Below are 112,964 nucleotides of genomic sequence, written 5' to 3'. Positions count from 1 at the left end.
GGGGTTGTTTGTAGTTATGGGATTATGGTTAGAGTAGTACTCTAGGTAAGTCTATGGTTGCCTAGAGTGGTTCTCAATCAGAGGCAGGTGTTTATCGTTGTCTCTGATTGGGAACCATATTTAGGCAGCCATATTCTTTAGGTCTCTTGTGGGTGATTGTTCCTGTCTTTGTGTTTGTGGCACCAGATAGGACTGTTTTGGTTTTTTCACGGTTCTTGTTTTGTAGATTGTTGTATTTTCATCTTTATTACAGATGTACAAAACTAACCACGCTGCATTTTGGTCTGCCTCTCTTTCACCAGAAAACTGTTACAGTATTCAATGATTACATTTCTCTAAAACAGGTTAAAGGCTACATGTGCACCACCAAGTCAGAACAGTAGGTGAAATTAAGAGGGGTAAATAGACCAAATTATTAGGGTGAGGCACATGGGCTACCAACATCTTACTACACAACATACACTTATTATTACTCTCTTGACTACAGTGTACATATATCCCTGGCATATTGACAATATTTATACAGCAGCATACAATATATTTTTGGATTCACCTTGTGCTTCAACAGGAAGGTGGTGCTGCGGTCCTTCGTGGGCAAATTTTATCATCAAAGTCTGGCATTCTCTGGATTTATGGTACTTTCAAAACAACTGGGAACAAGGTTGAATCATGATGACGTCATTGATCTTCAGGTCGTAGCTCTTGAAAGAGGCCGGATTTACAATTTCGAGTTGGATGACCGTTCAAAATGTAGTTTCCCAGTCAGAGCTTGTTTATTCCCAACTTCCCAGTTGTCTTGAACTCACTGAAGTCAAGTTTTCTCAGTTCAGAGTTAACAGTTGTTTTGAGAGCGGCACAAATCATGCTTCCTTGACAGCATGGCCAATGTTGAATGTTTATAATTTTAAACACGGAAAATAGCCCCTTAATCCCAGATTTGGGACCAAAGAGCCACTGTCATTGATTCCTTCCAAACCACTCATTGTTGAATTTGCGATTTCCAACTTGTTGTGTAATGTTTATGTCCTATGGATGATGAGCACTGATACATTTTATTTATAATTTCTCTTCATATGACATGAATTTAAAAGGATTTGCCGACTTTATTCATGATGATGACTGCTAGCTAAGATTTTGAAAGTATGATGTTGACATGTATGATGTTGTCAGTCCAATCAAAGCTACTGTACATATAAAATGATTTGACGTCAATTTATCTGTGGCCAACGACCTTGAACCTTCTTAGATAGGCACTTCTAATGTAAGTCTATGGCAGCACCCATGGGGTGAGAATTTTCAAGGTCTCCACTTAGACTCGGCGGTGACGTAGTGTCCCCATGGGTGACAGAACACTGAGCCAATCACGGCGCAATGCTCCGTATTTTCTGCTGGCTTGCCCCACCACCACAGAAAGCACTGAGCTAGGCTGAAACACATGCATTTTGGAGCTGCCTTAAGAAAGAGACCAAGGTTTATTTATTTTTTATTTATTTTTATTTAAAAATGTTTGCAAAAAATGTGGGGTGGGTTGCTGCTGTATGTTGGTCATGTATCTGTACCCTTCGTTGTTTCAGTCAAATGTTTCCCAGTGGTCATATTGTTGTGCTTGGTCTATGTGTCGGTGAACTCTGAAAAGAGTGCAGTTGTGATGTTAGCAGATTGAGCAAATAACGGTCTTCGTGGACAGCCTTTTGAATTATGGCACTTTTTAAATACAACTAGTAGATGGCCCCGGCAGAGATGGTCGCCTCGCTTTGAGTCCGTAGGAAACTATGCAGTTGTCACGTTCTGACCTTAGTTCCTTTGTATTGTCTTTTATTTTAGTATGGTCAAGGCGTGAGTTGGGTGGGTTGTCTATGTTAGTTTGTCTATGATCTTCTATTTCTGTGTTTGGCCTGGTATGGTTCTCAATCAGAGGCAGCTGTCAATTGTTGTCCCTGATTGAGAACCATATTTAGGTAGCCTGTTTTCCATTGTGTTTTGTGGGTGGTTGTTTTCTGTCTTTGTGTGTCTCCACCAGACAGAACTGTTTCGGTTGTTTTCTTTGTTGTTTTGTTATTCAGTGTTCAGTTTTCATTAAAAAAGATGAACACGTACCACGCTGCGCATTAGTCCTCACCTTCTTCCCAAGACAGCCGTTACAGCAGTATTTTGTTTTTTATGTATTATTTCTTATATTGTCCTGAGAACATACAGCCGGGAAGAACTATTGGATATAAGAGCGATGTCAACTTACCAACATTACGACCAGGAATACAACTTCCCCAAAGCGGATCCTTTGTTCGGACCACCACACAGGACATTGGACCTAATCCCAGAGGCCGACCCAAAACAACATCGCCGCAGGAGAGGTAGACGGAGCGGCCACCTGGTCAGACTTCGAAGGCGTGAACTCCACCCACCACTTCCGAGTATGTTACTTGCCAATATCCAGTCTCTAGACAACAAGGTGGACGAAATTAGGGCAAGGGTTGCCTTCCAGAGAGACATCAAGGATTGTAACGTTCTCTGTTTCACGGAAACATGGCTCTCTCGGGATATGTTGTCAAAACCACAAAGTCTCTTTTAATGAACTTTCTGATACATTTTTGTCCAATCATTGGTGTCGTTTTTGGCATCAGAAGCATGTCAACACACTAGCGACAGAGAGGAACATAGAGAGTCAATTCAAGCTTCTCAGTAATAACACACTCTGACAATAGAAAGTTGTTGATTTAGGCACTGGATTTGAGAATAGTTATTTATCTACGCTCCCTAGAAAGAGGTTTACAAAAGGCGTGGGGTTGAGACCGGTTATGGGATAGAGGGGAGAGGACATGAGGAGAGTTCTGGGATTTCTCCAGAAGACATATTCTTCTAGTGTATGTTTCAAGTAGAATCCTTGGCATAAAGTTGGGTGACGTGCGTGTGTGTGTGTGTGTGTGTGTGTGTGTGGTTATTTAATTTATTCAGTGTTGGAAATGCTGCACTTTTATCTGAATACCAGCAGAGGTCAGGCTCCTCCTACATACTATTCTTCCTCCTCTTCCACTTAGATAATATAATTTAGCCACATCGCCTTCAAAGCTTCACTGCTTTAATCTTGCTACTTTAAAGGATATCTTTGCAGGCTCTTTTCAGTTAGCTGATCCTAGGAATGCAGGAGATTTTCAGTAATTACTCAATTTATCACAACTAATCTAGTTCTCCATCTTCAAATACATGTCATCACACATTCACCTCCTCCCTCCTTACCCGACTAGCACAGGAAAGCTGGAACACATAGAGTAGGGGGTTGTCATGGGAACAGGATTTTCCCAATGAGAAGGATTCAACCATTGCAGGGGATGATGTCACCACATGGAGACCCAGTTAGAACATTATAAGGGTTTGTTGGCACTTTGATGGGTTGAGACAAAGTAGACAAAAGGAATATAACATGTGTGTTAACATCTTGTGTTAATTTCGCTCACTAGATTTTACAGCTATGCAACACTTGGATCTAGGAGTTTAGTATTGTGTAGACAGACACCATAAAACTCTGTAATCTCAACTGGCAATCGCGGCTACCGTCATGGTTGCATGTGTATGACACATTACTGATACATTTGGCACTCAAATCCAATGTACGCTCATGGTCAATGTGTGTGAACGTTATTATTATTATTTCATTTATTCAGTTAAGAACATATTCTTATTTACAATGATGGCCTACCAGAACACAAAAGGCCTCCTGCAGGGGACGGGGGCTGGGATTAAAAAATAAAATAAAAATATAGGACAGAACACACATCACGACAAGAGAGACCTAAGACAACAACATAGAACTATCAAGCATATTGTCTGTGGCTAGATACTAGTATAATCATATCACCACATCACAGCAGTGTTGTGGGCATAGCTCTATCTATATATGTCTCCTCTCTCCATAAGTCAGAGGTGGAAGTGTGAGTGTGAAAGAATATTTCAGGATACACTCAGGTGCCTCAGCAGCCAAAGGGTGCAGAGAGAATAAAGAGAGGGGGAGGAGAAGAGTGGAGGGGAGACACACCAAGGCGGCAGCAAACGGGAATTCAGGCTTTCCCCCATTTCACACTCTCCTCTCTCTCTCTATCTCTGTCTTTCTCTCTCTCACTGTCTCGTTCTTTCTCCTCTCCAGTACGAGAGATGATAGGCAATGATTTGGCATGCTGCAAGAAATAGACCTGGCGTATCATCCCTCTTTAGTTTACTTTGTTCTCGCTGCCCCTCAGCTTCTTCCTGGACCAGTCGTCATATTTGGTTTGTTTCTCTCTCTCTCTCTCTCTCTCTCTCTCGCTCTCCCCTTATCCCCACATCTCTCTGACATGATGGTAAACCGATAACTGACCGGCCGTCTCGTCACCATGGGTGCCTGCCTATGCAAAGGTCACAAAGGTCAGTGCCTCTGTATGTTTGTCCCTCTGTGTGTCCGTCAGTCCCTCCTTCTGTCTATCCTCTCTGTCCAGTGATCTGTGTTGATTTATCTGTGCTGACTTGATATAAGAGAAAGGGGCATACCTCGTCAGCTGTACAACTGAATGTATTCAACTGAAATGTGTCTTCTGCATTTAAACCAACCCCTCTGATACCTAACCTTTGTTGGGAACGTCACAGTACAAATGTAACTTTTTAGGAGATCAACAGCACTTTGAAAAGGAAATACAGATGACTTTCTCCACATTTTGTTCCGTTACGTTTATTCTAAAATTTATTAAAAAAACAATATCCTCAGCAATTTATACACAATAACTCATAATGACAAAGCGAAAACACGTTTTTAGAAATGCTTGCAAATTTATTACAAATAAAAACAGAAAAACCTTATTTACGTAAGTACTCCATTGCTATGAGACTCAATGGATACAGGTGCATCCTGTATCCATTGATCATCCTTGAGATGTTTCTACAACTTGATTGGAGTCCACCTCTGGTAAATTAAAATGATTGGACATGATTTGGAAATACACACACCTGTCTATATAAGGTCCCACAGTTGACAGTGCATGTCAGAGCAAAAACCAAGCCATGGGGTCGAAGAAATTGTCCGTAGAGCTCAGAGACAGGACTCTGTGGAGGCACAGATCTGGGGAAGGGTACCAAAAAATGTCCGCAGCATTGAAGGTCCCCAAGAACACAGTGGCCTCCATCATTCTTAAATGGTAGAAAATGAGGAAAACCAACATTCTTCCTGGAGCTGGTTGTCCAGCCAAACTGAGCAATCGGGGGAGAAGGGCCTTGGTCAGGGAGGTGACCGAGAACCCAATGGTCACTCTGACAGAGCTCTAAAGTTCCTCTGTGGAGATAGGAAAACCTTCCAGAAGGACAACCTTCTCTACAGCACTCCACCAATCATGCCTTTATGGTAGAGTGTCCAGACGAAAATCACTCCTCAGTAAAAGGCACATGACAGCCCGCTGGGAGTTGCCAAAAGGTACCGAAAGCCTATCAGACCATGAGAAACAAGATTATCCGGTCTGATGACACCAAGATTGAACTCTTTGGCCTGAATGTCAAGTGTCACGTCTGTAGGAAACCTGGCACCATCGCTATGGTGAAGCTTGGTGGTGGCAGCATCATGCTGTGGCAATGTTTTTCAGCAGCAGGGACTGGGAGACTAGTCTGGATTGAGGCAAAGATGAACAGAGCAATGTACATAGAGATACTTGATGAAAACCTGCTCCAGAGCTCTCAGGACCTCAGACTGGGGTGAAGGTTCACCTTCCAACAAGACAATGACCCTAAGCACAGAGCTAAGACAATTCAGTAGTGGCTTCAGGACAGGTCTCTGAATGTCCTCGAGTGGCCCAGCCAGAGTCCGGACATGAACCCAATCAAACATTTCTGGAGAGACCTGAAAATAGCTGTGCAGCAACGCTCCCCATCCAACCTGACAGAGCTTGTAAGGATCTGCAGAGAAGAATGGGAGAAACCCAAATACAGGTGTGCCAAGCTTGTAGTGTCATACAAGGGCCTGAATACTTATTTAAATGTGATATTTCAGTTTTTCTTTAAATGTGTGAGCAAAAAAATCTATAAACCTGTTTTTGCTTTGTCGTTATGTGGTATTGTGTGTAGACGGATGAAGGGGAAATCTATGTAATCTAGTTTAGAATAAGGCTGTAACGTAACAAAATGTGTAAAAAGTCAAGGGGTCTGAATACTTTCCTTTACTGCTTGGGAAATTCCCCAAAATTATGTAATGGCTTTGGAAGCTTCTGATAGGCTAATTGACATCATTTGAGTCAATTGGAGGTGTACCTGTGGATGTATTTCAAGGCCTACCTTCAAACTCCGTTCCTCTTTGCTTGACATCATGGGAAAATCAAAAGAAATCAGCCAAGACAGAATAAAAATTGTAGTCCTCCACAAGTCTGGTTCATCCTTGGGAGCAATTTCCAAACGCCTCATGTTGTGGGGGAGCTTTGCTGCAGGAGGGACTGGTGCACTTCACAAAATAGATGGCATCATGAGGTAGGAAAATTATGTGGATATATTAAAGCAACATCTCCAGACAGTCAGGAAGTTAAAGCTTGATCGCAAATGGGTCTTCCAAATGGACAATGACCCCAACCATACTTCCAATGTTATGGCAAAATGGCTTAAGGACAACAAAGTCATGGTATTGGAATTGCCATCACAAAGCCCTGACCTCAATCCCATAGAAAATGTGTGGGCAGAACTGAAAAAGCGTGTGTGAGCAAGGAGGCCTACTTACCTGACTCAGTTACACCAACTCTGTCAGGAGGAATGGGCCAAAGTTCCCCCAACTTATTGTGGGAAGCTTGTGGAAGGCTACCAGAAACGTTTGACCAAGTTAAACAATTTAAAGGCAATACTACCAAATACTAATTGAGTGTATGTAAACTTCTGACCCACTGGGAATGTGATGAAATAAATAAATACAAGTTTAAATAAATCATTCTCTCTACTATTATTATGACATTTCACATTCTTAAAATAAAGTGGTGATCCTAACTGACCTAAAACAGGACATTTTACTAGGATTAAATGTCAGGAATGGTGAAAAACTGAATTTAAATGTATTTGGTTAAGGTGTATGTAAACTTCTGACTTCAACTGTATGTATACATATATATGTGTATATATACAGTGGGGAGAACAAGTATTTGATACACTGCCGATTTTGCAGGTTTTCCTACTTACAAAGCAGGTAGAGGTCTGTAATTTTTATCATAGGTACACTTCAACTGTGAGAGACGGAATCTAAAACAAAAATCGAGAAAATCACATTGTGTCCCCCTGATTCTTAAGTAATTAATTTGCATTTTATTGTATGACATAAGTATTTGATCACCTACCAACCAGTAAGAATTCCGGCTCTCACAGACCTGTTAGTTTTTCTTTAAGAAGCCCTCCTGTTCTCCACTCATTACCTGTATTAACTGCACCTGTTTGAATTCGTTACCTGTATAAAAGATACCTGCCCACACGCTCAATCAAACAGACTCCAACCTCTCCACAATGGCCAAGACCAGAGAGCTGTGTAAGGACAGGGATAAAATTGTAGACCTGCACACGGCTGGGATGGGCTACAGGACAATAGGCAAGCAGCTTGGTGAGAAGGCAACAACTGTTGGCGCAATTATTAGAAAATGGAAGAAGTTCAAGATGACGGTCAATCACCCTCGGTCTGGGGCTCCATGCAAGATCTCACCTCATGGGGCATCAATGATCATGAGGAAGGTGAGGGATGGGTCGTGGCTGGGTCTTCCAGCATGACAACGACCCGAAACACACAGCCATTGCAACTAAGGAGTGGCTCCGTAAGAAGCATCTCAAGGTCCTGGAGTGGCCTAGCCAGTCTCCAGACCTGAAGCCAATAGAAAATCTTTGGAGGGAGCTGAAAGTCCGTATTGCCCAGCGACAGCCCCGAAACCTGAAGGATCTGGAGAAGGTCTGTATGGAGGAGTGGGCCAAAATCCCTGCTGCAGTGTGTGCAAACCTGGTCAAGAATTACAGGAAAAGTATGATCTCTGTAATTGCAAACAAAGGTTTCTGTACCAAATATTAAGTTATGCTTTTCTGATGTATCAAATACTTATGTCATGCAATAAAATGCTAATTAATTACTTTAAAAATCATACAATGTGATTTTCTGGATTTTTGTTTTAGAGTCCGTCTCTCACAGTTGAAGTGTACCTATGATAAAACAATTACAGACCTCTCTGCTTTGTAAGTAGAAAAACCTGCAAAATCGGCAGTGTATCAAATACTTGTTCTCCCCGGTGTGTGTGTGTGTGTGTGTGTGTGTGTGTGTGTGTGTGTGTGTGTGTGTGTGTGTGTGTGTGTGTGTGTGTGTGTGTGTGTGTGTGTGTGTGTGTGTATGTATATATATACATACATACATACATACATACATACAGTGGGGCAAAAAAGTATTTAGTCAGCCACCAATTGTGCAAGTTCTCCCACTTAAAAAGATGAGAGGCCTGTAATTTTCATCATAGGTACACTGCAACTATGACAGACAAAATGAGAAAAAAAATCCAGAAAATCACACAGTAGGATTTTTTTATGAATTTATTTGCAAATTTGGTCACCTACAAACAAGCAAGATTTCTGGCTCTCACAGACCTGTAACTTCTTCTTTAAGAGGCTCCTCTGTCCTCCACTCGTTACCTGTATTAATCGCACCTGTTTGAACTTGTTATCCGTATAAAAGACATCTGTCCACAACCTCAAACAGTCACACTCCAAACTCCACTATGGCCAAGACCAAGAGCTGTCAAAGGACACCAGAAACAAAATTGTAGACCTGCACCAGGCTGGAAAGACTGAATCTGCAATAGGTAAGCAGCTTGGTTTGAAGAAATCAACTGTGGGAGCAATTATTAGGAAATGGAAGACAAGACCACTGATAATCTCCCTTGATCTGGGGCTCCACGCAAGATCTCACCCCTTGGGGTCAAAATGATCACAAGAACGGTGAGCAAAAATCCCAGAACCACATGGGGGGACCTAGTGAATGACCTGCAGAGAGCTGGGACCAAAGTAACAAAGCCTACCATCAGTAACACACTACGCCGCCAGGGACTCAAATCCTGCAGTGCCAGACGTGTCCCCCTGCTTAAGCCAGTACATGTCCAGGCCCGTCTGAAGTTTGCTAGAGAGCATTTGGATGATCCAAAAGAAGATTGGGAGAATGTCATATGGTCAGATGAAACCAAAATATAACTTTTTGGTAAAAACTCAACTCGTCGTGTTTGGAGGACAAAGAATGCTGAGTTGCATCCAAAGAACAGCATACCTACTGTGAAGCATGGGGGTGGAAACATCATGCTTTGGGGCTGTTTTTCTGCAAAGGGACCAGGACGACTGATTCGTGTAAAGGAAAGAATGAATGGGGCCATGTATCGTGAGATTTTGAGTGAAAACCTCCTTCCATCAGCAAGGGCATTGAAGATGAAACATGGCTGGGTCTTTCAGCATGACAATGATCCCAAACACACCGCCCGGGCAACGAAGGAGTGGCTTCGTAAGAAGCATTTCAAGGTCCTGGAGTGGCCTAGCCAGTCTCCAGATCTCAACCCCATAGAACATCTTTGGAGGGAGTTGAAAGTCTGTGTTGCCCAGCAACAGCCCCAAAACATCACTGCTCTAGAGGAGATGGTTGGGCCAAAATACCAAAATATGCATGAAGAAATGGGCCAAAATACCAGCAACAGTGTGTGAAAACTTGTGAAGACTTACAGAAAATGTTTGACCTCTGTCATTGCCAACAAAGGGTATATAACAAAGTATTGAGATAAACTTTTGTTATTGACCAAATACTTATTTTCCACCATAATTTGCAAATAAATTCATTAAAATCCTACAATGTGATTTCCTTGATTTTTTTCCCCCTCATTTTGTCTGTCATAGTTGAAGTGTACCTATGATGAAAATTACAGGCCTCTCTCATCTTTTTAAGTGGGAGAACTTGCACAATTGGTGGCTGACTAAATACTTTTTTGCCCCACTGTATATATAAACTCCAGTCATGCTTTTTGCTTTATCAAATGCCTTCTCAAAGTCAGGCCTGGTTTCCCAGATTTTTCATTGTGTTCTATTGTTTCAGGTACTTGTCTTATATTGCCTCCAATGTATCGTCCATGTAAAAAACCTGTCTGATTAGGATGATTAATATCCGACAATACCTTTTTAATTCTATGTGCTAAGCATTTTGCATCACGACACTGAAGTGTAAGAGGCTTCCAATTGTTTCGGTATGTTAAAGAGTCCCGCTTCGGTAATACAACATACAACTGCAAGCACAGATACAAGACCCTCACAGAAGACTGCAAAACAGAAATTCCATGTAATGTTCAAGAAAAATATATGGGAGACTGGGGTTGTCTAACGGGTTGATTGTCACAGTGCTAATTGCTGTGTAATATTTTCAAGGTTAAAATGTGTACATTCTTTAAAATAATTCATCCACCTAGTCAATTCTTGGAGGTAATTGGAATTTGTGTTTTTCATAGGTGAAAGTAAACTAAATTTTTGGTATTTTCTTTGTAAATGTTTGAATTATGGTAGTATCCATGAACATATGTAAAACCTAAATCTAGGTCAAGCCATGTAGTAACTAGCATCTTAATTAGGGATGGGTGATTGTCACATGGAATATGGGGGTTGGTTGTCGTTATCGACTGTGTGTCTTTTTTGCAGTATGTGTGTGTGTGTGTGTGTGTGTGTGTGTGTGTGTGTGTGTGTGTGTGTGTGTGTGTGTGTGTGTGTGTGTGTGTGTGTTTGCATCTGTATGTGTGCGTGTGCATGTTTGTGTACTCTAGGGGGAATCTTGAAAGGACATCTACAGCAGTGGAGGCTGCAGAGGGGAGGAAGGCTCATAATAATGCCTGGATTGGAACAAATGGAATGGCATCAAACACATGGAAACTATGTGTTATATGTATTTGATACCGTTCCACTGATACCACTCCAGCCATTACCACAAGCCCGTTCTCCCCAATTAAGGTGCCGCCAACCTCCTGTGATCTACTGTCCAAAATGTTTTATTGTCTCATACACCGGATAGGTGGAGTGGAACATGTTGTTATACAGGATGAGTCACAGTAGCACGTCACCCATGGAGTAAATTAGGGTTAAGTGCCTTGCTCAAGGGAACATCGAAAGATTTTTGACCTAGTCGGCTCGGGGATTCAAACCAGTGACCTGGCCCAATACTCTAACCGCTAGGCTACCGGCTGCCCTCCCCAATTGCCCACAGACACTTTTCACTTTCCATTACTAGTGGGGGATGCAATTTGACCCCACAAGGACAACAGACTTGTGAATTGGCTTCAAAGTGTAAACAGCTCCTTATAGAGCGTGATAGAGCCTAATCTGCCTTTTATGGATGGATGCGGGATAGATTTGTAAATCTTTGATCCAGCTGGGAGCGATTTGTTTATGCGTGTTTGTGTGTGTGTGTGTGTGTGTGTGTGTGTGTGTGTTCGTAACTGAAGTAAATTGATTGGGATCACTCTCCTTCTGCTGCTCCCATGTTCCATAGCAACAGCCAATTGTCTTGACAACAACTCCTGGGGGATCCCCAATGTGTGTGTGTGTGTGTGTGTGTGTGTGTGTGTGTGTGTGTGTGTGTGTGTGTGTGTGTGTGTGTGTGTGCGCGTACGTGTGTGTGTGTGTGTACCTCATCTGATTACACAGACCCCAGAGAAAAGACTTGGACCGTATTAATTCATGTCCCTTGTAGATCTCATCAACATCAATTAACCAACACAGAGGGACCATGTTAAAGATGAACATTGTGCCAAGTGGCTATAGCTAAATGACTGCATGTAGATTCAGCGTGGCTACCTCATCCTCTTCACAGGTACTCTACATGCACACACGTCACAGATAACTGCTGAGGGGAGGACGGCTCATAATAATGGCTGGAACCGAGCAAACGGAATGGCATCAAACACATGGAAACCGTGTTTAATGTATTGGATACCAATCCACTCATCCAGCCATTAACATAAGACCGTCCTCCCCAAGTAAGGTGCCACCAACCTCCTTTGACGCATGCACGCACGCACACAAACATATAACACCAGTGTGTTTGATTCCCTACAGAGCTCCAGAGTGCTCCCCAGCATCCCATGGAGGTGCTGAAATCCCAGCCTGTCAAGGTCTGTTCTCACAACACTGTTTAACGAAACAACATTGTTATTCCCAGACTATTTTCTGATTGCCATTATTTAACTACTGAAAGTTGAAAGATTGTTCAAGTCTAACATAGAATATCACCATAGAAAACGTCCCAATATTGCTTTTAAAAAAGCATTCAGAATTCACTCTAGTCAAAGCCCCAGTGTCTGTCCAATGTCTAGTCGTGTCTAGTCATTGAATATCCATGAGTATTGATGTGTCTATTCCTCATTTTATATTTTAGTTGAGTTTTTGTTGCAACAATTTAATTGGATCTCACTCACTTTTACGTGTTAGCGGGAGTGCAGGTTAAGATCTTTAACTGTCACTTGTTTTCCTCATTATCACCTCTTCCTCTGGGAACTGTGTAGCTTGGGTGTCTGTGTGCATGTGCGCGTGTGTTTGTGTGTGTACTTCAGTGGAGGCTGCTGAGGGGTGAACGGCTCACAATAAAGGCTGGAATGGGTCAAATGGAATGGCATCAAACCATATGGTTGACGTATTTGATACCATTCCACCTATACCGCTCCAGCCATTACCACGAGCCTATCCTCCCCAATTGAGGTGCCACCAACCTCCTGTGGTGTACTTGTATGTATGCCTGTGTGTGCGTGCATGCCTCTGGGTGTTTGTGTGTGTGCACGCATGTGTCTGTCCTTGTCGATGTCTGTGTCTATTTGAGTGCACAGATGTAGGATCTTAATTTGACCACCCTGTTGTTGCAGGAAATGTCCTGCATAGCAGAAAATGCAAACTTATAGTGTATTCAAGGATAAAAAAAGTTGTAATTTCCACTTTAAAATGTCAGACTTGATTTGCCCTAACAAAAAATGTATTCGCCCCTACAAAAATGTAAATGAATTCTAATCCACACTATAATTCACATTTCCTGTTGCTGCAGGATTATTTTCCTGCTGTGAGAAACTGGTCAAATTAAGATCCTACACCTGTAAGTATATTTGAGTGCATTTGTATATTTCTATATGTGTGTATGTTCTAGTATGAGTGTGTGTACCTTATGCATTTGTGTGAGTGCCTAAAGTTGCCCTGGTGTATTGTGTTGTGTGTGTGCAGGGCGGCCACGCTCCATCTAACGGCAATATGTCAGAGAAGAAGAGCAGCAGTAGTTATGACATTGGGGAGTTGGCCACTTCGTCCCTGATGGGTGAGACATGCTCAGATTGACTTCTGTTTATGCTGTTCTCAAGCTCTGTTTAGTTTTCATTATGAATTGTTCATTTGAGATGGAAAAGCCAGCCAGTCTCTCTGGGAGATTGCTAATGTAATTTCACTCGCCCCATGTGTCATATCTCTATCTCTATGCATGCACACACTCACATACACACTCAGACACACTCGCTCTCTGCTTCCCTAGTCTCTTCTCCCTTTGTTCTAAACTCCTTTACCCTACCATCTGTTTATATTTTCACTTCTTCACTTCTTCAGAATCTCCAGCTGGAAGGTAATCATTGTGACTAATGTGTTCTGGCTTTCTGAACTTTTTCTCCAGAGAGAGCCCCCTTTAATCTTTTATAATCATAATATATTAATATATTCAATAAATAGAGTGCTGAGGGGCTACTGTAACTGCTGAAAGGTTCATAGATTTTCCCTCTAATGAAGACTGCCTTCTTTGAGAAAAGGCAGAAAATTGCTTTGTCAAAAGGCTCTCTCAACTGATGAGAATTCAATCAATAGTTTTTGTACGATCACCAGGGTCAGGTAGAATTTGAAGACGTATTGTATCATATTTAGGTTACTGGTAACATTCCCTCCCTTTGTAACCTTAATGTAGTAGCTTCAGTCTTGTGCTGTGAAAAACATTTACAGTCTCCATGGCTTCTGTCTTCGTTTCACCTTCATCTATTACTCTTCTTGAAATGCTCTCCCATTCTCCCCTACATGCCCTTTGCATTTTTACATCTTTCCTCTCCCTCTTTTCCGTCCCATCAAGCCTTTCCACCTTTCCTACTTATGTCATTTCCACCATTCCCTTCCCTGTTTCTCTCCCTCCTTTTTTCCCAAATACCCTTTCACCTCTCTCCCTCTCTCTCTCTCTCGCTCAGGACTGGTGGCGATGATCAAGGAGCACATCACCAAGCCCACGGCCATGGCCCAGGGGCGTGTTGCACACCTCATAGAGTGGAATGGCTGGGGGGGCGGGTGTGAAAGAGGCGGCGACTTGCAGGAAGATGAGCAGCTCTATTCCCACCTGACCGACGAGATCAAGGAGGCCCGCTTCGCCGCAGGTTAGCAGAGAGGAAACAAAGCCTTGGGTATGTCCCAAATGGCACCATACTCTCTATATACTACCCTGGTCAAAATAAGTGCACTATATGGGAACACAACCCTTACATTTCAAGCTTCTGCCTCTAACCTTAGGGAACTCTTTTCCACCTTTTCCTCCCTCCTTAATCCTTCTCTTTCTACCCTCTCTCCAGAGCAGAGAAAATAATCCCTGCCCATCTTCCAAAAACATTTGAAACCCTAGCTCTTCAATGAGTATCTTAAATAATCCCAATTTACATTTTTTCCTAATAGCACTCACTTTGATGATAGCTACTATATTGAGGAAAAATGTACTTATTATCACTGAAATAAGTGGTTGTCCCACCTAGCTATCTTAACCTCTACAGGATCGGTGCCACCTCCCTGTTGGACGGTTGCGCTAACGTAGGCTAATGTGATTAGCATGAGGTTGTAAGTAACAAGAACATTTCCTAGGACATAGACATACCTGATATGGGCAGAAAGCCTAAATTCTGGTTAATCTAATTGCACTGTCCAATTTACAGTAGATATTACAGTGCAATAATACCATGCAATTGTTTGAGGAGACTGCACAGTTATGAACTTGAAAATGTAGTAATATACCAATTAGGCACATTTGGGCAGTCTTGATACATTATTTTGAACAGAAATGCAATGGTTCATTGAATCGGTCTAAAACTTTGCACATACACTGCTACCATCTAGTGGCCAGAATCTGAATTGCGCATAACTTGGAATATTACATTTTGGCCTTTCTCTTGCATTTCAAAGATGATGGAGCAAAGAAAAACAATAAAACACATATTTTTTCTTTGTATTATCTTTTACCAGATCTAATGTGTTATATTCTTCTACATTCATTTCACATTTTCACAAACTTCAAAGTGTTTCCTTTCAAATGGTATCAATAATATTCATATCGTTGTTTCAGGTCCTGAGCTACAGGCGGTTAGATTTGGGTATGTCATTTTAGGCGAAAATGTAAAAAAAGGGCCCGATCCTTTTAAGAGGAATACACTAACGGTATGTCGCTCTGGATAAGAGCGCCTGCTAAATGACTGAAATGTAAACGTCAAATTTAAAACCAGAGGTAGACCAGTGTCTCTTGTTCCTGGTTCACTTTGTCACTGATGCAGGGGCACAACTTTGGTTTTAGAAGTGGAGGGAGCATATATAGATTGTTTTATTTATCCTGTCGGATGAACACTCCAAACAGGCTATCCGACCACTCAGAGGCATCCGCATGGTCCTAAAGCACACCGTAGCTTTGTTTTCCTATCACATTCCAATGATAAAACTGGGGGGACAGTTTTACCCCCGTCCCCAGTGAATGTTGCGCCCCTGCACTGATGAGGGATGGAGCCGGTAAGCCAGCGGGCGGTCTTCTTACCCATATGTCCCTTGGTTTCTCAGGAGTAGCAGAGCAATTTGCCTTGGCTGAAACGGCCATGAATGTCTGGTCGATGTACGAAGGTCCAGAACAGCTATCCTCCAGCTTAGACCCTCTGCAAGGTACTGAACATTCACTGACCAGTTCCACATCAAAATAATCCTTGTCAAATGTGGAGGCTTCTTGTATTTAGTTAAATACCATTTCTAACCCATCTTTCCACTTCTTTGTTTCACTAACTGTTTTAGCCCATGTTGTCATGTTCTCTCATGTAATAACCCCTGAATGATAAATTCTGTATTGTCAACTTCCTGTCCCCCAGACAGCCACTTCGTGTCTAACTTTCTGTTAGACGATGGCAGCGTTGGGCTCCCACAGCAGCTGTACAGTATCCACACAAAGGACAACAACAGCTACGATGCTGGCTACCTGGGGCCTCCACACCCCATCTTTTCTGTTTCCCCCATATCTCCCCCCTCTCAGCCAGACAGTGAGCGGCGCCCACCAGAGGACGGGAGGACTGGAGCTTCAGACGCCACCACCGTTCAACATGTAGACAGCAGCTCCCTATATGAGGATGAGGTTTTTTACAACTAGCAGAACAGAAGACACTGTTTGGGGGACACTTCCATCCCCACCTTTAAAAATGGAGATGAAACAGAAGCACTAATTTTGGACCGACGATCAAAATTCATGTAATCTAAAACACAAAATGAGGAACAGTTCTCAGAAAGGAGAGGAATAATCACACCGCACGGAATTGGGATGTAGACATATCTGAGTGAGACTTTTTATTTTCAGTTGAAATGTACAGGTTTTAGACACAGATACGGTGTACGCAAAACCACCTGTAGCCTTTGAGAAACTTTTTTGAGTGTACAACATTGTAAATTGTCAAATCATGTGAACCATGGAATTGTACATAGGAAAATACATCAGTCAAGAATAACTATTCTTCTTTGTGTATATATTGTGTGCATTGTACCATAATACGTTCAATTATGTGACACATATGGTGGAGTTGCTCATTCACATTGCAGTTTTTGATTTAATCCAATTTCAATTAAATGGACTGAAAAGATAGATAATCAGAAAAAATTGCCACAATGAAATGTCAAGCTTGAATTAGCGTTACACTCCAGAATGTCTCCACTCAGGGTCTTCCTATAGCTCTCTGAGACTAGGAGAGAGGGAGAGAGGGTAGGGTGGCAGACATAATGTGTGTACCCAATTATCTGAGTCCCCATCTATGATTAGACATTATTCACACTTGTCTGCTAGGGAGAGAGGGAAGAGGGAGCAGAAGGAAGCATCCAAGGAAAAGAGAGAGTGAGAAAGAAAGAGAGAGAGACAGGGAGATAAAGGGAGACTAGAATATTACCGTTATCTCGCCCCTTGTTCTTTCAATAGACATTTACACAATGCTGTAGTACACATTGGGTCTGTGCTTTTGTTCCGCTGTTGCAGCCCTACAAAGTCCAATTGCGGAGATGGCGTAGGTGTAACTGTGTTAGAGCTGTCAAATCGCTGAGCAGCTGCTTGTGGGGTCATTGTCACTAAGCCAGACCCGTCCCACTCGCGTTAGAAGTTCAGAACGAGAAAGTGTAGGCTATATATCAAATTGAAAATCATTAAACAAAATAATGAGGATTCCTATCAGCCTAATTGAGGTGTAGATTACATCTCACATTCCAGTGTTCGAACTTGTAAACAAGGCTGCATGAGATTTCTCTTAATGCGACTCCATTTAGCCAATGGCAATGTCCGCTTTAAGTATAATGCCGAAAGCCGCTTGTGGATGTGATAGCTCTAACACAGTTTCACCTGCGACACCGCCAAAACAACCACTATGTGTGTGTCGGCTACCGTGGATCTCATAGAATCTAGCCCTAAATCAGACCTGTACAACAACAACGGGTCCTTCTGCTCAAAGTGAAAAAGGACTGAATTGAAGGGAGAAAATTGCTGGGAGCAACAGATAAGTAAATAATGGCCTGAAGCAGAAGAGAAGTTGTTTGCGGCATCACAGAATCCACTATTGGTTGAAGTTGCTCTAACTCACAATAAGGCATAAGAGCACATGCAATATCCTGATAAATAACACACTAAGGCTAAGGGATGTTCTTGAGCACAACGTGTAATTACTTTGAATATCACAGTGTCCTTAGAGATATCTCTGGGTCAGTAAACATGATAGTCCAAAACCGCAAGGGAGTTACATCTCCTCCAGCAGAACATAACATTGGTGATTAGCAAAAAGCTTATCATTACAAAATTAAGACAAAGTATCATTATTAGCATTATGAGAATCAATATTATTTGGCGTAGTTAGGGATAGGTCCTTGTTGGGAGTAAATAATAGCTTAGAGGTCATCAGCCAAATCTGCCATCATTCTCTTCATCTGTGAGAAAGATAGAACAAGAGATAGAGGGAGAGAAAACAATGAGCGCTGATGGAGATGTACTGTATATGTATTAGTATGGCTGTGTATGGAAAAAACCTACAGTACCAGTCAAATGTTTGGACACACCTACTCATTCAAGGGTTTTTGATATTTAAAAAAAACTATTTTCTACATTGTAGAATAATAGTGAAGACATCAAAACGATGAAATATATTTTACATTCTTCAATGTAGCCACACTTTGCCTTGATGACAGCTTTGCACACTTGGCATTCTCTCAATAAGCTAGTAGTCAGGTAGTCACCTGGAATTTCAATTAACAGGTGTGCCTTGTTAAAAGTTAATTTGTGGAATTTCTTTCCTTAATGCGTTTGAGACAATCAGTTGTGTTGTGTCAAGGTAGGGGTGGGTACACAGAAGATAGCCCTATTTGGTAAAATACCAAGTCCATATTATGGTAAGAACAGCTCAAATAAGCAAAGAGTAACGACAGTCCATCATTACTTTAAGACATGAAGGTCAGTCAGTTGCTTCGTGGTCTTATGGAAGGGTTCCAGACCTTGGCTGAACGCCATGACCAAGTGTTGAACACATTGCTGGAGCAATTCTGCGAGTTGTCTGTTAGGCAACGTACCATGACGGTAACCTCCCAGCCCCTCAGTAACCTGGCTGTTAGCAGCGCCGCCTACCTGGTCACCCCGGTTTCCCGGGAACCCCGCTTACCTCCCCCGGGACACTTTGATGGAGAGTTGGGCACCTGTCGGGCATTTCTCGCTCAGTGTTCCCTCATCATCAAGCTGCTGCCCTCCTCCTTCCCCTCGGACCGCTCTAAGATAGCATACCTCAACACGCTAATGTCCGGAAGGGCTCTTGCGTGGTCTACGGCAGGCAAGAGGAGTTCGATGATCCATTGTCCGGGACAGAGGCTGCCCGGAAGTTACTCCGGCAAGACTCCCGCAGTGTGACAGACTATGCAGTGAATTTCCGCACGTTGGCAGCTGAGAGTGCCTAGAACCCGGAAGCGCTGTTTCACATGTTCCTGCACGGAGTATTGGAGGAAGTAAAGGACGAGCATGCAGCCCGGGATCTACCGACGGATCTCGACTCGCTCATCGCCTTGACCATTCAGATCGATTGGCGATTACGGGAACGAAGGGAGGAGAGGAGATTTGATTTCACTCGCCCGTCCAAGGATTCCACCTTGCCCGAGTTCCCCCGAGGGTCTCCGAAGACTGCCAATTCACCTCTTCCCGAGCCTATGCAACTAGGCAGAGCTAGGCTATCTCCAGCTGAATGGCTATACAGGCTTCACACTAAGAGTTGCCTGTATTGCGGGACTACTGGTAATTTTGTCTCCACCTGTCCACTAAAAGACCAGACTCACCTGTAGGAGTGAGTACTCTGGCGGGCAATACGGAGAACTTTTCCTCTCCCCTTACTCGCACCCTTTTTCATGCCATTTTGCTGTGGGGGAACCAGTCGAAATCTCTGGGGCCGATGAGAGCTGGTCTGCTGGTGCCATCATGGGCTGGAGCCCGTTCTGCCATGCCCATTGCCTGAAGTCAGCGCAGCCTGCCCCGGAACGTCTTCCTGGTGGCTCGGAAGTTGCCCCGGACCTCTTTGCCATTACCGTGGAGTACCAGGACCTCCTGGAGGTGTTCAGTAAGGCCCGGGACACTTCGCTTCCGCCACACTGACTATATGACTGCGGGATTGACCTTCTCCCAGAAACCACTCCACCTCAGGGCCAACTGTACATTCTGTCGAGTCCAGAGACCCAGGCGACGGAGACCTACATTAAGGACTCCCTAGCTGCAGGGTCCATCCGTCCTTCTGCCTCCCTTGCCGGCGCAGGGTTCTTCTTGTGGACAAAACCCTGTGCCTGTGCATTGACTACCGAGGTCTCAACGACATCACAGTGATGAACCGCTACCCCTCATTCCTCGGCCTTTGAGCTGCTCCAGGGGGCCACCGTGTTCTCCAAGCTGGACCTACAGAATGCCTAACACCTGGTGCAGATACAGGACGGGGACAGGTGGAAGACTGCCTTCAACACGACAAGCAGTCACTACGAGTATTTGGTCATGCCATTTGGCCCCTGCTCTGTTCCAGGCTCTGGTTAATGATATTCTCTACGGCATGTTGAATCGGTTCATCTTTGTTTAACTCAATGACATCCTCGTCTTCTCCAGCTCCGCCCAAGAACACGTGCTCCACGTCCGACAGGTTCTCCAACGCCTCCTGGAGAACCAGCTTTTTGTAAAAGCAGAGAAATGTGAATTCCATCCCTCTCCCATCCCCTTTCTGGGTTACATCATAGCTGCAGGGAGTGTACAGATGGATCCTGGAAAAGTGAGAGCGGTGGTGGATAGGACCCAAGCTACATCCAGTGTGCAGCTGCAATGTTTCCTGGGATTTGTCAACTTTTATCATCGCTTTATGCAGGGTCACAGCACCCTGGCCTCCTCCCTGTCTGCCCTCACCTCTCCCAAGGTTCCGTTCACGTGGTCCCCAGCTGCTGACCGGGCGTTCAGCTTCACCACAGCTCCCATCTTGGTTTATCCTGACCCGTCCGGCCAATTCGGGGTGGAGGCCGATGCTTCGGAGTGGGGGCTGTCCTGTCCCAGCGTCCTGCCCTGGACCTTAAGTTTACATCCCTGCGCCTTCTTCGCCTTCTTGTGTTGGAGGAGTGGAGGCACTGGCTGGAGGGGGCGGAACATCCGTTCATTGTGTGGACCGACCACAAGAACCTGGAATATCTCTGCACCGCCAAGCGCCTCAATTACAGGCAAGCTCCCGGCTTCAACCCCAGAACCCGAGACCATCCTTCTCACCTCATGCCTGGCGACGGCACTCAGCTGGGGAATAGGGAAGCAGGTTGTGAGGTGCAGCATTCGCAACTGAACCTCAGTGGGGACCCAGATAACCGGATGTTTGTTCATGACGAGGTCCGCTCCTCGGTCCTGGAGTGGGCCCACTCCTCAAGTCTTGCCTGCCACCCAGGCTCCAGGTGGACACTCGCCTTTGTGTGACAGCGCTTTTGGTGGCCTACCATGATTCCTGATGTCTTCTCATTCGTCGCCGCATGCACGATCTGTGCACAGAACAAGACTCCTCGGCAAGCTCCGGCTGGTCTCCTTCAACCTCTGCCTGTCCCTCACGGTCCCTGGTCTCACATATCCCTGAACTTTGTCACAGGTCTCCCCCCGTCTGATGTCTACACCGCCATCCTGACTGTAGTGGATCGGTTTTCCTAAGCAGTCCACTTCATTCCTCTCCCCAAGCTACCCTTTGCCAAAGAGACGTCCCAGATCATGGTGCAGCACGTCTCTCGGATCCATGGACTGCCAGTGGACGTGGTCTCCGACTGGGGTCCTCAGTTCTCGTCCTGGTTCTGGAAGGTGTTCTGCACACTCATTGGGTCGTCAGCCAGCTTGTCCTCCGGGTTCCATCCCCAGTCCAACTGCCAGTCGGAGCGAGCCAACCAAGACCTGGAGATGACTCTGCGCTGCCTGGTCTCCGCCAACCTCACCACCTGGAGCCAGCAGCTAGTGTGTTTTGAATACACCCGCAACATCTTTCCTTGCTCTGCCACGGGTCTATCACCCTCTGAGTGTTCCCTGTGGTATCAGTCCCCGCTCTTTCCTGAGCAGGAGGAAGAGGTCGGGCATACCTTCGGCCCAGATGTTTGTCCACCACTGTCGTCGTACCTGGAAGAGATCCTGGTCGGCCCTTCTCAAGACTACCTCCAGGTATCGACGACAAGCGCATCGCCACTGTACCCGGCTCCCCGGTATAGTCTCGGGCAGAAGGTATGGCTGTCCACCCATGATCTTCCCCTCCGGGTGGAATCCTGCAAAGTCTCCCCCTGGTTTATATGCCCTTTCCCCATCTACAAGGTCATTAGTCCCTCTGCTGTTCATCTTCTGTTGCCCCATACCCTCCGTATACATCCCACTTTTCATGTTTCCAGAATTAAACTCATGTTTTACAGCCCTTTGTCTCCTGTTTCCATTCTGGACCTTTTGCAACCTATCTGGATCACTGACCTCTGCCTGCCCTTGACCTGTTGTTTTTCCTGCCCCTGCACTAGTCATAGACTTTTGTTACTTTGACATTGTCTGCATCTGGGTCTTACCTGAAATGTGATAGCCACAGGAAAGGAAGACCCAGAGTTACCTCATCTGCAGAGGATAAGTTCATTAGAGTTACCAGCCTCAGAAATTGCAGCCCAAATAAATGCTTCAAAGAGTTCAAGTAACAGACACATCCCAACATCAACTATTCAGAGGAGACTGCGTGAATCAGGCCTTCAAAAGGACAATGACCCAACACACCTCCAGGCTGTGTAGGTGCTATTTGACCAAGAAGGAGAGTGATGGAGTGCTGCATCAGATGACCTGGCCTCCACAATCCTCCGACCTCAAACAAATTAAGATGGTTTGGGATGAGTTGGACCGCAGAGTGAAGGAAAAGCAGTCAACAAATTCTCAGCATGTTGTGGGAACTCCTTCAAGACTGTTGGAAAAGCATTCCAGGTGAAGCTGTTTGAGAGAATGTGGAAAGTGTGGAAAGCTGTCAAGCTAGGCAAAGGGTGGCTACTTGAAGAATCTAAAATGTTAAATATATTTTGATTTGTTTAACACTTTTTTGGTTACTACAAGATTCCATGTGTTTTTTCATTGTTTTGATGTCTTCACTATTATTCTACAATGTAATCTACAATGTAGAAAATAGTAAAATAAATAAAAACCCTTGGATGGGTAGGTATGTCCAAACTTTGGTACTGTATGTCTCATATAATGTGTAGCTGTCTCCATTCCTCTAAGTAGGAGTGGTAATCTCTATGTGTGTGTGTGCATGCGTGGGTGCATGTCGGGAAGCACTCGTCACCTCTGGCCATGTGACAACACCAGATAGCCTCCCCCTTTCAGTCACAAACAAGCTCTCGCCACACAGCACACTGAGGACCCCATGAGCCTGACACAAGTGAGAGAGAAGAATTCACTGACAGATGAAACTGACACACGTCCAGCTGAGACGGAGGCTGGCCTTATGTTGACACCATACACCTACACAGATGTGTCCCTGACAAGTGAGTATCTCCTCAAACTCCTCACCTCCTGGACAGTGGTATCAGGAGAGAGCTGGACAGAAACAGGCCGAATAGAACACATATCCACCAACTGTTTCTTCAATACCTGATAAATAAAGTAATGGTATGTCATGTTTAAAAACAGAATGTGACATCTTGTCAATGTCAAAACACCTAATAAGAGTGATAGACTCACATAGTATTCCTTCGTTTCCTGGTTGAATCAATCCACTGACCTTATTGTGGTTGTGGCATAGAAATGTCTGCAGGTCCGATCTGTTAATTGATCCCAGCAGAATCCGTGAGTCTTCAAACCAAGAGCGAAGCATAGGATAGGGACGAACACAATCAGTTATACAATACTGCAGTGGTATTAACTGCAGTACTGTGTAGCTATGAGAAACACAATACTCTTTCAAATGAATAAATACAAATGCCTCCAACTTATTTAGTGCTGTCATACATCTCACCTGACCTGATGGACCTTTTCTCACTTATTTCTGAATTCCCCATCTCCTATCACAGCACTGTCATATCAAACTGAGACAGTAAAAGCTTTTACATAGTTCATAATTTCTATCTCATGCCCATAGCAACATGGCGACTGCCAGTTGACGTATAAGTGATAGTTGGGTTGCCATTAACTATTGTGGAATAATGTCACAGGGACCCCGGCCATATGTAGGACAAAAAACCTTCAAACTAGGTATAATTAAATGTTGTAAGTCTGTCCCAGTAAACAAGGCAAGAGAGGGCAGCTGTCGTTTTGCCATCAGAACCCCCCTTGCGGCAAACTGCTGTTCTATCACCATCAGGTGGACAGGGGCTTGCCGCTATGCTAATTATCTCTACTAGGTTTTGAAGTGGGTACACTCACCCAGTGTGTCAACCACAGGGATTTGTGTCTGGCTGCAGGTGTTGAGAACCTGCTGAACCTCCGTTGGCCCAGCTGTCCTCTCCAGCACTGGACCTCCAGGACCCAGGACCTTCCCTATTGGGACAGAGGAGAGCCTGGGGGAAACAGAAGATCTCTCATTTCAATAACTGGGGTATTTACTTTGATTCACTTATGAAATGCAGCTGTAGTCCAATCATTTAAGGAGGAGCCATTAATATGTGTGGGTGGCTGTAAAATGTTTGAGCGGTTTGATAAAATCTTTGGTTTTCGCATACACTTTCTTCAGTGCTTGCTGTTGCTACTGAGCTAAAACATTTTGTTGACAGAAAGTTGTGTTAAAAAAAGATGTCATCTTTGAATAACCAAAAGAAAATCTTTAGGGAATGTTATGATAATGTTCTGTGCTAGCTGGGTAATGTGTCCTGTGTGACTCACCTTGGGCAGACCTTGAGCAGGGAGGGTAAGTGCGGGAGCTTCTTGCTGATGGAGAGGGCATCGTAGAAGGATGGCCGCTGCCCAGAGCGTGCCAGGGCATTGGCCACCAGTGTGGCGAGGAGAATGGGTGCGGCGTGAGTGGACTGGCCGGTCAGCTCCAGAGCCAGGAGAGCAGGGGACAGCGTGTGTGTGACCGCTCCTGAGAATGCTGCTGCACCTTAGATGATACAGCATGGACAATACAGTATAGCTCATTGCCCATGCTTTAAAGGATGGAACCTTATGTCATCCATGTTCCTATCTCTATTTGATAGGTATGCTGAACACCCCAAATTCTTAATTTAGATCAAACAAATTAGAACTTAGCCCAGTCTGTTTGTCCTCTCTGGCCAAATCCTTATGGAATTGTCATGGCAAACATGTTTGGAGTTACAACAGATGCATGTAGGAGTTGGCAAAAGAGAACAAACAGAATTTCCCTTCTGAAATTATTAGTTCATCATTCTGTTTCCAGCTGCTAACCATGTAAATAAAGATACCATTGTTTATATTTATCAATTTCAAATGACATGTCTGTATACAATTAGTTTACCAGCCAGTGCATAGCCTCCAGGGTTGATTGGATTCCTGTCCTGGTCTAAATAGACACCATTTAGGGACACAAATGCCAATCCTTCCCCGAATAAACGTCCTATAGCAGCACCTGACCAACAGCAACAAATACAGGGACAATTGTTAACATCAAAAATGTTAATTAACACACATTACTTAGTATTGGGTGGCGATACTCATCAGCAGTTTGGTCACATGTTTGGCCACATGATTTGGTTATTCTCCCCTAGCCTAAGTGCCAGTCTGTTTGTGCTATCATAACATGGCTTTAACTATGGCTTGACAATGACATGGCTTGACAATGACAGCAATGGAGTTGTCATTAGCAAAAGAGCACAAACTTATCTGGGACCAGGCTGATTTAACCCCTCTCACTTACCATAGATAAAGACAGGCATAAAGTATCCGGCTGGCAGGGGTAAGGTGCAAGCCAACACCAACATCCACAGCTCCACAACAGAAACAGTGAAAGACAGTGGAAGTCAAACATTCTGCTCAAATATTCAAGAATTGCATTTAACTGTCAGAATGACTGTAATTATTGTGATATGAATAGGAATCTGTATGAATTGCCTTGAGAAATCAGCTGAAATGTAACTATTTAAATTAGCTTTCATCAATTTAACCATTTAAATTAGCTTTCCTCAATTTAACCATTTAAATTAGCTTTTCCACAATTTTTTCCCCCACATAAAATATTTTCACACAGATGTACTGATTCACAGTCCATGTACAAAGCCAGAGTAGTGCACAACGGTCAAATCAATGTATAGTGCCAACTCCAAGGTCCGCCAGAGGGCGCAATTATGTCTTGTGTCGTTTTCTCCTATGGCGTTCCAACTTGATCTGCCCAGACGTGATACACTCGCGACAAACAGCCACATAAAACATCCTCCATTCAGGCTGCAAAGGTGCCAGTTTCCTCCTAAACTATCTTTAATTCCGAACAGCCCTAAAAAACCTGTGAAAAATATGCAGACCCTTAAGATAATGTTTTATGTGGCTGCTTGTCGCGGGTTACACGAGTGTATAACCATCTGGGCAGATCAAGTTGGGACGCCAGAGGAGAAAATGACTAAAGGAATAATTGTGCCCCCTGGCGGAGCTTGGGGCTGATATATTTGCACTTCTGCTTTCGTTAACAGCATCTCTTGTGAATTCGAGATAAAGGTTTTACAAATGTTTTCACATTATTCATATATAGATTACTCTTTCAATTCTATCCATTATAATTTTCCTCCCATATACCTTCATGAATAGGAAGAATCCCAGAGTGAGGTATGGATTCCCTGAAGGAATCCACTCTGACCAGGGACACAAGTTTGGCTGCAAAACCACAGAGGCATTGTGGGATTGAGAGGTCCACTGCCTGCTGTCCAGGAGGGAAGAGAGGAGCTGCTTAATGGTGAGCTGTGGTAGAAAAACAAAGCACCTTCCTTCAGCAGGGTTCACCGAAGAAGAAGAAGAAGAAGAAGAAGAAGAAGAAGAAGCTGGAGCCTTCCAACTTATCCATTCAAAATAACAATCTTGCGACAATACTTTCAATGTCATGTCTTGTCAATGTTGTCTCATAAAAATCCTTCTCACCTTGGAAGCCATATATTGACCAGCAGAAAGAGGGAAAGTCACAGATGCCAGAAGGAACACCACCATAGCGGAGTATAGGGCCTTCCTAGAGAGAGAGAGACATCCAAACAGCATCTTATTATTTCATGGAATGGATCAACAGTTGGATCAACATCCAACTTATCATCATGCGGTTATATGTTTTTGTGTAATATAAAATGGCTGATTCACAGAAAAATATACAATGGAGTGTTTCTAAACACAGGTTGCTCACTCAGTCGACAAGACTTTGATTAGGATTTTGTTTGTCTTTATGAACAGCAGTATCCAACGGTGACAGAATAGGTAAACACAGCTACCTGCTCCGCACAAAAGCCTGATTGGGGAGATAAAGAAATACACAGTTAGAGCTGCAGGAGCATACAGTACCAGTCAAAGGTTTGGACACACCTACTCATTCAAGGGTTTGTCTTTATTTTTTACTATTTTCTACATTGTAGAATAATAGTGAAGACATCAAAACTATGAAATAACACATATGGAATTATGTAGTAACCAAAATAGTGTTTATATTTTAGATTCTTCAAAATAGCCACGCTTTGCCTTGATGACAGCTTTGCACAGTGTTGGCATTCTCTCAACCAACTGAGTTACACTAACAACAAATGAATATATATATAATATATAATATATCTCAATCAGGTAAATATAAATCATAAAGGTACGCACCTAATATTTCATCATATACATTAATATTTAATATATTTACACAAATGTACATGGAGCTCGGTATGTTCAGTCTTTTATACAAATATGTCCAAATCGGCTCTAACAGCACACTTAACCAGCATGGCTACCACAGCATTCTGCAGCAACACGCCATCCCATCTGGTTTGCACTTAGTGGGACTATCATTTGTTTTTCAACAGGACAATGACCCAACACACCTCCAGGCTGTGTAAGGGCTATTTGACCAAGAAGGAGAGTGATGGAGTGCCAGATGACCTGGCCTCCACAATCACCCGGGCCTCAACCAAATTGAGATGGTTTGGGATGAGTTGGACCGCAGAGTGAAGGAAAAGCAGCCAACAACAGCTCGTTACTGTACATCCCAAGTGTCATGTTTTGTAATTATGCAACTGTACCATTTCTGTTAATTTATTAATTTATTTATCAAGAACTGTTGGAAAAGCATTCCAGATTAAGCTGGTTGAGCGAATGCTAAGATTGGGCAAACCTGTCAGCAAGGCAAAGGGTGGCTACTTTGAAGAATCTAAAATCTAAAATATATTTGTTTAACACTTCTTTGTTTACTACATGATTCCATATGTGTTATTTCATAGTTTTGATATCTTCACTATTATTACACAATGTAGAAAATAGTAAAAAATAAAGAAAAACACCTGAATGAGTAGGTGTGTCCTTTGACTGGTACTGTATGCATTTATATAGCCATAGCACAGGCAGCAATGGGCAGTTGGAAGTCATTGAGAGAGGGGAAAGAGTGAAATGTAGGAGTCTACCCAGAGAAAAGGTATGGTGGAGAAAAGCTCATAGGTATGATGGTAACATATGGAAGCAAGACAAAGTTTAACATTTGCAATCTAATGAAAGCTGAACAACATCACTTACTCTGATGCAACGATTACATGAATAACAATTTTAACCATTTTGAACACTGTAGATGAACTATAAATATAGAACATGTAGGGCGGCACAGCCCCAAAGTGACTCATTAACTGTATGCGAGGCTTACTTTGTGTTGTCTTAGGAATGCTGCATTATCTCTCCAACCCCCATTTCCCCCCATTTCTGTGATGCAGAGGTTTTGTTGTCTTTCAATCATGTAGGACTGATGGAAGTTGACTCACTTAACAAGTCAGATGCTTATAAAACGTTCTAAGCTTTCATTGTCTCCCTCTCTTTCTTTGTTCTTGACCTGTGCTGGTGAGATACACTCTCTCTCTTTCTCTCTCCACCCCATGGACTCTGGTGGCATGGCCTTTCAGACTATGACTTCTCTCTCTCACTCTCTGGTCATGCCTAGTATAATGCTTTGTAATGCTTGTTAATGCTTTGTAACTTGAGCTTTATGGCTTGTATGTGATTTCATTAATTTTACAATGATATTTAACATCTGCCTTTGATATAGACAATTCATATTCCCTTCTTGATAGTCTATTCCTGTAGCTCTTTAAGAGTATTGGTTGCATATCGCTAAATCATTTTATGGAGTCAGATCATTTATTTAATATACTTTGTCATATTAACTTTATAGTCGTATTATGGGTCTCGTGTGAGGTATACAGGATATATACGCATATCAAATATTACCCCACTATAAAAGATTCACCAACATAGTGACAAAACAGACTTACCCCAATATTGCAAAGACCAGAATTTCCAGTGGGTAGAACGGCAGGTCTTCTGAGAAGCTGGTTTGAAACAAGGCCTGAAGAGTCTCTGGAGGAGGCATAGAACACAGTCTTCTACCCTATCACTCTATACTACTGCACACAACTCTCTCTTGGCCTTTCGTAATCAAATCACTATATAATGCATCTCGATTCAGTACTAAAACAATTACATTAGGCTTTGACCCTCATAGACGGGTTAGCTGAGAACGCCACGAAAATGATGAGCAAGCTTCAGTGGAGCAGAAGGCCGTGTGTTGTTGTGATTCTGGATGCCAGATATTGATGACAAGAAACTGCCATGTGGGGAATCGTAAGTAACTCGCTTCAGTTAGTTTTATCTTGGTCTTGATACCATGTCTTGGTTTGAGGTGTTTTGACTGATGTCACGTCTATGCTAATATGGAGAAAAAAATCTTTAGCTAGCTAACCAAAACCGTAACGATGTATTTGAGAAACAAAAAGTGCTCATTGTGCAATTTTATTTATGTTTTCAATAAATATTGGAGATGAATAAGCAACCAATCTGCCTAAAGCTCTAAGGTGTGGTGATAACGGAAGCCATCTTGGTCAGGGATACATACCAAACATGTATTATATTTAATTCTATTGGTCACCTCACCTTGCTCGCCGCTCCACATGGAGAGCAGATGGAAGGTGAGCGCTCCGCAGGCTGCCGCAAAGAAGCATGGGCAGTAATCTTTTAGGGCGAAGTGAGAGCTCATCACCTCCACACTAAACAACACACCTAGGAGAGAGGAGGGAGAGAGATACAGGGGAGAGGGTGTGGGGGAGGCGGGAAAGAAAAAGAAGGAGGACGAGAGAGAGGGGAAAGCGCGATGGGAAAGGATCGAGAGGAGAGATGTACATGTCAATTTCACACCTCAGAGAGAGACAGATGAAGTGAGGAGATACATTTAAATAAAATATACTGGAATTCTAATACTCTATTCTAGATACTGTATGGTGATGTGGCTTCTATACACACCACTGATAGGGGCCCCGAAGCAGCTGGCTACTCCAACAGCAGCAGCCACGACCAGCATCGCTCCTTCAGTTCTCTCCTATAGAAAAAACATGGAGAAGAGGACATGAGTACACAACATATTGCCCCTTTGTGGATTTTTTTCCCTTCTGTAACACAGTATTACCTCCTTCTCACCACGGAGAACAGTGCAGAGTTGGTTCAGATAGGCTCCCACCATGGTGGAGAGATGCACAAATGGACCCTTTAAGTTGGAAACGGGAAAAAAACATAGAAAACCCCAGGAAATTAATAGATCGGGAAAAAAACATAATTTGTGTCTGTGTGCATGAGAGGAGAGCGAGAGAGCGAGAGAGAGGGAGAGAGAGAGAGAAAGAGAAAGTAAAAAATAAGAGAAAAGAGGAGTATCATACCACTTTTCCCAGGAAGACAGTGCTGCCGGCTGCCAGTGTGCAGATGAGACCCACGTATTTGGCAAATAGGTTGGTGAGGGACAGGTAATGTGGCATGTCCACACCAGACAGTATGGTCCTCACCTCTGGAACCCCAGAACCTGAAGGTAGAAAGCCAAAGACAGGAGCCAACCAGGGGCTTAGACCTTTAACCTCAGTGGACCTGTGTGGTATCATTTTTTCCAACCAACTATTTTTTACTCTGCACATTACTGGGATTTTATACAAAAATGCAATATCATTATTCTTTTAAAGCCTGTTGCACAATGATATTTCAGTTTTCTACATGTGTTAGGACATGGTAGCAAAAAGTTATACCAAACAAATGATAACAGTCAAATTCTCAAGTGTTAGTTTGAATCTAAGCAGTCCTCATATAGCCTATAGGAGATGACCAATAGCTTGTCAATCCCTTGCACTGAATGTAGAAACAGAGAAATACTGACTAGGACAATGCCACTAATTATTTCAGGCCTGCCTGCCAGACGTATTGTTTCATAGGTTCACTAATTATTTCATAGTAGGTTAATTGATAAGATCATGTTAGACTTTTTCTGTTGGCTACATAGCTCTAAATGCCATTCTGTGGATTTGGAAAATACCCTAATTATTTTATTTCCTGTCAGTTAACGTTTATGTAACTTGGATAAAAACACCATGTTTGGACTTTGTTACATTGCCATTAACAGGGCAGGACAAATTACTAAACTCCTACCTGCTGAGAATGGACAGATGCTTTGAGAGAAAGATGTGGATAGAGCAGAGAGTGAGACTGGGTACAGGGTCCAGCACAGGAACTGCAGGAGACAGTGGCCCTCCAACTGACTATACAACCACTGGTGAGCTACAATATGAGAGAGAGAGAGAGAGAGAGAGAGAGAGAGAGAGAGAGAGAGAGAGAGAGAGAGAGAGAGAAAAGAGAGAGAGAGAGAGAGAGAGAGAGAGAGAGAGAGAGAGAGAGAGAGAGAGAGAGAAAAGAGAGAGAGAAAAGAGAGAGAGAAAAGAGAGAGAGAGAAGAGAGAGAAAAGAGAGAGAGAAAAGAGAGAGAGAGAGAGAGAAGAGAGAGAGAGAAGAGAGAGAAGAGAGAGAGAAAAGAGAGAGAAAAGAGAGAGAGAAAAGAGAGAGAGAAGAGAGAGAGAGAAGAGAGAGAGAGAAGAGAGAGAGAGATGTGGAGAGAGAGCGAGTGAGAGAGAGAGAGAGAGAGACATCACTCACCCAGCTACATACTCTATACTGAATGTTTGTGCATATGTGTGTGTGTGTTTCTAACCTCGAAGCAGCTTTGCCACACTCAGGTCCATGAGAAAACTAAGGAAGGCGGTCAGAATCCCGAGAGCAGCGAAACAGTACCACTCCATACCCATCAGGGAACCCATGACACATCTGACCCTCACAAGAAAGTCTAGACAAAGAGCAACATGTGTTAACTTAGCAGACTTACCACAGACTAAATGGTAATAGAACACACTAACAATACATGAAATAAGAGCAGATTACCCTTGAAGTAGGCACTTACAATATTTCTTAATCCCGTACAAGCATTTTTTGGAACAATATCGATTTTCAAAACTGAGCCCACAAAACATAGAACTCTTTTGCAAAACAGTAAATGTGTTTCAAAATATACTTGCCTCAACACATAAATACATAATAAATAATCAAAACTGTATTATACTGTCAAAACTGCAAATACATTCAACAAAAGAACACAATTGTCTGCAAAAAGATTAATGGAACCATACTTACAGCATCTCCAGAGTCCAAGCAGACAAACCAGAAAGTTAGTTTGTTTAAAAAAATCCCAGTAGATCAATAAAAACAGTTTGCAGTCAGTAAATCAACATGATCAAAATTGGAAGTACAACTATCCAAAGTTGCAGAATTATGGACAATTACTCTAATTTTATGTGTATTTCACCAAACAATTTCATTTACATCAAATCAAATATTATTACGTATAAAAAACATAGAAACAGAAGCACATTGTGTGCAGGATTTATTCATCGCTATCATAACATTACAATTTCATGTATTCAATACAAAGGCTGGTTTGCTAATAGTTTTGTAGACTTTCCATTGGCGCACAGAAACACAATCCACAAAAGAAATAAGGACAGGTGAATACAATGGAGGAACGCAACCGATATGAATTTATAGGCCTCAGCAAAGCAAATCTCTTTAATGGAAGGTGACAATGTTTGGAGATGATGACTTAGGAGTAGGTCAAGTTACTTAGGAGTAACCAACTTTCTCTGCATCTCTGCATGTCCACAATATTGTGAAGAATCATAAAAATAAGACAGTCCCTATTGCCTAGATCTTTCCCTATATTGTACATTGTATGACACTACTCAAATGGGGTGATTTAGAATTTAAAGTAGTATTTACTGATTGTCGGAAACAGTGAACACATTTACACACATTTCTCTTCTGATGAAAACAATGTGTTAATATTCTGTGAACTAAACACTTAACAGTGAATTTTGTATTCACTGATGACATTTGTATATTGCAAAAGGTGAGCTTTTGGGGCGGCAGGTAGCCCAGTGGTTAGAGCATTGGGCCAGTAACCAAAAGGTTGCTGGATCAAATCCCCTGGCTGTCCAGGTAAAAATCTGTCGTTCTGCCCCTGCCTAGTTAAATAAAGGTAAAACAAACGTGAGATATGCAAAGCAGATACAAAGACAAGAAAATGATTTGATCTTTGCTGTTCTGTTATAGATACGTTTCAATAGAGATCCAAAAATTGCTTGTACGCAATTGAGAAAAACTGTAACATTATATAGATGGGCTTAGCACTAGGCGGATCGGTGGTAAAAAAAAACATGTAATCCCTTTTGCCTTACCTTTTACCCAGGAGCGGGACCGTTTCCATGGTTTCCACGGCTGCTCATTGGTGAGGATTAGGAGTCTTTGTCCCTCTATGAATTTGTCCCTTTGATTTTGTAGCTCTACGTCCTTTTTGTCTCCTTCATTGACTTTTGCTGAGTCAATATGTTGGACGCAGTCCATTTGCTTGAAGCTGTTTGTGGAGTTGTTCCACAAAGGTGTTCTGAATTTTCTGTTTTATATAGTTGCTTGGGTATTTCAATGGTTAAACTGTGTAACTATCATTTTATCATGTCATTTAATTTTAAACACCTGAACATTTCTGTACTAATATATATTTGAAAGAAAATGCATTTACCTAATTCACAAGTGTTCTGTGAACTAAAAGAATAACCAAAATCAAGTATGTCACATCAATTGAATAAAAATACAGAGGACTTGCCTTCAAGATGCCTGTGTGGTATTGGTGTGTTCTATTCACAAATTAGACCACTTCTAATGAATTACCATACTGGTCATGGGTGGAAGGCCCCATTTGGAATATATTAACAATTTGAAAGAACTCAATGTTCTTGTCCCAAATGGCACCCTATTCCCTTTATAGTGCACTACTTTGAGCAGGGCCCATAGTGCTCTGATCAAAAGTCCTGCACTATATAGGGAATAGGGTGCCATTAGGTATGCCGCCAATGTGAGGAATGCCCTTCACCTGCCATTGCTGCAGGGTGTGTATTCCTGAGTTTTTATTTGCAACTTTTGTACTTGATTAACTTCAGTTTCATATGCTTTTATTATTTTAAAAGATTGTTGAAAACAGAACTAGCCTCACAGCGCTAACTAAATGTAAAAAATTGTTTATATGTTCTATCTCAATGTGTCTCAGTGTGTGAAAAAGACCAATATGGCCAATGGATATTATGTATTTGGAAAAAGTCTTATTTGCAACATCTAATATGGGTAACATTTCTTATGAAATATAATGCATTCTGTCATCTCACAGTATGACTTGCTATAAGCATTTGTAACAGCCCACAGTCCTTATCAAATCAAACTTTATTTGTCACATGCGCCGAACACAACAAGTGTAGACCTTACCGTGAAATGCTTACTTACAAGCCCTTAACCAGCAGTGCAGTTCAAGAAGAGTTAAGAAAATATTTACCAAATAAACTAAAGTTTAAAAAAAGTCGAGGTCGAGGTCATTTGTACATGTAGGTAGGGGTGAAGTGACTATGCATAGATAATAGACAGTGAGTAGCAGCAGTATGCAAATATAAATGGGGAGAGGGGGGGGGGGGGCAGATGTCTCATAGCATAGAAAGTGTTACATCCAATATGACTGGTGAGAATGTGAGTAGTAGAGCAAGGAAGTTATATGGGAGAAAGTTGGAGTCTGGAGAGAGGTGATAGAAACAGAACACCTTAGTTGACCTTCTGTATGTGTCTTGTTTGTGCATATAAAAGACTGCTGCTTTAAAGCTCCTCAGATGTCACAAGTCACCTTCAACATGAAAGAATGTGCATGGGAAATATAGGAGCCTTCGTGTAAAGGTTTGGTTTCTGGTCACCTGCTTTGAAATTGTTACTGGAATTTATTCAAGCAACCTGCCAATGTCTCTTTCTCTTTTCTCTCTCTCACCTCTGCTCAAGGTGACCCCCCCCCCCCCCCCCCCCCAAGGTGACACACACAATGTTTTCCTTCCTATTTCCCATAAGCCCCCTTTAGTCACCCCTTCCCCCTTCATTCAGTGTTTTCAATGAACACTCAGCAGTCAGTGTTATTTTACAGCTACCGGTACATATGTGAATGACACCCCATTCTGATTTCTCAACAACTCTATACTGGTCTCCATGGAAACACCACAATGAAGTGAACATGAAAAATGATATTACAAGTTAGTAATTTTCCTAAATTTTTGTTTTTAAATAATTAATGACGGTTTTTAAGGCTGATTCCCTAACCTGTCAATGTTTTTAATTAGCTGTTTTATGATTTTCTTATACTCTTGTGAATTCTATGTTTTTTTACTAGATTACCTGTAGTTTTTCATGTTGTCTGTCTGTAATTGTGTAATGACTTGTGTTAAATCCACTTCAATCAGTGTAGATGAAGGGGAGGAGACAGGTTAAAGAAGGATTTTTAAGCCTTGACACAATTGAGACATGGATGTGTATGTGTACCATTCAGAGGGTGAATGGGCAAGACAAAATATTTAAGTGCCTTTGAACGGGGTATGGTGGTAGGTGCCAGGCGCATCGGGTTGAGTGTGTCAAAAACTGCAATGCTGCTGGGTTTTTCACCCTCAACAGTTTCCTGTGTGTATCAAGAATGGTCCACCACCGAAAGGACGTCCAGCCAACTTGACACAACTGTGGGAAGCAGTGGAATCAACATGGGCCAGCATCCCTGTGGTGACTTGTGAGCCCCTCAGACCTCACAAGTCACTTTCAATATGAAATAATGTGCATGAGAAATAGGGGAGCCTTTGTGTAAAGGTTTGGTTTTTGGTAGTCCGCTTTGAAATTGTGACTGGGATTAATTCAGGCTCCCAGACAATTTTTTTCCCTAACCCACCTCCACTCAAGGTGAAGGTAATTATTGGTCTGATGCATATGCAACCACACACGAGTTAATTTGTATCTTCCTATTTCCCTTAAAGAGCAACTGCCCCTAAAAAACACCTTCTCATTCAGAAAACAGCCTACAACGTGTAAATAAGAAAAGTCAGTCTCATCCAAAACAGAGTTTTGAAGGTTTGTTTAAATGAAGGTTGGGTTTGTTTCAATCCTGCCCACAGCTGGCAGAACACAAGTAATCATCCATTTAAAGTGCAGCTGCATGTGATCCAATCGTAATGCCATGGTACATTTCTTAATTAACCAAATCTAAAATGAGGCCAAATCGGGAAGTGCAGTTGCACTTTAAGCCACCTTCAGTATTATTTTACAGCTACGTATGTGAATGACACCCTATTCTGATTTCTCAACTCCGTACTGGTTTCCATGGAAACAACACAATGAAGTGAAAGTGAAAATTGATATTAGAAGTTAGTAACTTCCATACAAAATCATCTTGGTTGGAACTCTAGTGCTCTAATCTGTTTCCGGGACCAGTGGCAGTCAGTCAGTCAGACACACAGTGGGAGAGTGAGAATGGGAGTGTTATGTAATACATGGCAGCTGAGACAAACACAACCACATGCCCAAAAATAGGAATGATATTAGTGTGTGTGTGTATATGTGTGTGTTAGAATGTCTATGGGACTATCTGCTGTGCACATTTCCCACTATCCAAAACACATGCCTTGTGCTGGTCATAGCTAATGGCGTCAGTGACCTCTCCAGAAGTGACTCAATGTCACTGATGAGACACATGAGTTACTGGGCTGTGTGTATAAGGTTCACTTTTAATGTGCGTTCCCTCTCTTAATGCCTCAGAACAGCACATGCTGAGAATGATAACACTCCCTCCCTCCCTTTCGCTCTCTCCCTCCCTGTCTCTCTCTCTCTCTCCCTGTCTCTCTCTCTCTCCCTTTCGCTCTCTCCCTCCCTGTCTCTCTCTCTCTCCCTGTCTCTCTCTCTCCCTGTCTCTCTCTCTCCCTGTCTCTCTCTCTCCCTGTCTCTCTCTCTCCCGGTCTCTCTCTCTCCCGGTCTCTCTCTCTCCCTGTCTCTCTCTCTCCCTGTCTATCTTCCTCCCTGTCTCTCTCTCTCCCTGTCTATCTTCCTCCCTGTCTCTCTCTCTCCCTGTCTATCTTCCTCCCTGTCTCTCTCTCTCCCTGTCTATCTTCCTCCCTGTCTCTCTCTCTCCCTGTCTATCTTCCTCCCTGTCTCTCTTTCTCCCTGTCTATCTTCCTCCCTGTCTCTCTCTCTCTCTCTCTTTTTCTTTCAATCACTCACTTCTCTGGCAAACTGCTCTTTCTGTCTCTCTTGTTAGTTTATCTTCCCAAATATCTCCCTCTCCAGCACCTTTCATCTTTTTCCCTGTTTCCCCCCACTCCCCTCTCCCTTTCTTATCTCTCTGTCTCTCCAAATCACTAATCTGTCTAGAATAGAAGCCCACTCAGACAGGTCTCTTGACTGGAGACATGGTCAGTCTCTGTGGGGAGGTGGTGAGTTACTGAGCCGGATTTAGACGATTAGTAGTGGACTTAGCATTTACACTGATAGGATGGAATATGATGTGTCACAGTGCAGTAAATTGTATAATTGGAATCACTTCTACGTGACCTTAAAGGACAGAGCAAGAGACCATACAGAGCTGAACTTTTATTGCCCTTGATTCATCCATTATTTTGGGCTTCCCCTCGTGGATTAAGGAGCAGTGAAGCTGAGAAAAGTAAGTCAATTAGTTAATTAATTGCAGACTGTTATTTACAACCATTTCAGTGGACAATGTTGATTTTTTCGGGCAAAGTATCATCAACATTGACGAGTGGCTCAAAGAGACTCAAAATGTTCCATTGATGTCCTGAATTCCCTACAGATATTAATAGCTACTGTGCCCTCCCAAACAATGTCACCTAATCCCTGGTGCAATCATCAGTCCTCCACCAAAGGCTTTGTTTTCAGGCGCATTCTTTCCACCTTGCCTCTTCTCTGAAGTAAAAAACAAACAAAAAAACAACCCATTGAAATGGGTAGATGAACAGTGTAGCCTACATACTAAGAACAAAGGACAGGAATACAAAGGTTAGCTGCACTTTATTAATTAATTAGAAACAGCATATTTAGAAACAGATACACAGTAGTTACTTCATTTATATATGAACCCCAAGGTCTAATTGGTTCTAGTTTTGTAATTGTAATTACTTGAAATAAGTATAATAACACCAATTGTAACCAATATGTGGGTGAATAGCAGGCAGCAGAAGTTTTATGGCCAAGAGTACATGTTATGTAACCACTGATCCACAATATGATCAAATGTCATGACAAGAAAGGGAAACTGATGCATACAGAGAAAAAAAACAGATAGAGAGTAGAGGAAAGAAGTAGATAACTATTTGGGGTATTGAGTGTCTGGAATGCCAACTGTTGACTCATCCCCTTCTCTTGCCTTCCTCTCACCGTCTCTCTCTCTCTCTCTTAACCTCAAGCCCTCATCGCCCATAACTTTTCCGACCCCAGACCCGCTCTCTCTCTCCCTCACATGATAAATATAGCTCACTGTTATCCTTCAGAAACGCACACGTGACCCCCACCACACACACACAAAAAAAAACATTGCTTGGATCCAAATATATAAGAGCCTGTATGTGTGACTGACTGGCTATGCTCGTGCACACACTTAACCGACACACTTATCCAAAAGATAGACACAGACACACATTTTTAAACGTTGGGAAAGTAAAGATAGCATTTTACAAACTACCCGAAGATCTGCCCACTTTCCCTCTGATGTAAACTGAGTGGACTGGGCCAAGACTGAACAACAAGGATATCTTCCCTTTCTCTCTTTAAAAAGCGGATCCTTTTCCCACCTCTCAGGCAGATAGCCATCAATGAGTGTGACAAACTCCTCTGCCTACAGATCGGAACGCAGCTTCCAGCAGACCTCTTCCTCCTCTTCATCCTCCAACAACCCATACATGGAGAAGAGCAGGGGGCTCTTTGCAGAGGACTTTGGCTCTTTCATGCATCCTGGAACGGATGCCTTGGGATTTGCCAGTGAGTTGATTTGACATGAATTCCCAATTTTGGACCAGCATAACATATATATATAGCTATACATGATATATTAGGTTGTAATATTCTACTTATTCCATACATATAGTATCAAATGCCATTGCTGAAAGAATTTGTCCGTGGTTAATTCATGATGTATTAGATGTGTCTCTGTGCTACACACATGTGTATTCATGTGTGTAGATTGCCTGCTGAACTCTCTTTAAGGCTCTGCGCACATGTGCTTCCATGTGTTTGACCCAACAGCTTCTCAACAGGACATCACAGGGCAAATGGGAGGGTTGTTTGGTGGGTATTAGCAGTAGGGCAAAGCAGGGTATTTTGGTGCTGTGACTGGTATGCCCGTGCCTCCGGAAAAAGGAGGAGGTGGCTGCCGATGGAGGGAAGACAGGGCTGGATGGGAGGGGGGATGTTGGACACACTGCCAGCGCCGTGACCTCACACACAGAGAATGACTGGGATGAGGCGTAGGAGAGGACGGGCCAGACTGTTGCATATCAACCAGCATACACACACACTGTCAAACTGGCCATCATGTAGCCAAAGCAGACAAGTAAGAGGCACCCAGGCAGCTCACACAGGGGAATGCTCATTTCCAATTTGGGGACACACGTTAACTAATTTACATTCTAACACAACACTTTTTTTAAATAATTCATGCATAGACAGTAAACAGGCCAAACCTTTGGACTGTGTGTGGATTTATTTTACATATGAATGTTTTTAAGGTGCATCTAAGGTTGATTAAGTAAGAATGATCATCTTAGTTATTATATAAGGATAAGAGTGATTGGGCTGCACTCAACCAGTCAAGAATGGATAGCTCTCAGTAAGCACATTACCATATGTCTTGGTTGTGTTTCCAGGTCGGACAGGGACAGCAGGGAAGATCAAGACAATGGGAGACAGCTACCAGTTCACAGTGGATGTCCAAGACTTCTCTCCAGAGGACGTCATTGTCACCACCTCCAACAACCAGATCGAAGTACATGCAGAAAAGGTGGGCATATCTCTTTTTAGTGACAATTAAATTCTCTGTGATTTTGAGAATTTTGTTTCTAAAATATTTGAGATATTAAAAATATCTTGGTCATTTTCTCATGTCTATCTTCACTTCAACAGTTGGCAGCGGATGGCACAGTGATGAACACTTTCACCCACAAGTGCCAGCTACCTGAGGATGTGGACCCCACCTCTGTGACATCATCATTGGGCACCGAGGGAACGCTAACAGTCAAGGCCCGTAGAAACCCATCCAAGCATGAGCTCACACAGACCTTCCGCACTGAGATCAAGATCTAAGAAGACAGACAGGACTCTCCCATGAGCCATGACCCCTGTTCCCTCACTGCCTGTATTTTGTAATGCTATATTCCCGTTTTTCTCATTTAATGTCTTTATCATTATATGTTCATTCTGCCCTTTAAGCTGGAACGTGTTTTTCTTCTTCCATACCACCTCCTCAAACTACCACATCCTCCAATAGCTGCCTTGGATTGACAACAGTTAGCCTAATTTGTTATTGTGTTTTCCCAGTTATCACACATACACACATCGCCTCCACACATACACACATCACCTCCACACACACACACACACACATCACCTTCACACATACACACATCACCTTCACACATACACACATCACCTCCACACACACACACATCACCTCCACACACACACACATCACCTCCAAACACACACACACACACATCACCTCTACACACACACATCACCTCCACACACACACATCCCCTCCACACACACACATCCCCTCCACACACACACACATCCCCTCCACACACACACACATCCCCTCCACACACGTCACCTCCACACATCACCTCCACACACACACACACAAAATTGAGAATGCTGGGGGGAGGATGGCTCATAATAATGGCTGGAGCTGCGTGAATGGAATGGCATCAAACCATGTGTTCTGCTATTCTGCTCCAGCCCTTTCCACGAGCCTGTGCACACACATCCATCCATCAACTAAGTATTGCTTCTTCTACTGAACTCTACAGATACTGCTACCATTGTGCATTGTAATAGTTGTGTGAATAAAGTAGTTGATTGATTTTTCATTTAGAGAATATAAACGTTTGTGTGCATCAATGTATGATGTTTCATGTTTGTCTATTCATGCATGGCTCAGAAGACCTAGGCCAGTGTCAGAAAAAAGAAAAAGTGCACACCACTAAATTTCTATTTTCTTACCCCTTTCAAACATTTACACCATTGTTTTTAGTATGTCATTATGAGGATTAAAATAACATATACAAGTTTAGGCACAACGTAGTAGTGAAAGAAATTCTTACTGTGAGAACCATCTTGAATACGACCAGGTTTAGTGCGCCATCACATGGCCATTTTTTAACACCATTCCACGCTCAGAAATAAAACTGCGCGTGCGCATTATGTAAACTATCCACCCGGCCACTATCAATCGATCAGAGAGTGGAAGATGGCGGTGAATCGAGTCTTTGGGGCTAGATCGATCACCGAAAAACTCGATTGAACGAATTCAACGGATTGTGAGAAAATATTACCAAACAACAACATAACAAGCGTTTGGAGTGGAGAAACCTGCGATTATTGTGAGGTAATTTTAATGCACTCCTTTTGAAAGATGGCGTATGCTTAAAGTACAGAACGAGGCTCTAAGGACTAGCAGAAAGAAAGGCCTCTCTATAGCCAAACGCCATCTTGTTTATCCAAAACATGCATGTCTAGACACGCTAAATTAATCCCGGATAGCGAGGGTAGAAGGATATAGGATTCGTAATCAATCTTCTGCATCGTCAAAAAATAAATTCATGAAATTCCTTAAATTACAAATTATTTGCGAACCATTGGTATACAGTCTGTCGCATCGATGGTTAATCTAGGACTTTTAAACAGTCAATTGTCGATATACGCCAACCCTGGCTTCTTTTGATAAGTTTAATATTGCATTGCTATATTTTTTTAAATTATAAAACAACACCATAGAGTACCACAGAATGAGTCATATTACCCATAAAACCTAGCAGTCAAACAGGGAAATGGTTCCAATCGTTTTCCCCATAATGGATTTTAGAAACATTTCAAATAAGAGCTGTGATTTGTGTAGGCTTACCCAAGCGTGACGTTTTGATCTCTCTAAGGTGCCTTTTATAAATATTGTAACGACCCTGGGTTTATAAGCGCGGAAATCGACTCTGCCGCACGAGCATGCTTTTGCGGCACAGTCGATAGCGCACCGGACCTCTGGCTAGAAGGTCGAGGGTTCGAGACCTGCTCCCTGCTGTTTCATTACAATATATTCACCACCCAAAAAATAAATGCTTATTATCTGCTAATAGGGCTATCATAAAAAAACTACAAATGCCATGATGATCTGGACGAGACTACCAAATCAAAGCAATGGTAAGAATCTCTGGATTAACTATCTGTTAGCAAAATTTAGTAATCAATAAATTGGCACCAAAAAAATATATTGACAATTCTGTGAATGGTCATGTGCAAGTTTTAAATTGACACAATACCTGTTAGAAAAGGCGTCAGCTAGAGATGTCTACTTTAATACTAATTAGCATTTTTGAATCTGAGAGTAAATAGAGACGAATATATTGATAAGAGTCACCTTGTCCGAGAGAGTTATCAAAACATCATGCCAGGGTAAGCCTACGCCCCTATTTTAAGTGTTTCTGAAGTCCCTTATGGGAAAAATTAATGGTGGAAATACAATTGGAACTGTTTCCCTGTTTGACCGCTGGGTATTATGAAACCTCCACTGTGGGGCTCTATATCTTGTGAGCCCCGATTATTTAGTTGTCAGGAAATGTCAAATTATTAAATTACATACGATAAATGCACTGAGGAATAAACCAACCGTGAGGGATTATATCATAATTATTAGTCACATTTTAAGTGAGAATCAAATTGTATTTGTCACATGCGCCGAATACAACAAGTGTAGACTTTACCGTGAAATACTAACTTACAAACCCTTTCCCAACTATACAGTTAAAGAGTAAGAAAATTAACAAATAGAAAAACAAAATAGTAACACACAATAAAATAGCAATGATGAATCCCCTCTCCAGACATGTTTTTGTTTAAAGTTCCAAACATGTAGGTTAGTTTGACAGTGGTAATGTGTTGCCTCACCTGCTTGACTAAGTCCAATACAACTGTAACCCTATCCACTCTCAATAGCTTCCCAAGGTGCCCACTCTCCAGGATGGACTTTCCCTGGCACAGTGGCAAGGTTTTGGAACAGCTCAATCACCAGCGTCAGCTGGGCCTGCTTTGTGACTGTACCTTTGTGGTGGATGGGGAGGACTTTAAGGCCCACAAGGCTGTGTTGGCTGCCTGCAGCGCCTACTTCCGCACCCTCTTCCTGGACCAGAAGGATGTGGTGCACCTGGATATTAGCAACGCAGCAGGTACATAAGCCTTTCCCTGGTTGATGAGTTAGGATTTCTGCAATAAGTGGATGTCTGCTGTTGCCCCTAAAAGCCTTGTTGGAAAATGATAACACTATTATGAATTATGGTATTCCCCACCTAAGACAAAAATATATGGAGGGAAAACACTGAATTATTTTCTTTACCTTAATATCCAAGACCATGTTCAACATCATGCTTAGGTTGCCTGCCTCAGTCACAGCAGGGCTCATGGATCCATCCCTGTGTATTCTGCAGGTCTGGGCCAAGTCCTTGAGTTCATGTACACGGCCAAGCTGAGTCTGAGTCCTCAGAATGTGGAGGATGTGGTGGCGGTAGCCACGTTCCTGCAGATGCAGGAGATAGTCAATGCCTGTTCTGCCTACCAGTCTCTGGCAGTCTCCACATCCCAGACAACACAATACTTAATTGACCGTGAGTACAGTACAGATCAGTTCACAAACAGCGGTTATTAGTACACAGTCATTAGCATGCTCACTTTAACAAGGCCACTAATGTTATCAGTACATTTTTTGGGACAGCTGAAGCAAGCACACTGATTTTCTTCAGGAAATTGACCATTTCTGGTTAATATTGTTCTCACCCATTATTTCTTCCAAACCATAAAGACAAGATTGAGGAAGGAGAGCAAAACACGGAGAAGGAGCCGTCAGAGACACGGTCACATGATGAGGAAATCCCAAACCCCTCAGCAGAGGATGAAGGGCCAAAGGGCTTTCAGGAGGACCCGAAGGAGACCACCCTGGACGATGGCCAGATTTCCAGAAAAGCCCCAGACAAACAGACCCCGGGGAGAGGAAGACCCCCCAAAACCTCCACCTACGCCACACAGAGAAAAGCTGCAGCTGAAAGTGAGGAGGTGGAGAGCACCGCCAAAGATGTGCCTGAGTTTCAGGATGACCCCTCGGATGCGGACTACACGCCCAGTATGTGAATAATTTGTCTTCATACTTTTCATTGATGATCTGTATGTTTGATATTGCTGTGCTGATGAAGATTTATTTTGTACTTAGAGTTGCCATTCAAGTCTGCAGCCTGTAGGTCTTACATGAGCACCAGGAGAAGAAGGACACGGAGAGCTCCTCGACGCAACCTCTCACAGGGTAAACAAACAGATTGACTGACCTTCCTAGGAGTAATTACAGATCTGCCATGACTGGATAGGTTAAAGCTACCTTGCTTTCTCCTATCCAATCATATCGGATCAGTGACTACTTCAAGGAAGGGAAGATGGAAGGCTATATTTTCTAAATATTTGACTGCAGTGGGCCACAGTGTCTGATGGTTATGCAATTCCTATTCATAGATAATGACTCCAATGAGGGGAGTAGCGCACCAAAGACAGTAAATGAAGAGAAAAAAGAGGTGGAGGAGGGCGAGCTGGAGGAGGACGAAGAGGAGGGAGGTGGTGAAGAAGAAGAAGAAGTAGAAGAGCAGGAGGATGAAGGAGATGAAGGAGATGACGGCCAGGGGACAGAGAGCGGAGAGGAGAGGAAGCAGCTACGGTTGGGTGCTGTCACCGACCGCACCGAGTCACGGTCCTACGGCTCTGTGACTCACAAGTGTGAGGTGAGAACCGCGTGCTTGTTTATGTGTGTGGTTACTTTGCACACTGTGATTAAACATGGAAATTATTGGCTTGAATGTTTTTTCATGATCCATTCCCTATTAGAGGACTTATTGTTTTAAACTGTTTGTATATTGTCCTATAAAATGGAGGATATTTATACTCATGTAATTGTGGGTTGCGCATTTCTAACTTACGTGCCATGTATTTTCTAGGACTGTGGAAAGAAGTTCACCCACACGGGGAACTTCAAGAGACACATTCGCATTCACACAGGAGAGAAACCTTTCAGCTGCCGTGACTGCCACAAGGCCTTCTCAGACCCGGCTGCCTGCAAGGCTCACGAGAAAACACACAGGTTCGTATCAAGCTCATCACCTGTCTTTCTCATGGGCATAATGACAAACCAATCCCTTTGTCCTATTTCTGGGGCCTTGTTGATGTTCTCTTTGCAGATCTGATTGGTTTACTTTCTCATTTTCGATTTGCTTGAAGAGATCTACCTTCTCTTAATGTTCAAAAACAAGACTTTGTATGAACGAGGCGATTTGTGCAACACATCCCCTTGTAACTTGTTGATAATAACGATGATCAAATTGATAGTGAATTAAAATCAAGACAGTCATAAAAATCTGAGTTTCATTACATCAACATCCTCTCGAACCTCTCAACACCTGAGTAAATATAAGTAGCTATATCTTACTTAAATATATCTAATGTCTGTCTCTCCGTAGCCCCCTGAAACCTTACTGCTGCTCCTCATGTGGGAAGAGCTACCGGCAGATCAGCCTGCTCAACTTGCACCGGAAGCGTCACACGGGCGAGGCCCGATACAGTTGCAGAGACTGTGGCAAGCTCTTCACCACGTCTGGCAACCTGAAGCGCCACATGCTGGTGCACAGCGGCGAGAAGCCGTACCACTGCGACTACTGCGACCGGGCCTTCTCCGACCCCACTGCCAAGATGCGCCACCTGGAGACCCATGATGCCGACAAGGGCCACAGGTGTCCGCACTGCGACAAGCGGTTTAACCAGGTTAGGACCACTACTAAAACACAACTACACTGATAATGTTGTAGTGTTTTTGTACAACCCTGTATATAGTTTCTCTCTATCCTTGCATTGAAATGTTTAACTGTACTCTAACCTGGCTATTCCTCTGTTTGGACAGACTGGGAATCTAAAGGCTCACCTGAAGATCCACATCACAGACGGCCCTCTGAAGTGTAAAGAGTGTGGCAAACAGTTCACCACCTCGGGTAACACCAGACTAGATGAGAGGTGGACTTCTGGGCTTGTAGTCATTAAGCGTCTCAGAGAGTAGGAGTTCTGATCTAGGATCAGGACCTCACTGTTCATGTAATCTTATTAATTATGATCTAAAAGGCAACACTGATTCTAATTAATAAGATTGCATGGGAGGACCTGATCCTAGATCAGCACTCTTACTTTTACACACTTTATGAACACAGGCCCTGGTCGCTCTCTGTGTTGAGATATATATATATATATATAACTAGTCTCTGGTCTTCGTATTGGTATATAACTGTAGTTTTGTTTCCCAGGGAATTTGAAGAGACACCTGCGTGTTCACAGTGGGGAGAAGCCCTATATCTGTATGCACTGCCAGAGAGCTTTCTCTGACCCCGGGGCGCTACAGAGACACGAGCGCATACACACAGGTAACAGTCCTAGAAATGGATTTATATGACGGTTCACATTTACCTCATGCTTTGTACTGTGTAGCCTTAACATGTGTGTAACATAAACATGTGCAAAAATAACAGGAAATGCCTGTGCAGTGCATCATTGGTTAGAGACTGTATTGTAACTGTAGTGTGTGTGTGTGTCTCCTGTAGGGGAGAAGCCGTGTCTGTGTCTGATCTGTGGGAAGGGGTTCACCCAGGCCAGTTCACTCATTGCTCATGTCCGCCAGCACACCGGAGAAAAGCCCTATGTCTGCGACCGCTGTGGCAAAAGGTAAACACACACACACACAGTATGATCCTATTGATATAACATAGAGCCGTTTATGTCCTCTCTCCGACTTCAGGTTTGTCCAGTCCAGTCAGCTGGCCAATCACATCCGTCACCATGATAACATCCGGCCACACAAGTGTCACATCTGCAACAAGGCGTTTGTCAACGTTGGGGATCTCTCCAAGCATATCATCATTCACACAGGTAGGAAGTACCATTGTGAGTGAGCAGAATGTGAGGTTCCCTGGAAGTAGTGGATATTAATGTATTCCACACCCTTGGCGACATTGACAGAAAGCAGATTTTTTTCTGGTTTTCAGGGAAACAGTATTTTCAACCTAACTTCTGTTTTCTCTGAAAAACGGAAGTTGGGGCTCTGCTCAGGCATCTTTCTATGTCTGCTACTGTACATTAGGTTAATGGATAGTCAAAAAATAGTACATAATATGTAAAAAAAATAATGGAATATAGGTATATTTCCAGTGAAGAAAACAAAGCATTTTCATCCCACCATCCCCTAGGAGAGAAGCCCTTCCTATGTGACAAGTGCGGCCGCGGGTTCAACCGCGTTGACAACCTGCGCTCCCACGTCAAGACCGTCCACCAGGGTAAGGCCGGGATGAAGCGCCTGGTGGTTGCCGGGGGCGACAGCGACGACGGGGGTGACGGGTTTCACGGTGGGTCGGCCTCAGAGATGGACGACAACGAGATCAACATCGTCACCGTCACCACTGAGGACATCGTCACCCTGGCGACAGGGGCCCTGGCTGGCAGCTCTGTGGCCCAGCTGACAGGTCAGACCGATAGCATGCTGGGTAATGAAGTTCAGATAGGGGGAGGAGAATGGTGGTATGCAGTGGATGTGACTGTAATAGGAATGAGTTGAAAGGAATGTGGCTGTGTGAGAGTAAGAAAGAAATGGACTCGGAATAATGAAGAAAATTCTCCTGTTGTGCGTTTCTATGGATTCTGTCTGTTTCCAGTGGTGCCTGTGGCTTCATCGGTCTCAGCAGACGAGACGGAGGCTCTAAAAGCAGAGATCACCAAGGCTGTGGAGAAGGTGCAGGAAGCAGGTGAGACTGGCCAACACAGCTTTGATCAGCTATTACTATTCATCACTTGGATAACACGGAATGTAATATCAGTATTTTTTTGTTTATTAATTAGACCATTTTTAAAAAACAGGCACACATAAAACTTAAAAAGCCATTCATGCACATGAATAAAGTCATTGAGGATAACACACAATAAAGTCTGGGGCTATAGATGATACTTCCTTATACACATACTGTACATCCTCACCATCAGTCTTCTCTGTTCTTCCCAGACCCCAACACTCAGATCCTGTATGCGTGCGACTCGTGCGGTGACAAGTTCCTGGATGCCAGTTCGCTGGCCCAACACGTGCGAATCCACACGGCCCAGGCCCTGGTCATGTTCCAGGCTGACTCGGACTTCTACCAGCAGTACGCCGCTGCTGCAGGAGCCACCGCCGTGGGGGAAGTTGTTACCACAACCTGGCAACCCACCTCCGAGCAGGTCATCCAGGGAGGGGAGCTCGTCTTCCACACCCGTGAGGCCGAGGAGGAGGAGGGGGGAGAGGTGGTGGCCCAAGCTGACTCCCAGCCGGAGGGGAAAGATGAGGCTGGAACAGAGGGAGAAGAGATGGAGTGTGAGGCTTAGGGAAGAAAAGTACATAGAAGAACTGATTATATCTGGTGTGCAATGACACCCCAAGTTACAGTGCGTTGAGTGAGTATTTAGTCATAATTTTTGACAATTTCCTGCCCTGTGTGGGAAAAGGAAAGTAAGATTTCTAATCACGAGTTTACATAATCGTCGCAATTGTAAATGAGAACTTGTTCTCAACTTGCCTACCTGGTTAAATAAAGGTAAAATAAATAAATAAAATAATCATTAATAGAGATTTATAGAGATTTAGCAAAGCATTGTCAGCCTCTTCTGACATAAGTTCCCCTAATTCTAGAATCTCTTTAGACGATAGCAGTAGTATGTAACATGCTATAGTCAATTTTGCACTGTATGTTTAAAATGTATATTATAAAATATAGAAATGGGCTATTCATTTAGAAAATCGTCATGCGGTATATCACAGGGCAGGAAGGTCAGTTGATACATCACACCACTTTTGTTTTTCTTCTCCCTGACAGTAAAAAACAGATAGGTAGTAAAATATTGCCTACAGATTCCTGCCTTGTTTTACTGAGATAGTGTAAATGTTCCTCTCTTAGTTTAGGTATTTTAGTATACTTCATTGAAGTATTTTCATTAAAAGCACAAGTGTACATAAACGATTGATAGACTACTTTGTGTAGTGCTACTAGCATTTTGAGTGAGAAGGACTTGCTAGAAATGTTGTTTCTCTTTCACATTGCACGTCCATGGTCAACAGGCAAACAATGTAAATGCTGTGCACGTTGACGTTTGTTCTATTTCCTACTAACCTATTATAATTACTCTTTATGGAGATAACTGAAATCACTTCCTATTGGTGGGATCCATATGAGAAATGACAAGTTGTGGATTAATTCCACAAGTTGACAAGATTATTTTCCAATTGATCCCTGTGTAAATCATGAAACAGCCCTTGACTGTCATTCCTCAATGATTTGTAGCACTGACTTGGCAGGTATTAAGAAGTCATTAACTGTATGTATGCTAGCCTATATTAGCATAAAAATATGTTTCCTTGAAAAAGCTTAGTTTAATGGCAGCAGGAACACCTAACATTGCATACCAATGTGTGTAGATTATGATTATATTCAGTCCTGGTTGATACTAGGTCGTGCAAATCTTTTTTTAGTTGAACAATACAGATTATGACATACACCTTCTGTTTTAAATTAAATCAATGGCTGATTAAATATGGGGGGAGGGGGAGAATGTATAAAAACTGATCAATAAAGACGGCTACATCAAAACAGAACTGAGCTGCTCGTTTTTCCCCCCTTCACTGTTAAATGTATGTGGTTGAACCTAACACCGCACGTGTTCCTTGGGTGAATAAAAAAAGTTCAGTAACACTTAAAACTGACCGGCATAATGCATTATATGTTGCATATTGGGACAAGAATGTATGACCCACTTGTGTCTTTAAATTATGATTATGCACAGTATTGTAGATCATTTATTGACAAAAAAATACAAACAATTAAGGATTCGCACAGATATTATAGAAAATCACACTCCTTCATAATAAAATAAAAGTGCCCTGATCGTGTTCATTGTCAAACTTGAATGCACGGTGGACGCGTTCTTGTGTGCGATTGGCTGAATTCTGAGGCTAAAGGTAGGTTTACTGCTAAAGCTGACGTCGGCTTATTTCCCAAAATGGCGCCGCGGACATCAGACATACAAACGAGCCGGGGTAGTACTACGTTATTATCCAATAAACGGACCGTAAGCATGGCTCAAACAAAATCCAGACTGTTGGGAAACAATTGTATTTTCTTCTTAACAATATCGTCTATGATGCACATGGCATTGGCTGATGGAAAGACACTCGTTTTGTTGGACAACCTCAACATAAGAGACACCCATTCAATCTTCTTCCGCAGTCTGGCAGGTGAGAAGGAATACTCATGCTTTTCTCAATCATTGATACTTAGGTAGCTAGTGGTTTCGCAATATTACATTAAATAACAACAACGTGTTTTCATTCATTGTTTTCGTTCAGATATTAATCTAAGTTAGCGCTCGTATCTGTCCACTACTAGCTAGCTAATCTTAACAAAACTAGCTAACGTTGCGTAGGAAAAGGTGTCACTGCTGGGGCGTGTGGCATTGATTTTGGTCAAATAGTACCTAGCTAGCTCCCATTGTCGATGTTGAAGACGAAGATGGCTCGTATCTGTCCACCTGACGATGTTAGCTTTTTGCACTAATTGTGATTGTATTGTACTGCTGAGCTACATCCTGCACATTTTACAGACCTCACTGCGCATGTGCGGTTACATGACGTTTCCAAAATGTATATCCAAGGCAATACACACTTTTAATGCAAGCATCCCTCAAAGTAGTGCATTCTTTATATGCACTAGAAATGACTGGTTAACAGCATATCCTAGGGGATCAAATGTGTAACGCAAATACATTTGCAGCGGGCTCATGTAGCTGTTTCTTTTTGCAGATCGTGGTTTTGACCTTACATTCAAGACTGCAGATGATCCTTCACTTTCCCTGATCAAATATGGCCAATTTCTCTATGACCACCTCATCATCTTCTCCCCATCTGTGGAAGGTTAGTTAATATTGCAGTTGAACATTTTTGTGGCATTTCATAACTTTACTCAGTGACTATTGTTACAAAGTTTAAACTATTCAATGCATATTTTTTTTCCTTTAAGACTTTGGTGGCAACATCAATGTTGAGACCATCACATCATTCATTGATGGTGGAGGCAATGTCCTGGTGGCTGCTGGCTCTGATATTGGTAAGTGCAAAGATGGATTATTCTTCCATGATGCATGTAAAAACCACACTTGGCTTCTTCTTTATTTACACTGGAACAAGTGCCATTGTCTTGTCATCTCTTTTGCCCTAGGTGACCCACTTAGAGAGCTGGGCAGTGAATGTGGGATTGAGTTTGATGAGGAGAAGACTGCTGTAATTGACCACCACCATTACGATGTGTCAGACCCTGGTGAGGTAAGTGGAAGACATGTAGATAACATTCTAATGTGAACCTTTAAGCTGTACTTTTTGCAATTGCTTATAGAGGCACTGTTTGCACATCTGTCTGGTAATGTAAACTTCTCAAGAAAATGTGGCTTGAGTGTCCATTTGAATTGCAGAGCACTTGAGGTGGGTTATGATCATAAGATGTAACTGTTTTTCTTTCCCCTAGCATACCCTGATTGTTGCTGATCCAGAGAATCTGCTGAAGGCTCCCACTATTGTTGGGAATCCCAGTGACAAACCCATCCTCTTCAAGGGTGTTGGGTGAGTCTATCATTACAGTGGAGAACAATTATTTGCTCTTAACAAGGGTTATTACTACACTGTTATTGGGTTGTTTCCCATGGTGAAGGATTGTCATCTTCTCCCCATCTCCCAGCATGGTGGCAGACCCAGATAACCCCCTGGTCCTGGACATCCTGACTGGCTCCTCCACATCCTACTCCTACTTCCCTGACCGGCCCATCTCTCAGGTAATACCAGCACTGTTTCCTTCCTTATCAAACATTCTCCTTTGAAAATGTAATAACTTATGTGCATGTATAAGGTGTTTATCCCTGGAATGTTATATTTTGGTCGACACTATGTTCTCCTTTCTGGACAGTACCCCCATGCTGTTGGAAAGAACACTCTTTTGATTGCTGGACTCCAGGCCAGGAACAACGCCCGTGTGGTATTCAGCGGCTCACTGTACTTTTTCAGCGACGCCTTCTTCAATTCAGCTGTGCAGAAGGCCACACCTGGCTCCCAGAGGTAACTCTCTCTCCTAGTGCTTTTCATCATCTGCTCTGCAATTGCCTGCCCTACTTTTTCACTTTAATTGTCCAATAATCACCCTTGTATTTCTAGAAATGGAACTGTTTTAATTCCTGTCTTTCACCTCCTTGAAGGTACGCTCAGACTGGGAACATGGAGTTGGCTGAGGCTCTGTCCCAATGGGTGTTCAAGGAGGCCGGCGTACTCCGGGTGGGAGCTGTTACCCATCATCCTGTGGGCGAGAGCACCCCTCCTGCAGCCTACACAATCACAGACCTTGTGGTGAGGCACTCAAAGCCATGATTTAATCTATGATGACAGTATTTAGCTATTTTTATGTTTATTTAACGGACATTCAAAGTTGAAAATATGCCCGTTGAGCTCATGAGTGAGCATGAAGATATTTGTTTTCATCAAGTGGCATGGCATTGTTTCTGTCCCTTACTTCCGACACAGGAGTACAGCGTTGTTATTGAGAAGCTGTCCAAGGGCAGTTGGGTTCCCTTTGACGGAAAAGACATCCAGCTGGAGTTTGTGAGAATTGACCCCTTCGTCAGGACCTACCTGAAGAAAAATGGTATGAATATTTCAGACATGACCAATGTTCACTTTAAGCAGTCTGTGAAAAAATACCTGCCCCTGCAGAGATGCACAAAATTCAACTTCTCTGAACTTGACTTGATTTTCACACTGTTAGTTTACAATATTTTTTTGCTCACCGTTTCCCTCTACTGTGGTAATTGTGTTCGACTCAATATCAGCCCCTTTCAATGCAACATACCGAAATAAAGCAAACTATGAAATATTGTTTTTGTTGTAGGCAGAGTGCATCGAAATGGGGATTCTACAGGCACGAGCGACTGCAACTTACGAGTAGCCTAGATGCGCTTGTTTTCAGATCAAGGTGCAGAGCCCGTGTGCATGTATGTTGATATTCTTTGCTAGTTAGTGAGTTATTATCCCAGTTATAGCTCGTTTTTGGTCCGCAATGGAGTGATTTCTGCCTACAAAATGTGTACATTTCCAGCCATCTTTGAAAAGTAAGTCAGGGGCAGTATTGTATTTTGAGATGGGCTTGAAGAATCTAATGGGCAGAGGGTAGCATACATTTTTTTCTGATTCTCTAATATAATGTTATGGGAATAATGAATATAGGTGGTTTCTTGCATCATACAATACATTTTCAGTCACATACTTGTCTGAAGGGCAAGTGGCTAAAAAGGTTCATGTCAAGCTCTGCATAAAGTTTTTAAAGTCTCATGGAATGTAGGCCTATATTGAACGCCACACATTGGCGGCTACTGTAGGCTGTGTCATAGAATAGCTGTTTTTCATGTGAAAATGTTATGGGATGCCTTTTCTCAACAAAAAAAATATTTTTATGGTAGGCCATTCTGATAGACTTACATTATGATCAAATAGCCACTGTAGCTTAATTTGCCACTGTTAAAATGGTAACTTAGTGGGTACAGGCTCAGTGTAAACGCATGTCGGACGTTGCACAAAATGTTCACAACATTCAAGTTTCTGCTCAGCAGACCTGAAATATGCTCATTGCTGGCAAAATAAATAGAGGGAACGTTGGACATTAAACTTTTTCCATTATTATTTTCTGTTGTAATTCTCACGAGGCAGAATAGTTTTCCAATAACCCAAATCAAAGAATTGTATTCAAAAGTGTGCATCTTTAAACTTTCAAAGTTCTACAGCTGCACCATTAAGAGCATCTTGACTGGCTGCATCATTGCTTGATATGGCAATTGCTTGGCATCCGACTGCAAGGCACTACAGAGGTTAGTGCGGCTCAGTACATCACTGAGGCCAAGCTCCCTGCCTTCCAGGACCTCTTAAGGCCTTCCTCTGATGGTGTTAGAGGAAAGCCCTAAAAATTCAGACTCCAGCCACCCTAGTCAGACTGTTCTCTCTGCTACCGATACATCAAGTCTGGAACCAACAGGACCCTGAACAGCTTCTACCCCCAAGTCATAAGACTGCTAAATAGTTAACCAATATCTGCATTGACACTTTTTGCGCTAACTCTTTTGACTCCTCACATATGCTGCTGTTACTGTTTTATCCATCCTGTTGCCTAGTAACTTTATCCCTAACTATGTGTACATAGCTACCTCATACCCCTGCACATTGACTCGGTACTGGTGCCAAGTTATCGTTACTCATTGTGTATTTATTAGTGTTATTTCTGCATTGATGGGAAGGGCACGTAAGTAAGCATTTCAACTGTTAGTCTGCCCCTGTTTACGAATCATGTAACTAATACAAATTAATTTGAAATGTTTTTTTTCCTTAACAGGAGATAAGTACAGCGTCCAGTTTAAGTTGCCTGACGTGTATGGAGTGTTCCAGTTCAAGGTGGACTATAACAGGCTAGGCTACACACACCTGTACTCCTCAACTCAGGTGAGGGAACTGTTACATTTAAACATGTTTTGTAATGGAAGGTACCTATCACACTATAAGATATAACATAATATAGTCCTGAACTGTAAGAGGCTCATTTGCTAATGTATACATCCTCTCCATAGGTGTCGGTGCGACCCCTGCAGCACACCCAGTATGACCGCTTCATCCCCTCTGCGTTTCCCTACTACGCCAGTGTCTTCTCTATGATGGGAGGACTCTTTGTCTTCAGCATAGTCTTCCTTCACATGAAAGAAAAGGAGAAGTCAGACTAGGGTGATAAATGTGTATTAGGGGAGGGCTGGTAGATGATGGGGGTGAAGGTTCTTGGTTGCTTAAATTGTCTGTCAGAGCCTGCAAAAAGAGTTGACAATTGTAATTGTTGCTTCTCTATTGGTTGTGGGGGCATTTAATTAGGGCTTTGCAGGCCAACTTACTCAGCTTTTGTACAAAAAAAATAAAACGTTCATGTATAAAATAATCACTTAAATTATCTGTGAGCATTCTAAAATTAAATTGGGAATTGGATGTTGTTGCGTCCAGATCTCAATATCAGGTGAAGCACTTGTTTGGAAATATTCCATGAATTAGTTTTTTCCCCCACCCACTTGTACGAGGATTAAAAACACATTGATATGGAAATGCACTGAATATTTTAGTTGTCTTATAAAATCTGTTTCTGTGGTAAGTCTAACATATTTTCAACTACTAGGAAGTTAAACAAGTCCTTGAAAGTTACATTAAAATGTTGACATGACATTATTAGTCAATAACATATCCTTTTTATTTTTTTATTTTACCTTTATTTAACTAGGCAAGTCAGTTAAGAACAAATTCTTATTTTCATTGACGGCCTAGGAACAGTGGGTTAACTGCCTGTTCAGGGGCAGAACGACAGATTTGTACCTTGTCAGCTCGGGGGTTTGAACTTGCAACCTTCCAGTTACTAGTCCAACGCTCTAACCACTAGGCTACCCTGCCGCCCCCAGGACAGGGCAGAACATATATTACAATTCATTTTTTTGCGAAAATATATCCGTTCCCACATCTGTCTACAATCATTTTGTTGGTGTGTCACGAGCTCATTGACAGGCGGTTAGTGACGTAGAACTTGGAATGGCTAGCTGCTGAGCTTATCATTGTCAAGAACTTATTCCTCCACTAGACTAAACATTGGGCCTGACCTTGCTCATGGTCTCGCAATTTCACAATGATAAGTTTATCTACAGTAAAAGTAAGTTTGAAGAAGTGTATATATTAAAGGACAATTCGGATATTAAAATACTGGGTAGCTAGCTACACCGAAACTACGCAACCTATGACAGCGGGAGATTCATTCTCTAGCGCTAAGGTAACGCGTTGGCTAGATAGCTAGCAAGCTAACGTGTTAGCTAGTTTAGTTGAATAGTCATTCGAAGCGTTTCCGAGGCTAGTATTGAGACCGTAGCTAGCTAACGTCAGCTAGGAAACTAGTCAACGTTAGTAGCTAGCACTGGCCACGGTCTTGTGTGCTAGTTTAACTACGGAAACGTTAATACAGTAACGTTATCGTTACCTAGCCAGCTGCTTGCTTGATGGTTTATGTTGTGTGCTAGCCAATTACTGTACCAGCATTAAATATATATGGCTAGTTAGCTTAGCTATTAGTTGTCTAGCTTTGAGAACATCAACAGACCACATCGAGACTTCTGGGAATCAGCTGACAGCTGCAGGCAGCCAAGGAGACCAGTGATGGATCAACTTAAAGTCAAGGACCGAATATTGGAAAACATTAATTTGTCTGTCAAGAAGGTAAGTTTGATATGTCTCGTAAGCACACATTCTTCATGCTAGCATGATTAGCTAGCTAATTTATTTGAAGACTAAACATGAGTATTACCCTAAGTTACGTAGCAGGCGTAAAAATAAACGCATGCTAGGATAAGTAGGCCTGGTTCATGAAAGAAAACAGTTGATGACTGTAAGGTCCTTGAACATTGTTTAGTTAGCTAACAAATATGGATTAAGTATATCAACATGGGTGTTTTGTTTACTAGCTAACGTCACTAGTATTGTATTGGTTAGTCGAGTCATACAATGGCTGGTGAAAACAAAGCACAACAGCACTAATCCTGCTGCTGCCTGACTGCCGCATATCGATACTGTCACGTAATAAACTTGCTTCTAAAATTATTTTTCATGGTCGATTCAGCAACCCTTGGGTAGCTAGCTAGGTCTATTTGAAGGACAACATATTGTTGCTAATTTTCCAAACACATTTCAATAAACTTGTTTCAGATAAACATGAGTACTGTGAAAACATTGACATTCAGTATTTGACTTCTAGGTGTCTTCATAAATTAGGCTGAACCCTGTTTGAATGTTGACATTCACCCTTTGCATAAACCTGTGCAGTGTGGTAACATTGAGTCCCATCCTTCCAAATTATTTGTGCTGTGCCAGACGACCACTGCTTTATAGACCTTGCCTGATATGATATTCAAATCATCTTCTGCCTATATTTGGTTAATTCCTGTCCCCAGTCTGTCTCGTGGTCACGTTACCATCAGGGGACTGGAATTTATTACATTTCCACATTCCAGTATATTCAGTCAGTGCTGTTTAACTGGTCTTTTCTGAGGTGACGCACAAAAGTCTGATTAATTTAAGTTAGTCATGGTAATACCATTTAGGGGATCAGATATACTGTAGCAATTTAACCAATTTCAGGCTCCATACTTCCATCAAAGCCTATACTGTATCCTCAGACAGACATTGCACAATCATGCTTGTCAGCTGTCAATATTTGATGCATGTGGTACTCCTCTGAGGGTCTCATGACTGGGGAAGAAATCACCATATTTCTAGTTTGGCTGTGGGCCTACTCACATCAGTTCCACCTGTTTTGTGCACTGACTGCAGTTGCAGAGTTACTTTGCTGCCTGTGAAGATGAAACCCCAGCCATTCGGAATCACGACCGGGTCCTACAGCGGCTGTGTGAGCACCTCGACCATGCACTGCTCTATGGGTAAGAAGACTGAGAGAGACCAATCTTCTCAGTACTTTGATACATCCTAACTCTGACATTGTCTGTGATTGTACGTTTTGAACTATGTTCTTCAACTCTCCTGTTTTGTGCATTGCAGGCTGCAGGATATCTCCTCAGGTTATTGGGTCCTGGTTCTACACTTCACCCGCAGGGAAGCGGTCCGGCAGATAGACGAGCTCCAGCACATAGCAACCAACCTTGGGCGAAGTAAGAACACAATTTTCACCACATCTTACGCACACATTCACATCAGTCTTGTGGGCAACTTAAGAGACAAACATTTCATAGTAGTAAACACGAATACATGCCATTTCTGTAAATAAATTCATACACTCCCATTTACTGTCATAATGTGAGTGACATTTGTTAGTGGTTTGGCAAATGTAAGTTCCTCTTGTGTCACATGCCAGAAATGTAGCACAAGACTGCTGTTATTTGAGGTCAGGATTACAGTAATTACCACTGTGGTTTGCACATGTTTGTTTCTCTTTTTACAGAGAGGTTTCTTTGTAGGTATACTTGTTTGACTTATTTGCAAGTTCAGACAGGAAAGAAAGAATAGAGGGTGCTTGTAAAAATTATCTACTTATGCCCATGTCCCTCGTACTGTCTGTTGTGTTTCTGTGCAGGTCGTGCCTGGTTATACCTAGCACTGAGTGAGAGCTCCTTAGAAAGCTACCTCCGTCTCTTCCAAGAGAACCAAGGATTGCTGCAGAAGTATTACTTCAAGTGAGTCTTCTGACCTAAAGAGCATCATATTATTCCTTTTGACTAATGCGTGTAGCTACTCTCCTTATTGTAAATACACCATTTGCTTTGAATCTCTCCCCCAGAAATGCATTGGTATGCAGCCATGATCACCTCACGCTCTTTCTCACTTTGGTGTCGGGACTGGAGTTCATTCGCTTTGATCTGGAGTTGGTCAGTATTAAACCGTTTTTTGAAACCATTAGAATTCACATCAATACCCCTAATTTACAAAAGTCCAACAGTTCAATGTTCAGGCTTTATTGTAACAAAAGAAGGTACAACTTGGCTTAACCAAAGAATGTAAACAGAGTACATGGTTGGTGTGTAAAACCCAATAAATAATTCAGTCAAAAAAGAGACATGTATAATGTAATATCAACAACACTCTCAAACCTCCATTGTTTTGTTTTCTGGGTGTTAGGATGTCCCCTACTTGGACGTGGCTCCCTACATGCCGGAGTACTACAAGCCCCATAACCTTCTGGACTTTGAGGAGCGTCTCCCAAGCTCGGACAGCCTGTCCCTGCACTCTTTCACCTCCACCAACCTGGAATGGGATGACAGCGCCATCGCCCCGTCCAGTGAAGGTCGGGGGCTCCACCTTTCTCTTTCTTGCTTTCTCTTTCTTGCTTTCTCTTTCTCTACCTTGGTTTCAGTCTCCACCCACTCCGTGTTATGCGGTCCATTAGCCTAATTCATAGGCCGGTGTGTCAAGTAATGGGGTGTTGAAGCTGATGTTGGATCGATCAGGTTAACCCGTTCATGGGTTATTACGTATAAATAATAGTCTAGTGCTCACATTGAAGTGATTTTTATTGAGCACCCAACACAGTATGGTGTGAATGTTCTCATACAGTATCTCTCATCACTTTTCACAAACCATCGAGTCTTGATTTTTTAAATTGTAGTTTTCTGTCTGCCTTCCCATACCTGTGTCTGTTATCATCATGTGTATCATATTTCTCTCATATGTCATGTTTTCAGTGTGTGCCATTGTCTCTTCTCTCTCGGGCCTTCCTGTTCTAATGTTGAGTCTTATCCCTCCTTTTTTAGATTATGATTTCGGTGACATCTTCCCCGTGTTGCAGCCAAGTGCAGACTGGGAAGGTGGGACATGGTTACCCCTCCCCTATCCTCCCTCCCTCTCTGTCTCCGTCCTCACCTCTCTTGCCACCCCCTTCCCCGTCTCACAGCATCATGCATGTCCTCCATCCCACTGTGTGTGCTGAATGCATGCTGGTCCTCTGTGTGTGTGTGTGTAGCCAGTGGTTTAATTGGAGTATCTTAATTACAATATCAATACTGATAAAGAACAAGCAGCTATCTAATGCTAAGAGGGAATGGTAGAGAAAGGAATCAAAGGGCTTTTGATTAATCTACTGCTAGTTTCTTGGGAAGTCGGCAAAATCGATTGGTAATCCTTTTACACTTCTCTTTGAAGACACTACTGAATCAAGCATCACTCCTTAATATCATTACATTTGTAGAGTACAACAGGAGGAATATCATAATGATGCCTAGATGTTAACATCTTTTATGTATATATAATTTTAGGGGCATTTTGTGCTCACCTTTATGCAATAAATTATGATGTGGCACTATTGCCAACATTTAATACGATTTATGGCCAGGTAAGTTATTTTCTAAGTAGAAATTTGTATGCACTGGTGAATTGTTAGATGTTGACGATCATGTTTTAATGAACCACGCAACATGTTTCTCTTTGAAGATGTGATCCTAAAGCTAATGCAGCATTGATGTGGAATATTACTAATGAGAGCTGCATTGCCTGATGAAATGGTACTCACTCTGTCTGGTATCTACTGGCGTATATGTGGAATATTCTCTCTTTCTCTTTGTGGAAACATTGGAATGCATGTATTTGGTCTAGGTTCAACCCAGCCTTTATAGCTTTTGTCACCAACTTTAGTGTGTAGCACTGCATTCATTCACTTGACATAGGCTAACTCGTTTAATTTAAGTATAATTTCTCCAAGCAAGTCCTGGTATGTTGCATTGATTGACTTCAACAATATCAATTAGGCACCTAATTTGAACAGATAATGAAACATCCTAAATCAATTTAATAAACACTTGTGCCCTTATGTATGCTTTATCAACTATATTGTACAGTAAGCTATGGTAGGATGGTTTAGCCAAGGCCTTTGTCGCTTATGTCTGTCTTCCTGCCTGTGTGACCTTCTCACCCCTGTCCCAGCCAAAGCACCAGTATCTATTCTCATTCATTTAAACCCAGAGTGTGTTCAGTAGCCTGTGGCATACTGTACGTGTGACTGTTCTGCTATTCATTTGACTGTGTGTGTGTCCCTCCATAGAGGGTGACCTCACCGACCCAGTCAGCTGTCCTCGCTCAAATGCCTCAGACCCTCAGACGGTCTTCAGTGATTCTGTGATTCTCCGGGCAGCCGCTGCCGTCATCACAGTGAGGGGAACGCCACCGCCCCGCAGCCCCACCTTCAGACACAACCCCTTCAACGAGTACTCGGACACCAACACCTCGGCTGACATTACACCCGTCCACACAGCCAGCTGCCACCACGACACCAGGGACGACATGGAGTGCATCAGCAACGAGCTAGAGGTTATCAGGTACAGCACACACCCCTAACATTAGCCTCTGTGGCTAAAACTACATGGGAATTAGCCTAGTTAGGTGGTTATCCTTTTATGTTACCCATACTTTTCTCAGCCTCAACACAGAGCTTGGAGTTGTTGAATCCAATTGGCACATTATCACTTAATCTCGATGTCTGTAAACTAAAGTTATCAGATCAACAAAGCCCTCGGACACCTGACAAGGCCCAAATCCCTGTCATTCGCATGAAGAAGAGACGGAAATATCGGGGACGTAGGTCGGGGTGCCTTGTCATTAGAGGCGGATTATCAACTAAACGTTGGATCCTTAAAAGGCACCCCTACCCACTATTAGCCAACGTGCAATCATTTTAAAATAAATTGGATGAGCTCCAATCAAGACTATCCTACCAACGGGACATTAAAAACTGTAATAACTTATGTTTCAGTCGTGGCTGAACGATGACATAGATAACATACATCTAGCTGGGTTTTCAGTACATCGGCAAGATAGAACAGCTGCCTCCGGTAAGACAAGGGGTGGTGGTCAGTGTCTATTTGTAAATAACAGCTGGTGCACGAAGTACCAAGTACTTAATATTAAAGAAGTCTCGAGGTTTTGCTCGCCTGAGGTAGAGTATGTCATGATAAGCTGTAGACCACACTATTTACTGTAGACCACACTATTTCATTTAACAGTTTTCATCTATATTTTTCGTAGCTGTCTATTTACCACCATAAACCGTTGCTGGCACTAAGACCACACTCAACAAGCTGTATAAGGCCATAAGCCAACAAGAAAATTCTAATCCAGGGGCGGTGCTCCTAGTGGCCAGGGACTTTAATGCAGGGAAACTAAAATCAGTTTTACCTAATTTCTACCAGCATGTTACATGTGCAACCAGAGAAAAATAAAAAAAACTCTAGACCACCTTTACTCCACACACAGAGACGTGTACAAAGCTCTCCCTCCCCTTCCATTTAGCAAATATGACCATAATTCTATCCTCCTGATACCTATTTACAAGCAATAACTAAAACAAGAAGTACCAGTGACTCACTCAATACAGAAGTGGTCAAATGATGCAGATGCTAAACTACAGGACTGGTTTGCTAGCACAGACTAGGAATATGTTCTGGGATTCTTCCGATGGCATTGAGGAGTACACCACATTAGTCACTGGCTTCATCAATAAGTGCATCGCACGTACATTCCCCAGCCAGAAGCCATGGATTACAGGCAACACATGCACTGAGCTAAAGGGTAGAGCTGCCGCTTTCAAGGAGCGGGACTCTAACCCGGACGCTTATAAGAAATCCTGCTATGCCCTCCGACATACCATCAAACAGGCAAAGTGTCAATACAGGACAAAGATTGAATCGTACTACACCGGCGCCGATTCTCGTCGAATGTGGCAGGGCTTGCAAGCTATCACGGACTACAAGGGAAGCACAGTGGCGAGCTGCCCAGTGACATGAGCCTACCATACGAGCTAAATGACTTCTATGCTAGCTTTGAGGCAAGCAAAACTGAAGCATGCATGAGAGCATCAGCTGTTCCGGACGACTGTGTGATCAAGCTCTCTGTAGCCAATGTGAGTAAGACCTTTAAACAGGTCAACATTCACAAGGCCGCAGGGCAAGACATATTACCAGGACGTGTTCTCCAAACATACACTGATCAACTGGCAACTGTCTTCACTGACATTTTCAACCTGTCCCTGACCGAGTCTGTATTACCAACATGTTTCAAGCAGACCACCATAGTCCCTGTGCCCAAGAACACCAAGGTAACCTGCCTAAATGACTACCGACCCGTAGCACTCACGTCTGACCGTAGCCATGAAGTGCTTTGAAAGGATGGTCATGGCTCACATCAACACCATTATCCAATAAACTCTAGACCCACTCCAATTTGCATACCTCCCCAACAGATCCACAGATGATGCCATCTCTATTGCACTCCACACTGCCCTTTAACACCTGGACAAAAGGAACACCTATGTGAGAATGCTATTCATTGACTGACTACAGCTCAGCATTCAACACCATAGTGCCCTCAAAGCTCATCCCTAATCAAAGGACCCTGGGACTAAACACCTCCCTCTGCAACTAGATCTTGGACTTCCAAACGGGCCACCCCCAGGTGGTAAGGGTAGGTAACAACACGCTGATCCTCAACACAGAGGCCCATCAAGGGTTGCGTTCTCACTGTCCCCCTGTACTCCGTGTTCACCCATAATTTCATGACCAAGCACGACTCCCAACACCAAGTTTGCAGCCGAGACAACAGTGGTAGGCCTGATCACCGACAACGATGAGACAGCCTATAGGGAGGAGGTCAGAGACCTGGCAGTGTGGTGCCAGGATAACACCCTCTCCCTCAACGTGATCAAGACAAAGGAGATTGTAGACTACAGGAAAAGGAGAACTGAGCACGTCCTCATTCTCATTGTCCACATCACCAATGAACTATCATGGTCCAAATATACCAAGACAGTCGAGAAGAGGGCACGACAACACCTATTCCTCCTCAGGAGACTGAAAAGATGTGGCATGGGTCCTCAAATCCTCAAAAAGTTCTACAGCTGCACCACCGAGAGCATCCTGACTGGTTGCATCACTGTCTGGTATGGCAACTGCTCGGCTTCCGACCGGAAGGCACTGCAGAGGGTAATGCGTACGCACAGTGCATCACTCGGGCCAAGCTTCCTGTCATCCAGGACCTTTATACCAGGCGGTGTCAGAGGAAGGCTCTAAAAATTGCCAAAGACTCCAGCCACCCTAGTCAGGTACCGCATGGCAAGCGGTACCAGAGCGCCAAGTCTAGGTCCAAAAAGCTTCTACCCCCAAGCCATAAGACTCCTAAACAGCTAATCAAATGGCAACCCAGACTATTTGCATTGTTCCCTCCCCATTTGTACGCTGCTACTACTCTCTGTTTATTAGCTATGCATTTTCACTTTACCTCTACCTACATATTACCTCAAACAACCTGTGCCCCCGCACATTGACTCTGTACCGGTACCCCCTGTATATAGCCTTGCTACTGTTGCTCTTTATTTATTTGTTATTTTTCCATTTTCTTTTTACTTCAGTTTATTTGAGTAAATACTTTCTTAACACTTATTTTTCTTAACTGCATTGTTGGTGAAGGGCTTGTAAGTAAGCATTTCACTCAGGGATGCACAATTTATCGGTGAGCATATCGGAATCGGAAGATATTAGCTAAAAATGGCAACATCGGCATCGACCCGATGTCAAAGCTGACGTGCATACCTATACAACATAGGTAGATGACGTAATGACGCCACGAAAAGTACAGGGCTACACAGAACAAAAGCAGAGAAATACTAAGCACACACTTCCAACAACTAAAGAAGTTCAAGTTGAGCAGTCATTTGAAAGAATAAGAACATTTCAGCGAGACAACTCAAAGTCAAAATCCATTAATGCCAAGATAATGGAATTCAATGCCCTTGACAATCAACCGTTCTCTGTCGTGGATGATGTTGGCTTTCGTCGACTGGTCGGGCACCGGTACAGACTATCAAGTAGGTACTATTTTTCAGATGTTGCCCTACTGAAGTTATACAGTATTGTTGAAACACATCCATGAGCTACTTGCTATGTACGTCCCTGCTATTAGCTTCACGACTGACATTTGGACCAGCGATGTCAGCCCCATGAGCATGCTGATTCTGACAGCACAGTGGGTCGGCGAGGATTTCGTACTGAGAAAAGCCGTATTGCATGCTCAAGAATGTGCTGGTTCTCATACCGCTGCTGCCATTTCAATGGCATTTGTCCAAGATGGCATAGCAGTCAGTCGTCCTTTGTACTCGTCTTGTCGTTTCCCGTGTGTGTATATATATTTACATCTTTCTTCGCATATCTTTTATATATTTTCTTTTCCAAAAACTCAACTTCAAAACACTCTCCTGCAACCCTCCTCACCAATTTGAAAAAAAAGGTATTATTTACCTCAAATCTGAAATCTACAATAGAAGCTAGCCAGAAGCTAGCCAGTTTACTGGCTAACGTTAGTATTCAGCTAACCACGGTTGATGGTCATCAGCTATCCTTTAGCTCAAAAAGCTATCGCCAGTTTTGAACAACGCGACTCAGACCAGAACATACCGGACCTATTTTTCTCTCCATATCCCCGGATTTCAACCGAAAGCTCTGGACATTTACACCTGGATCTCACAGCTAGCTAGCTGCTATATGTGTGACTATTGGCTTACGTCGATCCCGGAGCAAACATTAATATTTCTGGAGCTAGCCAGCTGAAGAGTTCCATCTCAGCCACTCCTGGGCTACAATCACCTATCCGGACCCGTTTTACTGCCGATGCGGAGCCCCACTGGGCCTTCACGACTGGATGACTGACGTTATCTGCCCGAGGGAGTTATCCAACTGGCCCCTCCGTCGCAACGTTACCTGAACCTAGGTTTACCTCCACTGTATTCACATCCTACCATACCTTTGTCTGTACATTATACCTTGAAGCTATTTTATCGCCCCCAGAAACCTCCTTTTACTCTCTGTTCCAGATGTTCTAGACGACCAATTCTCATAGCTTTTAGCTGTACCCTTATCCTACTCCTCCTCTGTTCCTCTGGTGATGTAGAGGTGAATCTGGGCCGTGCTCCACTCCTATTCCCCAGGCACTCTCTTTTGATTACTTCTGTAACCGTAATAGCCTTGGTTTCATGCATGTTAACATTAGAAGCCTCCTCCCTAAGTTTGTTTTATTCACTGCTTTAGCACAATCTGCCAACCCGGATGTTCTAGCCGTGTCTGAATCCTGGCATAGGAAGACCACCAAAAATTCTGAAATCTTCATCCCTATCTACAACATTTTCAGATAAGATAGAACGGCCAAAGGGGGCGGTGTTAGCCTGCGGAGTTCTGTCATACTATCCAGGTCTGTACCCAAACCATTTGAACTTCTACTTTTAAATATCCACCTCTCTAAAAACAAGTCTCACTGTTGCCGCCTGCTACAGACCACCCTCTGCCCCCAGCTGTGCTCGACACCATATGTGAACTGATTGCCCCCCATCTATCTTCAAAGCTCGTGCTGCTAGGCGACCTAAACTGGAACATGCTTAACACCCCAGCCATCCTACAATCTAAGCTTGATGCCCTCAATCTCACACAAATTATCAATGAACCTACCAGGTACCACCCAAAAGCCGGGCACCCTCATTGATATCCTAACCAAATCAAATCAAATCAAATGTATTTATATAGCCCTTCGTACATCAGCTGATATCTCAAAGTGCTGTACAGAAACCCAGCCTAAAACCCCAAACAGCAAGCAATGCAGGTGTAGAAGCACGGTGGCTAGGAAAAACTCCCTAGAAAGGCCAAAACCTAGGAAGAAACCTAGAGAGGAACCAGGCTATGTGGGGTGGCCAGTCCTCTTCTGGCTGTGCCGGGTGGAGATTATAACAGAACATGGCCAAGATGTTCAAATGTTCATAAATGACCAGCATGGTCGAATAATAATAAGGCAGAACAGTTGAAACTGGAGCAGCAGCACAGTCAGGTGGAAGTTGAAACTGGAGCAGCAGCATGGCCAGGTGGACTGGGGACAGCAAGGAGTCATCATGTCAGGTAGTCCTGGGGCATGGTCCTAGGGCTCAGGTCCTCCGAGAGAGAGAAAGAAAGAGAGAAGGAGAGAATTAGAGAACGCACACTTAGATTCACACAGGACACCGAATAGGACAGGAGAAGTACTCCAGATATAACAAACTGACCCCAGCCCCCCGACACATAAACTACTGCAGCATAAATACTGGAGGCTGAGACAGGAGGGGTCAGGAGACACTGTGGCCCCATCTGAGGACACCCCCGGACAGGGCCAAACAGGAAGGATATAACCCCACCCACTTTGCCAAAGCACAGCCCCCACACCACTAGAGGGATATCTTCAACCACCAACTTACCATCCTGAGACAAGGCTGAGTATAGCCCACAAAGATCTCCGCCACGGCACAACCCAAGGGGGGGGGGGGCGCCAACCCAGACAGGATGACCACAACAGTGAATCAAACCACTCAGGTGACGCACCCCCTCCAGGGACGGCATGAGAGAGCCCCAGCAAGCCAGTGACTCAGCCCCTGTAATAGGGTTAGAGGCAGAGAATCCCAGTGGAAAGAGGGGAACCGGCCAGGCAGAGACAGCAAGGGCGGTTCGTTGCTCCAGAGCCTTTCCGTTCACCTTCCCACTCCTGGGCCAGACTACACTCAATCATATGACCCACTGAAGAGATGAGTCTTCAGTAAAGACTTAAAGGTTGAGACCGAGTTTGCGTCTCTGACATGGGTAGGCAGACCGTTTCATAAAAATGGAGCTCTATAGGAGAAAGCCCTGCCTCCAGCTGTTTGCTTAGAAATTCTAGGGACAATTAGGAGGCCTGCGTCTTGTGACCGTAGCGTACGTGTAGGTATGTACGGCAGGACCAAATCAGAGAGATAGGTAGGAGCAAGCCCATGTAATGCTTTGTAGGTTAGCAGTAAAACCTTGAAATCAGCCCTTGCTTTGACAGGAAGCCAGTGTAGAGAGGCTAGCACTGGAGTAATATGTTCAAATTCTTTGGTTCTAGTCAGGATTCTAGCAGCCGTATTTAGCACTAACTGAAGTTTATTTAGTGCTTTATCCGGGTAGCCGGAAAATAGAGCATTGCAGTAGTCTAACCTAGAAGTGACAAAAGCATGGATTAATTTTTCTGCCTCATTTTTGGACAGAAAGTTTCTGATTTTTGCAATGTTACGTAGATGGAAAAAAGCTGTCCTCGAAATGGTCTTGATATGTTCTTCAAAAGAGAGATCAGGGTCCAGAGTAACGCCGAGGTCCTTCACAGTTTTATTTGAGACGACTGTACAACCATTAAGATTAATTGTCAGATTCAACAGAAGATCTCTTTGTTTCTTGGGACCTAGAACAAGCATCTCTGTTTTGTCCGAGTTTAATAGTAGAAAGTTTGCAGCCATCCACTTCCTTATGTCTGAAACACATGCTTCTAGCGAGGGCAATTTTGGGGCTTCACCATGTTTCATTGAAATGTACAGCTGTGTGTCATCCGCATAGCAGTGAAAGTTTACATTATGTTTTCGAATAACATCCCCAAGAGGTAAAATATATAGTGAAAACAATAGTGGTCCTAAAACGGAACCTTGAGGAACACCGAAATTTACAGTTGATTTGTCAGAGGACAAACCATTCACAGAGACAAACTGATATCTTTCCGACAGATAAGATCTAAACCAGGCCAGAACATGTCTGTGTAGACCAATTTGGGTTTCCAATCTCTCCAAAAGAATGTGGTGATCGATGGTATCAAAAGCAGCACTAAGGTCTAGGAGCACGAGGACAGATGCAGAGCCTCGGTCCGATGCCATTAAAATGTCATTTACCACCTTCACAAGTGCCGTCTCAGTGCTATGATGGGGTCTAAAACCAGACTGAAGCATTTCGTATACATTGTTTGTCTTCAGGAAGGCAGTGAGTTGCTGCGCAACAGCCTTCTCTAAAATATTTGAGAGGAATGGAAGATTCGATATAGGCCGATTTTAGTTTTTTATATTTTCTGGTTCAAGGTTTGGCTTTTTCAAGAGAGGCTTTATTACTGCCACTTTTAGTGAGTTTGGTACACATCCAGTGGATAGAGAGCCGTTTATTATGTTCAACATAGGAGGGCCAAGCACAGGAAGCAGCTCTTTCAGTAGTTTAGTTGGAATAGGGTCCAGTATGCAGCTTGAAGGTTTAGAGGCCATGATTATTTTCATCATTGTGTCAAGCGATATAGTACTAAAACACTTGAGCGTCTCTCTTGATCATAGGTCCTGGCAGAGTTGTGCAGACTCAGGACAACTGAGGTTTGGAGGAATACGCAGGTTTAAAGAGGAGTCCGTAATTTGCTTTCTAATAATCATAATCTTTTCCTCAAAGAAGTTCATGAATTTATCACTGCTAAAGTGAAAGTCATCCTCTCTTGGGGAATGCTGCTTTTTAGTTAGCTTTGCGACAGTATCAAAAAGGAATTTCGGATTGTTCTTATTTTCCTCAATTAAGTTAGAAAAATAGGATGATCGAGCAGCAGTAAGGGCTCTTCGGTACTGCACGGTACCGTCCTTCCAAGCTAGTCGGAAGACTTCCAGTTTGGTGTGGCGCCATTTCCGTTCCAATTTTCTGGAAGCTTGCTTCAGAGCTCGGGTATTTTCTGTGTACCAGGGAGCTAGTTTCTTATAAGATTTTTTTTTTTTTTCGTTTTTAGGGGTGCAACTGCATCTAGGGTATTGCACAAGGTTAAATTGAGATCCTCAGTTAGGTGCCCTCTAAATACACCTCTGCTGTTTTCAACCAAGATCTCCGCGATCACTGCCTCATTGCCTGCACCCGTAATGGGTCAGCGGTCAAACGACCTTCACTCATCACTGTCAAACGCTCCTTGAAGCACTTCAGCGAGCAGGCCTTTCTAATCGAACTGTCTGGGGTATCCTGGAAGGATATTGACCTCTTCCCGTCAGTAGGGGATGCCTGTTTTTTAAATATATTTTTTTATGCCTTCCTCACCATCTTAACCAGTTATGCATTAAGGGGGCGCTATTACAATTTTGGGATGAAAAACGTTCCCGTTTTAAACAAGATATTTTATCACGAAAAGATGCTCGACTATGCATATAATTGACAGCTTTGGAAAGAAAACACTCTGATGTTTCCAAAACTGCAAAAATATTGTCTGTGAGTGCCACAGAACTGATGTTACAGGCGAAACCCAGATAAAAAACCAACCGGGAAGTGCCGCATTTTTTTTAACCGTCCCATTCCAATGACTCCTTATATGGCTGTGAATGAGCTACGAATGAGCTTACATTTTCCACATATTCCCCAAGGTGTCTACAGCATTGTGATGTCTTTTTAGTCATTTCCATTGAAGAATGGCTGTAAGGGACCATATATAGCATGTGGTCACATGGTGTCTCCCGCAGAAAATCTTGCGTAAAATACTGAGGTAGCCATTTTTTCAATCGCTTCTTATGAGAAACCAATTGCCTCGACGGATATATTATCGAATATATATGTTAAAAACACCTTGAGGATGGATCCTAAACAACGTTTGTCGTGTTTCTGTCGATATTATGGAGCAAATTTTGAAAAAAGTTTGGCGTTATAGTTGCAGCATTTTCCGGTTGATTTCTCAGCCAAGCATGATGAAGAAACGGGAGCTATTTCGCCTACAAAAATAATATTTTGGGAAAAAAGGAACATTTGCTATCTAACTGGGAGTCTCCTGAGTGAAAGCATCTAAAGTTAGGTAAAGGTAAATTATTTAATTTGGTTGCTTTTCTTATTTTCGTGAAAATGTTTTCTGCTGCCAGCAGAGCTAGCATAGCATTATGCCATGACAAACTTACACAAATGCTTGTCTAGCGTTGGCTGCAGAAAACAATGCATATTTTGAAAATCTGAGATGACAGTGTTGTTAACAAAAGGCTAAGCTTGTGTTTGAATATATTTATTTCATGAATAGGAAAAGTTTCTAGGGGTATTTATGTCCGCTGCGTTATGCTAATGCGTTTGAGGCTATGATTACGCTCCCGGATACGGGTTTGCTCGTCGCAAGAGGTGAAATAAGCATGCCCCATTCAAGAAATGTAGAACCAGGAACAGATATAGCCCTTGGTTCTCTCCAGACTTTACTGCCCTTAACCAACACAAAATACTTCCGATTGCGTTCTGCATTAGCATCGAACAGCCCCCGTGATATGCTTTTCAGGTAAGCTAGAAACCAATATACACAGGCCAAGGCTAGCTTTTTCAAGCAGAAATTTGCTTCCTGCAACACAAACTCAAAAACGTTCTGGGACACTGTTAAGTCCATGAAGAATAAGAACACCTCCTCCCAGCTGCCCACTGCACTGAGGATAGGAAACACTGTCACCACTGATAAATCCACTCTAATTGAGAATTTCAATAAGCATTTCTCTACGGCTGGCCGTGCTTTCCACCTGGCTACCCCTACCCCGGTCAGCAGCACTGCACCCACCACAACTCGCCAAAGCCTTCCCCATTGCTCCTTTTCCCAAATCCAGTCAGCTGATGTTCTGAAAGAGCTGCAAAATCTGGACCCCCTACAAATCAGCCAGGCTAGACAATCTATACCCTTTCTTTCAAAAAATTATCTGCCGAAATTGTTGCAACCCCTATTACTAGCCTGGTCAACCTCTCGTGTCGTCTGAGATTCCCAAAGATTGGAAAGCAGCTGCGGTCATTCCCTTCTTCAAAGGGGGGGACACTCTTGACCCACACTGCTACAGACCTACAGTGGGGCAAAAAAGTATTTAGTCAGCCACCAATTATGCAAGTTCTCCCACTTAAAAAGATGAGGCCTGTAATTTTCATCATAGGTACACTTCAACTATGACAGACAAAATGAGAAAGAAAATCAGATTGTAGGATTTTGCCTACCTGGTTAAATAAAGGTAAAATAAAAAAAATTGAGAACATGTTTGAAACTTGGAAGCATTAACATACTCCTAGCTCCAAACACCTGACTCGAGAAATAAGCTGATCAACTACGTCTGGCTCTAGGTTCAAGGACCGCTACTTTGATGCAGACAAGAAACAGCGTTTACGTGAAATGTTACATACACAGCTGGACAAGATGGAAACGGGGGACATACGTAAATGCCAACAAAATACGTTTGTGTGTGTGTGTGTGTGTGACCTTTTTTATTTAACTAGGCGAGTCAGTTAAGAACAAATTCTTATTTACAATGACAGCCTACCCTGGCCAAACCCGGACGATGCTGGGCCAATTGTGCGCCGCCCTACGAGACTCCCAACCACGGCCGGATGTGATGCAGTCTGGATTCGAACCAGGGACTGTAGTGAGAGCTTTTTGCCCTGAGATGCAGTGCCTTACTCCGCTGTGTGTGTGTGTGAGAGAACTTTTTAACTGTACTAGAATGCTTAAAAGGCCGCAAAAATCTTTCATATCTGTTATTGGTATCGCTTTTTGGGGAGCAAGGAAAATATGCGTATCGGCCAAAAATGCCATATCGGTGCATCCCAAATTTCACTGTCAGGTCTACACCTGTTGTATTTGGCTCATGTGACAAATAAATATTTGATTTGTTTTATTGGCACACACATACAGGTCAGCAAGCCTTGTAAGCTCTATGGCTTGGAAAATGTGATTTGTTAATTTATACAATGGGCCCAGGAAGAGTACACATGAACTACCCATTATGACGTGGTTGTTTCTTTTCCACCAGGATGGCCAGACGAAAGAAGCCATCCAAGAAGCGCTGTAGCGTGAAAAGCTCCACAGTGAGCGGTGACCAGAACAATGTGGCCTTCGAGCAGGCGGAGGCAGACGATAGAGCCCCGGCTGGATGTGAGGGACCAGAAGGAGACACCTGGAGCCCCTCTGTGGGGTTGCCGCAGGGCTCAGGGGGGGCCGAGACGGCGAGAAGGAGCAGCAGGAGGGAGACTGGGGAGGAGGAAGAGTCAGAGGGCCTCCTGCGGCTGCCGGAGATGACAGACACCTCCATGGACAGCGTTGGCCAGCCCCTACGTGACGTCATGGACCGGCTCAACGGTGCTCTCGATGGGGAGAAGACCTGGGGGCGACCAGCTGGAGAGGAAGAAGAAGAGGAGGGGGCAAAAACCCAGCAGAGTTCCCTCCCCAGACGGCCCTCCTCCACCAGCCTTGAAGCCAACCCGCAGCCCCCGGGGCAGCAGCCCTTTCGAGGGGATTCGATGGGTGAGCCGCCTGACCCGGAAGCCAGGCACCCCCCCCTGCTGCGCCCTGCTCTGGCCCCGAGTCCCAACTTCCTGCAGGCCCCCCCGGCTCCTGCAGACTTTTACTGCTTTACCCCCCACAGTCCAGATGCTGCTGCCCTGCGTAGTGGCCACCATGACACTGCAGGGCATGGCCAGTCACAGGCTCTTCTTGGTGGCAATGAAGTTGAGGCAGAGGCACCGCCAGGACAGGACCCCTCCCTAGAGGAGGAAGAGCATGATGAGGAGGAAAATGATGAGGCAGTAATGGTTGAAAATGGATTGGCTGCTGGAGAAACTGAAGAGGAGACGGAAGAGGACAGGCTCAGTCCAACGGAAAACTCTCATCCTGCAGAATTCAAGTGAGTTGAGGGTTACTTAACACCATTTTAGGTGAATCATGAATGAAACCTTTTTTTCATGGTGCAATATGTCGAATTTAGCTTTCTGGTTTCGAATTTAGATTTCTGGTTTCTAAAATGTTTTAATGTCCGTCTGATTTCAGGTTGTGACATAACAAGCAATGTATAGTGTAGAAAATCATTGTACCATCTAAACCGCTAAGAAAAACATTTTTAATAACCAGAAATATAGTTTATAATATTGCTGTATGAAGCTGATATGAGTAAAATGAAACTTACGGAGGAGGGGAAGCAATCATAATGAAAGGTGTATAATTCACATTTCTATCTGAAATCAGTCAGGTCGTACACCAAATTACACAATGGACCTTTTAAGTATATATTTTTTGGCAATACTTTAGCCACAGTGGTGTGCTGATTCTGTGTGGCCGTTTCAGGGTGGACAACAATCACCTGCTGCTGCTCATGATCCATGTCTTCAGAGAGAATGAGGAGCAGCTCTTCAAGGTAAGCCTCTGTTTCACTGTGGTATATTATGTTGGGGGGGGGGGGGGTGTAAAGGCCATACATTATGATCATTTGAGCATTTATCATTGGATTTAAACCCTCCCTGTCATGGATTTAACAATAGTAGAATTTCCTTCCAGCCAATGCTTCCCTCCAATCCAAAGCATTTAAATCCTTGAAAGGGAGTGTGCACACTAGGAGAAGCATTGAGAATCGGGACGCTGTATCCATTCTGAATACATAACTGGGGAAAAATTATTCAAATGTATTGGTGAATAAACAAGTACTATTAGTATGCTTTGCAGTGTATATTTTGAGTTTATATTAACCTTTTTTTAACTAGGCAAGTCGGTTAAGAACAAATTCTTATTTACAATGACGGCCAAACCCTAACCCGGATGACGCTGGGCCAGTTGTGCGCCACCCTATGGGACTCCAAATCATGGCCGGTTGTGATACAGCCTGGAATCGAACCAGGGTCTGCAGTGACGCCTCTAGCACTGAGATGCAGTGCCTTAGACCGCTGTGCCACTCGGGAGCGGTGCAGTCCTGAGTGTTTAGTTCTGTCTGTTCCCAGATGGTGAGGATGAGCACGGGTCACATGGAGGGGGACTTGCAGCCTCTCTACCTGCTGCTGACTGACTGTTACATCTACCTGCTGAGGAAAGGTGAGGGTTTACTGCACATCACGCTCTCAGATACTCTCTTTCTTACTGTTTCTATCTATCTCTCGCTCTCTCTGTCTCTCTGTCTTTGTGTGATGGTCATTACATTTATATTTAATGGCTGCCTTTGACTTTGCTTGTCATGCTCTATCCTATCTATCTACAGTGCATATGGAAAGTATTCAGACCACTTGACTTTTACACATTTTGTGACATTACAGCCTTATTCTAAAATGGATTAAATACATTTTTTTTCTCATCAATCTACACAATACCCCATAATGACTTAGGTAAAAATGGTTTTTAGAACATTTGTAGAATGTATTAAAAATAAGAAACAGAAATACCTTATTTACATAAGTATTCAGACCCTTTGCTATAAGACTCATAATTGAGCTCAGGTGCATCCTGTTTCCATTGATCATCCTTGATGTGTCTACAACTTGATTGGAGTCCACCTGTGGTAAATTTAATTGATTGGACTTGATTTGGGAAGGCACACCTGTCTATTTAAGTTCCCACTTTTGACAGTGCATGTCAGAGTAAAAACCAAGCCATGAGGTCAAAGGAATTGTCCGTAGAGCTTCAAGACAGGATTCTGTTGAGGGACAGATCTGGGGAAGGGTACCAAAACATTTCTGCATGATTGAAGGTCCCCAAAAACACAGTGACCATCATTCTTAAATTGAAGATGTTTGGAAACACCAAGACACTGACTAGAGCTGGTGGCCCAGCCATACTGACCAATCGGGGAGAAAGACCTTGTTCAGGGAGGTGACCAAGAACCCAATGGTCACTCTGACAGAGCTCCAGAGTTCCTCTGTGGAGATGGTTGTCCTTCTGGAAGATTCTCCCATCTGCAACACTCCACCAGTCAGGCCTTTATGGTAGAGTGGCCAGATGGAAGCCACTCCTCAGTAAAAGACACATGACAGCCCACTTGGAGTTTGCCAAAAGGCACTTAAAAGACCCTCAGACCATGAGAAACAAGATTCTCTGGTCTGATGAAACCAAGATTAAACTCTTTGGCCTGAATGCCAAGCGTCACGTCTGGAGGAAACCTGGCATCATCCCTAGGGTGAAGCATTGTGGTGGCAGCATCATGTTGTGGGGATGTTTTTCAGCGGCATGGACTGGGAGACTAGTCAGGGTCGAGGGAAAGATATACAGAGAGATCCTTAATGAAAACCTGTTCCAGAGCGCTCAGGACCTCAGGCTGGGGCAAAGGTTCCTTCCAACAAGACAACGACCCTAAGCACACATCCAAGACAACGCAGGAGTGGCTTCGGAACAAGTCTCTTATTGTCCTTGAGTGGCCCAGCCTGAGCCCACACCTGAACCTGATCTAACATCTCTGGAGAAACCTGAAGATAGCTGTGCAGCAACGCTCCCCATCAAACCTGACACAGCTTGAGAGGATCTGCAGAGAAGAATGGGAGAAACTTCCCAAATACAGGTGTGCCAAGCTTGTAGCGTCATACCCAAGAACACTCAAGGCTGTAATTGCAACAAAGTACTGAGTACTTTCCAAATGCACTGTAGATAGATAGGACAGAGCGTGACAAGCAATGTCAAAAGGCAGCCATTAAATATAAATATTTTGCTCTGACTTGTGTAAATGTGATATTTCAGTAGTTTTTGCTTTGTCATTATGGGTTATTGTAATCAATTTTAGAATTAGGCTGTAACGTAACAAGATCTGTACTAGGATCTACTAGGATCTGCAGAGAAGAATGGGAGAAACTTCCCAAATACAGGTGTGCCAAACTTGTAGCGTCATACCCGAGAACACTCAAGGCTGTAATTGCAACAAAGTACTGAGTACTTTCCAAATGCACTGTAGATAGATAGGACAGAGCGTGACAAGCAATGTCAAAAGGCAGCCATTAAATATAAATATTTTGCTCTGACTTGTGTAAATGTGATATTTCAGTAGTTTTTGCTTTGTCATTATGGGTTATTGTAATAAATTTTAGAATTAGGCTGTAACGTAACAAGATGTGGAAAAAGTCAAGGGGTCTGAATACTTTCCGAATGCACTGTAGCTGTCTGTCTCTCTGTCTGTCTGTTCATCCCACACTTAAACACTCTCTCTCTCTTGCTCTTTCAGGTGCAGCGGAAAAGCCCTATACAGTAGAGGATGCCATCTCTTACAATGAGTTGGACTTTGTCTCTGTAAGTTGTCTATACTGCTGGGATATGTTGTCTAGTGTCAGGATTGTCTGTGAATTGTTTCTTGTAATGTCGAATGGCTGCAAGGACGCAATACTTTTTCTTCAAGCTTTAGCTTTAGGGTTGTCTTGGTCAATGTTTAGCTTCAGGGTCACAGTGTCACAATGTTCATGAGGTCAGATGGTTCATGATGAGTTTGCTAGATTCGCGTTGTTCCAGTCATTGTTTATGGGAATTCCAAGATGGCCGACAATCTTGCAACCAATTTGAAAACCGTTGACTGTGACTTTCTGTCATTCAACTGTCTGTCATTCAAATATTCAAATGCAAATTGTAGTAGATCCTTCATAGACATATGTGCAGCGGTAGCAATTTACCAAAAGTAAAATCCAAATGCTTAGTTTATGGACTAGAGTCTTGTAATGAGTTTCATTTTCCAAATAGTGTTGATGCCACCATATCATTTTATGAAGTACTTTGGACTGTATGAGGGAAGTGCATGAAAGATGCCTTGAAGGGATACTTTGAGATTTTGGCTATGAGGGCCTTTTATTTACTTCCCCAGAGTCCGATGAACTGACTCTGGGGAAGTGACCGGAAGTCTATGGGTATAAAAAATGAAAAGATTGCTTTTATATTGCACATTGCTGCAACAAGACCTCCACCTAAAAAGTTGATGGACAGAAGACGGGAAAACGACAAGAAGGAAATTACTGTCAATGTCCAGTCCATTAAGTTGTGCTGTGTTATTGTCCCTGTCCGTCTCTCAGGTGGGCTTGGACCAGCAGACATTCCTGCTGGTGTGCACCAACAGAAGACGGCAGTTCCTCCTGGACACGGCCGACTCATCGCTTACTGTGTGAGTGCCTCCTCTAATCTGCTCTCCCTCCTTCTCCCTGGCGGCATCTCCACAGTCTAAAATGGCTTCTTCTCCCCATCTCCTTTCCTCCATCTGTGCTAATTCTAAAGGACTGGACTGTGGAAAGCAACTTCCTAGTTGGCATGCTCTCGCATATGTTTCCATATCAGTATGAATGAAGGAGAAGAGAAGCAGAATAAGTTACTCTTTATCCCTCCCCCTCTCTTCTAACCCACCATCCTCTTTTTTCTTTCTTTCTCTCTCTTCCTCAGCTGTTTTTTGGCAGCCCTGACGTCGGCCATGATAAAGGGGTGCAGGGAGCCCCCCTACCCCTCTGTGCTGACCGACGCCACCATGGAGAAACTGGCCCTCACCAAGTTTGTCTCCCAGGAGTCCCACTGTGAGGTGAGGACCACCAAATTTTTGCTGTCTCACTTAGCTGGGCCTGCACACATCCTTCATTTCTAAAATATACAAATAAAGACATTTCATTTTGAAACAATGCCTGTATACTGATTTTATGCTCTCATGAAATGAAGTCTTATTTTGATTGGAATCACATTACAATACACACTTAACTCTCATCAATCATGGATCTGATGGAGTGGTTATAGGCATAGCTATGACTAGCCACAGACATCACCAACTCAATCAGTATGCTCAACACATGTACAACCATGTGTAATAGACAAGGGATACACTTGTGTAATGATGCGTTGTGTCTGTGTAGGTATCTCAAGTGATCATTCGCCTGTATTCTTTGATTCACTGGGAGGACCCCATGGATGTGACTCTGGCCACCCAGACAGCCCTGGTGGGCGCTGGGGACTCATCCAGCACTAAAGAGGGCCCCCTACTCTACAGAGCATGCACCACCTACCTGGGCAAGGAGCTGTGGAAGAGCTGTTACCTCGTACTGAGGTATGTATTGGCAGTCATAGGCTTTTAGAGGAACAATATGCTGAAATCACTCTGCCATTGCCTGGTTGCTAAAGTTCTAAACTGATTGCCTAATTTCTGTTTATGTGATGAAACAAGCAGTGTAGAGAATCATTGTAACGTCTAAACCTCTGTGTAATATATTTTCAATAACCAAAAATATTGTATCTTTAGCTGTTTGAAGCTAGTGTACAAAATCGAAAGTAAAAAAAGACGCAAAAACAAAAGTTAAGGACGGTAAGCATAAACATAACACCCATAAAACAGATCTATCGCTTATAAGACTTTCAATGAGAATGACGGATCTATAACTCACATTTCTGTGTGAATTTGGTTGGGTTGCCCATAAAGCTACATATTGCACCTTTAATAAACCCATATAATAAGACATCATACAGGCTCGTACTTGCTTATAACAAGTAATAAAGCATTGTACCTGGATGCGTTTTCCAGGAAGTGTTACTGATATATCTGCCTTCTATTACGTTTGTTATAGAATGTTATGTGTAACTTTACTTGAACAGGTTGAAGCACAGCTACAGTAACACATTCCTGTTCTTATTTTAATATAACTGCTATATTCAATGTAGTTAATATAATTATACATTTGCACATTTCATTGTGCTCAAAGCAAGATTATAAACTGGGTTGTTCAAGCCCTGGATGCTGATTGGCTGAAAGCCATGGTATATGAGGCCATATACCACAGGTATGAATTAAAACTACTTATTTACTGTTCTAATTACATTGGTAACCTTTTTAAAATGGTAATAAGGCACCTCATGGGTTTGGGGGGCTAACAGCTTAGCCGTAGTATATTGTCCATATACCACACCCCCTTGAGCCTTATTGCTTAAATATATTTCAGTATGTGTTCCTCTTGTCCTTGTTCAGCAAAGGGGTTCTCTACCAGTATACAGAGAAGACTGATGCGACACCACTAATGTCCATCACTATGGGGTAAGGCATGCACGCCGTGTTACCACTCATCCTCCAACATGTGTGTTGTGTCTGTTTATGATGGGATTGTTTCCACAAGGGAATGGATCTGTTCCTAGCGCTTTTATGGATCAAGTTGTTTGGACAATTGCACTGGGTTCAAACGTAGGTGATTGCACTTATTTTGCTGAATCATAATCTGTCATAATTTGATGAAATACCCATAGTTGGGTATCTATCGCTATGAAATATATATTTTTTAGTAAATAGTAGGCTATTGACTTTTCCTATTTTCATTGTTTGACCATCTTCTGTGCGCTCTCTCCCACCCTTCCTCGCTCTCTCAGGGGCGGGTACTGCGGAGGTTGCCGGCGCTCCAACAGCACAGAGCAGCCTCATGCCTTCCAGGTGATCCTGACAGAGCGGCCTCCTCTGGAGCTGAGCGCCGACAATGAGGGAGACATGGCCGACTGGATGCTGGTGCTCTGCCAGTCTGTCTCCAAAGGGGTGAAGGAATACACACACACGCTGCACTCTGACACACATGCACACTGCACCGTGAGAATAATGAGAGTGAGCATGGCTGACCATGCAGACTTTGCCATGCTATAGCCATGAAGGGAAGAAAACCCTACTAGATTAAAAACATATATTTGCATGAACTGTCCCACACCATGTCATTCCCTATCTCCCAACATTGAGTTCAGTTCCTCCAGGTTCAATCAAAGATTCACTGCAGACAAGGGATCTTTCTCTGATTTTTAAATCAGAAATATGTTTGTTTTCATTTAGTTCATGGTTTTTCTACATAGAATTGTTGTTGTTTTTGTACCGTCTATGTCCAATCTTTTTTATATAAACATTTCCGGGATAGAAAAAGGTTTTTTAAACTTAAACGATTAAAACAATATAAAGTATGTCGAAATCATAATGGACCTAATATACTTTTTCAAAAAGATCTTTGAGAACGAACAATATTTTTGTCATGGCATGGGCCCACATTGATTTTATGTTTGAGTCACTCGGGATAGCATAAGCCATGGCAAAATGTGTAGAATTGCAGGAAATTAGCTTTAAAATAGCACATTTTCTCTCGGCCCCATGGAAAGATCTGAAAAATTGCAGGAAATTTGCTTTAAAAGCTACATTTTGCAGCCAACAGGAGGGCATCTAAAACTGCATCATTGGCCACAACCCTGCCATGCCCACCACCTAAGCCAGATTTTGGTCCAGAAAAAAACCTGTTGTTTTAACAGTAGCTCTGAAGTACATAGGTTAAGTATATCTGTATTTTATCAATAAATTAGACTGGTTTCCCTATATCACCCCCCACCATAGCTGTTTTTATTCTTTAAACCTCCCTTCTGTCTTCAGGTGATCCCCCAGGGCGTGGCCCCCACACCGTGTATTCCTTGTTGCCTGGTGGTGACAGACAGGAAGCTGCTGACATGCCACCAGGACTGCCAGACTAGCTTCTTCCGCTCGCTGGGCGGAGCTGATCTCTCTGATGTCACTGCTGTCAGTCTGGAGGACGACAAAGAATACTGTGTTGTTGTGAGTCACCTCACGCCTGCCTTGTCCTCACTTGCCTGTGCCCTCTAGTCTTTTCTCTTTGTCTCAATTGAATTTGTTCTATTGAACATGCCACCACTATAAAAGCATTTTAATTATATGAAGAATCTTGTAGATCAGTGGTTCCCAAACTTTGTTTGTAGTCCCGTACCCCTTCAAACGTTCAACCTCCAGCTGTCTACCCCCTCTAGCACCAGGGTCAGCACACTGTCAAATGTTATTTTTTTGCCATCATTGTAAGCCTGCCCCACACACACACCACAACTATGAGTTTTTGTCACAATCCGGCTCGTGTCAAGTCACAAGAGCTCTTATAAGACAAGGGAACATATAATAATATAATAAGAATCAATCATTTTGCTCTTTATTTAACCGTCTTCCATATAAAACCTTATTTGTTAATCGAAAATTGTGAATAACTCACCACAGGTTAATGAGAAGGGTGTGCTTGAAAGGACGCTCATAACTTTGCAATGTTGGGTTGTATTGGAGATAGTCTTATTTAATTTTCCGCACACAGTCTGTGCCTGTATTTAGTTTTCATGCTAGTGAGGGCCGAGAATACATACATACACCTTAGCCAAATACATTTAAACTGTTTTTCACAATTCCTGACATTTAATCCTAGTAAAAATTCCCTGTCTTTACTCAGTTAGGATCACCACTTTATTTTAAGAATGAAATGTCAAAGATTTATTTCAGCTTTCATTTCTTTCATCACATTCCCAGTGGGTCAGAAGTTTACATACACTCAATTAGTATTTGGTAGCATTGCCTTTGTCTGTATTGCTCTTGCCATAATTATTATTGTTATTATTATTATCTCTGTATATAGGAGTTTGCAGTGGACAGGGCTCAGTTCCTGCCTCCCTGGGTGTTGTACTTCAGCGGATGTGAGGAGAGAGACCGCCTGCTGGAGGCGCTAGAGAGTGCCTGGAGAGACATTTTCCAGGTAAGGGAGAGAATGATCGAAGAGGAAGGGGTTTGAGACAGGCAAGGATCACAGTAAAAAAGGATCAGCTCAATAACATGATTTCCCTGTGTCTCTGTCCCTCTCTTGCTCTCTTTGTCTCTCGCACTTTCTTTTCAACCCTCTTTTCTTGTGATCCAGGTGTGTCTGCCTCGTAGGAGGGTGTCAGAGCCGTCGGTGCAGAAGCATTGTGGCGAGGCCTTGGCTCTGATGAGGAGTGCCTGGCAGAGAAGTGACAGCCTTGCCCGGGGACGTGCCCAGAGAGAGCCCTGGTGCTGACAGACTGGTGGATGGACAGATAGGACAAAAGGCTTTCACTAACACTCCTATCTATTGCTACTCTACACATCAGGGTCGTAGTCAATTGCATTCAAATGTTATCAATTCTGCAAGTGAATAGAAAATGTACCATTATTTTCTATGTGGATTTGTTCAATTGTCAAATTTTATTTCAACTGGGTGACTGAGTTTGAATGGAATTCACACCAAACCTGTTACATATAATTATGACAACAGCCATATAGATAGAGGGAAACGCACCCTCCGTTGTGTCTACATTATAAAGAGTATACGGTAAGTTAAGCATATGAGGATGTGTCTTCATGGGATGTTGCGAGACAGACAGCAGTTTGAATCTCCGTTCACACTCCTGGCCTTCACAAATATGTATGTAGGGCTGTGACAGTCATGGCATTTTGGATGACGGTTATTGGTCAGGCAAATGACTGGTCACTGTTTTAATCGTTTGAGTAGCAAAATGTTTTTTATATAATTTTTTTTTAAACACTCACTTTCTCCTCTCCTTCGCTCCTTACTGCACGTGCTGCTGCTGCAGAGAGGGGGTCATTGCCTAGGCAACTAAAGACTGTTGCTAAAACATCTTGCTTGTTTCAGCAAGGAGCAACAAAGTTTCATCATGTTGTAAAGAGTCCATGTTACCTCTGAAAGGGACTCAACTGCACAATGCCTGTGGTCCTGTCTTCAGTCAGCTCATTCAATGTAAAAAAATATATATATATATTTTTTTTACTGTTATTTTATTTTCATGATTGTCTTCATCCATAATCGTCAGTTACACAATTACACGGTAGTTGTGCCAGCCCTATATGTATGTATGTATGTATGTGTACGTTCTGCTTGACTTTCCTCTTCTCATTGAGTCGGCCGTCAGGGGAGGAGGTGCACTCGTTATAGAATAAGACATTCACTCACATATGAGGTTCTTTTGAACCTTAACCAACACACTACATGTCTAGTGCGTATGTAAAACGCGGTATAGTATTGAATGATAGTATTGTATTTTTATCAATCCTTACGCAAATGTACATTGCCCATCTCTCCATGAATCCAGACCTACATTGATTTAGTCTTGTATAGGTGTGTCTGTTGTCAAATACTTCAAACAAAACCCTTCTCTCCCATGCAAAGGTTGTGATAGTTATTCTTCAGTCACTTGAAGTGGCATACACTATTAGTTACAGCACTCATCTCTTGCCTTGGTCGGCCATCTAGGTTTACCATTGGGTTTTCCACCTTTTAGTTAGGTCGGGTTGGATGGTCAAAGTTAATATTAAAGTATCAGAGCGGAGAATGGTCTCAACCTAGCATGGATACACTTTTAACAAGAAGGATGAGAGGAGAGAGTAACTTGCTGTTGAATGCGAGATTGCACATTGCTTTTGGGTTTCAGCCGTGGTGATTTTATTTGAGGGTATTGATAAGTTCATTGGGGTTCTGTGCGAAGTTCATGTTCAGTGCTGCTTTTAAATATAAGCACAAATGGGAGCAAATAGTTGTTTATTTGTAACACGACTTGTTATGTGAGTCGAATTGTATGCAATTTATAAAGGGGATATATTTGCTTTTATTTTCCGTGGTTTGTTCTAGTCATTTGGCACACACCTCTATCCTTTTGAGGGGAGTGTCTGTCATTGCATTGTATGTGTTGCAAGTGGCCTGGTCAAGATGTGGGATATGTCAATGTTCTACAACAGGTGGAGGCATCAGTGCATCCCTACTTTATTGCACAACCTGTAATTGTATTGCTCTGGAGACTCTGTTGCGCAATGACAGACCATTGCTTTTAGTCCAGTAGTTATAGTACAACCAGTCCATATGCATTAGTAAATAAATAAAAAGCAGTTTGACTAGAGATGACACTACTTTATTAATCTGATTTGTCATCGCATTAATCAGATTTACCCCTTACAATGTATCCCCCACATAATTAAATGCAAATCCTCACATTCATTTGTTTGACAATGTAGCTAATTATTTATGTAGACATGTTATGTGAAAGTAAGATTTTTGTGTTGCTGTTGACAAGAGGGGAATTTATCCAATGCCATGGCTATCCTGAAATTGCTCAAGGGCAGAGTGATGCTAAGATTTTAAAATGTATGCCAAACAAAAAAACAGTGATTGCAAAGTTAAACAAACCATACAACTCTGCACAAGGACTACTTTGAACTATTTCCACAGAACATTTGACAAAAACACATCTACTTGAACAGTAAATGTGTTTGTCAAATTTTCAATTAACATTTTTAAAAGTTGTCGTTGTGGTTTGTTTAATTTTGCAATCAGTTTTTTGTTCACCATAGATTTTTTTAAAGTGAAAAATCTTGAGTCTCAGGATCACTCTGTTACTGTGGAATTTACTTCAATCATCAGGAGAAGGTTTCTGGAGGGTTTCAGTTTAATTGCCTGTTGCTCCTAATAATCGTGTCCTTTTTCATTACCTTCATTTGATTGGCGATAATGGCCTCAGGCCCTGTTTTGACCAAATAAAGTACTACTCTTGAATGTGGCCTTATACTGCTGCTGGCTTCTAATCGAACATGATTAAAAATCAGTGAAATTAATTTGCTGGGTTGTGAATACACAATGTGTGTGTTCCCTGTCCTCCAATTGCATTATAGTAATAGGCGTAATTACTAAACATTCTCTGCTTTGAGCATTTTAAGTGCCACGTGGTCTTGCCTCTATTCTACTGTTTCTGTAGGCGTGGGAAGCCGACATCCCAGAATTTAGCTTCTCAGGTTAGAAATGTTACAAATAATTTAAATGTAGTACCCTAGATCCCATGCAGAAAAGACCCAACACCTCAAGCCAGAGAAACCATGTCCTACATTTTAGTTTCAACTGACTTCCGCTATTTTATATCCCCTTTCTTTTGTTGGTACTTATCCCTTAGTTTTCTAAGCAGTGGAGTTAGAGAGCTCACTGGAAGTAAGAATGTTAAATTATGTTCTAGAGAAATGTACAATTGCGATACTTAAGTATTTGAAAGGTTTGTCAATATTTGATTGAGGAAAGGAAATATGAAGCATCTTGGCTTCATATCCAGAGTTAAGTGAAGTTTGTCTTTATGAACAGTAATTTAAATGTTGGACATTGCTGGCCAATGGTGGATTACTTCTTTTGATTGACTACTTGTGAAAATAAAATAGTTTTTACGTTTGTTTTTATATCTATATATATATTCTTTGTATTGTGTTTAGCTGTCTTTTTTTATTTGAAATGTATGAAACTAATGGGATTGCTCTATTGTATGATAACCTGTGATCATCACACTAAAACCTGCATGTATTTAGTGTTTTTATATTGCTAATAACAAATGTACAAAAAACCTTGTGAATAGAACATGAATAAAGAAATTCAAACCATAGCTTTTCAACAACTAGTCTTTGTTTTAATGACCTTAACACGGGTGTTCTAAGCTAAGTTATTGAACAAAGTCCCTGCCGTCTGGATGCCTGGCTTGTAACTATGACTGGAGAGTAAAGGACTAGACTATTCTCTCAGCAGCCTTTTTTTGGTTTCCTGTTTTGCTTCAGTTTAATTTAGCTGTGTTTTTGTTTGGATTTTAGTTTCTTTGAAATTAATATAAGGCACCTTTTGGTCTTTGGAAACGCTATCTAAATCCCATGTATCTATGTACCGGAATGTAACAGTTATTAACTGTGGTTACTACTAAAGCATTCTTGGGATCAACACCATGAGGGATACCATGTCCAGAAGCCCCCATAACCCCTTGGAACTTGTAGATCAGAAAAGATTGGATAGCTAAGGATAACAAATATGGCACTGAGCAGCTTGATACAAAACTTTGATACATTACAGATTGGGTTCATTGTAGTTCTGAATGCAAAATAGCCTAATAATATGTGAAAAAATCTTACAAGTCAGTTGCAAAGAGTGATTGGCATGTCTATGTCCTCAATTGTCGTTGTCTCCCCAATTGGCAAAGTATCAACGAGGATTGTACCCCAACACCAAAACCAGGATACAGTGGCTCTGAGAAGTCCTCTGACAAAAAACTATGGAGCAGAATCATGGAGGAGTCAGAGATGCTGTAAAAAGACAGAGTTCCTGCTTTGTGATCTAAATAAACCCCTATTCTAGGGGATGAGACCTTGGCAGTGATCTTGGTTTCAATGTTATCGTGCCATGCTGAGTAACTGGTGTCAGAGCACTGTAAGCTCCATGACTTTACATTGTACCCCAGGCCACACGCTAGTCCCCTGCCTCCCCTCTGAATGCTCTCATAGGTCACTCCAATGAACACTCCTTTGCCTCTCCAATCTGCCTCCCAGTAGTAACGGGCACCGGTCAAGCCCTCCCAGCACAGCACTTGTTCCCAGAAGTCAAAGGTCTTCGGGAGACGTGACCTGGTCCTGGATTGACCTCTGGACTTGACCAGAGTCACCTTGCGGTTCTGGTCAGAGAAGCACAAGTTGCGGTGTGCTGTATCAGTGTCTAGAGTGAGTTGAAAAGCATCTGAACAAAAAGAGACAACAGTCTTCACTGTTCGGGTTATTCTCTTTCACATTCCTTCTTGTTAAAACTAGCCTTACTGTACATGCAAAGCCATAACTCTGTTACAATGACTCACAGTGTAAGAAGTCGGGTCTGGTCTTAGGAATTCCAAATGTGAAATCTCTGCTTACTGGAGAGACGAGTGTTAGTATTTTAGTTAACAGTTTGGGCATTCGACTAGTTGTAGAGACACTACCTTAGGGTCCACATTCAATAATAACATTCAATAAATAATATTCTGCAACGAAAATAAGGATACACTTACTGCTCCATGCTTTTTGCAATGGCACCGGTGGCATTGGCTGGCATTCAGAATGGGCTCTTCTCACTTGAAGAAAAAAGTGGAAAATCCATGATTTCATTTTCATTCTTTGGTGTGCAGGAAAAAAGACTAGAGGCAAATGTCTTACCTTGCCTGCCCTGAGGTTTGGTCATGGGTACTGGAGATTCCAAAATGTCCACATTTGCAACTGCAAAGAGGATCAAGAAATGCCCAAATAGGTTATTGTAAGTTTGTATTCTTGTATTATCTTTCCATTTAAACAGAACCCTCCTCCATTCACAGACTGAAGAAAATCTCACCGCTGCCACCAATTTCACAAGTAAAACGTTTAAGTTACCTTACTAACCTGCTTGTTTAATCTTTTCTAAGAAGTCAACATTCATGTCCTTAAGCAGCTCCTTGAATTCAGTGATAATTGACATCACAGCTCCAAATGAATGTCTTTCACTGATAACACTAGGTTCACGATCCGGCAGCAGGCTGATGGGTTGCCACCTCTACAGAGACCAGAGAAGCATTAATCAATAAGTTTTTGGTCTCATACCTTCCTTATTATGTACTGTTACGAAACCAATAACTGGCCTGCTAATATCGTTGCACTCACTAAGTCTAGGGTCTTAGTTAACTGTCTGTAACCTGATTTGATGTGTGCATAAATGTGAGAAGTAAACGTGCGTGACGAGGTATTGAATGTACAGTCGTGGCCAAAAGTTTTGAGAATGACACAAATATACATTTTCACAAAGTCTGCTGCCTCAGTTTGTATGATGGCAATTTGCAAACACTCCAGAATGTTATGAAGAGTGATCAGAAGAATTGCAATTAATTGCAAAGTCCCTCTTTGCCATGCAAATGAACTGAATCCCCAAAAAACATTTCCACAGAATTTCAGCCCTGCCACAAAAGGACCAGCTGACATCATGTCAGTGAGTCTCTCGTTAACACAGGTGTGAGTGTTGACGAGAACAAGGCTGGAGATCACTCTGTCATGCTGATTGAGTTCGAATAACAGACTGGAAGCTTCAAAAGGAGGGTGGTGCTTGGAATCAGTTCTTCCTCTGTCAACCATGGTTACCTGCAAGGAAACACGTGCCGTCATCATTGCTTTGAACAAAAAGGGCCTTCACAGGCAAGGATATTGCTGCCAGTAAGATTGCACCTAAATCAACCATTTATCGAATCATCAAGAACTTCAAGGAGAGCGGTTCAATTGTTGTGAAGAAGGCTTCAGTGTGCCCAAGAAAGTCCAGCAAGCGCCAGGACCGTCTCCTAAAGTTGATTCAGCTGCGGGATTGGGGCATCACCAGTACAGAGCTTGCTCAGGAATGGCAGCAGGCAGATGTGAGTGCATCTGCACACACAGGGAGGCGAAGACTTTTGGAGGATGGCATGGTGTCAAGTAGGGCAGCAAAGAAGCCACTTCTCTCCAGGAAAAACATCAGGTACAGACTGTTATTCTGCAAAAGGTACAGGGATTGGACTGCTGAGGACTGGGGTAAAGTCATTTTCTCTGATTAATCCCCTTTCCGATTCTTTGGGGCATCCGGAAAAAAAGCTTGTCCCGAGAAGACAAGGTAAGCGCTACCATCAGTCCTGTGTCATGCCAACAGTAAAGCATCCTGAGACCATTCATGTGTGGGGTTGCTTCTCAGCCAAGGGAGTGGGCTCACTCACAATTTTGCCTAAGAAAAAATATTGACTCTTTGCATCAACTTCATGTAATTGTCAATAAACGCCTTTGACACTTATGAAATGCTTGTAATTATACTTCAGTATTCCATAGTAACATCTGACAAAATATCTAAAGACACTGAAGCAGCAAACTTTGTGGAAATTAATATTTGTGTCATTCTCAAAACTTTTAGCCATGACTGTATATGCACCCATGAGACTGCCACTTTACTTTAGGCCCAGGGCCAGCTCTTTCTTGACCAAGCTGATTATTAATTGTTCAGATCATGACGAAACATAAATATGTACAAAAAGAAAGAAACAAAGGCATGCCCATAGAACCAGCAGCCGCACAGCTGGAAAACTGACTGAGGCTGCGTTTAGATGATTGATGCAAAAACCATCATACAGTCAGCATGGGGGACAAGAAAACAAGAGAGGGTGGCGGCAAAAGCAAGCCAGCGAGACGGTACGCGTTGCTATGATGATTTCCGTTAAACAGTGCAAATCAACATCCAGCAGAAAACAACGCTAAGGCAGATGTTGAAATATTTGAACTCTGGCGGCAACTCCCGTCTACCGTGCCTGCTGACACCATTCACCGCCAGCCTCAACGGCATTTACCGTCATATTCTCATTGAAAACAATGTCATCCTGTTTGCTGTCTACCTCATACCATCTAAATGCAGCATTAATTGCGTGCACGTGTCAGCTTATAAAGACTTGGCTCAGCATTGAGACCCGGTTGGCACTACCACCTGGGGGATGGCATGTGTGTGTGTCCCAAAGGGAAGTTACCTGGAGGAAGAGTATGCTGTCTTGTGTTTGGGCGAGTTTCTCCAGATCGCTGTTTCTCCTTTGCAGTGTTGTTATGTCCTGTCTCAGTCGTGTCTCTGCTCTTGCTGCCTGAGCAGCCAGAGTCTTCTCCCTATCTTTGATGGAGTCCCTCACCTCTGCTCTCCTCTTTTCTAGGGAGTGGATCAGCTCAACGAAGATCATGTCACTGACCTCCACTGCAGCTTGTGCAAATCCCTACAGGGAGTGGGAGTACAGTCAAACATGGGCTCTATTCCAATATCCACTCTACCGTAGTACTACTTAGCAATGGTCCGGGCATGCATTCTAAGTGTTATGTTAGTATGAGAATGGGAACCTACATATCATATTCTGTTTAGTCGACAGCATCCTAGTTGTTTAGTCAATAATTTTATGTCATCATCAAGGCTCTATTTTGGAACATAGGGTACGTTAATGAGGAGGACCATCCTCCTGCCTGGACGAGCCTCCACTGGCACAGCATGCCGAAGGGTGGCAAACTCAATGGTGGCTCAGTATTGTTATCTACTTTTTTGTAACTCACTTTAAGAGATCCCGCAGCCTCTCCCAGTTGTGTCAGCAGCTCCTCTTTCATCTGGAGTTTACTGTTGGATTTTATCTGTTCCACTGCCAACAGTGCCTTAAGGAACAAACCCATACATTTCAGTTAAGAAGGCCATAATAATTCTCACTCCAACATGCAATATGGTAGGCCATACTGACCTAAGAACAGTAGGTTTGAGTTAGAACTGTATTCAAAACATTGCATACTGTCCCACACCTACCACTCTCGTTCCAACAGATCATACTTTAATTTACTTTAAATGTTCCACTTGTGCATATCTAGAGGTCTTGTTCATGGAGCTACTCACTGACAATATTTATCTAATTATCCACATACAAATGAAAACCCACCTGCTGCTTGACAATTGACAATTCGCTATGACCCCTTGCCGTTCCTCAAGTTATAAAGCGTTAACGTTAGTTGCTTACTGGACCTTGGCAATCTGTGTTAAATTTTAACTAGTTATAGTTAGCTAACAAACAAACTACTGTGAACAAATGTTTTCCCTCTACAGTATATGGTTAATTTTCAGAATGAGAGAATTAGGTGAAAATTGGGCATTGCTTGTTATTAAACAAGTGTAGCTGGAGCTGGGCCTGGCTTAAGGTGGATGCCACCATAGAGGTGAAAGGAACACCATAGACTTTCCCTCTTTCTCACTTTTTCAATACAGTAGATAAGAAGGGGTATGCCAGCTGTACTCTCTGCCTGAAAGAGATCAATTATTCAAACAAAGAATGCTGGCACATTGTAGAACAGATGTCCATAGGCAGAAAGTGTACAATGTAATAATTTGTAGTGTAGCCCAAAGATATTGCTTTTGTGTTGAACTTGACAGTAACACTTGTGTGTGAATGGGATTATAACATTTTTTACTCAGTGAACGTTATTTCTGCACACATGTAGTTTTGTGCACTTGATCGATGTCTAGTGGCCACTATTATAGAGCAAAAATAGAAAGTATATTTGTTTAATTCTATTTCTAATTTAAAATGTGTTTAGATGCGTGTGGTCACAAACGTTCTATTATAAAGAATGTCATGGCTAACTGCAATATTTGTGTATTGTTCTTTCTCAATTGCAGTAAAGTCTAGGCAACAAACAACATTGGATTGCTTTCTTTACATTTTTTCAGCTGTGAGTTAGGTTCACATTAACCACTTTTTATTTTACACACAGACTGATCATGTAAATCATATTATTTTTTGTTTAATTAGTTAACCTGCATTTCCCCCAAGCAGGGATTTTTTGCATGTTTCAGTGACCTTTTTGGGCCCTCAGCAGTTTGCATCCCTGGTGCTTCTGTAACAGATGGTTATCCAGGTAGACTCTAAGGTGAGACTGGCAGTAGGACAGCTTACACTCCCGACAGGCCTTGACAGACTTTGCCTTCCTCCCAGCCTATACACGAGTACACACCACGTCTTCAGTCGAGCAAAGTAATCTACTTTAGCTTCTCCACCATCTTTTCCAGAATTGGGTTCTTAGTGTGCGGCACCTGCAGAATGTCTCTCGACAGTAAGGACAGAAGGAATCTTCGTTGCTGCTGCTGATACTACCACTCTCATCCAAGCATTTTCTGATACAGTCGAGGCAGAAGTTGTGTCGACATGGAAGATGTCAGGGTGTTCAAACAGACTGGACAGCTGATGTCCTCCCTTGTCCACGGCTTAGAGACCATTTTGTCACAGTGTATACATTTTTTAAATAAATAATGTTGTTTTATAACACCGGTTCAGCATGAAGTTTTGTGACTAATGTTACCTATCAGGAAGTGTAACATTCAGGACTCGTGAGGGATGAACCAGTTTGAGACTTACTGGAAATAAGAGCTCCTTCTGACACGAGAATGCATGCAACACTTTTAGAATGCAGTTGTACTGTGTACGTTTTTGCTAGTTTCTTCATTGTTGGCTGGTGGTTGGTGTCATGGTAACTATAAAAAAGATGACCTCGTAGTTTTTTTCTATGCGCACAAAGGATCTATCGTTCCTCCTTTTTTGTAAAAGCATGAGACCCAGCATGAGTGGCACTGACACTGTCTACCCCTCTCCCTATCCTATCCCTATCCTCTCCCTATCCTCCCCCTATCCCTTTCTCAAGTCTAGAAGCTCACTTACAATATTTATCGAATTATCCAAATTCAAATGTCCTTTGGTTATGAAAACCCACCTGTTTCTTGGCCCGTTCAGTCTCAGCGGAGACAGTTTGGTGGCTTTTGTGTTCCTCAACTGCACACAGAGAACAGATACACCTCCTCTCAAGTCTGCAGTACATGTCCAGAGGTTTGTCATGCTGGGGACACAGCTTCTCCAGTTGCAGCTCCTTGACCACCACACCCACCAGAGTGTGCTTTTGTAACAAAAGGATATCCAGGTGGGCTCTAAGGTGAGACTGGCAGTAGGACAGCTTACACTCCCGACAGGCCCTCACAGCCTTTGCCTTCCTCCTGGACCCTAGAAGAGTACACACGTCACACACCACGTCTTCAGGCCCATCGTACGGATACCCAGGAGAGGTATCGAGTAAAGTAGTCTTTAGCTTCTCCACCATCTTTTCCAGTATTGAGTTCTTAGTCAGTGTGGGGCGCAATCTGAATGTCTCTCGACAGTAAGGACAGCAGGAAACCGCATTGCTTCTGCTGCTGATACTACCACTCTCATCCCAGCATTTTCTGATACAGTCGAGGCAGAAGTTGTGTCCACATGGAAGAGTTGTAGGCTCTGTTAGGGTGTTCAAACAGACTGGACAGCTAATTTCCTCCTTTGTCCACAGCTTAGAGGCCATTTCATCCAAGTGTATAAAAAACAAAAAAATACTGTTGTTTTATAACACTGGTTCAGCATGAAGTTTTGTGACTAATGTTACCTATCAAGAAGTGTGGCAGCTTGTAACATTCAGAACTCCTGAGTGATGAACCAGTTTTAAACTTACTGGAAACAAGGAGCTCCTTCTGACATATGAGAATGCATGCATCACTTCTAGAATGCAGTTGTACTGTGTAAGCTTTGGCTAGTTTCCTCATTCTTGGCTAGTGGTTGGTGTCATGTTTTAATGAGCACAAAGGATCTGTTGTTCCTCCTCTTGTAAAAGCATGAGTCCCGGCATGAGTGGCATTGACACTGTCTCCCCTTCTCTACTCCTCCCATCCCCTTCTCAAATCTAGAAGCTTCCTAGAAGCTCAGCTTTATAACCCCTCTCTGGCGATTGTTAATATTTCACACTACCCCGACCCCCTTCCACCTCTCTCTCTCTCCCTATGTTGTGACTGCGGTAATGGGGGAGGGGTAGAGATGAAAAGCAGCAGATGGAAAACAAAAACCAAGAAGCACGTGTGTTCTTCTGAATCAGAACACCTCTGCAGTTTTCGGGCATGAAAAATGTATCCCAATCCAACTAACAAAGCCCCACCCTGGTCCCTTATGTTAAGACCGTATCTATGTACTGGTGTATTGGCACATTTAGCAATACCGATAAGTGACTTGGCTGTGAGAGAGGTGTGGCCAAGCTGAAAAGGCTGGGCTTCTTCTAATGGTAATAATTCATTATTCATGAGTATGTGCCAGTGAGAGAACCAATACACACATTGTGTGTATTAATGAAGACTGGGGCAATACACTCCGAAAGGAAGATCAGAAAACTCCCCTCCCCTCTCATATGCCCTACAGCATTCACCACCCCTAAGATAATGCTGGTCCTCTCCCTACCCTTTAAAATCTTACTGAGTAGGTGTTACATTATTTACTGGTGTAAGGGCATGTCAGGGAGGTCGGGGGAGTCCCAGAGGAGGAGAGAAGCAGGTCTGAATGGAGAAAAGACTCAGCTGGCTCGATGGAGGGACAAATTCACCCAAAACCTGCAGAATACCGGCCTGCTGCTGGAAAAGGTAACATATGACATTTGATGTACACTAGATCACCTAGCTCAACAAGTAGTTAGATCTAGTGTTCCTACTTTCCCAATAACATTATATTTGCATGTTACCTTAGAGAGGACAATTGCTCCTTAATGTTAATGCTCTGACAGTTCTATGGTCAGTCTAATAATGCTTATGTGGCATACTGTACTAAATAATTCATTATTTTGTGACTGTTCTGTAATGTAATGATTTTTTTGGCATTAGGAGGAGACAGTGAGAGAGGAAAAAATCCATCCATTATCTGAAAGTTAGCGCCCCCTGGGATGTGTTGGTTTATTACGCAGAGGAGCTCATTCTAAGAGTGCCCCTACAGGTCAGTGCTAGTACCAAATACAGTAGTATAGAATACGTTAATCCCAATACTATGGTGTGTTATGAAGAACATTGTTTTTGTGTATCAGGCTCAACCAAACCCAGACTTCTATACGTCTGACTGGATCCTTCGGAAGCTATGCATTCCCAACATCATGGCTGAGTCCATGCCCAGCAGGCCACTGGACTACTACACTTGTGCCTTTCGCAAGTCAAATGGAGAAGTGAGTACCTAGATGGAGAAGTGGGGCTCCCAAGTGGCGCAGCGGTCTAAGGCACTGCATCTTAGTGCTAGAGGCGTCACTACTACCCTAGTTCGAATCCAGGCTGTATCACAACCCGGGCGTGATTGGGAATCCCAATCCCCGGCTCACAATTGGCCCAGCGTTGCCTGGGTTTGGCCGGTGTAGGCCGTCATTGTAAATAAGAATTTGTTCTTCGCTGACTTGCCTAGTCAAATAAAGGTTAAATAAATTTAAAATAAATCATCCCGGAAACTTCCTAATATAGGTTTTGATTGAGGATCCTCAAACTTTAGTTGAGCCTCATTGCGTACTGATCCTCATAGAGCTGTCTGTATGTGTACAAATGACTACAGGTTTAACCTGGCTCAGTTTGTCCTTCTCAGGTTCCTTGGCTTTGAGGACCATGACACCAACTTCACTAACACACAGAGACACCGTATAGTGAGTGCATCCATTGACTTTTTTATATCTTTACCCATGTGTTGTGTAGTGATGGACGTACCCCAGATATACACCCAGAGGGTACAAAACATTGAGAACACCTTCCTAATATTGAGTTGCAACCCCCCCTTTTCCCTCAGAACAGCCTCAATTCAACGGGGCATGGATTCCAAAAGGTGTTTTAAAGCGGTCGACGGGTATGCTGGCCAGTGGTGGAAAAAGTACACAATAGTCATACTTGAGTAAATGTAAAGATACATTCATAGAAAATTACTCAAGTAAAAGTGAAAGTCACCCAGAAAAATACTACTTGAGTAAAAGTCAAAAATTATTTAGTTTTAAATATACTTAAGTATCAAAAGTATAAATAATTTCAAATTGCTTATAGTAAGCAAATCGGACAGCACAATTATTATTTATTTTTTCAATTTACGGATAGCCAGGGGCACACTACAACACACATACATAATTTACAAACAAAGCATTTGTGTTTAGTGAGTCCTCCAGATCAGAGGCAGTAGGAATGACCAGGGATGTTCTCTTGATAAGTGAGTGAATTGGACCATTTTCCTGTCCCGCTAAGCATTCAAAATGTAACAGGTACTTTTGGGTGTCAGGGAAAATGTATGGAGTAAAAAGTACATTATTTTCTATAGGAATGTAGTGAAGCAAAAGTAGTCCAAATATATAAATTGTAAAGTACAGATACTTAAAAAAATACTTAAGTTGTACTTTAAAGTATTTTTACTTGAGTACTTTACTTTTTTGCTTGTTGACTCCAATGCTTCCCAGAGCTGTGTCAAGTTGGCTGGATGTCCTTTGGGTGGTGGACCATGCTTGACACGCATGGGGAAACTGTTGAGTGTGAAAAACACAGCAGCGTTGCAGTTCTTGACACATACCGGTGCGCCTGTCACCTACTACCATACCCTGTTTAAAGGCACCCCCTGAATGGCACACATACACAATCCATGTCTCAATTGTTTTAAAAATATTTATTTAATCTGTCTCCTCCCCTTCATCTACATTCTACACTGATTGAAGTGTATTTAACAAGTGATCTCAATTAGGATCATAGTTTTTACTTTGTCAGTCAATGAAATGGACAGCAGATGTTCTTAATGTTTTATGTACTCAGTTTAGGTGGACATATATAGGCCTACCTACAGTGCCTTCAGAAAGTATTCAGACACCTTGACTTTTTCCACATCTTGTTACAGCCTTATTTTAAAATGGATACAATTTTTTTCCCTCATCAATCTACACACAATACCCCATAATGACAAAGCGAAAACATGTTTTTAGAAAATTTAGCAAAGGTATTAAAAATAAAAAACTATCACATTTACATCATTATTCAGACCGTTTACTCAGTACTTTGTTGAAGCACCTTTGGCAGCGATTGCAGCCTCGAGTTTTCTTGGGTGTGACGCTACAAGCTTGGCAGACCTGTATTTGGGGAGTTTCTCTCATTCTTTGCAGATCCTCTCAAGCTGGGTTCGGTTGGAGGGGGAGCGTCACTGCACAGCTATTTTCAGGTCTCTCCAGAGAAGCTTGATCGGGTTCAAGTCCGGGCTCTGGCTGGGCCACTCAAGGACTTTCAGAGACCTGTCCTGAGGCCACTCCTGCATTGTCTTGCCTGTGTGCTTAGGGTTGATGTCCTGTTGGAAGGTGAACCTTGGACCCAGTCTGAGGTCTTTTTTCTTGTAACGATGTGCGCTGAGAGTCGGGAAGCAAGTTCAGAGAGTGAGTGTTTCAATAAATAAACACAACAAAATACAAAATAAGAAACACGAACAACGCACAGACATGGAACAGAAACAATGACCCCTGGAAAAGGATCCAAAGGGAGTGACATACAGTGCCTTGCGAAAGTATTCGTCCCCCTTGAACTTTGCGACCTTTTGCCACATTTCAGGCTTCAAACATAAAGATATAAAACTGTATTTTTTTGTGAAGAATCAACAACAAGTGGGACACAATCATGAAGTGGAACGACATTTATTGGATATTTCAAACTTTTTTAACAAATCAAAAACTGAAAAATTGGGCGTGCAAAATTATTCAGCCCCCTTAAGTTAATACTTTGTAGCGCCACCTTTTGCTGCGATTACAGCTGTAAGTCGCTTGGGGTATGTCTCTATCAGTTTTGCACATTGAGAGACTGAATTTTTTTCCCATTCCTCCTTGCAAAACAGCTCGAGCTCAGTGAGGTTGGATGGAGAGCATTTGTGAACAGCAGTTTTCAGTTCTTTCCACAGATTCTCGATTGGATTCAGGTCTGGACTTTGACTTGGCCATTCTAACACCTGGATATGTTTATTTTTGAACCATTCCATTGTAGATTTTGCTTTATGTTTTGGATCATTGTCTTGTTGGAAGACAAATCTCCGTCCCAGTCTCAGGTCTTTTGCAGACTCCATCAGGTTTTCTTCCAGAATGGTCCTGTATTTGGCTCCATCCATCTTCCCATCAATTTTAACCATCTTCCCTGTCCCTGCTGAAGAAAAGCAGGCCCAAACCATGATGCTGCCACCACCATGTTTGACAGTGGGGATGGTGGGTTCAGGGTGATGAGCTGTGTTGCTTTTACGCCAAACATAACGTTTTGCATTGTTGCCAAAAAGTTCAATTTTGGTTTCATCTGACCAGAGCACCTTCTTCCACATGTTTGGTGTGTCTCCCAGGTGGCTTGTGGCAAACTTTAAACGACACTTTTTATGGATATCTTTAAGAAATGGCTTTCTTCTTGCCACTCTTCTATAAAGGCCAGATTTGTGCAATATATGACTGATTGTTGTCCTATGGACAGAGTCTCCCACCTCAGCTGTAGATCTCTGCACTTCATCCAGAGTGATCATGGGCCTCTTGGCTGCATCTCTGATCAGTCTTCTCCTTGTATGAGCTGAAAGTTTAGAGGGACGGCCAGGTCTTGGAAGATTTGCAGTGGTCTGATACTCCTTCCATTTCAATATTATCGCTTGCACAGTGCTCCTTGGGATGTTTAAAGCTTGGGAAATATTTTTGTATCCAAATCCGGCTTTAAACTTCTTCACAACAGTATCTCGGACCTGCCTGGTGTGTTCCTTGTTCTTCATGATGCTCTCTGCGCTTTTACCGGACCTCTGAGACTATCACAGTGCAGGTGCATTTATACGGAGACTTGATTACACACAGGTGGATTGTATTTATCATCATTAGTCATTTAGGTCAACATTGGATCATTCAGAGATCCTCACTGAACTTCTGGAGAGAGTTTGCTGCACTGAAAGTAAAGGGGCTGAATAATTTTGCACGCCCAATTTTTCAGTTTTTGATTTGTTAAAAAAGTTTGAAATATCCAATAAATGTCGTTCCACTTCATGATTGTGTCCCACTTGTTGTTGATTCTTCACAAAAAAATACAGTTTTATATCTTTATGTTTGAAGCCTGAAATGTGGCAAAAGGTCGCAAAGTTCAAGGGGCCGAATACTTTCGCAAGGCACTGTATATAGGGAAGGTAATCAGGGAAGTGATGGAGTCCAGGTGAGTCTGATGAAGCGCAGCTGCACGTAACGATGGTGTGCCATAACGAGCAGCCTGGTGACCTAGAGGCCGGAGAGGGAACACACGTGACGCTCTGGAGCAGGTTTTCATCAAGGATCTCTATATTTTGCTCTGTTCATCTTTCTCTCGATCCAGACTAGTCTCCCAGTCCCTGCCGGTGAAAAACATCCCCACAGCATGATGCTGCCACCACCATGCTTTACCATAGGGATGGTGCCAGGTTTCCTCCAGATGTGCTGGTTGGCATTCAGGCCAAAGAGTTCAATCTGGGTTTCATCAGAACAGAGAATCTTGTTCCTCCTGGTCGGAGAGTCCTTTATGTGCCTTTTGGCAAACTCCAAGTGGGCAGTCATGTGCCTTTTACTGAGAAGTGGCTTCCGTCTGGTCACTCTATCATAAAGGCCTGTTTGGTGGAGTGCTGAAGAGATGGTTGTCCTTCTAGAAGGTTCTCCCATCTCCACAGAGGAACTTTGCAACTCTGTCAGAGTGACCAATCGGCTTCTTGGTCACCTCCCTGATCAAGGCCCTTCTCCTCCCATTGCTCAGTTTGGCCGTGCTTTAGGGATTATTGTTGGTTCCAAACTTCTTCCATTTAAGCCACTGCATTGATTTTGGTACCCTTCCCAGATCTGTGCCTTAACACAAACCTGTCTCGGAGCTTTACGGACAATTCCTTCGACTTCATGGCTTGGTTTTTGCTCTGACATGCACTGTCAACTGTGGGACCTTAAATAGACAGGTGTGTGCCTTTCCAAATCATGTCCAATCAATTTAATTTACCACAGGTGGACTCCAATCACATTGTAGAAACATCTCAAGGATGATCAATGGAAACAAGATTGACCTGTTTTTTTATTATTAATAGATTTGCAAAATGTTAAACTGCTTTTGCTTTGTCATTATGGGGTATTGGGTTTAGATTGATTAACACTTTTTTCTTAAATCCATTTTAGAATAAGACTTTAACGTAACAAAATGAAAAAAGTCAAGGGGTTCGAATGCACTGTATATGTGGTCAATAGGCTTTACATCAATCTATGTCATTCTTATATGTCCAATTGGCTTTCCGTGGCAGGTGTATAAGCTTCTGGCAAGTATGGTGTATGGCAAGAGGAAGAGCACGGAGGTGGGCATGGCTCGACTGCTCAACGAGGGGGCATACACTGCAGCGTTTCCCTTGCATGAGGTCAGACACATTCTTTTTTTCTTTTTTTTAACCCCTTTTCTCACTAATTTCGTGGTATCCAATTGTTAGTAGTTACTATCTTCTCTCATTGCTACAATTCCCGTACGGTCTCGGGAGAGACGAAGATCGAAAGCCATGCGTCCTCCAAAACACAACCCAACCAAGCCGCACTGCTTCTTAACACAGCGCGCATCCAACCCGGAAGCGAGCCGCACCAATATGTCGGAGGAAACGTGCACCTGGCGACCTGGTTAGCGTGCACTGCTCCCAGCCCACAACAGGAGTCGCTAGTGCGTGATGAGACAAGGATATCCCTACCGGCCAAACCCTCTCTAACCCGGACGATGCTAGGCCAATTGTGCGTCGACCCACGGACCTCCTTGTCGCGAACCCAGATTCCCTGGTGGCCCAGCTAGCACTGCAATGCAGTGCCCTAGACCACTACACCACCCGGGAGACCTAGGTCAGATACATTCTTAATGTACCGCTACTCATAATGACATCTGCCTATTACAGCAGTGTGTGTGTGTGTGTGTATATGTGCGCACTTGCATCCATGTGCACGTGTGCGTGTTTGTGTGTGCGGCAAGTGAGTTTGTGTGTGCATGTGTAGGTGCGTACGTGTGTGTGTTTCTCAGGGCCCATTTGAGCTGCCAGAGTATGAGGCGTGTCCAGATGAGCTCAACCAGAGGCAGGTCTTGTTCCAGTATTGGGCCCGCTGGTCTAAGTGGAACAAGTACCAGCCACTGGACCACATCAGAGAATACTTTGGAGAGAAGATAGCCTTTTACTTTGCCTGGCTGGGTAAGCAGAATTCCTCATAGTACATCTGATACAATACCATCATTTAATTCTGTACTGCTTTTATGGTTACACTTGTTGGTGAGGGGGATTCATGAAACTGAACACATCCCAAAAAATCTGAGATTTACACATCATACTCAAGAAGACTTGGATGAAATTAATGCTACAATATCTATTCTCTTTTATACAATGTCCATTTTTGTGAAGATATGTGGTCAATTTACCACAACAGTACAGTTTTGTGAGAATTTCCCACTGTGTTGTGTGTGTGAGAGAGGTTTTTGTCTCTCTGGTCCTCTCTGTAGGCTTCTACACAGCCTGGCTGCTCCCCGCGGCAGTGGTGGGGACCTTTGTCTTTGTGTCAGGAGTCATGTCCGAGGGCACCAACACTCCTGCATGAGTCTTGAAACTCAATCACTTACAATGCTTTTCTAACACATTAATTTCTTTGCCTGTAATCAAGGTTCATGGTTTGAAAACTGTACAGTATAGAGCTCTTATTATAATTATCTTTACTACAAATCGAGACCAAAAGAACGCTCAAAGAGGTGCTATTACAATATAATTACAGTATAATTTGAGCAACAGAGTGGCTTAGTGTAAGTCGCAGTCTGGAGCTCTGCAAATGTACAGGCTCAATTTAGTTACGCAGGCCGCCTGTACCAGTCTTAGGACATAATGCATTGCTTCGCTGTGTGTGTGTCTTATAGTAACATCACCCAGAATGCATCACAAACTATACCAATTACATAATTGACAATTAACTTCAATAAAGGCATGAAAAAGGTCAACAAAAACATTTAGGAAATATATTACACATGATACATATCCACACATCAATAATCGTGGTAAACCATGTTTTAAACTTCAATACAACACAGGAATATGAACATATGCTTTAGCTTCCCTGCAACACTCAAACTATGCGCTCTAACGCACCCACTGTTTGACCATCAAACCTCGACCAGGAAGTAAGGTGTGTGAGAGAGTGAAAACGTGTGTCCGTCTATGCGTGTGTCAGGGGGAAAATAATAATATACTATTGGACATTTAGCAGACACTTTTATCCAAAGCAACTTAAAGTAATGCGTGCATACATTTTACGTATGGGCGATCCCAGGCATCAAACTGGCATTTTAAACAACATGCTCTTCTAACTGAGCTACCATGTCTTGTCAATGTTCCCTGTGTCTCCAATGTGTTTCCATGGCAACTGCTGACCATTGTTTTCTCAGTAATCTCCGTTACCCAGTAGTTAAATGTGTACATAACTTTGTCACTTGTTTTCTCGTCGTTTGTTTACACTCAGAATCTGTCCACGAGAGAATACTTTCTCGGGACCAGTGTTTGATGGCTTGGTGGGGACTCAGTCGATTTACCAGGCCATAAAGATAGGGAGTCTAAAGATTCAATAACATAGCGAAGGAAGAAAAGCTTTGAGTCTCTTACAGGCCCAAAGACATTAGTGTAACTCTTCATGTTCATTGTGGTTTAGTAATATCAATCACTGCACTGTATAAAAGCCAGAGAGCCTCTGGTGATGTACTCTGTAGCAAGCAATCAACGGGTAATAATAATTCAAATGTGTCTGAAATCGCACTCACTTCACTACTTTTGAGTGGTGAATTGTGTATGTGATTCTGTGCCTGACTGTCCACAGCAAGGAGATCTGTAGCAGTGGGAACAGCTACCTGATGTGTCCTCTCTGTAAGACCTGCAAGCCCTGGAACATGTCCGATATCTGCCCCATGGCTAAGGTACTGTACTGTTTATATTTAGACCTAGGTCTCCTTTACAAATGTGCCCTGTATATGCCCAAACTATAACTATATATAAAACATAAAATCACCCAGAAAAACAGTTACTCCACAAATGAGTCCCCAATCAATACTCTAAATTGCCCAAACAAAACCAGAACATCAAGATGAAATGTATTTAGAATTTTGTTCCAGGAATACAGTGCATTAAAACTAAAAGCAGATCTACCTAGCTCGGTGGAGACCCAAGGAACCTCGAGTTATCCAGTCCTGTGAACTGGTTACACAACCCTGGTGTCTATACTTCAACAGCAAAGTTAGGTAAGACAGAAATTATGAAGTAGGGCCTAGTAAACAAAAAGGGAGTAATGTAGAGATATACGGGTCTTGAGCGAAGTCCAGCCAACCTTTTGATATAGGATGCAGTGATGAAGATCAAAACTGTCACCTGTCAACAAAACCAAGGGCACTATGGTAGATGGCATCCAAAGGTTTAAACAGCTGCCCTTTTAATAAATAATATCACCATAATCAAGAACAGATAAAAAGGTTGACTGAATAATCTGCTTCCCACTGCTTAGAGAAAAGCACAATCTGTTTCTGTAGGAAAATAACAACTTTAACTCTTAGCTTCTTAACCAGCTCATCTATGTTTTATAAATGTCAAATCCATATAAATCCAAATGCCTATAGTATTTATATTGACAGAAACACATTCGATTGGAGAACCAACTAATGACTAGTAGTAATGTAGTTCATCTTTAACATTCTTACGAGAGTTTGAAAACAACATGTATTTTGTTTTGCCTGTATTAAGCACAAGTTGTAAATCAGAAAGGGATTCCTGCATAGCTGTAAAATCTGACTGTGTAAGGACCGACGCCAGAAACGAGAAGCAGGTACGGGGAGTCAACATTTAATGAAGAACAGACATGAAACAAGACAGGCACAGTGTCGGCACACGGGCAAAACAACGACATTCGACAATCAATGCAGCAGCGGGGAGCAGAGATGGGGAACTGACATATAGGGGAGGTAATAAACAGGTGATTGAGTCCAATAATACGCTGATGCGCATGACGTGGAAAGGCAGGTTTGCGAAATGATGGTGGCAGGAGTGTGTAATACTGAGGAGCCTGGCGCCCTCGAGCGCCAGGGGGGAACAGCGGGTGCAGGCGTGACAGACTATAGTTTTGACACATCCCGACAAGTTGACGGATCGTGTTTAAATAGTGAAGATCGTAGGTCCCAAAAAGTGGAACACTATCATTGTGAATAAGCTTAGAAGTTCTTACAAAGATGGATCCCGCTGAAATAAAATGGTGATTAAATACCTCAATTGATTGCATTCTTTCCGTAATGATGCCAACTAATTTGTTGTGGCAGAGAGGAGGAAGTAGAACCCATCAGGAATTTGACAGTTTTCCTGAATTTAGCAGGGTTCCCATTACAATCTGAAAGACCGGTTACATAGTCAGATTTGAGACTTTTTGATTTGTCTTACAAAATGATTCCTCAGTTGCTTAATAAAGCATGCCAGTCAAGGCCTAAGCTTGTGTTCCTGACCTTGACCCAAGCATGGTCTCTTTTATGAATGACTTCTGATAATTCCGAAGTGTACCAGTCATTCAATCTACCTTTTTTGAAGAGAGCATGATTATCTAAAAATAGTATTGAAGACATCTTCAAAAAGGCTCAAAGCTAAAGATGGATCAGGTTCAGGGATAGGAAATACAATCAAGGTCAATAAAATAAAGATAATGTAAAAATGTTTTTAAAGTTCCTCTTTGTGATGTGACAAGGCTTAGTTTTTTTTGTATTCTCACATCTCTGACACAAACAACTGGGCAATAATCACTAATGTCTTGGGTGAAGACACCAGTAGAAACATATTTCTCTGGTGTATTCGTTAGGATAAGATCAATCAGAGTTGACTTTGAAGGCTCTTTAGGGTTGGGCCGTGTAGGCTTAGTCACCAGCTGGGTTAGGTTTAGATAATTACACATAGTTTAGATTGTCTGTCTGAAGCCTGAAAATCCCAATCATAATTTAGGTCACCCAGGGTAATAACTTCTAATTTAATAAACTAGTTAACTCCTCGAGTGCATAAACGTTAGTGGGGGGAGGATGGTAGACCCCTATAACAGTTAGATTTTTCCCCAGACAAAGGCTTAAATATAGCAGCAAAACTATTTGGGGAAGGGAAATGGTTTTCAGTAAAGAGACAGCGAAATGTTTGTCAGCTCTGAACACATTATAACACTCAATATAAAATATCAGAGTTCAGAATGTCCCCAGAGATCCAAGTTTCAGTCAATACCAGAATGTCCGGATTCATCTGCATAGCCCAGATTTTGATGTAATCCAGTTTAGGAAGTACACTCCTAATGTTCGGAGGCATCAACCCAACTCAAACAAGCTATATTTAATAGGAAGTAACAAGGTATGAGTGACTGTCTGATGTGCTTATCTAAATCTTTTCAGAATACATACATTCACCTCTATGCCAAATGTGTTGCTTTTATCACATTAATGAACAATCTTTATGGATATTTTAGCTTAGCAGTCCCACTACTACTAAATCCATAGATGGCAGGCCGATGTGTTTAGGGTGCCGTCTCTGTGGTCACTAAAGATCCCATTGCACTTATCGTAAGAGTAGGGGTGTTAACCCCGGTGTCCTGGCTAATTTCCCAATCTGACCCTCATACCATCATGGCCACCTAATCATTCCTCTCCTCTGTAACAGGTTGTTGCTTTAAATTAGAATGTGTTCTCAGTCAACTTAACTGGTAAAATAAAACATGTAAATACATGTGGTGTGTCTGTGTTGGCAGGTGGGCTGTCCGATTCCACGACGACTGGTCTACCGACGTGATTCGCCCGAGGAGTGTCAACAGGCTCCTCCGTCGCGACGTTCCCTGAAGGCCCATCCGCTAGCCTGCTGGCCGTGGCCCGCTAGCTGTCTAGAGCATATCGGACTGCTAGCTGAAGAGGACCATCAGCCAATTTCTTGGGCTACAATGCCTATTTTGCCAATTGGCCTGGACCCTTTTACTGCCGACATGGAGCCCTGCCAATCCAACACGACTGGTCTGCCGACGTAACCGTCCGAGGGAGCTACAACAGACTTTCTTCTGTCGCGACGTCCCCCCTAAGGCCCTTCTGCTATCCCCGGCCCGCTAGCTGTCTGAATCGCCATGTCTCCAGCTCGCCTAGCCTCCAACTGGTCCCTATGATCACTCGGCTACGCATGCCTCTCCCTAATGTCAATATGTCTTGTCCATTGCTGTTTTGGTTAGTGATTATTGTCTTATTTCACTGTAGAGACTCCAGCCCTGCTCAATATGCCTTAGCTAGCCATTTTGTTTCACCTCCCACACATGCGGTGACCTCACCTGTTCTAAATGATGTCACTAGAGACAAAATCTCTCTCATCATCACACAATGCCTAGGTTTACCTCCACTGTATTCACATCCTACCATACCCTTGTCTGTACATTATGCCTTGAATCTATTCTTCCACGCCAAGAAACCTGTTCCCTTTACTCTCTGTTCTGAACGCACTAGACGACCAGTCCTTATAGCTTTTAGCCGTACCCTTATCCTACTCCTCCTCTGTTCCTCTGGTGATGTAGAGGTTAATCCAGGCCCTGCAGTGCCTTGCTCCACTCCCATTCCCCAGGCGCTCTCATTTGTTGATTTCTGTAACCATAAAATTCTTTTTTTCATGCATGTTAACATTAGAAGCCTCCTCCCTAAGTTTGTTTTACTCACTGCTTTAGCACACTCTGCCAACTCGGATGTCCAAGCCGTGTCTGAATCATGGCTTAGGAAGGCCACCAAAAATCCTGAAATTTCCATCCCTAACTATAACACTTTCCGACAAGATAGAACTGCCAAAGGGAATTGCAATCTACTGCAGAGACAGCCTGCAGAGTACTATCATACTATTCAGGTCTGTGCCCAAACAATTCAAGCTTCTACTTCTGAAAATCCACCTTTCCAGAAACAAGTCTCTCACCATTGCCGCTTGTTATAGACCACCTTCTGTCCCCAGCTGTGCCCTGGACACCATATGTGAATTGATTGCCCCCCCCATCTATCTTCAAAGCTCGTACTGTTAGGTGACCTAAACTGGGACATGCTTAACACCCCGGCTGTCCTACAGTCTAAGCTAGATGCCCTCAATCTCACACAAATTATCAATGAACCTACCAGGTACAACCCCAAATCTGTAAACACGGGCACCCTCATAGATATCATCCTGACCAACCTGCCCTCTAAATACACCTCTGCTGTCTTCAACCTGTGTCCGTAATGGGTCTGCGGTCAAGCGACCACCCCTCATCACTGTCAAACACTCCCTAAAACACTTCAGCGAGCAGGCCTTTCTAACGACCTGGCCCGGGTATGCTGGAAGAATATTGACCACATTCCATCAGTAGAGGATGCCTGGTTATTCTTTAAAAGTGCTTTCCTCACCATCTTAAATAAGCATGCCCCATTCAAAAAATGTAGAACCAGGAACAGATATAGCCCTTGGTTCACTCCAGACCTGACTGCCCTTGACCTGTACAAAATCATCCTGCCCCTGTGATATGCAGCTTTTCAGGGAAGTTAGGAACCAATATACACAGGCAGTTAGGAAAGCAAAGGCTAGCTTTTTCAAACAGAAATTTGCATCCTGTAGCACAAACTCCAAACAGTTCTGGGACACTGTGAAGTCCATGGAGAATAAGAGCACCTCCAACCCAGCTGCCAACTTCACTGAGGCTAGGAAACACTGTCACCACCGATAAATCCATGATAATTGAAAATTTCAGCATTTTTCTACAGCTGGCCGTGCTTTCCACCTGGCTACCCCAACCACGGTCAACAGCCCTGCACCCCGCACAGCAACTTGCCCAAACTTCCCCCATTTCTCCTTTATCCAAATCCAGATAGCTGATGTTCTGAAAGAGTTGCAAAATCTGGACCCGTACAAATCAGCTGGGCTAGACAACCGACTATCCTACCGATCCTTGACTTTGGCGATGTCATTTACAAAATAGCCTCCAACACTGTACTCAGCAATTTGGATGCAGTCTATCACAGTTGCATCCGTTTTGTCACCAAAGCCTCATACACTGCCCACCACTGCAACCTGTATGCTCTCGTTGGCTGGCTCTCGCTTCATATTCGTCGCCAAACCCACTGGCTCCAGGTCAACTATAAGTCTTTGCTAGGTAAAGCTCCGCCTTTTCTCAGCTCACAGGTCACCATAGCAGCACCCACCCGTAGCACACGCTCCAGCAGGTATATTTCACTGGTCACCCCCAAAGCCTATTCCTCTTTGGCCGCCTATACTTCCAGTTCTCTGCTGCCAATGACTGAAACGAATTGCACAAATCACTGAAACTGGAGACTCATATCTCCCCTACTAACTTTAAGCATCAGTTGTCAGAGCTGTACATAGCCCATCTGTAAATAGCCCTCCCAACTACCTTATCCCCATATTGGTATTTATTTATTTTTTGCTCCTTTGCACCCCAGTATCTCTACTTGCACATTCATCTTCTGCACATGAAGTCACATCTATCCCTCCAGTGTTTAAATTGTAAATACTTCGCCATTACGACCTATTTATTGCCTTACCTCACAAATTTTACCTCATTTGCACACACTGTATATAGATTTTTTTTCCTATTGTGTTATTGACTGTGAGTTTGTTTATTCCATTTGTAACTCTGTGCTTACATACAGTGGGGTCGAAATGATTGACGATCTTGATAAAGATGAGCAATAATGACTGTATAAAATAAATAATTCAAATACTGAGCTACAATATATTGTATGCTAAAAACATTTGGGAAATTAAATGATTTCATACTAATACAATTGCTGAGAGAAAGAGACTTTGTTTAACATGTAATACTTTTTTCTCTCAAAAAGGTAGGGTTCAAAATGATTGACACCCCTTAAGATTCGTATAGAACTAGTCAAAAGTATTTGGTCCAATATTCCCAGCACGTAATGACTATAAAAAGCTTGTGACTCTCCAAACTTGTTGGATACATTTTCAGTTAGTTTTGGTTGTTTCAGATTATTTTGTGCTTAATAGAAATGAATGGTAAATAGTGTATCGTGTCATTTTGGAGTACCTTTGATTGGAAATGAGAATGTGGATGCTACCATGATTATGGATCATCCTGAATAAATTGTGAATAATGAGAGAGTCAAAAGGTCATACTCCCAAAAGATGAAAACCTCCCCTGTTATTGGTAATAGTGAGAGATTAGCATGTTTTGGGGTATGATCTTTGACCCTTTAACTTTCTCACTCATCATTATTCACAGTTTATTCAGGATTATCTGTAATCATGCTAGCATCCACATTAATGTAGAAGTGTTCATAAAGTATTCTTATTTACAACAAAAGTGACTCCAAAATGACACAATATATTATTTAGCATTTCTATTGGGCACATCAAACACAACCAAAACGTACTGCAAATGGGCCTGAGTTTGCTGACATGGCTCCAGCTATGGAGCACAACCCAGTGACGGGAGTGAAAGAGCCCTACTTCCCAGAGAAGGCCGGGCTGTCCCGCATTCTCACTTGCTCCATGGTCATCATGATCATCATGGTAAGACACTGAGTTTTCCTCTCTTCGTGTCCTTTGCTCTGTGTTTATTGACACCAGGGGTAGCCGGACCCCAGATCTGTCACTGACATGACAATGACAAAAGGAGTTGGTGTGATGGCACAAACAGATTTTGAACAGTTGTTCATTATCATGTTACCTGACCAGTTAACATTCAAAACCCTCCTTATAAACTAATGCAGAAAGCCCAAAGTTTTTCCTAGCCAGGCCACACAGTCAGGGAAAATGTTGCACCCTAGTGATACAGAAAGGATGCCATTTTAGTGTACTGTATTTGAATGTGGATAAGGTGTAGTTGGACTAATGTTAATCTTATTCACCTCACTCCTCTTTCCTCTGTCTACCCTTGTCTATCCCCAGTTTTGTTTGGTGAGGATCTTCCTGGTGAAAGTGATCATGTACTGTGGGATAGTGAGTGTGATGATGTACCGCACAGGCAGCGTTGTGCTGCACACTCAGGTACAATACAATACACTCTGCTCGGATGAATAAAACTGCTGACACTGGATCAGAATACCCTTCAAAACACCTGACAACAGGTGACATCCTCCATTTAGTTAATTCCAGCAGATATGTTAGCTCAGATTGATACATTAGCTCAAATTGCTGTGTGTGTGCACGTGTGTGTGTGTGTGTTCCCTCAGGCAGAGGAACATTGCCAATATCTCCAGCAGTTTGGTGAATCTGGCCCTGATTCTGCTGATGGGGCTACAGCTCACTAAATTGGGTAAGAACACAGACCTCAGCCACATCCCTGTCTGCCTCAGCCAATACACTACCAATCAATACATCTACCTACAGGGAAATCTACTTCCTTGGGTTTTGATTAAGCGTCTATGTCTATCACAGTGGCCTCAAAGAGAAAACATTGTCTATCAAATAAACTGGAAGCGGTTTGATATTCAAGGATTTTTACATGATGTATCTAGCATGGCATGGAATAGCATGGAATTAATCCCTGGTGTTGAACTAGCCTTTTCTTACTTCCACAACACATTCCCGGATGTATGCAATAGGCATGCCCCTTTTTAAAATGTCAGGATTAAGGGCAGAGAGAACCCTTGGTTTACTAAGGAACTTACAAAAATCATAAGGGAACGAAATGATATGTGGGCGCAAGCAAGAGGGACTGGTTTGGCAGATGATTGGGTGGCTTTTAAACGTCTTCGAAATATGGGTGTGGCTATGATCCGTAATTTGAAAGCAGACCACTATCTGAAATCTACTTCACATAGTTTAAATAATCCATCCAAATTTTGGCAAGAAGTGAAGGGTTTGGAGTGCAAAAAGATACACAGCTTCCCAAACAGTTGTTGGTCGACACACAGATTGTAACTGAGAGAACCTCCATTCTGAAAGCTTTGAATCAGCATATTTATTTTTTGATGCAGGCAGTTTATTTGAAAAGGTCAAAGGTATAATTGAGTTTCTATGAATTTACCTGACACCCTTGTGCACTCCTTCACCAGGTTCTCCTTTTCATCCTTTTCTGTTTCAGAAGTGTGTAAAGCCCTGAAAGAAATTGGTTGGAAAAAATATGTTTCCTACACCTAGCTGCAGACATCATTGCTCCCCCTTAACATGTATTCTTAACCTCACGCTTGATGTTGAGGAAATCCCCAAGTTATGGAAATATGCTTTTGTACTGCCTCTCCTGAAAGGTGGAGATCTTTCGCTACTTGACAACTGTTGACCCATATCCAAATTGTCTGTACTGTCAAAGGTACTGGAGTCCTTTGACAGCTAAAGGCCTACTTCCAAGAAAACAACATCTTAAATGGAATGCAGGTCTGGTTTCAGGTCAGGTCTGGCCACAGCACTGTTTCAGCAACATTGAAGATTTTAAATGACATCCACTGTGCTCTTGATAAGAAGTTACATTGTGTGTGTGTGTCTTTATTGATTTGTCAAAGGCTTTTGACACCGTGGACCATGCTGTGTTAGTGCAAAGGTTAAAATGTTGTGGAATTACTGGTCATGCTCTAGATAGGTAATTTATAAACCAATCAAAATACACAATGTGTAATAACGGATGGTTGTAAATCTGAGTCCATAGAGGTGTGCTCAGGTGTTCCGCAAGGTTCAATTTTGGGCCCACTGTTGTTCATTTTGTATATCAACAACATTGGGAATCTTATTGAAACAGCGGCTGTTAATTTTTATGCAGATGATACTGTTCTTTATTCAAGTGGTAGTAGTTTATCTTTATCTTTTGAAAATGCCCAAAGATCATTTAACATCATACAACATAATCTGTATGATTTAAAGCTGGTTCTAAATTCAGGTAAAACAAAATGCATGGTATTTTCAAATGCCTAGCACGTTACTAATCATGTCATTGCTACATTGGCTGGACATACTATAGAGCAAGTTAAAGTGTACAAATATTTGGGTGTGTGGGTTGATGATAAGCTAAACTGAGCTTCACTGTGAATGTAGAGAACTTGATAAGGAAGCTCAAGCTGAGAATAGGTTTGTATTACCGGCATAAGGGTTGTTTTTCTTTTGAGGCCAGGAAGGAGCTGGGATGATGTACATTACTGGGTGTTTTAGATTTTAGTGATGTTATATATACAAGCCTCAACCACCACCCTGAGATCACTTGATTCAGTGTATCGTGCAGCCCTCAGGTTCGTTACAAATCAAAAACGTCTAACACATCATTGTGATCTCTACAGCGCTGTTGGCTGGTCGTCATTGACCTTGTGTAGGCTTAAACACTGGTATACACTGATTTATAAGGCCATATTGGGTAAAATGCAATTTATCTCAGTTCTTTTTTTTTGTCAGGTCAGTAAATAAATATTGATTACAGTCCCATTCTGATTTGCTTCTGACAGTACCAAAAATTAGAACAGGTCATGGTAGAAATAGTATGTTACTTAGCTCCGTGGTTCTGGAATTCTCTCCTGAACATTTAAAAATTTGATGATCTAGTATCATTGGTGGAGTTTAAACACTTGATCAATGTATATATCATAGAAGAGTGTAATTGTTTTTAGGCCAGCTGTTTTTAGTCAAGACTTTCATGTTTTTAACGTAAAATGTTTTTGTTGTACTGTATGTGTGTTTCATAGTTTTGTTTACTGTTGTTTTAGTGTATGTAAGTTGTTTTGTCTGAAACTTTGTTCCTCCTGCTTGTAACGTTCGTCGTCTTCCTCTGATGAGGAGTAAGAGAGGACGGACCAATTTGCGGCGTGATAAGTGTTCATTTTAATAAGACAAACTGAACACTACAAAAATACCAAATAACAAAGTGAAACAAACAAAACGGTCCCGTGTAACAAACACTGACACGGAAAATAATCACCCACAACTCAAAAGTGAAACCAGGCTACCTAAATATGGTTCTCAATCAGGGACAACGATAAACCGCTGCCTCTGATTGAGAACCATACCAGGCCAAACAAAGAAATCCCAAAACATAGAAAAAGGAACATAGACAACCCACCCAACTCATGCCCTGACCATACTGAAACAAAGACATAATAAAAGAACAAAGGTCAGAACGTGATACTGCTGCTATTGGACCAGGTCTCTCTTGGAAAAGAGATGTTATCTCAGTGAGAGAAACCTGTATAAATAAAGGTCAAATTAAAAAAAAGAAAAGATCTGATAAACTTACATTTTGTAATGTCCTTTTAAGCAGTATATTGAAAGGATTATAATATTATTATGTAGTGTTTTTATAATTTCTGTTCATTTTAATTTACTGTACCATCTA

The 112,964-nt window shown here is 42.7% G+C and overlaps 7 protein-coding genes and 1 long non-coding RNA gene across 16 annotated transcripts; 6 read left to right on the top strand and 2 right to left on the bottom strand.

The window, feature by feature from the left end:
- Window positions 1-4,069: 4,069 nt before the first annotated feature.
- fam131c (family with sequence similarity 131 member C) lies at window positions 4,070-16,896 on the top strand. Its single transcript, XM_020459429.2, has 6 exons — window positions 4,070-4,395; window positions 12,082-12,137; window positions 13,231-13,321; window positions 14,223-14,405; window positions 15,841-15,939; window positions 16,140-16,896. Exons 1-6 carry the CDS (start codon window positions 4,365-4,367, stop codon window positions 16,412-16,414), a joined length of 735 nt encoding a protein of 244 aa, XP_020315018.1. The 5' UTR covers window positions 4,070-4,364; the 3' UTR covers window positions 16,415-16,896.
- Window positions 16,578-33,986, bottom strand: clcnk (chloride channel K). Of its 2 annotated transcripts, XM_020459993.2 has the most exons (19): window positions 33,525-33,986; window positions 31,949-32,080; window positions 31,394-31,522; window positions 30,640-30,779; window positions 30,393-30,470; window positions 30,230-30,305; window positions 29,864-29,989; window positions 29,206-29,290; window positions 27,102-27,203; window positions 26,849-26,933; window positions 26,510-26,671; window positions 25,641-25,710; window positions 25,242-25,352; window positions 24,650-24,866; window positions 24,194-24,327; window positions 23,553-23,623; window positions 23,342-23,422; window positions 23,115-23,201; window positions 16,578-18,219 (listed from the first exon to the last, which is right to left on the bottom strand). In XM_020459993.2, exons 1-19 carry the CDS (start codon window positions 33,688-33,690, stop codon window positions 18,181-18,183), a joined length of 2,091 nt encoding a protein of 696 aa, XP_020315582.2. In that variant the 5' UTR covers window positions 33,691-33,986; the 3' UTR covers window positions 16,578-18,180. The 2 variants fall into 2 exon arrangements, 1 of the variants encoding a protein (XP_020315582.2); XR_004205138.1 differs by lacking the exons at window positions 16,578-18,219; window positions 23,115-23,201 and having other exon boundaries at window positions 23,377-23,422; window positions 24,194-24,307.
- Window positions 33,987-37,622: 3,636 nt separating this feature from the next.
- Window positions 37,623-41,317, top strand: hspb7 (heat shock protein family, member 7 (cardiovascular)). Of its 2 annotated transcripts, XM_020459842.2 has the most exons (4): window positions 37,623-37,843; window positions 39,038-39,174; window positions 40,059-40,192; window positions 40,315-41,317. In XM_020459842.2, exons 2-4 carry the CDS (start codon window positions 39,096-39,098, stop codon window positions 40,492-40,494), a joined length of 393 nt encoding a protein of 130 aa, XP_020315431.1. In that variant the 5' UTR covers window positions 37,623-37,843; window positions 39,038-39,095; the 3' UTR covers window positions 40,495-41,317. The 2 variants fall into 2 exon arrangements, with proteins under 2 accessions (XP_020315431.1, XP_020315430.1); XM_020459841.2 differs by lacking the exon at window positions 37,623-37,843 and having other exon boundaries at window positions 38,766-39,174.
- A 300-nt stretch (window positions 41,318-41,617) lies between these two features.
- Window positions 41,618-50,143, top strand: zbtb17 (zinc finger and BTB domain containing 17). 3 transcript variants are annotated; one of them, XM_020459038.2, is made up of 15 exons: window positions 41,618-41,800; window positions 43,399-43,628; window positions 43,887-44,063; window positions 44,258-44,575; window positions 44,663-44,752; window positions 44,956-45,218; window positions 45,432-45,574; window positions 45,951-46,251; window positions 46,388-46,475; window positions 46,782-46,898; window positions 47,076-47,196; window positions 47,270-47,400; window positions 47,718-47,990; window positions 48,180-48,269; window positions 48,524-50,143. In XM_020459038.2, the coding sequence occupies exons 2-15, from the start codon at window positions 43,424-43,426 to the stop codon at window positions 48,877-48,879; spliced, it is 2,673 nt and encodes an 890-aa protein (XP_020314627.1). In that variant the 5' UTR covers window positions 41,618-41,800; window positions 43,399-43,423; the 3' UTR covers window positions 48,880-50,143. The 3 variants fall into 3 exon arrangements, with proteins under 3 accessions (XP_020314627.1, XP_020314628.1, XP_020314629.1); XM_020459039.2 differs by lacking the exon at window positions 41,618-41,800 and adding an exon at window positions 42,247-42,606; XM_020459040.2 differs by lacking the exon at window positions 41,618-41,800 and adding an exon at window positions 42,641-43,073.
- Window positions 50,144-50,451: 308 nt separating this feature from the next.
- On the top strand, window positions 50,452-55,720 carry ddost (dolichyl-diphosphooligosaccharide--protein glycosyltransferase subunit (non-catalytic)). The gene is made up of 11 exons (XM_020459293.2): window positions 50,452-50,782; window positions 51,347-51,457; window positions 51,564-51,650; window positions 51,762-51,865; window positions 52,065-52,159; window positions 52,275-52,368; window positions 52,500-52,648; window positions 52,786-52,933; window positions 53,108-53,228; window positions 54,963-55,069; window positions 55,195-55,720. Exons 1-11 carry the CDS (start codon window positions 50,455-50,457, stop codon window positions 55,342-55,344), a joined length of 1,494 nt encoding a protein of 497 aa, XP_020314882.2. The 5' UTR covers window positions 50,452-50,454; the 3' UTR covers window positions 55,345-55,720.
- A 318-nt stretch (window positions 55,721-56,038) lies between these two features.
- Window positions 56,039-85,895, top strand: plekhm2 (pleckstrin homology domain containing, family M (with RUN domain) member 2). 3 transcript variants are annotated; one of them, XR_004205137.1, is made up of 21 exons: window positions 56,039-56,860; window positions 57,971-58,077; window positions 58,196-58,305; window positions 58,728-58,827; window positions 58,932-59,019; window positions 59,270-59,435; window positions 59,902-59,955; window positions 61,185-61,458; window positions 72,735-73,604; window positions 74,042-74,111; window positions 74,689-74,779; window positions 76,887-76,951; window positions 77,719-77,807; window positions 78,080-78,212; window positions 78,538-78,728; window positions 79,641-79,706; window positions 79,786-79,850; window positions 80,033-80,192; window positions 81,060-81,239; window positions 82,093-82,209; window positions 82,369-85,895. XR_004205137.1 is itself a non-coding variant. In XM_020458740.2 (20 exons), exons 1-20 carry the CDS (start codon window positions 56,801-56,803, stop codon window positions 82,504-82,506), a joined length of 3,129 nt encoding a protein of 1,042 aa, XP_020314329.1. In that variant the 5' UTR covers window positions 56,043-56,800; the 3' UTR covers window positions 82,507-85,895. The 3 variants fall into 3 exon arrangements, 2 of the variants coding, with proteins under 2 accessions (XP_020314330.1, XP_020314329.1); XM_020458740.2 differs by lacking the exon at window positions 79,786-79,850 and having other exon boundaries at window positions 56,043-56,860; XM_020458741.2 differs by lacking the exons at window positions 59,902-59,955; window positions 79,786-79,850 and having other exon boundaries at window positions 56,042-56,860.
- LOC109868961 (E3 ubiquitin-protein ligase TRIM16) lies at window positions 83,304-93,338 on the bottom strand. 2 transcript variants are annotated; one of them, XM_020458746.2, is made up of 8 exons: window positions 92,556-93,338; window positions 90,363-90,458; window positions 89,801-90,034; window positions 87,678-87,828; window positions 87,459-87,518; window positions 87,314-87,376; window positions 87,125-87,178; window positions 83,304-87,009 (listed from the first exon to the last, which is right to left on the bottom strand). In XM_020458746.2, the coding sequence occupies exons 1-8, from the start codon at window positions 93,168-93,170 to the stop codon at window positions 86,441-86,443; spliced, it is 1,842 nt and encodes a 613-aa protein (XP_020314335.1). In that variant the 5' UTR covers window positions 93,171-93,338; the 3' UTR covers window positions 83,304-86,440. The 2 variants fall into 2 exon arrangements, with proteins under 2 accessions (XP_020314335.1, XP_020314336.1); XM_020458747.2 differs by having other exon boundaries at window positions 83,304-86,947; window positions 92,556-93,335.
- Window positions 93,339-93,989: 651 nt separating this feature from the next.
- Window positions 93,990-106,521, top strand: LOC109868983 (uncharacterized). 2 transcript variants are annotated; one of them, XR_002251973.2, is made up of 7 exons: window positions 93,990-94,269; window positions 94,507-94,615; window positions 94,704-94,838; window positions 95,243-95,300; window positions 99,923-100,837; window positions 102,498-102,594; window positions 105,432-106,521. It is a non-coding gene; the product is annotated as an uncharacterized LOC109868983 (long non-coding RNA). The 2 variants fall into 2 exon arrangements; XR_002251972.2 differs by having other exon boundaries at window positions 95,229-95,300.
- Window positions 106,522-112,964: the final 6,443 nt, after the last annotated feature.

This window comes from Oncorhynchus kisutch, linkage group LG24, assembly GCF_002021735.2.
Source record: "Oncorhynchus kisutch isolate 150728-3 linkage group LG24, Okis_V2, whole genome shotgun sequence".
Lineage (NCBI taxonomy): Eukaryota > Metazoa > Chordata > Actinopteri > Salmoniformes > Salmonidae > Oncorhynchus > Oncorhynchus kisutch.
This window is presented reverse-complemented; position numbering and strand designations above follow the sequence as displayed.

What these genes read in the sequence shown, in the direction of transcription:
- fam131c (XM_020459429.2), top strand. Translation starts at nt 4,365, where the DNA reads ATGGGTGCCTGCCTATGCAAAGGTCACAAAG. An exon ending in TGAAATCCCAGCCTGTCAAG is followed by an intron (nt 12,138 to 13,230) that starts GTCTGTTCTCAC and finishes GTGTGTGTGCAG; the next exon opens with GGCGGCCACGCTCCATCTAA. An exon ending in GGAGGCCCGCTTCGCCGCAG is followed by an intron (nt 14,406 to 15,840) that starts GTTAGCAGAGAG and finishes TTGGTTTCTCAG; the next exon opens with GAGTAGCAGAGCAATTTGCC.
- clcnk (XM_020459993.2), bottom strand. Translation starts at nt 33,690, where the DNA reads ATGGACTGCGTCCAACATATTGACTCAGCAAAAGTCAATGAAGGAGAC. An exon ending in CTGGTCTTTGCAATATTGGG is followed by an intron (nt 27,204 to 29,205) that starts GTAAGTCTGTTT and finishes CTCCCCAATCAG; the next exon opens with GCTTTTGTGCGGAGCAGGTA. An exon ending in TATGCCTGTCTTTATCTATG is followed by an intron (nt 25,353 to 25,640) that starts GTAAGTGAGAGG and finishes GCTGTTGGTCAG; the next exon opens with GTGCTGCTATAGGACGTTTA.
- hspb7 (XM_020459841.2), top strand. Translation starts at nt 39,009, where the DNA reads ATGAGTGTGACAAACTCCTCTGCCTACAGATCGGAACGCAGCTTCCAG. An exon ending in GGATGCCTTGGGATTTGCCA is followed by an intron (nt 39,175 to 40,058) that starts GTGAGTTGATTT and finishes TTGTGTTTCCAG; the next exon opens with GTCGGACAGGGACAGCAGGG. An exon ending in TCGAAGTACATGCAGAAAAG is followed by an intron (nt 40,193 to 40,314) that starts GTGGGCATATCT and finishes TCACTTCAACAG; the next exon opens with TTGGCAGCGGATGGCACAGT.
- zbtb17 (XM_020459038.2), top strand. Translation starts at nt 43,424, where the DNA reads ATGGACTTTCCCTGGCACAGTGGCAAGGTTTTGGAACAGCTCAATCAC. An exon ending in AACACAATACTTAATTGACC is followed by an intron (nt 44,064 to 44,257) that starts GTGAGTACAGTA and finishes CAAACCATAAAG; the next exon opens with ACAAGATTGAGGAAGGAGAG. An exon ending in GCATATCATCATTCACACAG is followed by an intron (nt 47,401 to 47,717) that starts GTAGGAAGTACC and finishes ACCATCCCCTAG; the next exon opens with GAGAGAAGCCCTTCCTATGT.
- ddost (XM_020459293.2), top strand. Translation starts at nt 50,455, where the DNA reads ATGCACGGTGGACGCGTTCTTGTGTGCGATTGGCTGAATTCTGAGGCT. An exon ending in GGCTGCTGGCTCTGATATTG is followed by an intron (nt 51,651 to 51,761) that starts GTAAGTGCAAAG and finishes CTTTTGCCCTAG; the next exon opens with GTGACCCACTTAGAGAGCTG. An exon ending in CTGACCGGCCCATCTCTCAG is followed by an intron (nt 52,369 to 52,499) that starts GTAATACCAGCA and finishes CTTTCTGGACAG; the next exon opens with TACCCCCATGCTGTTGGAAA.
- plekhm2 (XM_020458740.2), top strand. Translation starts at nt 56,801, where the DNA reads ATGGATCAACTTAAAGTCAAGGACCGAATATTGGAAAACATTAATTTG. An exon ending in CTGCAGAAGTATTACTTCAA is followed by an intron (nt 58,828 to 58,931) that starts GTGAGTCTTCTG and finishes TCTCTCCCCCAG; the next exon opens with AAATGCATTGGTATGCAGCC. An exon ending in AACGAGCTAGAGGTTATCAG is followed by an intron (nt 61,459 to 72,734) that starts GTACAGCACACA and finishes CTTTTCCACCAG; the next exon opens with GATGGCCAGACGAAAGAAGC.
- LOC109868961 (XM_020458746.2), bottom strand. Translation starts at nt 93,170, where the DNA reads ATGGCCTCTAAGCTGTGGACAAAGGAGGAAATTAGCTGTCCAGTCTGT. An exon ending in CAAACCTCAGGGCAGGCAAG is followed by an intron (nt 87,377 to 87,458) that starts GTAAGACATTTG and finishes TTTTTCTTCAAG; the next exon opens with TGAGAAGAGCCCATTCTGAA. An exon ending in CAGACCCGACTTCTTACACT is followed by an intron (nt 87,010 to 87,124) that starts GTGAGTCATTGT and finishes CTTTTTGTTCAG; the next exon opens with ATGCTTTTCAACTCACTCTA.